Here is a 124,631-nt window from a genome sequence, read left to right on the forward strand (position 1 = left end):
AACTTAATAAATGAATATTTACTTAATATATCAACAAATCATTTGGAACATTTTAACCTTTTTCTTGAGAACCGTTCGCCCAATCGTCTTGTTGCCAAAAAATGAATTGTGTAATATTGATTATACATTCCAATAGACTCATGGTTTTTGTTGAAGAACCACGGACAAATAAAAAAAACGTGTATGTATTTGCCTTAATATTTAAAGTTTTTCGAGCTTAATTTCAGAATAACTCGAAAACCGATGCATTCAGAATGTTATCTACCAAGAGCTTTTTGATTTTGAATGACTGTTTGAATCTTTTAAAATCATAAGAACACAAAAAAAAATTGAAAAATGTTGAAATTAGTTTCATTCTAAAAAGTTTGATATTCCATAAAAAAATGATTTCCATTTCTTCATCCTGGACCCTTTCAACATAATAACTTCAAGTTTCTTAAAAAAAAAAAACAAAACAAAACTCCAACTCTTTTTTTTAAATTGAAAGTTAGTGTTTATTTCAAATAATTTTAGTCAAAATAATTTTTTTTTCACAGTGTATATATTTTAATGATGCATTATTAATTCTCTACAACTTATTCTCAAACAGTTTTTCTATACAACCAAAGGTTTCTGAGCTACCATGCGTTGAATAGAACCTATGCCAAAATGCATACGCCCTTTCAGAAAATAACTCGTGGGTCTAAAAATTCTCTGCATCTGTGAAAAATACTCAGTTTGCTAAGCCAAATACGTGTAGGTACAAAGTTTCTTTCAAATAAAAAATGGTCAATACTCGACTATAGTCCTTTCGCGCGATTTTGTTCTATTGATAATATTTTTTTTTAATATTTTGTTAACTATTTCAACTGTCTAAATTTTATTTAATTAGTAAGCAATTAGTTTTTTAAGTAATCAGTTTTAGAATGAAATCCCCCAAAACCTCTTCCGTACGCACGACCCTGCTCACAACCACCATTAGAATGTTATACTTCGAATCAACCAGAGGTTTCCGCATTTTGACAGAGAGGACCACGTGTTTGCATTCAATTCTAATTAGCTCGCTATGAATTCCCATAATTCAAAAACGCATTATGATGATCATTAGCACCGCAGTTATTCCCCCGCCAGTGAGAAATTGTTAAAAGCGAAAGAACCAAGAAGACTGTAGACAACAATGTTAGGGTGATTAAACTAACTTCCCAAGTTCAGTTCAGGTCTCACGATATTAGCCCATCTACGCGGGAGTGTCGTTTGTAGTGCGTGTCATCCGGGAGAAGATTTTTCATTTTACCAGTTCACGGTTGCTTATTTTAAACCGACTTTAATGGTTCATTTCACCACTACGCTGAACAGTTTGCTGCATTAAGTTTGGTTTAAATTTTTGAGTGGATTTATTGTTCTAGAGGTGCAGTTAATACCGGCTTTTACGGAACGAGAAGCATATGATCGCCGAGGTGTTAAAAGAAGTCTGAACCTTGACTTTCGAAATTACAGCACCTTCACGCCCTGCTCAGTCGGGCCGAAAATGTCTAGAAGGTACAGTAGAAACACATTAACTAGGGAATTAATTCAATCAAGTTGAATAAAGTCTTGACAGTTACGCTAGGGAGAATAATAAAAACATTTTTTGAATATTTACTCTTTATTATATTTTACAATATTAAGCCTGTTTTAACTTATATCAATAATATTATGTAATTTTGTTGGTCATCTACACTCGCAGATATTTTTTTCATCATTTTGATATAATTCTTCGCATGACTGATGGGCAGGGCCCGCCAGATTAAGTTATTATTCAAATAATCACACAATACACATATAGGATTCTAATTTGAGATTTTCATCTTTTAATACCCCAGCTCTCTTTTTAACTCTTAAAAACCTAATCAAACAACTTTGTGATGGTTTGGTCTTTTACATGTGGAATCACCATGTGTTTACACTTCTATTAAGGAAAAAAAACCTTTAATCAAGATATTTTTTATCTACACCAGTTTTGAGATGGTCAATCATTTCTAGAAACAGACGACTTTGTCTTTATAATACAACAAGATGCATATGTATATACGACCTTATCTACTTGTTCATCCACTATCCCCCATCCATATCCACTTCATCCACCCAACATCACACGTACACAATAGTTTAAATATTTAGTGAAAACAAAAATACTGCCTAAAACTAAAGCAGTTAATTTTGTAAGAAGTTAAAAGAATGTTCTTTACTCCACCGTTCTCGAATTCTTAGGCACAGTGTGGCTCAATTAGATTGATGGCTGCTGGAAAGAAATCAGCGTCCTCCTCTTAAAAGAATATTCCAGCCTCTTTCCGGATCAAAACTGGTCGTTTCGATGTTCCAAAACAAGACCCGGTTCTACAGATAACTTTAGCAAAGTATTAAACTTTACTCGCAGTTCCCTGTGACAGGTTAGATCACTTTTCAATTTAAAGTTCAACAGCAAATGCACAACTATAATCTTCATACTAATCATCCCATAACGATAACCTATAGAAAATACAATGGATTAGTCACCGTCATAAAAAGGCACATTCTACATACCAATACAGTTCCTATTGCCACCACTAAATGGTAGATAGGCAAAGGGATGTCTGCTTTTGATTCGTTCAGGGGTGAAATTTTCTGGATTAAACTCTTCCGCATCAGGTCCCCAGATATCCTTTCGTCGGTGAAGATTATATATGCAGACTGTTAATATTGTGCCAGACGGAATTCGGAGTCCATCTAATACAACATCGCTCGTTGCTTGTCGCAAAATTACCGGAGCTATTGGAAAAAGACGGAGAGCTTCTTTGATGAACTTTTCCATGTATTGCAGTTGTCCTAAATTTTCTAGTGTGAAGTGCAGTTCGTCATTCGTCGGAAACACTCTTCTAATTTCCTGATATACTTTATCCTGAAGATGTGGGTACATAGCCAGAAGCTGAGCAATGATTCCCAATTCAGTACCGGAGGTGTCACTGCCCTGTATTAGAACTGAATGTGCTTATTCAAGAAGTGCGACTCAAACGTTAGAAACTTACTGCCATGATCATTGTGGTAACATTGTCAGATACTTCGATGTCGTTAAAAATTTTCTTGTAATGTAGATCCAACAGCTGGTCAATAAAAATGTTCGGTTTTCTGTAACCATCGGAATTTGCATCCTCTCGTTTTGCTCTCTGAATCTTGGCATCTTGGAAAACCTGCAGTTTAGTTTTGTTTATTTGGTTGAGTGTGGTAAACCTGAAAAATCTTTGCCAAGTACCTCATCAATAAGCTTGGCATGTTCCTGTCGTAATGCTTTCTCCAATTTACAATTCTTAGTCAGTCGATAAATTGATTTCATATGTATGAAAGGATTCAATATTCTTGCCGATACAAGCTCCCAAACTCTATAGTATATCTCGATCAAAAGGTGAGGCTCAAACTTTAAAAACATTCAATACTCACTTATCAAACAAGTGGGGAATCCTGTCCATGTTTGCGTCTTCATAGATGTTTAAACCGATTGTTGTAGCACAAACCATCCCTAACGTGCACCGTGTCACCATTTCTGTAAATTGAACCTTCTTTCCTATTGGTTTTTGAAAAAGTTCATTGACTAAGCTCTGAGCATGTTTGTCAAAAACGGGAATAAATCCGTTCAGAACCTTAAGGTTGAATGTCGGATTCAAGGCTTTTCGTTGACGTTTCCATATTGGATCTACAGATTTGATTCTCATTTACATGTTGCATGAATTTCCTCGCACTATACTTTGCTTACCATCTGCCACTAGCAAACCGAACTTGCTTTCTATCAGCTTGTAAATATATGGCTTCTGCATGCATTGGGGATGAGTTAAAATTTTTTGAATCATACCCGGATCGTTGGTAGTGAGCAACGGGATAAAGGCCAACCAGAATTTGAAGAGTTTCGAAGGGTGCCTGAACCCTTCCATTAAACCGTGAAATCGATCTTCGTCGTTCTTCCACAGTATTTTCATTATGTTTCCAATAATCGGGTAGCATGGTTGCACCGTGTGTAAATCCTTTGCGAAAGACATGTGCCGACGAAAATTTGCATAATACTTAACACTCACTACTATTAGCACTAGGACAAGGATTTCCGCGATCATTGTTACTTCATGAGAAATGGCAGAGCGTGGCTCCACGATCAGACTGATCTATGGATGAAAGTAGATATATACTTATACTAGATCTTAGCTAAGAAGGCAGTTAATTGATCATGCTTCGATTAGTCATTATAGGCACTTCATCGAGCTAATGATGATAATACTGGATCACATTTGTCACGACAAAGGTGAAATTGGTTAACGTGCCCTGCAAAACACACATATTCTGTGGTCTACAGCTGCGATGATATGGGTATGAACGATTGAAATTTTACACTTAAAATTACACTGGTCGACACAAGCGAAAAAAAGTTGCTCTAAAAAAAATGTAGCTTAAAAACCATTCCTGGTAATTTTAATGCCTCTAGCATATGCAAAATTGCGACAAAGGAGAAATTGCTTATCGATATATCTCTGGTTGGTATCAGTGACGACAATGAACAGCAGAAAAAGTAAGTGCGCAACTGCATGGTTTCTCTCGCTGCCAGGTCCTGAACAAGAATGAAGTTAATTTATACGCTGTCATTTGTTTAATACAAATTGCACTGAAATATTTGAATTTAGGGAGTGGCTACGAAGAGGTGATAATTAGAAACGAACTCAAAGAGTGCATTCCCGACTAACTAGGCATAGTATTCTGACGATCGTGTGAGGGTAAGCGAGCTTCAACTCAGCTCTGATTGGTTGAAATCTGCGTTTCAACAAGGTTGATGATTTTTAATAGTACAACTGTTCGTATAATCAAATAAATATATTTTAGTGAACGCGTAACAGGAGACAACTTAAATTTTGAATTTTTTTCTACTGTCGCAAAAAAGGTAGATGTGCTCAAAGGGAAAACGATCTATTCAATATGTCGATAGACTCATTATCAACGAAAAAAACGAACATTTGAGAAAGGTTTGTAACCGACTTTCTTGCGAAGCTTTTTCAAGATGCCGAAACAAATGCATTGTGCGACCTTCACGTTGACTTTTCTCTTGATTGTATAAATCTACTGTTTGCAGTTCGCTGTTCTCCAGTTATTTTTGTACATCAAGAAACTGAAAATTCCAGATGAATCTTCGATCGGAAGACCCTTAAGCAGATTAGTTGGGTTGCGCATATTTGGCAAAAATGGGGTCGAATGGTGGTTGTTCAGGAACGTTTGTGTTTTTTGGCGTAATATGATGAAGCCGTAGCTAACCAAAACACATACCTTCCATCGGCATGGTGTTTTTAAAGAAATGGATTCAAATTTTTTTCCAAACATTGTTACTGGTACACATCTTGATTGATAGCCAAACTATTGGGCTTGAACCATAATTTGGCGCGACGAACGTCCTCCACTACCTCCATGGCAAATTGTTGTTAAGTTTTGCAGAAAATTATAAACAGTCGAATCCGTATGATTTTCACTTTTTAAATAGTTAACCTTAAACTTTTTGCCAAAATGAAAAATATTGGCAAAGAATAATCTCCTTGTCTCCAGTATGGTGTTTTGTCTAATCAAGCTACTGGTACGGTGATACTGTCCCAGAACATATAATCCTTCACATTCCACTGTCGCTTATTCTATTGCTCTCCTCTATCAACTACACACACTGATTTGCAGGCGTTATTGTTGCGACCGAAAGGAATGTCACATCACACTCAGAATCGACAGCTGTTGCTGATAAATCTTAAAGACTTGCGTGATCGTTACCAAAGCCAGTCTGTGTCGTGCCTGCAGACGCGGCACAGCAAAGAAAGGTGCTCCATTAAACTGATTTTTTCAACCTAATTTCTATTTTTACAACGACACAACAGTAGCTCTACGTCAAAAAATCCTGCTTCTTACGACGTTACCTTTCACTGCCGCGCCCGTAGTTAAAGAGAACTGAATGTTCCGTACACCGTCTTTGTAATAGGATAGAGACTAAATTTCCGCATGCTATCATTTATACGTGTTTACTGAGAGTTATATTATCGGTGGGTGTGTCGTTGTGCACTCGATCGAAGAAAGCAACAATAACAACAAAAAATCGTTTACAATGTTAAATCATTTGTATACTCTAGTGTCAGCTGTTCTGGGGAAATGATTGGATTTTTAACCACTTAACTATGAAAAATGTAAAAAAAGATAATTCATTAACTAGAGTAATTTGTTCTCTATAGTAAGCACTAGAAATATGAAATATTTTATTCGGCCGTTTTACTGCATCCTCAGTTTTTTGGATTGCCATCCCACTGAAGTGAGTCGTAATTCTACGTCAAAACTTGGACTGATCGAACTTGTCAGATTGTCTACTAGAATGCCAAATCTGATAGATTTCCTGTCAGAGTAGGTGAACCTCAAGGTTAAGTTTTGTTTTTGTCCAGTCTAGTACAACCAGAGTTGCCATTGTTCCAATTCATGGATTCCATCCAGTCAAACAGTTTAATCCCAAAATTTTCCAATTTTTTTCTATATGTTCCAGTTTTATCCAGTTTTTTTTCACTCAAGCTCCGATTGATATTTGAAAATACATATTTTTGAAGGTTTTTTAGATTGATATATTATTTTTAAATATTTTTTTATTCCTCACAGCATTTTCAGTATTTTATCTTCTCACACGAAACACGGCCAAATTAAGAACTGCATGGCATGGTTGAGATAAAAACAAACAAATAGGTCATACCAGATCATGAAAAAAATCCTTAGGTTGTTTTCTGTTGCGTAACAGTTTAAAAATTAATCAGTTTTCAAGAGATTACTAATAAATAAGAAATAATTGAAATTTAAACTCTACTGATGTTACGTAAGAAAATGTTGCAGCCTAGGGGCTAGACACCTTTATTTTTATGAAAAATATTTCGATAATGTTACTCGATATCGGTAGATACATATTGATATACAGTCAGATTTATTTACGCGGTTTTTTTATACGCTGATTTTTTACGAGTTTTTTTACGCGGATTTTTCAAATTACGAGGTTTTTTACGCGGATTTTTGAATTAACGCGTTTTTTTTACGCGATACCGCCCTAATTCAAAAATGTTTCGTGAATTTTTGAATTAATGTGGGTTTGGAACCAGGAACGTTTAATTGTTTAGTTAGTAAAAAACTTAGTCCTAAAAATACCCTCCGCCCTCCGAATGATCCCGAATGACAGTCAAAAAGGACAATTTTCAAATACTGGTTCTAGAGCGTCTCGGGTTTTTTCTAAAGCCCTTCTTACTGGACTACTTAACGCGGATTTTTTAATTACGTGTTTTTTTACGCGGATTTTTGGACTAAGGCGTCATCCATTAATTATGTGAGGACTTTTTTCGAAATTTACGAGGTACGTATCCCCCGCGTAAAAAAAACCTGACTGTATATCGTTCATCTGTCAATTGTCAACCCTCCAACGATACACGAACAAGCTACATGGGTCTCCCCCAAGGCTCTTGTCTGAGTCCGCTGTTGTACAACTTCTACATCAGTGACATCGACACATGCTTGACGGACGGCTGCACAATGCGTCAGTTAGCTGACGATTGCGTAGTATCAGTCACGGCGTCTCTGGCTGTAGATATGAAAAACAGCCTGCAAAAAACGCTAGATAATCTGACCAGTTGGGCCAGCTGTCTTGGAATTGAGTTCTCGCTTGAAAAAACGGAGATGGTTGTCTTCTCAAAAAAGCGACCACCACCCCGTTTGGAGCTAGTTCTGTCCGGAAGACCCATCACCCAGTCACCTAGCTTTAAATATCTCGGAGTATGGTATGACTATAAGTGCACATGGGAAAAACATATCAATCACCTGAAGCAAAGATGCCAACCAAGGATCAATTTTCTTCGGATGGTAACAGGAACATCATGGGGAGCCCATCCAGAGGATTTGATACGACTCTATCAAACCACGATTCTGCCCGTTATAGAATACGGCAGCATATGCTTCAGAGGTGTCGCAGCTTCACACATGCTGAAGCTAGAGAGGATACAATACCGTTGTTTGCGTATCGCTCTAGGCTGCATGCAGTTGACACATACCATGTCCCTAGAGGTCATAGTTGGAATACTACCACTCAAAGAGAGGCTGTTTGAGTTGGCTTTTCGTTTCCTCATTAGATCGGAAATAGCAAATCCAATGCTTATTGCGAACTATGAGAAATATTTGGAAGTTGTTCAGAAACCCTGTATGTCAGTATACCAGCGGTTCATGTCCATGGAGATAAACCCTTCGGTTGTTGCTCCATCCCGTGAGATTTCAACATCGCTCAACAATTCTTCTGTTGTATTTGATTTGACGATGAAACAAGAAATCCATGGAATTCCCGATCACCTCAAACCAACAGTTGTGCCATCAATATTTTCGGCAAAATTTGGCCACCTCCCAAAACAGAATTCCTTTTTCACGGACGGATCTGTGATGGATGGACATTCCGGATATGGCGTTTTCAACACAGATCATCGCATATCTCGCAAACTGGCACAGCCCTGCTCCATATACGTAGCTGAATTAGCTGCCATACACAATTCGCTGCGAATTATCGAGCTCAAGACACCAGACAATTACTTCATCTTCTCGGACAGCCTCAGTTCTATCGAAGCTCTCCGATCGATTAAACCGGTCAAGCACCCGTCCTATTTCCTTCCGGAAATTAGACGGATATTAGAAGTGCTGGTTGATCGGTCTTTCATTATCTGCTTTGTGTGGGTCCCCTCTCATTGCTCAATCCCAGGCAATGAAGAAGCTGATTTATTAGCAAAAAAAGGTGCCATAGATGGAGATATATTTGATAGACCGATCACCTATACCGAGTATTTTCATCTGCCCCGACAACTGGCTCTGGAAAACTGGCAGGAAAAATGGGATAAAGACGACCTTGGGCGATGGATGCACTCGATCTCGCCCAAAGTGTCTACAAAAGCTTGGTTCAAAGGGTTAGATTTAACTCGTGATTTCATTCGAGTTATTTCGCGCCTAATGTCCAATTACTATGTTGCAAACGCACACCTCTATCGAATAAACTTAGTCGATAGTAATCTGTGCGAATGTGGAGGGTACGAAGATATTGACCACATAGTCTTCGTATGCCCTAAGTACCACAGAGCAAGGGCCAAGCTTATGGATTCTCTTCGGAAACAGAAAGTGACGTTTACAATGCAAATACGGGATGTGCTTGCTAGCCGCAACCCCGCGCTTGTAATACCCATTTACGACTTTTTAAGAGATATCAAGTATCGAATTCGATTATATCTATGCTTTTTCTCCTAATTTCTCCCAACACAACAATCTTGAAAAGTTTCACGCTAATTCCGTTTTCTTTTTTTCTTCTTTCTTTCGTTCATCTTTTTTATAGAAACATGAATCATCGCTTCTTTTTGAGAGACATGATCCACCGAACTTAGATTTTGATTTCAAAGAGATAAGGAACCATCACCCTCAACGAATAGTAGTAAGGATTAGTATTTAGTTATAAAGAGAAAAACTTTGATGTTAATGTTAGTCGTAGGCTTAAATGACATGTATTTTTAAATTGTATTTTTAAAAGAGAAAAGATGAGAGGGTTTTTATGCCTGTTTGAGGAGGAGCAGTCGGGATACAGGCTCTACTCAAGCTGGCTTTTCCCTACTCCAAAATATATTCGGCCCCGTTATGCTACGCGGTTGGGCCTAAATAAATATTAGAGTTAAAGCACCCCTTTGGCATCACGCCATGTTTCAAGGGCTAACATCTCAACATATATGTAAACGAGATAGCACATCACCGCTTCTTTTCATACATCTTTATCTTACTGCTGACAGCGGGCACAAATTAATTTGAGCCCAGGACATGAGTTTATTGTCATTCACTGTTACTCGGTATAGGGATGCCAAAGGCTCGATATAACGTCAATGAGCCATGATATAAATAGAGGGGTGCCCAAAAATGCAACGATAAATACTTCGTAATAATGAATGTTGGAAATATTTCGCAGTATATCAATAGTGTCTTGTACCAAGGTTGCAGAAGTACTTTTGTTGAAAGATAAAGTATATTTGAGATAGATTGATTGCATAATTTTGAATTTTGCTGCTGTCAAGGGAATTTTTCTAGTCCATAAATTTCGTTAATAGCTCAAAACAAAACAGTTTAAATAAAAATGAGTAATTTTTTTACGAAGTGTTATCTCTTTAGTTGCTGTATTTAAAAACTGTTGCTGGATTCAGTAACCATCACAGAAAAACTCTCTCACAATTAACTTGTTTGCTGTTTGTTGAATTTATGTCGAATCCAGTTTCTTCAAGTTTTTTGTTAGAATTCTTTCAGTTCAATCAAAAATTTTATTGGCAACTCTGAGTACTTTATAATCACTTCAGATCTTCCTGATTCACGAAGTTAATGTTCTGTGATGGCGAATTTCTGTAAAAGAAAAAAGTTATCGTGTTATATGGAATCGATTGCAGAAAGGCTTAGATATCTCTTTTACCTACTTGCAAAAGTAAAAAATAATGTCGCTGTTACGTTCTGGCTAAATTGTTGTTTATCGACGAACAAACTGTTTCAATTGATTTCATAAGATTCGATTAGACTAGTGAAAATGATTTTGAGCGTCCTTCTCGGTTCGGTACACTCGAATTACATAGACTTAGTGTCGAAACATTGGAAACGGGAAATAACTAGTGGCCTTTATTCGGGTTACTCGCGTAGAAAGAGATTTTGAAGGCTGTTCGCACCTACCTGAACTCTCATATGTAATTGTCAAAATGTGCGTGATGACAAAAGCAAAAATATTTCCTTCCTTCTTTTTCGCACCCAAAAACCAAACAAATATCAGCAACACCGTCAAAGCGAATACCTGGTCCGTGGATCCCTTTATTAAGGGAAATTCCAAAGTATTTAGTTTCATTGTTAAAATTCAGTCGTTCCACGTTTAGTAGCGGGGCAGTGAATGAATGCATCCTTCGCTTGGTAAAGGATGATCACCATTTTATTGGGGGTAATGTTCACCCCTTCTTCTGAGGACCACTGAGAAGTGGTGTTAAGAGTCGTTTGCATAAGACTGGAAAGAATTGCATCACATTCTCCCCGAACAATAACGAACGTCATTAGCATAACCGATGACTTCGTAGTCAACATGTTTGTTGAGAAGAACGTCTACCACTAGTGACCATAGCAGCAGAGAGTGAACTCCTCCCTGTGACAGATCGAAAGTATTGCTTGTATGCAGCCCATAATGGTATTGCAGACACCTCTATCTTGTAGAATCGCGTAAAAAGATGCAAAGGACGTGTTGTCGAAAGCTTTCACAATATCAAGAAAAGCGCAGACTGCGTAGGCTGCTTACGTCAGGGTCGACGTGTCATTTATCGGACGTGAAGCTGAGTGAAAGGCTGTCTGTTCATCTCTAGCAATAGGCTCCCGTTGGCGGCGGAATGCGGCTTTGAGGGTTGCGACTGGTCAGAGACTCCTCTTACGATTCGGCGATTCGGCAGAATCTTCTTCGTTATTCCTGAAGAAGTCTCCGAACGCACCTTTCCTTCCTTTGCATCAGAGCCTATCGCGCCCGTGTTAAAGAGCTTGTTGCAAACCTGCTGCATGCGTGCTTTGCCGTACTTGTAGTTCAACAGGAGGCTCTGTGCCGCTATGAAGCTAGCAGACTGTTGCTCCTTTAGCTACATCGACTATGCCTGTAGGAGAGCCTCATCGGTTATTGCAGCATTATCTCGTATGATGTCCAATAGCTCAGCGGTGTATGGCAGCAAGCGAAAACTTCTTGCCAGTGTGGTTTCGTCCATACTTAGGTATGGTGGGCCAGTGTGGTCCAGAGCTCTAGATATTAACAGGTACCGTGGTAAACTGGAGAGTATCTACGGCTTATGTGGCTGAGGATTGCGAGTGCGTACCGTACAGTGTCATACGACGCATGATGGCAGTTTTTTTTTCCGTGTTGGGTATTTTCGTCACTGCGACCATTTTTTTGATATTTTGTGACATATTCCTCCTTTTTAATTTTGCTTAGTCAGGATAACGTATCACTATTGGAAGTGGTCGTTATAGTCTGGCCAATAGCATTAGTCCAGTCCGGTATTATACTTCGTATGAAGCGCACAACCGTACTGGGATTTGTTCTCCAGATTTCAGAGGGTTCCAGAAGACCTCTCTCGAAGAACTTATATCTTTTGATAAAAATTGCCGGACATCGGCATAACAGATGTTCCGAGTCTTCTTTTTCCATGCCACATACTCGACATGTATCATCTTGAAGTTTTTTCATAACCTTCAAATGATAACGGCTCGGACAATGCCCTGTTATTAAACCAGTATACGTGCTTAGATCTTTTTTTGAAAGATCCAGTATTTTACGAGTCATAGAAACGTTCGGAGTGATAAAACGTTTCGACTGCCTACCGATGAAGGTGTTTGTCCAGTTGGATTCCACTTTCATAGTTTCCCATGCTTTTAATTCCATTCTAAGGGAACAAGCGGATAGACCACAGAAGGGTTCTGGTCCTATGAACTGATGAGACGATCCAAGTCTTGCCAATTCATCGGCTATTTCGTTCCCATCTATTCCACAGTGACCAGGAACCCAGTATAAGTCTACTTGATTATTACAACCCAGTGTTTGGAGTGATTGAACACACTCCCAAACTAGTTTTGATGTGCATGTCGCAGACTTCAAAGCCTTCAACGCTGCTTGACTGTCGGACATCATGCGAATGTTTGAGTGTCTGTATTTCCTGCGTAGGCATATTTCAGAACATTCTAGTATTGCTTGGACTTCAGCTTGGAAGACAGTTGGCCATTGGCCCATTGGAACTGACAGGTCTATTCCTGGGCCAGTTACTCCTGCTCCCACTCGATTGTTCATTTTTGAACCATCTATGTAGAAAATGATTGATCCTGGGCGGAGATCAGGACCACCGCGTTCCCAAACATCACGCTCAGGTTTAAACATTCGAAATCGTCTTTCAAAATTGTATCTTTTCTCCATCCGGTCTTCATTGTTGATCACTAGGGGATTGATACGAATAGTTTTTAGAATACCTAGATGACCCGTTAAATCACCCTCAAAGAGCCTTAATGATCTTTTGATCCGTAAGGCATTCTTTTCGGCTTCTAATTGTATGAATTGATGCAGTGGAAGCATAAACAGTAGAGCTTCCAATGCCTTGGTGGGTGCGCTTCTCATTGCACTTGTTATTGAGAGAGTGGCTAGCCGTTGAAGTTTTTCGAACTTATCTTGAGCACCTTTCTCCCTTGTTTTTGTCCACCAGACTAGTGAAGCATAGGTAATTCTGGGTCTCACAATAGCCGAATAAATCCAATGGATCATTTTCGGTTTGAGTCCCCATTGTTTACCAAAAGTTTTATTACATATCCATAGAGTATTTGTAGCTTTTTTTATTGCCTGCTCTAGATGTGTATTCCAGTTAAGTTTTTTGTCAAGAGTTACTCCAAGGTATTTGACGTTATCTGAGAGTTTAAGAAGCTCACCTTTTAGCCTAATATCATTAAGCCTAGTTTTTTTTCTACGTGTAAATGGGACGATAGTGGTTTTTGAAGGATTTACATTTAAGCCTTCCCTATCGCACCACGAGGAAATAATGTTTAAGGCAATTTGCATTCGGTCTGTGATGATATCATCATACTTGCCACGAACAATAATGACAATATCATCAGCAAATCCAACTACTTCAAAGCCTTCTTCCATCAATTTTTTTAGAAGATCATCAATTATTAATGACCACAGCAGAGGTGATATCACCCCACCTTGTGGGCACCCTTTTATAGCTGTTACACTTATATTAGAGCTACCAAGGCTTGCTGCTATTTCTCTTTTTGATAACATCTCGCTTATCCAATGAATAATGCAATTGTCAAAACCACGTTTCTCCATTGCAGCAGCCATTGAGTCATGAGACGAGTTATCAAATGCCCCTTCAATATCAAGGAACGCCGCAAGGGAAATTTCTTTTGCAGCAAAATATTTTTCTAGTTTTGTAACTATAGTATGGAGTGCAGTTACCGACGATTTCCCCTCCTGGTAAGCAAATTGATGTTTACTAAGAGGAGTTTTAAAAAGATATGATGATTTGATTTGCTCACCGATTATTTTTTCCATTGTTTTGAGAACGACTGACGATAAGCTAATTGGCTTAAAGGATTTTGGCAAAGATTTATTCCTTTTGTTGGCCTTGGGGATAAAAATAACCCGTACTTGTCGCCACGCTTCCGGAACATAGCTTAGAATTAAGCTGGATTGAAAGAGTTGTGTTAGAATGGGCATCAGAACTGTTTTACCCTTCTGTAGTAGTACCGGATAGATTCCGTCTCTACCAGGTGACTTGAAGGGTTCAAAGGAGTCTATTGCCCATTCAACTCTACTTTCGGTAAAAATTTGGTTGGCCAAAGTAATTGCATCATCCCTAGTTCTTTCTAGCCCAGTCATCGTATTAACTGTTTCGTGAATTTCTGTCCTGGTTATAAGATTTCCAGTACTTGATACAGATGTACTTTGGTCTTCACTTGAGTTAATGATCGACCCAGGAAAGTGTGTTTTCATCATTAACTCTAATATTTCTCTAGCAGAGCTAGTACAAGAACCATCTTCTTTTCTTAGAGTACCCAACTCATTTGAGTGATCTTTCGCAAGGATTTTTAGCAGCCTGGCGGCTGTTGGAGTATTTTCAATGTTTTCACATGTATGCCTCTAGTGAATCCTTTTTGATCTTCTTATTTCTTTATTATAGGCGGTGAGGGATTGCTTGTATTCGTCCCACTGTTGGGTTTGTTTAGCCCGGTTGAAGAGTTTCCGAGGTACTTCTCTATTTGTAGAGCGTGTCTTTGCAGGGCAGCAATCAAGGCAACAGTCTTACCAAATTTGAGAGATATTTGGAATTTTCTTCCAACTCTCTGTATGATTTGGAACATCCTTCGAAGCTGTTCAAAGCAACCATTAGCTTTGAATTATAAAGCTCCCAGTTTGTTTTTCTGGGGTCCCTTATGAACTCAGTGCGTTCTTGATTTGCTTCATAATCAAATAAGATTTTCTTGTGGTCAGATAAAGATTCTTCATCTGATACGTGCCAATTTTTTATTCTGCCGGATATCACCGGACTACATAGTGTAAGGTCAAGAACTTCTTGTCTTAATACATTTACAAAAGTTGGTTTATCCCCCTTATTACATATATCTATCCCTTGTGATGATATAAAGTCTAAAAGGTACTCACCTCTGTTGTTGATGTCTGTGCTGGCCCAAATCGTGTGATGGGCGTTTGCATCACATCCAATTATAAAAGCTTTGTTTTGTTCCTTACAGTAAGAAACCAATCTAGCGACCTCTGGTGGAGGAACTTCTCTCACGTCACCTGGAAAGTATGCTGACGCGATACAAAAATTCAGTTTTGCCTTGGGTCGTTGGTGCCTCCAACGTGATTGCTGTCAAGTCTCTTGAAATGAGTTCTGTAATTGGAAAGAAATTAGCTCTCTTGTTTACTAGGATTGCGGCCCTCGGCGAGGGCTGACAATCGTCATAAATTAGCTTACATACGTTTGAAGGATGATGGCAGTTAGCGGGCCAGATACTGCTTCAGACAACCTAGTCCGGAGGATGTGCGACGACCCGGGCAACTGAAGTGCTGTTTGTGCAGCCGCCTATCAGATTGTCCTGGAGCTGCAGCGTGTGTGACGGGTCAACCACCAATACGCGTGGTAGCTAATTGCCACTTTCCAGGTAGTTAGCTCGGAGGTTTTAAGAGTATCAAGCACAAAAGCCACTCCCCGACGTAACACTTAACCGTCGTCTCGAGAAAATTAGAGCTGGATACTGCAGGGGACTTAGTGGGTCCGGAACAGGCCGAGTTGTTGTCTAGGGGAGTGTTAATAGCCCAGCATCACTCTCTTAGTTTCATCCTCACACCCTGAGTTCTCTTCTCAGGTGTCGGTATGCAGATTTCCTCGCCACCTTTGGTTCGAAAGTCTTCTAAGTAACGTTGCGATGGCATACTCGCCATATACGTGTGGAGACACCGTCGTTCTAAAAAATTCTTTCAATCGTGATGTCCACACTGTCCTGGAAGTACCCTATGAATTTAAGGGCCTTCGGCACAATCAAGTTGTAAGTTGCCGTTTTTTAGACGGTAACTCACGGTGCAGATGACTCCGCGCAAGGCAGGTCCCAAGACTTTTTGCTCAAAGGGCCTTCGGCGCTAGTGTTTGGCGAGGCCGTCTCAGACGAATTTATTTTTATGTCAATTCTGTTTTAATCCCACAAGTTGGTCACAAAAGAAGGAAGTCCTCTGCGTGTTACGATAGTTTAACATTGAAGGCTAGAATACTCTATATGGGCGCCAGGTATTCCGCAGGTTCCGGCCATATGGGACTATCTCAAATAAGCATAATAATAAGATAATAATATTTAATATCATGCATCTGCAAGAATCAGTAACAATCCAATACTGTTCGTAGTTCAAAGGTTTAGCTCAAGTTGGTACAAAATATTGACCCCAGGTATAAATTCGGCTTTGAGTCGGGTTTCGTTCTTGGAAAAAAAATCGGGTTCGAGTAAGGTACGGGTTTGAATAATATTAAACCCGTCATCTCTAATGATTATAGAATAAAATAAATGCTTCATAATATCGTCGAATTATGCACGTTAAGATCTGTGCGTACAGCCTACAACAATTGTGTTAATTGTTTCAAGATTTAAATTTTATATCAAGCCAACGGTGCTCAATACTTTGTAGCCAGCTGTTTGTACGTAACAAACAAAGAAGTAAAAAATATCGAATTCCTTAGGTGAAAACGTGACTAAAAATCGGAGACATTCGTTTTAACAAGCACCTTTCGGTGTAAAATGAGGCATAAACTCGTCCAGTGAAGGGAGAAATAACGAACTCTAACTATCAGAAGAATTCAACGGTATACGACCGAAACATTCAGAAAATCAAAGACAGCTTTCAATTGCTGCACACCATTTTTGTAAATATTATCTCTTGCGCCCAGCTAATTGAAAATAAGCGACGCATTTAGCGAATCAGTGAAATGTGTCTACCACTGTACTCTAGTAACAATATTTTTGTATCTACACATCAACAAATCTTTGACATAGCATTTTTTAATATTTAGCAGAAAGTACAAGTTTGTGTTTTGTTACGTTTTCGTGTGAGATACAGGAAATCTCGCTGGTGAGGTTTATGGAATACATTTGCAAAAAATCTGTTGTTATTTTTGAACGTATACTAATATGAACATATGTATACAATCTAAATGCGAAGAAACCGTGCTGGCATATCAGTTTTCGCAGCTAAAAAATAACAAACCAGAATATATGGTAATTGGATTTAACATTCTTTCGTGATTCGATCATCAAGGCCATACTCGTCGCGGATGGTTTGATACTTCAGCACCAAATATCGACGGTTGTCGTTCTGTGACTTATAATTTCCAACCCGAAGCTGTTGAATTCTTCTCTGAACAATTTTTGCTGAAGCTGTGGGCTCCGCACAGGTGGGAGTTTACCCGGACTGCCCTCGTCGCGAGGCGCATTCTTTTCTCTTTCGCGCGAGCGAGAGTGGAAAAACACGCTGAGTCTATCGTGGCTATAGTCAGTTTAAGTAGGTTGAAAGGCTAACGAATGCATGCGCAAATTAAAATGCACTCACTTGTTTGCCTCTTTGCCTACCATGGCATGGCAGCCTGCCGGCAGGAATGCTAATGAAACCATTTGACTCGAGGGTGACACCAATTGCATCAATTACAGCGAAACAGGTGCTGGTAACCTTCCTATGTCTTGTGATAATTTGAAATAAGTTTAAGCTGAGTGATGAAGTGCAGTTTCTGTACACAGTAAGTGGCTAGTTTCGCAGTATTTTTTTCATTATAATTTATCTTAAAATTTGACACACTTTGCCTAATGCTATTTGAAACCGTTAACGGTATCAACTGACTGATATCAGTTTTGCCATCTAACTTGCAAATATAAAATAATGATAACGGAAAGTCTAACCGTCATAAAACTAATATTTTTTTTATCAAGTGACAATAAAAGCCAGCAATCGGTTAGCTGCATCGCTAGTAAAAATGGCACTGCTTTATCGCACCGAAGAAAGAAGTCCAAATCCGGCTTTTCGAAACTGGGTGCGGCGGTCAAGAAGAAAGTTTTGTTTAAACATCATCGTCAGCATCAACATCAATACCAACGCAACGGACATGCAGGCTATGCTATAATCGCCACCTTTCCCCTTCCCCTCTCGACCCACCAGTGCAGTTTACTTACAAATGAATCTTTTCCACGAAAACAGATGGCAAATTTTATTCGAACCGGTTAACTTTCTATCACCTGTCTTGGATTCCACGCACTGGCTGACAATGATTGTCTGGCGTGCAGGAAACTGACGACAAGGAAGTAAAGGTGCTGTGAAATTACATGCAATCAGCTTCATAAAAGGATGGTAACTTGAAATTGTAAAATTACTTGTTGAAGGCATGAAGAACAACGGTTTAACAATTATGTCAGATGGTACATTTGATTTTACCAATGAATCCTATTCGCAGTTATATCAGTAATATTAGTTACTTCTACACTCCCAAAGTTTGACAACAATATTATAGAAATAAGTAAATTGTCATCGCATTGAATGAGCTTTATGTTGTCTCAAATCATCAGCCTTCTTTGTCAGGCATTTTCAGTAGTAAACTAACAGAGTGGTGGTTTCCAGTTATCGCCTTGGTAGCTCCATTTTACGAGGAGAAATAGTGGTAGTTACTCTGATTTGTAATTTGATTTTAACGTCATTTGTCTGATCAAGATAAATTTTGTGATTGTAATCATGATGTATAAAGACATGGTGTAACGATATGTCAAAAGCAGAGTCGGCCATATTGGAAAAAAAAAAATTGCCAGCGAGTAGGTTTGTTTATAAACAACTAGGGCATAAAAATTATCGCATCTCATAATATATCATTGGGTGCATTTAAATTATAAATATGGCAATGCTACATACCTTGCTACCAATATTCATTAATTTAAGAAACAATTTCCAACTTAAAACACCTGAGTTTGCGGTATTCAATTGCCTAATTAGTGAGGATATACCAACAAACACGAAAAAGTTATTCGCTGTTGCATAGTGATGCTTCGTCTCCTACCCTCCAAAGTGAAAAAACGCTTCCTCACCCCGCGCCTAGTTTTTGGTCAAACCGTTACACCATGTTCTACTCATCATGATTGTAATAGCAGTCAGGGCCAATTTCCGGGCATTCTCTAAACGTCATATGACAGTATAATTGTACAAAAAGAAGTGACTAAACATTTGCATAAGATCGTTTCCAGCAATAATGACCTGAAAATATTACACCTAATATTATTACCCAATATTATTGAGCGAAAAACTCACAGAATATGAGGATGCAATAGGTGAAATGATTCAAATAATACTGGTTGTATTTCCATTTTTTTGTTTTTTTTTGTTTGTAACGGCTGACAATATAGAGTTCTTTCTGCTGCTGTAAAAAAAGGTAGATGTACTTGAAGAAAACGTAATTATTACTCATTAGCTGTACTGCCTTTCGATTGAGTGAAATCTCGTGTAATTTTTTAAAAGGACCTATCTAACATTGAGAGACTCTCTTTGTTTACCTTCTCTTTGATCAATAACTTCTAACTTCGTTATATTTTCCATATTTCAAAACACTCAATGCATGCAAAATATTTATAATGACGACGTAATTAACGAAACAAAGTGAGAGAGGAGAGAATCTCTCATTGTTACTTAGGTCCTTTTGAAACATTACGCGAGAAATGTACTACGACTTTCCACGGATTTAGAGTTTAAGTATTTCTGGCGAGCCTTGCGGAGCTTATTACGTAGTGTACGAAGTTCAATGTTACACCAAGGAAGATCGGCGAAGAAGGACGCGGCCACGAAAGATTCCATCAAGTTTTTCGTAGAATCTATTAGTGATGTCATCCAATAAATCACCGTTCATAAGCTGATTCCAATCTACTGTGCTGAGAAGGACGTTCAAGAAGAAAAGATCGCAGTTCTGGATGTCCAACACAACAGCGACGTACTGACGGTCGGGAACACACGAGTCGACATCGAACTTAAGAATTAAGGATGTTGCGCTGCTTCAATGAGATCGACTTTGTCGGAATCCGAAGTGAATGCCAGTTGAAGCAGCCTACCGTTTGCATTCGCACATGAATCTACCTGACTCAAGCCATTTGCAACCATTTCTTCTACGAAAATTACCTTTTGCTCGGTGAATGCATTCGATGGCGAATATCCATTGAAATCCTCGTCAAAGTTACGTTGTAAATTGGGTTAAGATATCGTCGTTCGTGGACAGATGTAGACCGAACGTAGATTCCAGAGACGTAAAAGATGACTTTTTAGTTTATTCTGGACAACAACCTGCTCAAGCATGTCACAATCATGCAGCGGAATCAGGGTACAGTGGTGCCGTGGTTTGACTGCTATGAGTGTACCATCTCCTCTGGTTAGATGACTTGAAGCCTCATTGCGGTCACATCGGAAGATTTGATACTCTGTGGAAAGCTCGCAATCGTGAATATCCGACCGGAGCCAGTAACATTTTGGTAGTGAAAACTGGGTCCGTAGAAAGTCTCGTCTCGCTGCTATCCTCTTGTACTGATATGGTCGTTGAGTGATTTCGTGATTGTGCTCGCGGGCTTAGCACGGGAAGTCCTATATAATGTCTGGTCGTCGAATGTACAGATGTTGCTAGAAACGAAGGGTAATTCAAAGCTCGAATGTGTGAAGACGCAATGGTATTTGCCTGACGAGGCACAGTGGAAGACCCCCGCCCCGGTCCTTACAACAGGACTGGAACGGCTGTGTTGAAGCTGGCTGTAGGGCCCGACTGCGTTGAGTGGGTTAGGGTCTTCCATAGTGCATTGGCTAGTGCGTCCCGGTGAATGCGATGACGTGTTTGTGAAAAGAGCTGATGAAAAGGAACCCAGTCTTCGCTCGGTGTGTTGACGAGGTGTTCACTCAGAGCGGGATTTAAGGGGGGGGGGAGGGGGGCCCGGGCCCCACATTTTTGGGGCCCTCACAAAACGAGAAAAAGTTCTTTTCGTTATCAAGAATGAGATTCAATCAAATGTTCAATTTACAGCAAGAAAATTTAAACAGACCATTCCAATCTGAAACTTTGCTTCAATGTTATTTTTTCGCGAGCGCCAATATCACAACTACATCCATGAGAGTTCACCTTCGATTCTCTTGGAATGACACACATTAACACATCATTTGAATCGAACCAGAGCGCATGGGAGGTTAAGCGGAGAAAGAACATAATCTAGAAGTTTTTTTAATGCATTGCTGTTGATTCCAAATAAAAATAAGTTTACTTGTCCGTGCGCAGATTTTATTGACCTACAGATGTGTGTAGTTTTTTCCTAGTTTCTGTAGATTATTGCCAGGGTCGCCTTATATTTGCGCAGTCTTTCTCAAATTGTGTGCAAATTTTTGCCTGTGGATCACAATTTTCTAAATTGCGGTATAATTTTTTTAGATATCAAGAAAAACATTTTCGGATTTCAGAACTGGCTGTAAATAGTAAGCAAGTTTCGAGTTTATTATTACATTTGTTCAAAATGAGCGATCGCCACAAAACCCCGCGTGTATATCAAAGTGGAGCTAAAAAAAAAGATTACACGAAGAAAAAAATCAAAAACTCGTTAGTGCCTTCAAAAATCATTTTATTTGAGCCTAATACCCCGTTCACACTACACTGCATATTACCTGATATCGAGCCATTCGTGCTGTCGAGGCCATAGCACCATGTCATATCCATATCACCTGATATTCCATACAATCGAGCTCTCATTGGATATCACCTCGGCTACTGGTACCGCGGATATCATGTTCGAAAACCAATAAAAACCAGATTTGCAGCAGTTGGCAACACGGCCAAAAGACATTTGACGCAACCCTACAAATTTCGAAATTCGTGTTGCATGCGAAATATAAAGAAGGAAATATTTTTACTCTTGTCATCCCGCACATTTTGACAATTGCTTATGAGAGTTCACGTTGGTGCGAGCCAACTAGCTGAGATCTCTATCCTAATTACATTGCTCTTGTTGTCTTGTTTTTGCCTTGACCTGTTTTTGTTTTCTTCTCTTTTCAATTACTAAAGTAAATGTCAAACCATATCATCTCACTGTAGAGTGAACACCCAAAGTGATATCCGATATCATCTGGCGATATCAGGTGATATGCGGCGTAGTCTAAACAAGGCATAATAATCTCGAACGTAACTGGAGAAAGGTCTTTTTCGAAGATGAAGATGATTGAAAATAGGTTGCGTACGACTATGAACTTAGGACTGTTGAGTTGAGATCTCGTTATTCTAAAAGAGTTGAATGTTGATTATTTAATTAATAAATTCTCTAAAAAAAAATCTAACAAATTTTTGGTAACTTTTGAATACGATTTAATCGTTCGATAAAAAAACGGTTTTGTTTTTTTTTTTTCGGAGCCCCCACTGTAAACTGGGCCCCGGGCCCCCACAATCGTAAATCCGGCTCTGTGTTCACTGGAGATGCATCTGCCTCCAAACACCGGAACAAAAACACGGTGACTGGGTACGAGGGTTTGCATTCGGTATACGATTTGGTATCGGTCGGTGCCCAAAAGTAGCGGGATCTAGGGTAACATCCCGATATTTCACCTCCATTTCGACTTTGAAAGAGACAAAATTGATTGCACTTAACTCGACATTCTTTTATACCATTAAAACCACCTCGAGTGGATCCGTACCTTACAGGAAGCCTTCGACTAGACTTTTCACTGCCTCACAGTTGACACTCGGATGAATTCGGGAGTGGTAGAGCCAGAACAATTCCTTCAGCGGGGAGAATGTCAACACGGAATGCCCCGATCAGGAAACACTTTTGTATTTCCTACTAGATACTAGACATAGTTTTTGTCCTGGTTAAGCTTCTCCTGGTTTCTAACTCACTGGGGTAGATATTATTACTTTTCCTGAGAGTATTTCCAACTGCCTTCTATTGTCCGAGATGACCTGCTTCAGTTAAATTATTTTCCCTTCATGAGTTTCTAAGATTCATGCGTTGCTTCTACATTCAGAACAAACAACTTCGCATTGATCATTTTTAGTTTTTCAGTACCGAAGTTCAAAATTTTAAACATTATAATAGTCACATCTCTTCAATTGCAAATAAGTGAAAATAAATTTAAAATGAATTGGGAAAGCAGCGGCTAACCAATCACCGGTCTAAGAACAAACAAATTAGAGATGTCTAGTTTCTTCTGTCTTGGGCAGTAGTTTTCCAGGCACCTCGTACACCAGTGCTTTTTCTTCCATCTACCAAGTGCGAGGCCTACAACGGAGCCGACGGCCACTTCCTAGTATCTTGCTGAAGTTGTCTTTGGCGAATCTCTAGTCAGGCATTCTGGTTAGATGTCTAGTAATTTGTTCATCCGGAGTTATTTAGGGCCGGGAGATGCGTGGTGGGCTCCACATTATCTTCTCTAACGACTCATAAAAGGCGAGTCGACGTTGTCATAAGAGTCTCAGTCTAAAGAAACCAGTACGTCTGAACTCCAGAAGGAGCGTCTCAAACAGCGTCTGTTTCGGAGCGAGCGGCTCAGAATTAAATGCTGTATCCCGCAAGCTACACTTAAGATGGCAGCCCCATCAGCAGGATGTAGGATCCACGACTTAAATTCTGTAAGGTATATACATGCTTGATGATTGTATACTCAAATGTTTTATTAGTGATGTTGGGTTTTAGATTTTTAACACGATGTAGAAACTTGTTGGAAATAAATATAACATTTTAATTCCTTTTTGTTCGAATAATGTATAAGTTTGAGTAAAGTAACCTCGATTTCTTTCAGAAGAAAATTCAAATAAAACATTTGATGCCTATGACGTCTCCTGAAATGTTGGTCGTTATATATATGTGTTTATGTGGGTTTCGGTTACTAAAAGAGAACTCGAACCTCTCGAGTGTACGGTCGATTCAATAATGCTTTATTATTTCTATTTCTTAGCCTATACAGGCCGCACGATCGCAGATCGATACGTGACCTTTAATGCTGTGCTCAGCATAATCGCCGTCGCCCGTTCCTCGCGCGGGTGGCGTGATAGCGTTTATGCTGATCACAGTGTTTACACTACTTAAGTTTATATTACTTTCTTTTGCTTATCTTAAAAGGGGCCGTATCCACCACACGCCCTTTCTTAATGAATTTAAAAATTAGCCTTAAGTTCTAATTTTTAAATCTATATAATGTTTGAATTGAAATTAGGAATAAAACATATGAAGTGAAAATCAATAATACAAATTGAAATTGGTGGATATATATATATATATATATATATATATATATATATATATATATATATATATATATATATATATATATATATATATATATATATATATATATATATATACATATACACATATACACATACACATATACACACACACACACACGTACATATACATATATTAAAATCTGTATAAAATGTTTTTGTATCAAATGTTTTTTAAATAAAAATATTTCTGTATAAAATGTTTATGCATAAGAATAACATTTATATAAAATATTCATGGAAATAATCATTATAAACTACTCTTTTTTTTTTTTTTTTTACTTTAAAAATTCTCTTATTCTGTCCTTATGAACTATGTCTATATCTTTATTATTTTTAATTGCTATCTTTACGTTTGATCCCATATCTTCTAAAATTTCATATGGTCCGTTATACTTTGTTTCTAATTTAGGTCCCTTTTCGGTCTTCACGAGGACCAATGTTCCTTTTGTAAAATTTGTGTCTTTGGCGTTTTGATTATATTTTGAAACTCTATCTGCCTTTACTTTGAGAAGATTCTCCCTAGCTTCTCTTTGAGAAACTTGTAGCTTGTATTTCAAAATACTCGTATAGTCGTCAATGTTATATATTGGGTCTGTTTGGTATTGTCCAGTTAGATTTGAAGGAAGGGTGCAAAGTCTTCCGAAAAGCAATTCGAACGGAGTCTTACCTGTTGCACTATGTACCGTTGTATTATAGGCAAATTTGTAAAACGGTATCCAGGCAGACCAACTTCCATAAGAGTTGTTCGTTTGTATGCGTAGAAAATTTCCAAGAACTTTATGCGAATTTTCCAACGCTCCGATTGTTTGATGGTGGTAAGCTGTGGAATTCAGCTTCTTCACCTGTAATAGTTTACATATTTTTTCAAATACAGTAGACATAAATTCGGCACCTCTATCTGTTAGAACCTGTGCTGGTACACCATAATTCAAAATGACTTTTTCAACAAACGCTTTGGCCACGGCATCTGTTGTCTTGTCCATAATAGGTGTTGCGGTCACAAATTTCGTCAGATCACATTGAGTAGTCAGTATATACTGGTTACCTTCTGCGTCCGGCAATAATGGACCTACCATATCCAGAAATATTTTTTTCGAAAGCTTGACTAGCTGTGCTTGTCAGCTGCATTGGTTGTTTAGTGTAATGGCTCTTGTTTCTCTGACAATGTGTACATCTCTTTATAAATGAAACAACATCGTTATCTAAGGTTTTCCAATGATATCGTTGTTTTATAGTATTAATTGTTCTTCTTATTCCTGCATGCCCTGCAGTTGGCAATACATGAAAATCGTTTATAATAATTTTTTGTTCATTTCTATCGTCTATTTGACGAGTATTTCTGCCTAATATAATTATAGGCGGCATGCCTTTTATATCGAGGACTTCTATTTTGTCCTTTAATTTTTTATTTTCAATCGTATTTTTAACGATTAGGCCTTTTATTTTGGTTTCTTTGATAAGATCCACTAATCGGTTCATTACTCCCCGTAGGTGAGTCAATGTCGTATTAGGGTCGATACAAATAATACCCTGCTCTAATTGAGCTTCTAGCGCTTCATTTTTCTTCATGGATCCAATTTTAATTTCAATATAATTATTCGGTGTATCAATCTTAACCGATGTATCAGACTGTATTTTCTGTTTCGCGGTTTGACTTCTGGTACAAATAAAAGCTGTACCTGCTGGTGTTAGAGCCTTAAGATCTTCGATCGAAATACGTGATAACGCGTCCGCTACTACGTTTTCCGAGCCCTTTTTGTATATAACGTCAAACTTATATTCCTCTAGAGCCAAACGGAACTTGGTTAATCGGCTTGAAGGATCATTTAGTGTAAATAAATAAACTAATGGGCGATGGTCTGTAAAAATTTCAAATTTCCTGCCATATAAATATGGTCTGAAATGGCGTATTGCCCATACGACGCCTAATAACTCCTTCTCGATAGTGCTGTAATTCAGTTCAGCTTTATTCAAAGCCCTACTCGCAAATGCGATGGGTCTAGTGTTTTGATTACTTAATACTGCTCCTAAAGCCTTTCCCGATGCATCTGTGTGCAAGGTAAAAATATTACTCTCCGAAAAATTCGGGTAATCGAGGACTGGTGGATTCATGAAACACTCCTTCAAGTATTGAAAGGATCGTTCACACTCCTCCGTCCATTTAAAATCTTCATTTTTTCGAATTAATTTATTTAAAGGACTACAAAGTTTCGCAAAATCCTTAATGTGCTTACGGTAATAGTTCGCAAAAGCAACGAACCTTTTTACCTCATCTGCGCTTCGTGGACTACTCCATTGTTTTATTATTTCAATTTTTGAAGGATCGGGTTTTACCCCTTCTACAGATACCAAATGTCCTAAATACAAAAATTCGGTTTTAAGAAAATTGCATTTTTGCGGATTGAGTTTTAAATTTGTTTTACGTAAACGTTCGAAAACATCTGAAAGGTTTCTATTGTGCTCTTCCAGAGTCTTTCCAAAAACAATAATATCATCTAAATAAACAAGACATCTCTCCATATTAAGGCCTGACATGGCTACGGTCATTAATCTTGAAAATGTTGAAGGACTCACTTTTAATCCCATAGGAAGACGTGTCATTTGATATTGTCCTCCGCTGGTACCAAAAGCGGTAATTGGTCTATCTTCTGGCTTCAGTTCACATTGGTAATATCCTTGTGAAAGATCCAAATGAGAAAAATATTTCGCTCCTGCTAGCGACTCAATCACTTCTTCTATGTTAGGAAGTGGAAACTTATCATCTTGCAATGCGTTATTCAATTTGCGGTAGTCTATGACCAACCTCCATTTTCTTTCATCCTGAGCTGATTTCTTGGGAACCAGTAATAAAGGACTATTCCACTCAGAAATAGCGTTCTCAATGATATTTTCGCTCAACATTTTGTCTACTTGTCTCTGGACTTCTTCCTTGTGAGCTTGTGGTAATTTATATGGTCTGGTATATACAGGATGTGTATCTGGCTTAACAGTAAGCGAGGGTTGATAAATTTTCGTCACTGTTAACTTGTCATCTTTCAAACAAAAAATGTCGTTATATTTTATGCACAATCTTTCTATCACTGGTCTGTCCTTGTCATGGATTTCAGTCAGTTTTAATTCTGATAAAAGTTCTTTCGTTCTAGCAACATTATATTTTGATGCACCGTCAATCTCAAGTATATCATAATTTTTTAAAGGTTTTGCTTGAGGTTTTAAATTATCAACCTTCACAGCTTTATTTTTTATGTTCAGTATCCTAACAGGAATTTTTCTTTTTCTGGTTTTACAATTGCTCCTGCAATGTATACTTGTGGTTGTATCTCCTGATTTAGAATAACCATTTGTTCTGAGAAACAAGTTTCAAAAAAAGCAATCACTTCAGTTCGTGGAGGAATTATGAAATTTTCCTCAAATCGGGGGATTCTTAATGTCATTTTAGAATTTTCAAAATTTATCTTTGCTCCAAACTTTTTCAAAAAGTTGGTTCCAATTAAACCTATGACATTGGATGGTAGCTCAGCCATAATGTGAAACGTAATCGGGTTCATGTAGCCATTATATTCTGTAAAAGTATCTATTGTACCTAGTGTAGTGGTTACTCCATTTACACCACTTACTTCAATTATCCGTGATGTGTCAAGATATGAATTTAAATTTTTCGTTAAATGACGCTTATCGAGTAGACAGCATGAAGCTCCACTGTCCACTACTAAAAAAAAAATTAGTGTTATCTATTTTGAAATTCAATCTTAGAGCTAAATTACTCACGAAAAAACTCTCTTACATTTGCTTCTGCTCGGGGTTGTTGCTCTTGTGGTTCCTCCGCCACATTTGCATTTCGTCTCTGGGGATTATTATTATTGTTGAGGTTGTTGTTATTCCGAGGAGCATTGTTTCCATTGTTATTGTTGTTATTATTATTTTGGTAGTTATTATTAGGATAGTTATTATTAAGATTGTTGTGGTTATTGTTGAAGTTACGTCGACTGCTTCGATTATTATAATTGTATCCTTGATTGTTATTAAAATATCCAGGGTTGTGGTTATCGTAACCATGGTTGTTATTGCAATAACCTTGGTTATAATTTCGTTGATTATTGTTATTATGACGATAACCACGGTTATTATTATTGAATCTGCGGCCTCCTCTACGGCCTGGGTTTCGGTTACTAAATTGATTACTGAAATGGGGAACTCTGTTTCCCTGAGCCCAGAATGCTGGCTCCGTCGATGATTGAGGTTGAACCTCCAATGCATCAGAAATAGCCAAAGTCAAAGTCTTTGGATTTCTGGACTTTACTAAATAAGCTGCCGATTTGTCTCTTAAACCATTTATAAAGGTGTGTACGGCTATAGGCTCCACCACTGGCCTAGCGGAAGCTTCGGTAGTAAATGGGGGGCCTTTGGAAACCCATGCAGCTGCCAGTTTCGTGGCTAGTTTTTCAATTTCACTGCCAAATTCGGTAACAGTTCTACCACTCCTCTGCTTTAACGATCGCAATTCAGCCTCCACCGCTATGGGGGTGAGCTGGACAGCAAACTTCTCTTTAAGTGTGGCTTTCGCTACCGCAAGGGTTTGAACTCCTTCGAGGGATCCGCGTGCAGCGCCCACTAATCGGGATTTGAGAAAGGTAATAAAGCTGACTTCCGGTACTTCCGGGTCATCAGCTCGTAGGACATCCACGTTGTCCAACCAAGACTGGAGAGAAGCAGCATCCCCGTCGTATTTATCAACGACTCGGATAGCCACTCCCAAATCAATTTTATGAGCCATTGTGATCGTTTTTTGGCTTATTTCGCTTAAATTACTTTCTTTGTCGTCGTCTTCGTCTCCTATGTCTCTTGGGTCGTTTTCTGTAATCGTTAAATTTAAGTCTCCCTTTAACAAGGTCAAACACTCAATGGCTATTGTTTTTAATTTTTTGTATCTTTTTCTAATGACAATATAGTCGGCGGTTCCTTCAGCGGTCACTGTTATCTGCTTGATTTCTCGTAATAGATCGTATACAGCTTTAATGTTTTTATGCCTAGTCGGCGCTGTCAAATTCTTAAATTTTTTTAAACTAGCTAGCAACTTGTTTAGAGTGTCACCAGTTTCAAATTTTTTTTTCCATTTAGCATTAAAGCATAGGTTGTATGTTACGTAGTTATTTATTTATATATATATATATATATATATATATATATATATATATATATATATATATATATATATATATATATATATATATATATATATATATATATATTTATATATATATATATATATATATATATATATATATATATATATATATATATATATATATTTATATATATATATATATATATATATATATATATATATATATATATATATATATATCTTTCAGACAGGAATGGTCATAATAAGTATAGAGTGTTTTTGATACGAGGAAAATACATATATATATATATATATATATATATATATATATATATATATATATATATATATATATATATATATATATATATATATATATATACATATATATATATATATATATATATATATATATATATATATATATATATATATATATATATATATATATATATATATATCCATATCTACTTACACGTATACGTGGATTAGTGTTTTTATATTTTTTTTTTCGTTGCTACTCCATAAGTAAAATAGAATACTTATATTCTTGTTGTTACCTAAAAGGTATATTTTTAAATATTGCGAAGTTTTATTAAACAACTCACGATACTCTGCTTTAGTCTAAAACAAGTTGGTCCATTGTATATTTCAGTGATTTCCCATATTATTCCACAACAGCACTGTATCTATTTCATCGTATAACGCTGCCAGAGCGTTGAAAGTTGTCGTTGGTGCGCTATATCCGATGGCTGCTTTTGTAGCTAGGTGGTACAGGTGTTCCGAAAGTTTCAAGTATGCTTCGGCCTCTTCCGGCATAAATGATCGTTGTTTGATATGGTCGTACAAAGTGTCTCTTAATTGCGTTAGATGATGACGGCAATATTGCACAAGGAATGCACTAGAAATTGCGGCTCTATGGGATCTATCAATTTTTTTTTTTTTTTACTTATTGTTCGTGATTGCTCATAATTGTTTATTTTTCAGCAATAACGTCTGTCAAGCGGGCGATAGAACGTGCTGTGCGTTCTGCGTCCCGTGTTTTTGCACTTTTATATCGCTTCTCTAATTCTAGAACTAAAGAGATAGCGACCACTACACAAATGACACACAAGATGACACTATGTTCTTCGTGATATGAGGTGTGTAGGTCTTGATTGTTGACCACTTGCACCAAAGCATCACCACTGGTGTCCGTCTTGGACTGGGTGTGCTCATTCTTACATCGTTAACACTCACTGTGGCCTCTTCTATTGGTGCATTTGGTCTTTTCTGGTTCATTCGAGGAACCTGGAATCTTCTGATCGCCTCATCGTTAACTTTACGTTGCACAATTCCACTGACTGATACTGCTCATTTTCTACTGCTCTTCGGGTTAGTGTTCACTGTTTTGAACATTTTACATTTGTATATCTTTGTTGCACAATTTCAAACACTTCATAACTGGGTTCAAAGTTTTCAGTAAAGCGACGCCGAACCGATACACCATCATAGGATCGCCTCCTGGCAGGATCGCCATGAAATGTTGGTCGTTGTATATATGTGTTTATGTGGGTTTCGGTTACTAAAAGAGAACTCGAACCTCTCGAGTGTACGGTCGATTCAATAATGCTTTATTATTTTTATTTCTTAGCCTATACAGGCCGCGCGATCGCAGATCGATACGTGACCTTTAATGCTGTGCTCAGCATAATCGCCGTCGCCCGTTCCTCGCGCGGGTGGCGTGATAGCGTTTATGCTGATCACAGTGTTTACACTACTTAAGTTTATATTACTTTCTTTTGCTTATCTTAAAAGGGGCCGTATCCACCACACTCCATTCAATGAGCAATTTTTTCATTACGCATGATTATCAGGAAATAAACAATTTTTTAGGATTATGTATATGTATATCTGTAAAAAGGTGCAAGTATATTGAATCAGAATTCGGGAACATGCATAACTCATAGCAAATGATAAATTGATCACACTTTTTGTGAATTACCGCTGATTTTTCGTTTCCTCTAAAAATGTTGCACAACTCATAAGGCCATCCACATACCACGTGGACAGATTTTTAACGTTTTTAACCCCCCCTCCCCCTCCGTGGACAACTGCCCATATAACATTCCATTTACATTTTCGAAACAAAACATTGATACTGGTATACTCGCGCTGTCATTTCGATTCGAACAGTTTCATTTTCACTTGATTCCTTTCGGCTACTGTCAACGAATCACTTCTTTCTCTCTTTTCCTCTTTCTTCTTTCGGATCATTTCAAATGAAACTAACGACTATTTCAATCGACGAATAGAGTGACGGAGAGAAAGACTCTTTCCTTTCTTTCAGCGTCTCAATTGAAATTGGCACCGCATCGCGTCGTTTGATGGTAGTTTTCTAATACCGCAAGCCGTAGCTAGAACGGCAATGGCATCCAATAAATACATACGTTACGCAAACGTTACGACACATTTTGTTTTAACGGTTTGACGCAAACAAATCTAGTCAAAAACGCTCGTGCTAGAACTCTCGACCTAGTGCTGGTGAACGAGCCAGCGCTTCAGAACCTTTCTGTGATGGAGGCCGATGATTCTATGGTGAGAATTGACCCGGATCATCCCGCTCTGGATGTGACCGTGACGGAAGTAGTGCCTATTACACTTGAATTAGCTTCCCAACATCGTGGATTCAATTTTCAGCATGTTGATTACGATGTGTTGAATGAAGCGTTATCAGAAAATGACTGGCAATTCATCGATTTGTAAGAGGATCTGACAGATATTGTCGACATGTTTACCGCAACGATTCGAACAGTAATTGAGGCTCACGTTCCACTGCAACGACCGTCGATGAAACCTGCTTGGGCTAATCGACATCTCCGTGAGCTGAAGCGCCGTAGACGAGCTGCTCAACGAAACTATCAAGCAAATCGCACGTTTCTAATGCGAATTATTTGCTGGGCATTTTCAAGCCGCTTTTACGTCTTCAGTTGCTTTGCCAGATCAGATTGACGCTGCAATACGGGATACTACGAAGTAAAGTTTCGATTGTAGAATTTTCCAAGTGACAGAAGCGCACGTTTTGAGTGCAATTCGAAAGCTGAAACATTCCACTTGTCCTGGGCCAGACGGGATCCCGCCATCATTGTTGAAAAACTGCTCGAACGAACTAGTGGCGCCTCTTGTAAAGATGTTTAATGTTTCTCTGCAGCAAGGATTGTTTCCTACTAGTTGGAAAAATTCATTGCTCACACCGATACACAAAAAAGGGGACAAGTGCAACATGGCCAATTACCGAGGAATTACATCATTATGTGCTTGTACCAAATTTTTCGAAATAGTCGTCAGAACAGTACTGTTTTCATAGTGAAAAAAATAAATTTCTAGTGACCAACATGGTTTTTATCCTAAGAGATCCGTCACAACCAACCTGTCACAGTTCTCTTCGTTGTGTTTCGCTCGATGAACGCGGGAATGCAAGTGGATTCGATCGTGGTAATAACGACATTCTTCTACGAAAGCTGGATAAACTGGGGCCCACCGCTATGCTCGTGAAATGGTTTCGTTCGTACCTGACCGGCAGAGTTGTATGTGTCAGTCTTGGGTCGTCACATTCCCAGCCAGACGTTGTAGTCCTGGAGTGCAGCAAGGGAGCAATCTGGGTCCACTTTTATTCCCACTGTTTATTAACGACGTTGCTACAATTTTACCGCGAGGTACACGACACCTTTTCGCAGACGATGTAAAAATCTTTTGGATTATAGCCTGCCTTGGAGACTGTTTGGAACTACAAAAGTTGCTTGATGCTTTCAGTGATTGGAGCAACCGTAATCTTCTTACCCTGTGTGTAGAAAAATGTAATGTAATTACCTTCAGCAGAAAGCTTCATTCAATGAGCTTTCCATACTGCTTGTCTGGGCAAACTCTCCAGCGCGTAAGCCAAGTTAAAGATCTTGGCGTAATTTTGGATAGCCAGCTTACATTCTGGGCACATTACGAAGATGTCATTTCAAGAGCCAATAAGCAACTAGGATTTATTTTTAGAATTGCCGATGGATTCCGCGATCCACTGTGCATGAAAGCTTTGTACTGCGCCCTGGTAAGATCGATGCTCGAATCAGCGGAGAGGATTGATCGCATGGAAGCTGTTCAGAAAAAATTCGTGCGTATGGCACTAAGGCATCTTCCTTAGCATGACGCTACGAGGTTGCCCCCCCCTCCCCCTATGAGCACCGCTGCATGTTGTTGGGGATTGAGACGTTGGAGAGAAGAAGATCTAACGCACAAATTATCTTCGTTGCGAAGGTCCTGAAAAATGAAATTGATTCACCCGCTATTCTCGCAGAAACAAATCTCTACGCTCCAGAAAGGAATCTGTGGAGACGTCAGCTTTTGAACTTGGAGGCAAGGTATAGTCGGTACGGCCAGTATGATGCGATTAGGTTTATGTCTACGAGGTTCAACGAGGTTGCTGAGCTGTTCGACTTTAATGAAACCATCAACACTTTTTTATGTCGCCTGCGGATTCGGTAATTATTAATTGTTAATCGTCTCTAGTTGTTAATTTTATTCATTAAAACAAAAAATGTCAGATGGAATTTTTTAAATATAACATAACATAACAAATTCCTATCAATATTTCCACCCTCTTTCCTATATATATATATATATATATATATATATATATATATATATATATATATATATATATATATATATATATATATATATATATATATATATATATATATATATATATATATATATATATATATATGACCAACCTCAGGGAGTGTGGGGTTGGTTTGAATCAGTGACCGGACCCACTAAAACCCCTCCAGTCTCCAGCCCATAATACTCCCCGGGACCACCGCTAGGTATTGCTTCGGGGAGCGGCTTTTGTGCTCTGTGCACCCTCTTGGTTCTATAGATCTCTTTGCTAACTTAGCTAACTAACCTGGAGACTGGCCGTTAGCTAACACTGGCGTGTCGGTGGTCAACCTGTCGCCTGTTTTGCAATTCTAAAACTATTTGAGAGGCGGCTGTACAAACCGCCCTCCAAATGTTTGGGTCTTTACACATCCTCCGAACTAGGTTGTCCGGAGTGGTGTCTGGCCCGCTCACTACCATCATGTCGCTCCGCGCATGCACAAAACGAGGGCACACGAAGAAGACATGCTCAGCAGTTTCTTCCGCATCCGCGCACTCGGGACACATGGGGGACCCCGCATGCCCGAATCTGTGTAGATACTGCCTGAAGCAACCATGACCTGACAGAATCTGTGTCAAGTGGAAGTTAACTTCTCCATGGCGCCTCCCGACCCATCTGGATACGTCCGGAATAAGTCGATGCGTCCATCTACCCTTTGCGGAATTGGACCATTCCTGCTGCCATCTGATCATCGAGAATGACCTTCTGGTGCCTCGTATACCCCTTGTGTCACGTTGATCGAAGCATTCTACATCCTCCTTAATGGCTATGCTGATAGGCATCATGCCGGACAGGACGCAGATTGCGTCGTATGACACTGTACGGTACGCGCTCACAACCCTCAGGCACATGAGCCTGTAGGTACTTTCCAGTTTTCGACGATGACTGTTGGTACCTAACGCTTTGGACCACGCTGGCCCACCATACCTAAGTATGGACGAAACCACGCTGGCAAGAAGTTTACGCTTGCTGTCATATACCGCTGAGCTATTGGACATCATTCGAGATAGTCCTGCAGCGGCCGTTGAAGCCCTCTTACAGGCGTAGTCGACGTGACTCTTAAATGTGAGCTTATCGTCAACCATAACCCCCAAGAGCTTCAAGGAACGCCTTGAGGTAATGGTGCAGTCACCGACTCTGACCACCGCCTGTTGCTCTAATTTGCGGTTGTTCACAACCGTAACCTCCGTTTTATGGTGCGCTAACTCCAGTTTCCTAGAGTGCATCCAGTCTTCGACCTTGCGTATGCAGTGCGCGGCCGTCAACTCGACCTCTTCGATCGACTCGCCGTAGACCTCTAGCGTGATGTCGTCTGCGAAACCGACGATCACAACCCCTACAGGGAACTTTAGTTTCAACACCCCGTCATACATGACATTCCACAACACCGGGCCCAGGATGGAACCTTGCGGTACCCCTGCGGTGATTGGGACGCACTTCTGACCCTCCTCCGTGTTGTAAACTAGTAACCGATTCTGGAAATAATTTTCCAAAATCTTGTACAACGACACCGGTACGTGGATGCTCCTAAGCGCGAGCGCTATGGAGTCCCAACTGGCGCTATTGAATGCATTCTTCACGTCAAGCGTGACGATTGCGCAATAGCGAATGCCCCAACTCTTACGCTGGAGTGCTACCTCTGCCGTCTTGGTGACAGAGAGAATAGCATCCAGCGTGGATCTACCTTTCCGGAAGCCGAACTGGTTACTTGCCAGACCGTTTACACCCTCTGTGTACTTCACCAGTCTGTTGAGGATAATCCTCTCAAGCACCTTGCCCGTAGTGTCCAGCAGACAGATAGGTCTGTATGCCGATGGGTCCCCTGGCGGTTTCCCAGCCTTCGGCAACAGCACCAATCTCTGTCGCTTCCACCTGTCCGGAAAGAGGCAGTCATCCAGGCACTTCTGCATGACTGCTCGAAATAGATCGGGGGCCACTTTCATGGCCGTCCTGATGGCCAAGTTCGGGATTCCATCCGGTCCCGGTGCCTTGCTCACCTTTAGGGAGTTGGCGATCACGATGAGTTCCTCATTCGTAACCCTTACCTCCTCCACAACCTCTGCACGGCTGCCGTCTCTCACGGATTGGATGCCCGGCAGGTTGGCCGACCATCCCTGGTCTGTGTCTGGGATACTGGAACGTCGGACGTGAGACTCAGCAACCGGAGGCCAAGGATTTGGCTCGTGTCGTGGAAAGAGTCCCTCGATGATACGCTCCAGCATCGCTGGTGATCACTCTGCAGGCGCCAACACGCCTTTGGTCTTCGCCATTACGACTCTGTAGGCGTTGCCCCACGGATTCGTATTGGCACTCGCGCATAGCCTATCGAAGCAGGCCCTTTTGCTCGCCTTTATCGCACTTTTAAGGGTCGATCTTGCAGATCCGAATACTACACGACGCTCTACCCTCTGTGCATCGGTACGTGCACGTTGCAACATCCGTCTTGCACGGAGGCACGCGCTACGGAGGTCCGCTATCGCGTCGGTCCACCAGTATACCGGTGACTTACCATTCCTAGGTTGGCGGGTCCTAGGCATGGTGGCGTCGCACGCCCGCGATAATGTGGCAACTAATTGGTCAGCACTCGGGCGGAGCCAACTGCCCCCCTCGCGCTCTCTTCTCATTGCTTCTGCAAATACCTCGGCATAGAAATGCGATGTCTTCCACCCGCGGACGGTCGGAGTATTGGCTCTACCCGTCGCCTGCCGCCTCACGTTCTGGACTACGCTATAGCAGACCGACTGGTGGTCACTATAGGTGTAGCCATCGTCTACCCTCCAGTTCACGATCAGTCCTGGGCTGGAGAACGTCACGTCGATGATCGACTCCGCACCATTTCTGCTGAAAGTACACTTGGTTCCAACGTTGGCCAGATCTAGGTTGAGCTTTGCCAAAGCTTCCAACAAGATCTGACCCCTCCGGTTCGTGCGGCGGCTTCCCCACTCAACAGCCCAAGCGTTGAAGTCGCCCGCCACTACTAAGGGTGTTAGTCCCGTCAGCTCCATAGATAACAAATCGACCATCTGGGTGAACCTTTCGATAGACCAACGCGGCGGAGCATAACAACTGCAGTAGAACACTCCGTCCACCTTGGCAACCGCGTATCCTTCATTTGAGGTTGACACAACCTCCTGAACCGGGAACTTGCTGGTCGTGCATATGGCCGCCGTACTGGACTTATCTGCAACCCAATTACCGTTTCCGGAAGGAATGCAGTAGGGGTCCGATACGATTGCGATGTCCGACCGCGACTCAGACGCTGCTTGGTATAGCAGCTGCTGTGCCGCATAGCAATGGTTCAGGTTCAATTGTGTCACTCTCACGCCCGTGGTTTCGTGGCCGCCTTACCGGCTGGGCACCATGGGCCTCCCATAAAGTGCTTGGCGTTCCGTTTTCCAGTACATACCAAGCACCTGGGAGGCTCCCCGCAGTCTTTAGCTTTATGGCCAGCACCACCACAACGCCTACATAACTGGCTCCTATCGGGCCCCTTGCAGGTCCAGGACTTGTGTCCTCCCTCGAAACACCCGAAGCAAACGTCCGGCTGCTGGAGTATGCTCAGGGGACATACTGACCAGCCAACCTTAAGTTGGCTGTCTTCAGGGCCAGAGTTGCATCGGCCGATGCAAGCCGGAAAGTGGCCACCTGGGTCCCCGCTGGACCCTTTCGGAGGCGAATTACCCCAGTGGCTACTTCCACTCCGCACTTCTCCTTGAGGGCCTGTGCAATATCGCACCTCTCGGTGATTTCATCCAGGTTTTTGAGCTGGAGAGTCACCTCTGAGGTGAGTGCCCGAATTTGCACATCTTTCCCGAGGACCTGCTCGGCTACCGTCTTGTAGGCAGCGCCCTTGTTTTTAGCATCCTTACGAAGCTCAAGGATCATCTCGCCGGTGCGAGAACGACGGATGGTCCGCACATCCGCTCCCAGATCCTTGAGCTGGGTTTCGCCTCTCATTTTCTTCAAGACTTCGGAGTACTTGGACCCCTCCGTCTTGAGTATGAGGGCGTCGCCCCTGCTTCGCGCCTTCTTTCCCATTTTTGGGCGATTTGTCGCCTTCTCGTCGTTGTGCTTGCTGTCTTTTTGGCGCTTCCTTCCTCCCACGGTAACCCAAGGGTTTCCCGTAGCTGCCACTTCGGCAGACTTTTCGGCGGACTTGGAGGCCGTTGGTGTGCTATCTCGCGGGCTTAGCACAACCAACCGTTTCTTGCTGTTCTCGGGGGCTTCCCCCGGAGACTGCCTTGCTCTTTTTGCGGCTGACCCGGAGGCGCAAACCGCTGCAAACATGCAGGTGTCCGTTTGGACCGACTTCGTCGCCCTTCCGGTCACCTCCGTTGCATTCTTCTCTGCAGCCACCGCTCTTGCCTTGAGCTCGGCGTGCTCCTTCTTCGCAGCATCGACGGAGGACCGAAGCATGTAGAGAGCCTGCTTCAGGTACTTCGTCGTGTTGGTGCGACTTTTCGCAAACTCGATTATGGCATCGAGCTACTCCGACAGCGCTACTACCTTCGGTAGCGTGTCTCGCTGTCTTCCGACCGCCTTTATCAACAGTGGACCAGCCACTGCGATGTCTTGCGTCGATCCGGTAGGCGTACTGCCTTTGCCGTCTTCGCAGGCGTCCTTTACTGCATCCATCTCCGCCTTTCTCGGCGGAGACCTCTGGATGCCTCCTCGTGCAAACGGGTTTTTCAACCCATCTGCGCCCAATTGTTGATCTTCATTATGTTCATTATTCATTTTTGTTAAGTGGGTCCCCCTTCCAGCCGCTATCCTTATCCATACTGGAGTGGTCGCCTATCTGGTCCCAGGGTAGTCTTTGCCGAAGCAGTGAGGCCATGGCTAGGGGCGGCTGCCATAGCGCCTTATGAGCAACTATGACCCCCCGACCGGCGCAAGTCAGGAAAGGACATCTGATCCCACTCCTGCCCGGTTCCCACCGGGCAATGAATTTGGAACGTACTGGAAGGCCTGCCAGGTTTTACGGGACGGAGACCCCTGCACCGGTTGTTGTCTCGCCGTTTCAAGCCGTTGTCACACGACCTTACTAAGGGAGCTCGGCGCAGGTGCCAGCCCAGAATCGTGGTACGAAAACGAAATCCGACTCTTATCATATGGCGTTGCGACCAGTTACCGTAATTGGGAACTTACTGGCATCAATCCCAATGGGCGAATTAGTGCATTTGGGTGGTGGGAGCGGCACTATTCGCTCCGTCAGAGCTGCTTCCGGATAATGTGGCTTTTGTGAGAATTCGGCGGCCCAATGCCTGAGTCTCACCACAACCTAGGCTAGCTCTCGCTGATGGTCCGGGACTGCGTTCTTGCAGTTAGCACTTCCGTGGCCTACGGTAATCGCCAAATACCGACCCGTGGTGGCATACAGCTCTGCCATTATATATATATATATATATATATATATATATATATATATATATATATATATATATATATATATATATATATATATATATATATATATATATATATATATATATATATATATATATATATATATATATATATATATATATATATATATATATATATATATATATATATATATAGTAAATGAGAATGAGAGTAATACAGCAACAAAGTATGTACAAATTATAATTGAACTGTTTTGCCACAACGAAAAAAAAACAAAAAGAGATTTGGTCAAAGAGCAGTGAAGAAACAAATACAAATTATATAATTCAAATCAATAAAAAAAGAAAGGAGAAACTGGGAGGTAAACGAAAAAAGCAGTTCACAGCTAAGTAATAGAACTCATTTTACATGTTCAAACTGGAAAATCAATGGGGAAACAGAAAAAAAAACAGAAAACATTGCACTGAAAAGCTGATCCCGAGGTACGATGCTGGCCTAACAAGCCAGTCGTCATAGATTCGAGTCTCGGCTCGGAAGTGACTGTTAGTGTCAGTAGGATCGAAGCGCTAACCCCGCAATTGTTCTGTACACTAAACAGATGGCTGCGAAGTCTGTGTATTATAAACAGAAGGTCGAGTTCCAAATCGGAATGTAGCACCAAGGCTTTACATACACAATAACGGAACAGTAGATAAATTTCGAAGCACTTAACTTTTCGATCAAATCTAGACTACTTCGTGATTTGGGGCAAAACATATAGAAGACTGAACCATTGCGACCATTGTTCGATCTATTGTGGTATAAAGAATCGCCCTTTACTTTGCGCCTTATTTTGATCTGCTCGACAATGTTTATTTTGTTGACAATTTTGATTCCGCTCATTCATCGAAATGAAATCAAGTTTCTTCCTTCACTAACGTAAACAACAAAAAGGGCGTATTCCTCATTTTATTTCGTTTTGATATATAGTAGATTTCGCCCTTAACAAAAATCGAACTTTTTGATAGTTAGAAAATAGATACACTATTTTGTCGAAGTTTAGAAGTAGGTAGTAGCACACTTCATACGTTTCCGGTATAATCTCTATTTGTTTACAGTTTGTTAGATTCGCCCTCATGAAGTATTCCGGAAATGTTCAGTTTTACAACTTTGAGCACAAATGTATAAAAGTATATTGTTTCACATTAGTTCTCCATTAAAGATAACTTCTTAACTCTTAAGATATTTTAATTTCTTCATTTTTGAAACGATTTTAAATATATGGATAAAAGTTGGAGCCACTTTTGAGAACCTATTTGTGTTGAACCTTTTTTGTAGTGTAGTTTTCTCTTCATGAATCTGAGCAAGCTTGTAAATTCGGACAATATCAAACAACTGATCCAAACAAAAGTTCGATGAAATCCGATGTTCATCAAAATGTTGAATCGGAAATTAAAATAGACTCATGTAACAAATTGAACATTTACAGATGCTCAGGCCCATTAGCATCGTAATGAACATCACGTGTAAGCATTTTATGCAACCTACAGACCCAGCGTTTCCGTGCAATGCACATTACCCCAGTCTTAATGTTTATTGCGGCGATCGCTGTTGGCCACTGTGGCACGGTTCGTTGTTGTCGGTGCTGCTGCCGTTACCGCGAGTTGATGGGCAATTTGTTTACCATCAATGGGATTAGATGACTAACGCCGTTACAACAAGTAACGCTACTTTACCTGCGATTAATGGTTTTATCGACGATCATCCTTGTTTCGAAGGGTATTAATGATAAAATAAGCCGGATATTTTTTTATTTTAGGGCGACATATTCCTATCTTAATTCTTAATACCTGCAATAACAAGTGTTCGGTCATTTTGCGTGATTTGGCTAGATTGATGGTATATACAAGTGATTTATTTTTTCATAAGAAATCTGTTACTGAATGACGAGTCTACTTGTGCTTTTATTCAATTCACTGTGATTCAATTTTATAAAAACATGCTTTTTATAGCTTTGAGTTATGTCGTTGAAAACATTTCAAATAGGGCGCATTGTAAAAAATGACAAAAATTTGTTTACACAATCGTGGCATTAATATCGAACAAGACATAAAAGTTTTTAGGTGGACACCCCGCTGCAATGATTAAGATGCCCATTCATTGCCAAATTGTTTCATGATCGGTAACGGAATGGTTGTGTAAAACCACCGTGGATTGAGTTTCGAAGTTGCGTGTCCCGGATTGGCGGCTATCGATCACGGAAAGGAAACAAGCTTTTAAACAAACAGTAACTTTCATCTCCATCAAAATTTCCCGTTTACCGGTCCTGCAGGCCGGTTTTGGGTTGCCACCGTCTCACCAGCGGGCAACAATCTCCGCCGCCGCTGATTGCCTGTGGGCCTGTGTTGGGTGATGTGTGACATGAGGAAAGAAAACAATATGTCAAATCGAAAATTGCACGAAAGCAATCTCGTGGCTTTGTGTGCCGTCATCGCCAAAGATACAACACTGACTGCTGAGTTGGTACTTCATTAGAGCTTCGATGACACTAGCGTACAAGCTACGACTAGTCTTGGATTTGACTAAATTGTTAGGTAGGCAGAATATGATTACATCCAATGAGCTCATAATCAACTTGAAACCTTGGCCTGAGGTAACAAGTCCCAGTGCCGCTGAGGCTTGAAAAAACATCGTAAGGTGATGAGCACCCGTATTGTACAGAAACATGGTATCTACCCGATAAAATTAGTAGTTTTCTCAAATTAACATCTCAAGTCTCGCTGGCACAGACACATCCCAAGAATGGAAGAATGTGGTCCTTCAACATCTTGTGAATGGTGGATTTTTATGGTGAGCCTTCGAACAAACAAGGTGGCTTCGTGGAATTGTGCAAAAAACAACGCAAAAATTAAAAATCTGAGTCTATCACGCGAAGATGTGAGCAAAGCTGAAAGAATGACTTTAGAGCAAGATCGCACCAAATGATCTATGGTCGAATATCGACCATTTTTGATTTGAATGAAACTTTGCACACGTATTTGGCTTAGCAAACTGAGCATTTTTCACAGATGGAGAGATTTTTTACACCCATGAGTTACATTCTAAAAGGGCGCATGCCTTTTGGCATAGGTTTTATTCGAAGCATTGTAGCCCAGAAACCGTTGGTTGTATAGAAAAATTGTCTGAGAATGAGTTGTAGGGAATTGAAAATGCACCATTAAAAAATATACACTGTACAGAAGAAAATTTTTTTTTGACCAAAATAAACTTAAAAAAATCATTAAATTTCAATTTAAAAAAAAAGAGTTGAATTTTTTTTTTTTTTTTTTTTTTAAAGAAACTTGACGTTAATTTGCAACTTTTAAAATGAAGTCTAGGATGGAGAAATGAAAAATAATTTTATCATGGTATATTAATTTTTTTATAAAAATTTTAATTTAAACATTTTTCAAAATATTTGTATTGTGATGATTTTAAAAGATGCAGAAAGTTATTTTGAATCAAAAAACTCTTGGTAGTAAACATTCTAAAGGCATCGGTTTTCGAGTTATTTTGAAGTTAAGCTCGAAAAATTATTAATATTTCGGAAAATACACGTTTTTCTTAATTCGTCCATGGTTCTCCAGCAAAAACCATACGTTCATTGGAATGCTCGATCAAAAATATACAATTCATTCTTTGACAACAAAACGATTGGATAAATAACTCAAGCGCTAAACCTTAGCCTGCCTACACGTTCCCCCTTGACGAATGTTTTATAAAAAATATGTTTGTCGTGCAACACTACCTACTTGTTTACTAATAATAACTGTTTGTAAAGTACGCAACCAATAACTACTGGGTTACCTAGAATATCTGTTTTCGTATAGAAATACGATAGCACTACTCCAGATGTGTTAGTAACAGTTTGCATTTTGTGAAGATGAATAAAGTGAAAATAGAATACACCAAGCCCAAATGCTGTAAACCCTTTCCTGATCATCGGTGCTCATCAAGCTTACGCAAATTAAACGAAAACGTTACTGCAAAATTAAAAATATTGAACAGTCAAGCTCATTTTAATACGTCTTTATCAATTTGTGATTCGTGTAGTTATTTGAATGATAGTCAAGCCACCATTCATCCCTTCGTTGTTTACTATTCAGAATCTGTAACACTTAAGAATATCAGCTTTATCATAATATCGGAAGTACTCCATCATGATACTGTTGCGGTTCAGGTGTTCATTGCCAAATTAATGAGTTTTTTGAAAACAACAATAGAGTTGATAAAAGCGATATTAATGTCTGATGGAGCTGCCTCACCATATAAAAATAGAAAAAAAACTTTGCAAGTTCAATACAAAATATAACGTCGATGCAGAGTGGCATTTTTTTGCGACTTCTCATGGCAAAGGCCCATGCGATGCAATTGGTTGCATATTAAAACGAATGGCAGGAAATGCAAGTTTAGCTAAAGAACATGAACATCCCATTACAAGCGCAAAAGAATTGTATGATTGGTCTAATCAGAAAAGTAATAAAAATTCATCAAAAATGTCATTTAGTTGGGTATTATATGAAGAATATGAACAAGAAGTAACAGAATGGAGCAATATTTTCAAAAAATCTATAATAATAGCTGCCACACAAAAGTATTACTCGTTTGTTCCGATTTTAGAAAATAAGATACAAACGTAGCTGTTTTCAAAAGATGACGAGTCATTTACTTATGATGTATATAAAATATAAGGTGAAACTAGTTCTGTAAAGTATCTATGTCATAAAAAAATACGTTCCTAAGATAATAAAACTCGAAAATAAACATTTGATTCTTATATATATTTATATCACTTAGAACATTTAACTCTTTTCTTGAGAACCGTTCGCCCAATCGTTTTGTTGTCAAAGAATGAATTGTATATTTTTGATCAAGCATTCCAATGAACGTATGGTGTTTGCTGGAGAACCATGGACAAATTAAGAAAATCGTGTATTTTCCTAAATAATTATAATTTTTCAAGCTTAAATTAGAAATAACTCGAAAACCAATGCCTTTAGAATGTTTAGTACCAAAAGCTTCTTGATTCAAAATGACTCTCTGCATCTTTTAAAATCATCAGAACACAAATATTTTGAAAAATGTTTGAATTAGAATTTTCATAAAAAAATTAATCTACCATAAAAAATTATTTTTCATTTCTCCATCCTGGACTTTTTTTAAAAGTTGCGTAATAACGTCAAGTTTCTTAAAAAAAAATATAAAAAAAATTCAACTCTTTTTTTTAAATTAAAATTTAATGTTTATTTTTAATATTTTTTGTTAAAAAAAATTTTTTTTTGTACAGTGGATATTTTTTTATGATGCATTTTCGATTCGCTACAACTCAATCTCAGACAGTTTTTCTATGCAACCAACGGTTTCTGGGCTACAATGCTTCGAATAAAACCTATGTCAAAAGGCATACGCCCTTTTAGAATGTAACTCATGGGTGTAAAAAATCTCTCCACCTGTGAAAAATGCTCAGTTTGCTAAGCCAAATACGTGTGCAAAGTTTCATTCAAATAAAAAATGGTCGATTAAATTTTCGCGTATCTCCAGGCGGTTTGAAATGATTTTGCTCTTTACCGTTGCGATGTTGGTGTGCTCACAGCCAGGCCGCAAATCAGGTTGAGCGAAGGCAGAGAGGTTTCATGCGAAATGGCGAAACGTGTTCAGTTGTTTTCATTTGTCATTTCCGACTTTGACGATTGAATGATTACGATTACATTTGATTTTTCAATACTATTCAAAAATTTACTTATATACAAAATATAAAAATATGTTTGAATAAAATTTTGTGTTTTGTCACAGTTTCAGAATTGTGAGTTCTTCGATTTGAAGGAAGTTGTTTAGAAATTTGGATTGTTTAGAAAAATCAATAAATTTTGCTATCATTTGTCAATATGTATTTGGTAATAGAGGATGGAAAAAAGAAATAAATTGAGCAATTAGAATGTTCATGCTTATCATATTTGCATTGTTGTACTGTAGTCTATTTTCAGATGTGTAGTGTAAAGTTGTTTTACTTACCAACACACTATTTCGGCGTTGCTAGTATATTTACGTAAAATACGAAGTAATGTTTCATTAGACTGAAAAGACTGTACTTATAATATTCTTTTTTTTGATGTTCCTCGCAAAATCGATTCGCGAAGTTGCATGGAATGCCTCAGGCGACAGCTCTGCAGTGCAAAAGTTGTGAATGGAGGGCGAAATGAAATTCGAGCCACGATTAATCATCACCTCACCTATGGTGCAATGCGAAACCTTTCCATCTGAGGCACCATCCGGCTTCGGTCGTTCATGTATGTTTCATTTCATGTACTCTCTTTGATTTTCAGTCGGCTCGAAAGTGGTTGCATTTTTATTTTTGTTTTTATGTACGTATACGATTATGGTTGCAGGATCGGATCGTTACAGTTGGAAACAATGTTGCGATGGAGGTTGTGTCAGACTGTGAGATGAGTTCATCGTGGGACATACGCGGTAAAAAATATATCGATAATTTTCATACCGTAAATTTCAATTGAGTAAATTTCAGCAGATAGAAAAAATGAAGTTTGCGTCAAAATAACTATGTTCTGTTTCATTCCGAAAGAAATTAAAATTAATAGAAATGAAGAACTCGTGTTTCATATGACAAAAAATATTTGACATACGCAGGCTGCGTTTACTTTAAAAACGATTTTAATTGCAAATAAATATTTTGCGTTCAGCTACAAACATCTTTGACTTTTGTTTTATAACGTAACGTAAAGAACATAAAGTCTGACTACTATTAGTGTAAATAATAAAATTAATAATTTGATTTTTGCTACCAACCGGAATAGTTTCGAAAGAAGATCATTTCAAGCAAAACCGGCTTTATGGTTGTGACGGCATTTGAATTTATTTGCCTTTGATAACTTGGGCAGAAATTTTTAGAACATTTTCGTACGAGGTTAAACCTTGTTGAAAACGTAAAAAATTAAGCCTTGGTGCTAATTACCGATTCGGAATTCGACCTTCTCTTCATTGCTTTCCATACAGCTTGTCTGGGCAAGCTCTTCAGCGAGTAAGCCAAGTTAAAGATCTTGGCGTAATTTTGGATAGTCAGCTTACATTCCGGGCACACTACGAAGATGTCATTTTAAGAGCCAACAAGCAACTAGGATTTATTTTTAGAATTGCCGATGGATTCCGCGATCCACTGTGCATGAAAGCTTTGTACTGCGCCCTGGTAAGATCGATGCTCGAATCAGCGGTTGTCGCTTGGTGTCCGTTCAACAAGGTCTGGATCGATCGCATGGAAGCTGTTCAGAAAAAATTCGTGCGTATGGCACTAAGGCATCTTCCTTGGCATGACGCTACGAGGTTGCCCCCCTATGAGCACCGCTGCATGTTATTGGGGATGGAGACGTTGGAGAGAAGAAGATCTAACGCACAAATTATCTTTGTTGCGAAGGTCCTGAATAATGAAATCGATTCACCCGCTATTCTCGCAGAATTAAATCTCTACGCTCCAGAAAGGAATCTGCGGAGACGTCAGCTTTTGAACTTGGAGGCAAGGTATAGTCGGTACGGCCAGCATGATGCAATTAGGTTTATGTCTACGAGGTTCAACGAGGTTGCAGAACTGTTCGACTTCAACGAACCCATCAACACTTTTTTACGTCGCCTGCGGATTCGCTAATTATTTATTGTTAATCGTCTCTAGTTGTTAATTTTATTCATTAAGACAAAAATTGTCAGATGGAATTTGTAAATATAACATAACAACATAACATTATTCACAGACTTCGCAGCCAACTGTTTAGTGTACGGGACAATTGCGGGGCTAGCGCTACGATCCTACTGACACTAACAGTCTAACAGTGTTGAAAACGTAGGAATTATATAAAATTGTAATTTTTCGCAAACTAAAGCAGATCAAAACAACGAACTATAGATCTGTCAAAAACGTCGTAAAGGAGTTTTTCTCATCAAATGTGGCCCTCTATCAGCCCCTGAAATACTCCCAACAAGGAACCAATCACCCTGTATAACACTACTATCGTTTTAAGTGTTAGTTTTGTTCTTAGTGTAATTGTCAATTTCAAAAGCTTCTTATTATACTCACACTAGTATGCCTTACCTTACTAATCAGTCCAAAGGTGTGATGTGGCCTTTGCTGTACGTAAAAGTCGTCTCCATTCCATTCGATCCATGGCGGCAGTTCGCCAGTTCTCCAGTCTGCTTAGGTTCCGTAGGTCGTCTTCCACGGGATCAATCCTGTGCGCTGTGCATCTCTCAGTCTCGTTCTTGACGGATTGATTTAAGAACTATGTTTACCGGGCTATCGTCCGACATCTCTGACATGCCTAGCCCACCGCAACTTGCCAATCTTGGCGATGTGGATGATAGATGGCTACCCAAGCAGCTCCTGCAGTTCGTGGTTCATTCGCCTTCTTCACGTTCCATTCTCCGTCGGCAGTTCACCGAAGCTGGTACGCAACAAGTTCCACTTGAAGACCGCACATTGGTCCTCCATAAGCATTGTCAATGTCTCATGACCGTAGACGACTACCGGTCTGATCATCTTGTAGATGGTCAACTTGGTGCGGCGGCAAATTCTACACGATCGGACCGTTTTCCGCAGACCAAAGTATGCGCGATTTCCTGCCATGTTGCCCCGAAGGATTTCTCAACTGGTATCGTTGTCGGTAGAGCTCATATACCCAAATTCGTCGACCACCTCGATATCATCACCACCAACTTGAACCCAAGGTGGGAGGTTAGCTCTATCTTGACTGGAACCTCTTTCTTTAATATACTTCGTGTTCAATGCAATAATGACCAATTTAAGCCGTTGGTTCGGCCTTCAGTCCGATGTTCGCATCTTCACAAAGGTTCGAGTTGAACCGACTTTTGGAATATCGAGCCACTCGTGTTAATTCCCGCTCTCTTAATCACACTTTCCAGCGCAATGCTAAACAGTAGGCACGCACGAGAGACCATCACCTTGCCTTAAACCTCTTCGAGTGTTGAAGGGGCTCAAGACCCGAACCACATGCATATCACTCGATCCATCGTCGCTTTGACAAATCGCGTTAGTTTGTCCGAAAATCCGTAGTCCTACGTTGCAATAGTTGGTCTCGATCGATTGTGTGGTATGCCGACTTGAAATCGTTGAATCGATGGGAGTCTATCCATGGAACTGTGGCTATAACAGCGCAAGAGGTGATAGGTACTGCTCAGCGACGCCAACAAAATGGCTGGTTTGATGAGCAGTGCCAGCGAGTGACGGACGAGAAAAATGCTGCCAGAAGCCGAAAGTTAGTGTCTTGTACCCGACTAACCAGAGAACGGTACAGGGTAGCTAGGGCGAAAGAGAAACGAATCCACCGCGAGAAGAAAAGGCAGCACGAAGAAAGTGTGATAGCTGAAGCGCAAGAAAGAATGGCTCAGAATGATATACGAGGTTTTATGCAACTGTCAACGGTGCGCGGCACAATACTGCGCAAGTGCCAGTCGGGTGGAAGGAGCACTTCAAAAATTGTTGAACGGTAATAATAAAGGCGTATCGAGAAGCAAGATAAACGTAGATGACGACGGTAAAGCTGTGGAACCACCAACACTGGATGAGGTTAAGAAGGGTCTGAGCGAGCTGAAGAACAGTAAAGCTACTGGGAAGAACGAGATCCCGGTCGAACTTTTAAAGCATGTTCTTCGAAAGATATGGCAGGAGAAAGAATTACCTACCAGTTGGTTGGATGGCCTCATATGCCCAGTCTACAAGAAAGGGCACAGACTAGAGTGCGCCAACTACAGAGGGATCACTCTTTTGAACTCGGCGTACAGAATACTATCACGTATCCTGTTCCCCGGTTTTGTGGTTAGCGATGTCGGTCGGCTAACTCTCCCACACGGTTGTGATATCGGGTTCGATTCCCGATCGAGTCGAGGATCTTTTCGAGCTGGAAATTTTCTCGACTCAGCACTGGGGCACGGTGTATCGTTGTACTTATCCTACACATGCAAAATGTGCCAAAAACAATATCGATAACGAATTCTCTCAACTAATCTAGTTGATCGAGACCGCTATTAGCCCCAAGGCTAAGCGTGCGATATTGTTTTTGTATCCTGTTCAACAGACTGAGACCGCTTGAGCGAATACCAGGCTGGTTTTCGTGAGGGTCGATCAACGACGGATAAGATGATTACCCTGCGGTCGATCCTGGATAAATTCCAGGAGTAAAATGAAATGAGTTGTGGCAGATATTGCTCGAGCATGGTTTTCCAGCGAAACTGATTAGGTCAATCAAAGAAATAGTTATCGGTTTCCGTTATACTCTACTAAATTTTTTGGAAATAAATATTGAAATTCAGTCCGCAAATATATATTTCGACTGTGACGTACAGTCTTCCTCAGTGCTTATGTGGACTGGTAAAGAGCAAAGCGTAAATCCTGTTTTTTTATTTGTAGTAGGTAAAAATGAAAATTTAGCATCCTTAATTGGAGTTAGGTAGGGAATTATGCGGTCGATTGTTTACCGTACCATGTCTGGGGTTTTTGGGAAGCAGATTGAATAGCCATGAGGGGTGATTACCTGCGTCTTTATTGAGAAGCGTGCATGAGTGTTGTTTATAAATTTCTAAACTTTCAGCTACGTCTAATTTCCATAAATTATTAACGGGGCGGAGGAGGTGAATGTTATCCGAAGTTAGTGGATGTTCCTCGTTAAAAATATGTTCAGCCACTTTTGATTTGAAATGGTGTGGTGGGGCATTTGTTGAAACTTTACTTGCTTTGGTGACTTCTGCGAAATGTTCTTTGAGACGTATCCCTAGGTTACGTTTAGTTTGCCCAATGTAAACCATGTCACAGTGACTGCATGCAATTTTATAAATTCCAGCTTTGTTCAGGGTATCAATAGGGCCTTTGGTAGACCCTAATTTTGTTTTGAGTTGGGTATTTCTACTAGTGTAGACAATATCCATCCCAAATTTTCTAAATTTTGAACGAAGTGGGCGTGTCAAGTTAATGTCATATTCAACGGCTACCCTTTTCAGATCTTCTGTTATTGGGGTGAGTGTTGTAAAAGATTTCCGAATTTGAGCACGCTTCTTTTTATCAACAATGGCTTGAATGATACTTTCATTGTAGCCATTAAGTTTAGCAATTTCGAAAATATATTCCAGTTCCTTTTGCTTGGCTACTTCACTTAGAGGTAAAGTTTCCATGCGGTGGATCATATGATGGAAGGATGCCATTTTATGCTGGAAGGGATGGTTTGAAGTGTTAGGTATTACCCGTTTTGTATTCGTGGGTTTCCGATAAATTTCAAATTCCAAGTCCGTAGACTTTCTGACTACAACGACGTCCAAGAAAGGGAGTCTGTTGTTAAGTTCTTTTTCAATTGTGAAGTTTATATTTTTATGGGTATTATTAAGGGATATGAAAAAAGTTTCAAGATCCGCCCTTTTCAAAATACAAAAAATATCATCCACATATCTCCACCATCGAATCGGTAAGATGTTCCTCTTCTCTAATGTACTTTCTATATTTGCCATGGAGAGCTCACATAGAAAGGGAGAAAGAGGATTCCCCATTGGTGCCCCTTTAGTCTGTTTGTAAAATTTACCACGAAATGTGAAGTAGTTTTCTTTCATGCAAAGGCGTGAAAGTTTCAACAAACTGTCAACTTTCTTTTTCCAAGTATTATCAAAATATTGGGAAAGAAGCCAGTCCTCTAAAAGGTTTAAGGTTTCATTCACTGGAACGCTAGGAAATAAGGCCGTAACGTCAAATGAAACCATTATCTCATCAGATTGGATGTTACCCGAGGATCTTAAATTTTCAACGAAATCTCCGGTGCTCTTCACTGATCGACTTGGAAATTTATGGGGCATGGCTTGAAATTCTTTTACCAGCCATTTAGCCAATTTTTCTGTGGGAGCCCCTACCGCTGAGATAATTTCTCTCATTTCATTTCCAGGTTTGTGAATTTTGGGGAGACCCTTTATTCTTGGAAGAACTGGATTTGAAACACGAAGATTTTGTAACGCATTACCCAAAACGGGTTTGCATTCTTTTATTGTATTTTCTACACGTTTTACCATATCAGCAAGAGGATTGAGTCGCAGTTGCCAATATGGACCTTTATCAATTTTTTGGGTTATTTGTTCATTATAGTCAGACTTGTCCATGATGACGGTTTTGTTCCCCTTATCTGCTTTTAAATAGAAAACAGGTTTTTAACGTAATTCCTCAACTGTCTTTAAATCAGACGAATTTTCATGACGTGGCAGTGTCTTAGTAATTTTTGAAAAAATTTGGCGTACTTCACCAGTTTGTTCTGTGGAAAGTTTACAACTGTCCATCCCAGCTTCTATATCGATGATCGATTGTTCAATATTGGGTCGTGAAGGAATTGCGAAATTTAGGCCCATATTCAGAAGATTTTGCTGGGGTTGTGAAAACTCGTACGAAGACCTATTGACCACAAAGTCGTCAATGAGGTGTACTTTGGCTGTCTTTCTACTACTGTTATTTCGTAGAAGCAGTTGATTTAACTTTTAATTTAATTTAATATGGAACGGGAGTGTTTGAAAAGTAGCATCAAGTTTCTTTATAGTAAACTTAGCTCCACAACTCTGGAATGTTATTCACTTCATTTAAAACTTGCCAAAGAATTTCCTTTTGAATTTCAAAATTTTCTAACTAAAGTTAAAGTAGCCGAAAAGTGTGAAGGGGAAAGAAAACGAAAATTGGGATTGAAAAAGTTAAATCAACTGCTTCTACGAAATAACAGTGTGAAAGAAAACTACTTCACATTTCGTGGTAAATTTTACAAACAGACTAAAGGGGCACCAATGGGGAATCCTCTTTCTCCCTTTCTATGTGAGCTCTTCATGGCAAATATAGAAAGTACATTAGAGAAGAGGAACATCTTACCGATTCGATGGTGGAGGTATGTGGATGATATTTTTTGTATTTTGAAAAGGGCGGATCTTGAAACTTTTTTCATATCCCTTAATAATACCCATAAAAATATAAACTTCACAATTGAAAAAGAACTTAACAACAGACTCCCTTTCTTGGACGTCGTTGTAGTCAGAAAGTCTACGGACTTGGAATTTGAAATTTATCGGAAACCCACGAATACAAAACGGGTAATACCTAACACTTCAAACCATCCCTTCCAGCATAAAATGGCATCCTTCCATCATATGATCCACCGTATGGAAACTTTACCTCTAAGTGAAGTAGCCAAGCAAAAGGAACTGGAATATATTTTCGAAATTGCTAAAATGAAAGTATCATTCAAGCCATTGTTGATAAAAAGAAGCGTGCTCAAATTTGGAAATCTTTTACAACACTCACCCCAATAACAGAAGATCTGAAAAGGGTAGCCGTTGAATATGACGTTAACTTGACACGCCCACTTCGTTCAAAATTTAGAAAATTTGGGATGGATATTGTCTACACTAGTAGAAATACCCAACTCAAAACAAAATTAGGGTCTACCAAAGACCCTATTGATACCCTGAACAAAGCTGGAATTTATAAAATTGCATGCAGTCACTGTGACATGGTTTACATTGGACAAACTAAACGTAACCTAGGGATACGTCTCAAAGAACATTTCGCAGAAGTGACCAAAGCAAGTAAAGTTTCAACAAATGCCCCACCACACCATTTCAAATCAAAAGTGGCTGAACATATTTTTAACGAGGAACATCCACTAACTTCGGATAACATTCACCTCCTCCGCCCCGTTAATAATTTATGGAAATTAGACGTAGCTGAAAGTTTAGAAATTTATAAACAACACTCATGCACGCTTCTCAATAAAGACGCAGGTAATCACCCCTCATGGCTATTCAATCTGCTTCCCAAAAACCCCAGACATGGTACGGTAAACAATCGACCGCATAATTCCCTACCTAACTCCAATTAAGGGTGCTAAATTTTCATTTTTACCTACTACAAATAAAAAAACAGGATTTACGCTTTGCTCTTCACCAGTCCACATAAGCACTTAGGAAGACTGTACGTCACAGTCGAAATATATATTTGCGGACTGAATTTCAATATTTATTTCCAAAAAAATTAGTAGAGTATAACGGAAACCGATAACTATTTCTTTGATTGATCTCAATCACTCTGCTAAGACGCTCGTTATAGATTTTCTAGATTTGAAACTGATTAGGCTGAAACGTGCAATACTGGATGGCTCGAAATCAAGTGTTCGGATTGCAGACGAAGTGTCAACTTCGTTTTTGACCTTAGATGGATTGAAGCAGGGTGATGCGCTGTCGAATTTGCTGTTCAACATTGCACTCGAAGGTGCGATTAGGAGATCAGGCGTGCAGAGGAACGACACTATCATCACACGGTCGCACATGCTCCTTGGCTTTACGGACGATATAGATATCAAAGAAATCGATCGCAGGGCAGTGGAGGAGGCTTTTGTACCTCTGAAGAGGGAGACGGCGTGGATAGCCTTGACTATTAACTCTACCATGACGAAGTACATAGTTCCGGGTAGAGACAGAGGCAGGTCTAGTGGTATTGATGGGGAAGTGTTTGAAGTTGTTGAAGAATTTGTCTACCTTGGAACACTTGTAACATGTGACGCAGACGCATAAATCACGAGTTGTACCGAGTGTATAGAGAGATGTGTATAGAAGAAAGAAAAGCTAAAGTAGTGTTCACTAGGGAACCAGGTAGAGGTCGGCGGCTTTGTGGGAGGCCACGAACACGCTGGCTGCATGCAGTGGAAGAGGACCTGGGAGCCCTGAACGTTCGAGTGAACTGGAGGAGTATCGCCCAAGACCGGCGAAGATGGTAAGGGCACGCTGTAGCTATCAATGTATCAAGGTAAGGTAGGTGGTGCGGGAACCCATGAATCCCGCCTATTAGTGCCCCATGAACTTCTTCGCTACTAGTGATATTCGAGTTTTTAGAAGAGTATCTTGTAGGTTCAGAGCGGGGGCCTAGTGTGGTTGGTAACGTCTCCGCCAACCACGCTCAACGCCTGGGTTCGAATCCCACCGCCGACATAGGTGTCGATGGTTGTGAGGTGGCGTGATCCACTCACAGCCAACCCAACTGGTCTAGATTCAATCCTAGCCGACACCGGAAGATTTTCTGAGACGAAAAATCTCTGGGATCACGCCTTCCATCGCATGAGGAAGTAAAGCCGTTGGCGCCGGTCCGTTGATAAACGGGTCGTGAGTTAGGGTCCTGGGTGTGGAGTCGCCTCCCTGGGCGTCGGTGATTGGCCACAACAGTGGCGGATCTAGACCGACGGAAAATAAGCGAGAATAAAAAAAAATATCTTGTAGGTTGCGCCTAATAGAGTAATTGTCCGGTAATTGCAGCACTTCAGCTTGTTTATAGATGGGATAAAAAATAGCTTCCATCCGGTACTCGTTCTCCCTTACAAACCTTGGCAAATACTCAGTGCACAACTCTACTGCACAACTCTACTGTATTTCAAAGCTCGCTGGGAAAGTGGTCCACTCCAGCAGCTTTAGTGTTTTTCGGCTTGTGAATATTCTCCACCACCCTTTGGAGATCAGGGGCTGGAATTCTATTGTCTTCTGCTTGTGCACCAAGATCAATTGCCACACCATCCTTGCGCTCTACTTTATCGCCTTCCAGATGCTCGTCGAAGTGCTGCTTCCACCTTTAGACCACCTCACGATCGTTCGTAAGTAGGTTGCCGTCCAAGCACCTGCACTAATCGGCTTGCGACACGTAGCTTTTGCTGAAGCTGTTCTGCTTCTCATAGAACGTGTCTTCCTCCCTTCCAGTCTTCTAGTTCGAGTGTCTTCCTTCAGAAAACTGAATTTTGACTATTCCGTGCTCGTCGGTATCGTTCCACGTTCACTCTCGTACGGTGTTGCAGCTTTCTCGCCCGTCCTGCGTTGTTCCTTTGGACTAACTGTTAGCATTCGTCGTCAAACCAGTCATTTCTATGATCCGGAGCCTTTGTACCTAGTTGCGCAGCAATTGTGCCGTCTACGTCAAGCTGCTCTCCCGTGGCTAACACTGTCAGTTGTTGCTCAGTATTTGATCGTAGTGTTTGGCATGTATTATACACCGTCGAGAGTGTTCAGCGCAAGCGTACAGTTACTAGGTCACAGACTGGGGTTGGTGTTAATACGGGCTGGAACAATCGGCATATACCTAGGCAACGAAACGGACGTTAACGGAGTTAACGGACAACTTGGATCTTGGAACTGCAAGTCTCTCAATTTTTGGGAAGTACCCGCATTCTTTTCGACTTATTGAGGGTCCGCAACTTCGACATTATAGCGTAGCGGAAGGTATGCTGGAAGGGAGTATCGGTACATACGAAGATGATGATTACATCATCCACAGGAGCTGAGGCAACACACACGAGTTGGGCACAGCTTTCATTATTATAGGCAACAGGCAGAAGCGCGTGATTGGGTGGTGGTCAATCGACAACAGAATGTGTAGGTTGAACATCAAAGGCCTTTTCTGCTCTGCTCTCACCTAGAAAGTAACAAGGACGATAAGGACGCTTTTTGAGCGCAGCTGGAGCCCAAAACATGGCGTCAAAATCGTTATCGGAGATCTCAACGAACAGGTTGGTTAGAAGGAGGAATGCAGACCGGGTATTGGGAAGTTCAGCGCACACCGGCTCACGAACGAAAACGGCCCACGACTCGTTGATCTCGCCGTCTCCAAGAACATGGCCAAACGTAGTGCCTACTTCCAGCTTAGCCTCTCATATCGGCATGGAGATCACCACTATAGACTGAATCACAAATCAATCACGCTTTGATTGACGGAAGGCACTTCTCGGATATTATTGACGTCTGAACCTATCATAAATGCGCCAAAACTTTCGGTTGTCAATAACATCCGCTACTGTCGTTCGCCACAGTGTGATCTGAAGTTACTCAAACTCCTCGAAGTCGTTACTGGGTACGCGCAAAGCCTTGAGGCAGCGTTGTCGGAAGAGGGAGAGCTTACCAAGATCCCTCTGGAGGATTGCTGGAGTGCTGTGAAAGCAACTATTAACAACGCAGAGGAAGGTGCTGTTGGATTCGTCAAGAGAAAAAAAAAAACGTAACGGATGGTTCGACGAGGAGTGTCAAACGACGAGAAACATGCAGCGCAGGCATTGATTCTACAGCAAAGGACCCGTCATAACGTGAGTCGATACAAATAGAAACGAAGACAGCAGACACATCTTTTCCGGGACAAAAAGCCCCGCCTGGAAGAGCTGGAGTGTGAGGGCTTGGATCAGGTGTATCGTTCTCAAGAAATACGTAGAATCTACAAGAAACTAAACGCATCCCACGCAGACTTTGTGCCGCGAGCCGAAATGTGTCGAAATGAAGATAAAGGAATCTTGACGGATGAATGTGAAGTGATGGACAGGTGCAAGCAGCGCTACAGTAAACATCTGAATGATACAGAGGCGCCAAGGTGGAAGCTGATGGTCAGGATCTGGGATGCAAAACAGCTACCGTAGGAGTGGGAGTAGGGAGTAATATGCCCAATATACAAGAAGGGCGACAAGTTGAAATGTGAGAACTGTTGAGCGATTACGATTCTCACCGAGTGTAACAGGGTTCGCATGGGCAATAGCGTAGTTATCGACGGAGATGAGTTCGAGGTGGTTGACGAATTTGTGTCCCTGGGATCATTAGGCAACAAGTGCAGCAGAAAAATCTCCAGACGAATTGAGGTCTGGCAAACTTTGCTCCCGTACCAAGTGCACCATGTACAAGACGCTTATAAGACCGGTAGTCCTGTACGAGCACGAGACATGGACAGTGCTTGAGGAGGACTTGCAAGCACTAGCCCTTTTCGAACGACGTGTGCTTGGGACCATCTTCGGCGGAGTATGTGATGATGGCGTATGAACCACGAGCTCCCGCTGGCGATACGGCGAGCCCAGTATCCGGAAGTCGCTAAAACTGGAAGCGTACAATGGGCGGGACATGTTGTAAAAATACCGTACAACATTTCCGCAAAAATAGTGTTCGTCTCGAATCCAGCCTGTACAAGACGTCCCAGCAAACCAGAAGTCGTATAAGGATGGTTATTATAAGCCGCTGAAATGTGCACCCCAAGTTGAAATTACATAAGATGTAACCATAAATTTGTTTAGCTCGTATAAAATATAAATCCTTTAAAACGCAATATTAGGTTATATATGAATTATATCTCGAATACTTTTACGAAAGCTTTTGAGACTTGGTGCGTCGCAACAATTTATTGATTGGCTAAGATCCTACGTATGGTGGTCGGGCACTACGCGTGATGCTGAGCTCCTGCTTATCCTCCACGTTCTCTAATACTTCTGGAATACCACAAGGTAGTAATATGAGGCCGCTCCTTTTTTACTTTATTTAAACGATGTGACATTTTTATTAGGTGTTGGATGTAAACTGGTGTATGCTGATGATCTGAATAATTATTATGTATTTGAATGTTAGCTCTATTTATACGTTGATTTGGTGGAATCATCTCACCAGTTGCAGGTATTTTTTCTATTTTTTTTATGTTAAAAAAGCGGCGCAGAAAAATTATCTGTTGCATTTATTTAAAGGTAAGTTTGAACAGTAAGTGTTTTTTCTATGTAAATAAAAACAAAATGGCCGACTTATTGCCAATTTCGGTCAGTGGGTTCTGCTGAATTGCATGATGCATGATTAAAATAACTGCAAAGTTACATTCGTTGTAAAATAGAACATTATAGAATAAATAATCTATTTTATATTAATTTGTGGGCATTTTGTTCTGTTACAGTCTGAACTGGAACGCCAAATAGAGGTAGGGTTCAACATTTTTTTGATGATAAATCTCTTTGAAATGTATGTAACGTCTAGATCTGGTGTTATCTCAAATTTCTGAAAAAAAAAATGATTTTCTGTGACTAGGAAACTCTTCCAGCATAAAAATTTCCATAACGTCGGTTATTTTCTCAAATTTTCTAGATTATACCAGATCTCGACGTCATATGTCTTCCTATAACACCCATGACAAGACCGATTGTGCTAAAATTTTGCATGGGAACTTATTTGGAGATGACCTAACTTCTGGGCCCTACCGCTAAACGAAACTCGATGGTAAAATTATCTGATACGTTCTACTTGTCCCTGCACAGATTTCTAATTCCCAGAAAAAAAGTTAATTTATTTTATATAGCACCTGATTTTGATGGTTTTGTTAAGGACTTCTTTAAAACGGCAACCCTTTTGAGCCCTACCGCTAGATGAAATTCTTTTCGAGAAAGAAAAGAAGATTTCTTTTGGCACCCTAATATTCACCATAACTCGATAGCAAAGCAAAGCCTTGGAGCTACATTCTGATTCAGAACTTGACTTTCTGTTGATTATACATATACACAGACTTCGCAGCCAACTGATCAGTTTAGAGCACAATTGCGGGGTTAGCGCTACGATTCTACTGACACTAACAGTCTCTCCCGAGCTGGCACTCGAAGCTACCACGACTGGCTTGTTAGATCCGCATCGTACTTCGAGACCAGCTGGCACAACTTGATAATACTGTGCATAAACAGCGGTATATACGATCTTATCCGACTTCAAACAAAAGTTCGGCGTGTTATGCTGAAAATTTTGATTTCGTTTCTGAAAAATCATAACGCTTCATTCAAAATGTAAGAAAACCTGAAGAAAACAGTCAATTCGGATTCATAGCAGTATTTGGAAGTCTATTCTCTTGTCCGCCACCAGTCGACGTAAGCACGGACAGAATTTTTGTTAGCCCCTAGCCGTAAGGCTGCAATATGCAACACGCAACAGCTTACGTGACTGAGCGTTCGGCAACTCCTGCTGTTTACTTATATCCGACACGAACATTATTTTGTCCCCTAGCAGTAATATACAATACACAACAGCGTGATATACTGTTGCATGGCTGAGAGTGCTGCACTTGTGCTCTCTGCTTTCATCGGACACGGTAAGATTTTTTTTGCTATTCAAGCCCGTATTGCGTTTTATTTTGTTACGTGGCTGAGAGCCCTATCGGTCCTCTTCCACTATTTACCCATACGAAATGAGATTGATTTTTCGTACATTCGTATTACATGCGAAAAAAAATCTCTTTGTGTCTTGCGAAACTGGGAAAATTAAACAACTTGAAAAAAGGCAAAGCCATTCACAATTCGCATGTACTTAAAATGTCAATCATCACGAAAAAAAAGCAAATGTGACCCCGTGGTTGGTCGTCGCTGTTTTTACAATTGATTTTTAGGTATTTTTTTCACTGGTTCGCAAGTGGAAAGGTGTGCTTTTAATGTGTCAAAAGTTTGAAAAGTCATCTAATATTTAAAATATTTGTGTTCAAGATCTGTTCAGTGTGAGTAAAAATGCTTGCACTTTACGATCCTGTTGTTAGCTATAGAAGTGAGCTCATGATTGGTTGAGTGTTGTGAAATTGAACTGAAAATAATGATTCCCTACTCAAATGGAGACATAATTCACTATCGCAAAGATATACCAATTATTATAGCACAAGTTTAAGGTGAACTGCACCTTCCGATCAAGACAATCCGTTTTGTGGTAATAACATAAAATGCATTTTAAAAGAGCACATTTTCGATGCATTTCCCACATCATTCTAATCTACTGATGTAAGGCGTTGTCCTACGTCAAAAACCGCGACGTCTGGTTTTAGGCTAGCAGTGCCCTTCACTCAGATACCGATTTTCAAAATAGGTTACACTGTAGGCAGTGCTCGCTATTTCTATTTCCAAATTTAAAAACCAAACTATTGAGCATTTTTGTGTTACGTTAACCAAGCTTTTCTTGTTGCTTTTATCAGAAATAGGGTGATAAATAAATTCAAATCCCCAAAGCCGGAGTCAATCGTCTGCTAATCAGAATTTCTCATGGACCAACACAGCTCTCTTAAAATTGATAAAGCTTCAATTTATGCAGCTCCCAATCGGCCGATCGTACGATTCCGGGAGAAACTTTCATTCAAATGTCTAATTTGTTACAGTTTCTTCAAATTATCATACAGATTAGCGTTTGCTTTAACTCTCCTAAGCAACAGCCGCCATCCATACCACAGCAGCCTCCCTCGTGGAGCGGCAGGTCCAATAAAACTAAAATTATCATGGGGTCGGAATCATTATCACCTTCCCGGTCGGACCGACAGAGCAATGCGTTTGGTTTCGATAGTGGCGACACTATAACCCATAGGCCCATCCGAAGAGACGGTGTAGAAGCGGCGACGAAGACGAAGAATGAGGGAGAAATTTCTTCCACACAACTTTCGAAATCCTATTATTCCATGGACCTCACGCTCTCACGCCATCTCGCGATCTCGCGTACCCTCGTTGGGATGCCTGCCTAGGGTGTGTAAAAATGTTTCTCTACTGATAGTTGCTTCGATCTAGGTGGCACGTTTGGGGCCTCTCTACAGTTCAGCCCCTAAGCATTGCTGAGCCAAGCAACCAAAGCAGGCTCGCTCTGGAATGTCGTTTGGTATGTTTCATGGACAGTTGTGCATCGGCTTCGGCTCATGTATGTGAATGTATTTGTTTTATTCGCTATACTAATAATAAATATCCATACACTCCAATCGTTTATCTTTTAGGTATGTGACGACCGGTTCTGGATTGAGCACGTTTATGGCTGTCTCCACGAAAAAGCATTCTCTAGTCCTCTGCCCAGCCCTGTTCGAGCACACTACTTGACCGCCTATCGATATCTAACCGGAGGGTCCACGAGAGACCGAAACCTATATTTAGTGGGATTTCAGTAAGAAAACTCGATGAAGAGGATATCTTCTCATCAGAAACAGGTTTCACATTCCGTTCTTTCTGGCCGATTGGCTTGAATGCGTATTCGCTTGCGGGCACACTTGTCGCACTGAAATTGGAAACTGCTGCTGATGTTGTCACAAAGTCAAAAGCCGCCTCGAAAGCAGCAAGCAAGCAGCGGGGTACAGCAGTGGCGAGAAATCGCAATTTGTCTGGTCTGGAGCTGGTATTCGGTTGGTCTATTTTGAATACAAAAACATATTCCGGTTGGAGTTGGAACCGAAAATATTTCATCTTAGGGAAGTTTCTAACATCCAAAATCAAATGTTGAAACACAGTTTTTGAATTACTGCTATCTTAATCAATTAGACTTAAATATTAGCCAACTAAATTGGTTCCTTTCTAGCTGAGAGCGTGAAATTGAGTTGAATGATAAATGTAATGTTGCTTTCCTCGGCAAACAATAAGTAAAATTTCCAACACCTGTCGCCTGTCAACATCGTTTGCTAAAAAGAAACAGTGCCAGAGAAATCATGAACGCAACGGTGATGCCAACGACGCGACTGTCCCACTTTGCTCATAGCTTCTTGATCGGTGGCGCGGGGTTTTCTTGACCAACATGCCACACTTTGCTAATCCGGAGGCAACACCGCATTTCCATTTCGCGAGTGGTCAAAATGCTCCGTCCGTCCTACAATGCAATGGTGACTTGGCAACATTCGATCTGTCAACCTTTGTGCTGTTCCGTTACAAACGGTTGGTACGGCTGATGATTGAGCCGGACATAGTTTTCTTACTCAAAGTGGCAAGAAAACCAATTTTACCCTTGTGTACACAGCTCAGTGCGACGGTTTGCTCACTCTGGTTTGCAAGAATGTGGCAAACTACCTGACCGGACCGTCGTTCGAACACATTGATAACGGGTAGCTTGCGAGTAAATAGTTTTCGAAGGCACTCCGTATATAACCTACAAATCGTTGGTAGCGTGCCTGTCTGGTATAGTAAATAGCACGCACATCAGCGATCATGTCGACATGATTTGAAACAACGAGTAAAGCGCGAAACGATCAGGAAAAACATTGATGGGTCATACTTAGGAGGATTAAGTCCATTGAATGCTTGGAGTACAATGATTCAGACAGTTACCGGACGACGATTTGCGCCAATTTGTAAGGGAACAGAAATGTAATGAAAACATTTTATATTTTGGTTTGCCTAATACAGTGATCACCCGATTATATCTCACCCTGATGATTTTTGGCGTGATAAAATAGGGAAAGTGATAAAATCGGGAAATTTTTAAAATTTTATTTTTTTTATTAAAAATGTCAAATCAGTAACTAAATACGTAAAATCAGCGATTGAATTTTTTTTTTGGAAAATTTATCAGTACAAACATATGAAAAAAGCTGCAGTTGTTTTTTCATAAATCGATATATCTGAATAATGACAAAAAATGGAGAAAAGTTGTCAAGGGATGAACTTGATAAAACTGTCTGAGCTTTTATAAAAAATATTTAAAAAATTCAATTTGAGATCCGATACTGAAAAAAAAATTCCAAAAACAAAAAGTGACTAAAAAAAATCGATCATCACTAATTTTTTAAAACATTTTTTTAGATAGATAATTCAGTTGCCTAAAACTTTTCTGAACAAACCCAAAAAAATAAAAAACCGAAAAAAATCGATGTAAAGTTGCAAATAAATTACAATTAAGTTTTTTATTCGTTCATGTTTTTGTTTGAATTGGTAAAATGAATTACTTGCTTTTTGGTAGCGCAGTACCATAAGCAAAATATTAGATGTTCTCACAACACTAAACTTTGCCGATATCTCTCACATATTGCAACCTGAAAAATCTTAAAATGTAAATAACGTTTTTTAATGCCTTCTCATAGAAAACATTATGCTGCTTGCAATATGTAAGAGATAGAAACATGATGTCTTCTGTAAAGTTTCTTGTTTTGAGATCACCTAATACTTTGCCTAAGGCACCAAGCGTCTATCTTTATCTAATGAAAAAGTAAATATTCTATCTCACTTTTAGGAGGATTGATCACCCAGCTTTCTACATCAAAAGATGCGTTTTCAAATATTTTGAAACTTCTCTGAACATATTATACCGTTATAATAAACATTTGTATCACTATTCAATTATTCGCACGATAACAGCAAAATGTAACATTGTGCATCGGTTGAATTTTTAATGTAAACTGCATCCAGAATGATACACAGAATTATGAAAAATATCTTAAATATTGAAGTGTAATAGAAAATAAGTTCACCCTGACATTTTTTTAATGAAATTTTTTATGATGATAAAATCGGGTGAAAATGTGATAAAATCGGGGGCAGATAAAATCGAGTACAGATATTATCGGGTGATTACTGTATTGTATTTTCGCATCGCAGCACATTTTGGCATTTAGAATGAAGGAATTAATTCAAACTGTTTTTCTATTTGTTGCTTTTAACTTGAATTACTAAAACAGTATCCATCCACTTGCATAGGATCTATCATATTAACAACTAACAAGCTGTCTTCGTTTCGACAACGCTGCTGCGATTACTGGAATTCGATCCATGCGTACTGCAATTCCTTCTAGTATTGATTCCTTCCTTACGAGAATGACTTCTAATGCAACAACGGGCTCCACGTTCGAACTAATCAATATTAAATACAATACCGTAGAATAAAAAAGCAGTTGCAAGAATAGAGAAAGTTAACCCATAACATGTAAATGGAAAATTTCAATTTTTGCAGTTATTTGAAAGGAAAACATTTGGCAACAATGCTGCAAAATAATGTAAGTTCTAGAGTAAGTAACCAGGAAAATATTAAAATCAGTTTTTTGAGTTGAATTGTTAGTAGACATTTTCAATTAAACATGATGGTTTGAAGAAGAATGAGAAGTTTAAAACTGTTTTGCTTGATTTATTCTCTTCAAAAAACCATTAAAATTGAGATATTACTCGAGTGACCCTAGAATCTAAATGAATAATTCCTTTGAATCTGAAAACAACGTGTATTGAGACTCATAAAGGGAATCTTCTAATCAGTCAGAGATAGTTTTTCTTATCCCGAATCAACCCAATGTTGATGTGGTATCATTTGACACTTTGTACATTTCTCGACCTAAAATGACATTTCCATCATTTGGTAATACTCTTATGAACACCAATAGATGCCACTTGACAGAGAAATTCACATCAAGTTAGTTTAGTTTTGTACGTGCATGCAGTAGCTATCCAAAGTTAAGAAGAATATAATATTAATGGGGAATTCGGACATAAGAGAAACAAAATGTTGGATAAGGAAAAACTAAGTGGAGGATTTATATAAATTTTGCACGGTGACTAGTCGTTGACAACTCATACGACGTCCACAGTTTTTTTGTCTCCCTTTTCACCTGTAACACATACAAAAAAAATGATTTTCTGGAGGGTGTTCCGCATATAGTCATGCACTTTTGGTGAAAATCGTGAAAGAATAAGAATAAAAGCTATTATTAAATTAAGTACTCTATTTTCTCCACTAATTCGCAACAAAAGCGTGAAAAACTATTTATTGGCAACATTCTGTGACAGTAAACCGAATGGTTATTGTAAAAAAACGATTTTTTCATGTTGACTGATAAACTCCTTGCGGCTCGTTAGAAAGAACTTCATTAAATGACAATTAAACGAAACATTGCACAGTGGTCCAGGAATGCAATCTAGCGGAACAAAATTAATAACTCCCGATCATGTTGGTTTTTTGAGATAGTGTTTTAGGCAATGTTCATGGGAATCATCAAGGAATATTTTTGTATGAAAATATTTGTACTAAACGTGTACTAAACTAGTACTAAATTTTTTTTTCTTCAGTTTTTCAATCTAGAAGGATGGTTTTTTTTACAAAGTTAATTATTAGCCAAAAATATGAAACTTTTCCAAAGTCACAACTATTCAAGAAGCCATAGTGTATGAGATATTGATTTTTTTTTGGACGAAATGGACAAAAAACTGTTGTTTTTATTTTATTTTTATTTTTTGTAAGTGTACTAACGAACTCTATGCTATTTGAAAAAAAAAGCATGTCATAAGACTTAAACAGTTAATTGTAAATATTGAACAAAATATTTTTATATCAAAAGAGTTCATATTAAATTCTCTTTATAATCTCCGTAGACACTTGGCATAATATTGGATAAAAAATAGCACGTTTATTCCTAATTTTGTAGAATTTCACAAAATTACTCACAGAGTAAAACCTCCAAGGAGTTTCAGGCTGAAATTTTGTCTACACATCTCTAGTTGAATATTCTTCCAGCCATGAGAGTTTCAAGTTGCGCTTTTGTGCGCTAATGGAGATGACATTTAAAAAAATCATTGAAATTTTCGTTTTTTTAAATATCTCAAAAACTATTGGCCATAGCCATCCTAATTCTGCGGCAAAGTTCAAAGGTTAAGAGATTTATAGTTAGAAACTCATAGAGTCCGTTAGTGCAAATAAAAAAATGAATAAAAATAAAAATAAAAGTTTTTTGTCCAAAAAACTCAATATCTCATACACTTTGTGACTTTGGACAAGTTTTATATTATTGGCTACCCAAGCAACAATTGAAACATAATAAAAAAATAAATTGTGATCATTTGTTGCACTAATGAAATTCCGAGGTTTTAAGAAACATTTGTAAGAAACATTTTTTGTTACTACGATGAAATTGTAAAGAAACAAGCAACAACTAAAGTTGCATCGCTGCTTCAAAAATCTTCACACCAACAACGTAATTCGCAAGGTTGGATTTGTTGTTGAAACGTGTAAACGGCATTTGAAAACCTAACCTTCACTGAATAGATCTAGTGGGTGGAGCATATAGGTTGCCAACGTGATGCTTGCGAGATACAAAAAACAAACACACAAAAATACTTCTAAAAGTTGCTGTCATGTTCTGAAGCCATGTTACAGCAACTTTTGCTTGATCGTTCGCCTTATATTTGTTTTTGAGATGAGGTTATTTACTGCGTTGTAACTTTTGGGTACTTGAACTAGAAGTCGTCCAAAAAGTGTGGGTCTCTGAAACGGGATGTGATGAATTGCTTTGAATTTCATTATCACGCTGAGGTACTGATGAATTGAGGAAGCAAAATTAAAACTGGCAATGACCATTAGCATGATAAGGGAAGCAATATTTAAATCTGAGCCATAAACTTGCAAGTGTTTCTACAGCAAATGACGTTAATAATACAAACTCAAATTTCTGGAAATAATCAAAGATAAATCGCTATACAGACAATCTCTTTCCATTCTGACCATTTGCCATTTTACAATCTTACCACAACGCCACGAAGTTTCTATTGCGCTCTAGCTGCTGCTACGCTGCATCTTCGTAGCTGAAATTTTACCATGCAGCATTTACCATGTTATTATCAAATTCCATGCATTAGTTCATACACATTGCGGTTTTATTCTTGAAACTTGTGTTGAAACAACGAAAATGTTGCAATTGGCTCCACCTCCTGCGCTTTTTTGTTATTGTATAAGAAACTGAGATGTAACTGCAACTTTATTTCGCATAAGAATTTGTTGCTGTGATGCACAAAGTTCATAATCGAAACAAAGTTTGCTGCTTGGGAAGTGTTCTAGATTCTGAATAGTAAACAACGAAGGGATCTCCAATAACTACACGAATCACAAATTGATAAAGACGAATTAAAATGAGCTGTTTCAATATTTTAATTTTGCAATAACGTTTTCGTTTAATTTGCGTAAGCTTGATGAGCACCGATGAGCAGGAAAGGGTTTACAGCATTTGGGTGTATCCCATTTTCACTTTATTTATCTTCACAAAATGCAAACTGTTACTAACACTTAGGGGCTTGCTTATAGGGCTTGCAGTAGCAGTTACTTCGTAATCGACGGAGATGCGATCAAGGTGGTTGAAGAATTTGTGTCTCATTGGTAACGTGAGATAATAGAGAAAGCAGCAGAGAAAGCCGCAGACGTTTAGTAGCTGGAAGTCGTGCACACTACGGTCTTGCACCTTGAGGTCTGATAAACTTTGCCTCCTCTACCAAGTGCAAAATGTGCAAGTCTCTTGTAAGACCGGGCACTATGGTCATGAAACATGGACAATGCTGGAGGAGAACTTGTAAGCACTGGCGGTTTTTGAACGACGTATGCTTAGGATATACGTGTTGAGGATTGAGGGTAAATTCTTCAATTACAGCTTAACAAATGTGTACGCACCGACTAATGATAAACCCAATGACGAGAAGGAGGAGTTCTTTGATCTCCTTGAGAAGACTTACAGTGAGCACCCAGCATATGGCATCAAGATCGTCAACGAAGATGTAAATGCGCAGGTCGGGCAAGAAGACTTCTTCCACCCGTAACTAGATAGCTTTTACTGTACTACGAACGATAGTGGCGATCACCACCACAGCTCAACGAGTGTCGGGTACTGGGTAGAGCTGCGGTAATCACCAAAATTAAATTTAGCAGAAATCCCGATAGAAACCGTCGACCTCGCACTCGTTGGAATTGTGTTATCGAAGTTGATGCCCACGTAATAGGTATAAGGGGCGACTAGAGGATAGCAGCTCAAGCCCGAGTGACATACATTTAAAAATGGAGTTCTGTCTGTCTGTCTATCTGTTTATCTGTTTATCTGTCTTATCCATATAAACTTGAAAATGACTGAACCGATCGGCATGAAAATTTGTATGTAGGGGTTTTTAGGGCCGGGGTAAGTTCTTATGATAGTCTCTAGAGACGAGGGCTACAATACAAATGAAACAATGAAACACAAATTTCTGCATAACTCGGGAACTACCTGAGCAAATACAATACAACCAAATTAAGATTGTTTTTGGGGGCAAGAAATGTTTCCATAATGATATGACGCTCTGCCCTACTTTGGACGAGGGGGAGGGGTTCATACAAACTTCAGCATAACTCAAGAACTAATCAAATAAATGAAACAAAATTTGGCATGTGAATGTTTTAAGAAGCAAGAAACATTTCTATGGTAGTTGGAGATTCCTCCTTGCCTCCCTTACAATTGAAACACAAATATTTGTTAAACTCGAGAACTAATCAAACTCATAGAACCAAATTTATGGGTTGAATGACTGCAATGCAGTTAAAAACCCCTTAACCCTTTAACGGGCCGAGGCTAAAAAAATGTCATAAAATGTTATTGTTTATTTCTGATCACTGATCATAGCTCGTAATTATGAAGCAGAAAAAAAAACAAGAGTTGTTGGTGGCAATATAGTTGCCACTGCCTTATAAAGGGTTAACTAAAAAAAAGAACCAAATTTTTGTGGTTAATGGAAACAAAAAAAGTTGAAGAGGTTGTTTATAATACACGACCGCAGAGGCAACGTAGAATACGACAGCCTGTCTTATGTCAATGTCTTTCTTGGAATAGGTTTGGGAATACACTCAATTGGGGTTGATTAATTTAATAGTCTCTTTGCTCCAGATGACGTTTACCCCCGTAGCCGGTACCGCGGTTTCACTTGCTGCCGTATCCAAAACAAGAATGAAATTGAATTGTTTTGTGGCTGTCTTTTGTATCAAGTTGCACTAAGATATCTTAATTTAGGTAGTGGCTACGAAGAGGCTATAGACAAGGGCAGAAATTCTTCATAAAACTTTGAGGTTAATTGTGTTTATTGACAAGTGAATATTTTTTCAAGATGGCTAATTTTTTTATTTAGTTTTTGATGATTTACAGTGATAATTAAATTCTACATGAGGTGATTTACTAGCAATTATGTATATATGAAAATTTCAATCGCTATACTGCTAGCCACACACGCTATATAGCAAGCCACACATGCTATAAACAATATAGCATATATAGCAAGCCACGCACGCTAGCCGCACGTTATGTAGCAAGCCACGCACGCCAAATAGCCATCCACACAAGCTATAGACATACATGCACAGACACGCTAGACATGCACACGCTATATAGCAAGCCACACGCGCTATAAACATGCACACACGCGCTACAGACATGCATACACGCCATAAACATACACACACGCTATATGGCAAGCCACGCACTGCACAGCCACATAGCCACATACGCTATATAGCAAGCCACACACCTTATATATAAGGGACACACGCTACAGATATTCACACACGTTATATGCACACACCCTATATATACAAACGCTGGATGATGGTGGCTTCTCAAACCACCTGGCGGTGCGAGTCTCTTTCAGTTTCGGGTTGTATTTACCCAATGATATCAGAATCGGATTACCGCCGGTAGGGTCCAACTCAGTTCGGAGGGAAGCCGAACTGAAAGAGGTAAGAACTGCAGCTAACCACTACCACCGCCGCTGTTGCCCGATGCTGATCCACTTCGCCTACTGCCATCGGTGTTGATGTCCGCTGCTGCTGCCTGCCTCTAGTAAACTGATTTGCTTGAGGAGAAACAGTCTCTTATATAGCCCGAAGAGTACATTCCCGACTAACTAGGTACTCCATTCTGTCGTCCTTTTTAGGGAAAGGCAGCAAGCGACCAATCAAAAGTCGACATTTGCGTTTCAACAATGTTCAACAAATTTCAATATTACAATAGTTTGAACAATCAGATTACAATTTTCTGCATTTGGACGGGTGCTTAAATGATTTTCCAATCGATTGCTGCAAAAATGACAGAAATCGGTTGGAAACTGACTGGGTTTAAAACGTTTGAAATTGGACAATTTTTGTGACACTTTCGGTTTTGAAATTGGATTCCTGTATTGAAATTGGGTCCCTGTAATTGTTGCCGTAAGACGTATTCTACGTCAAAAAAAATGTCTTGTGGTAAACTGACACTCTAGAAGCTCCCTCCTTCCACCTCTGAAAGGGAGTGCTTCCATGCAAATGAAACACGAATTTGTGCACAACTCTTGAACTCAAGTAAATTTAACCAAATTTGGAATGTACAGGTTTTTGAGAGCAAGAGATATTTTTATGGTCGTTCGACATCTTTCTCTCTACCCCTCTTCTGTAAAGGAGGGCTTCCATACAAATCAAACACGAATATCTACATCATAACTTGTATTTTTAACAAGGAAATGGAACTAAATTTGGTATGTGGGTTTTTTTGAGGGAGGGGGGGTTTCACGATTTCATGATTGGGTGTTATCTCAAAAAAAAAAAAAAAAAAATTGGAAAAACCGACTTTCTAAAACTAAGAAAAAATCTTGAGCTGAGACAGTCTTCCAGTCTCAAGTCGATAATTTTGATTTTGAAAGTTTCATGAATTATTATGAGGACTTCTTTCGATGATTTTTGAGCCCATCTGTCCGTGAATGGCTGTCAACTCTCCCGCTTTTTGACAGTGGAAATAATTATCTGTTTTAGCATTGGCCAACCGAAGTGCGCGGATGCGACCAGTCGTGTTAATGTCGTCTACGAACAGCGCGGAAATTTGATTTGCGTACTTTTTGTAAAAGACACCAATAGGATTGAATATACCCGCGCACTTTCAAGGCGGTTTCAATGCCTCTTGCAAGAAAAGTTCTCCCACAGTTGACGATACTGTCTATGCAGAGCAAAATCGTGAGCGTCGAATCACTCAACCGACAAGCATTTTGTAGTGAATAGCGTAGTATCCCAATCAGTATTCAGTTGTCTTTGTTATGCAAGGATTTTGTCCCTAGTTTACATGAAAACCGTTTTAAAATGTATGAACTCTGTTCATTCTAAAGTTCTTGTTACGTAGTCAAAATATTCTTAATATTGTTGAGCTGTATCTTCTTTCTTTAATAAATCATTTCGTTAACACTGCAGAGACTCGTTATATTTTTCTTTTTTTGCAAAAAGGCAGACAATAACGAATATCAAGCCAGATATTTTGTGCTGTCCTAGATTTAGAATTAGGACGCAGACGCGCTTATGCACTGATTTGTATGTGACATATAATTCTGTCCCTCCGTGGTCCCATTAGGTCTATTGACTCTGACTAATTGACAAATTAGAAAAAATGGCAGCTTTTCATTGACCTGTTTCAAGTAGCAGGTAGAGTATCGATACAGCTGGTATCAATGCTCTGCGCTCGATATCAGCCTGGTATCGATGCGACCACGAAAAATATCGATACTCCAGTATTGATACTTTTGCAGGTTTTGGGCAATGCTACTGTTTGTTTTCGAAATTGGTCAATCTTGTTTCATCGTTGTAATGTGTTCTTATGAATTCAGATAATGAAATCAGGTTTTCAGTCTTTTATTAGAAAAATAAAATCTAAAATGAGAAAATCGCCGCGTTTCTACTTGTCTTTTTCTACTTCCCGGGTTTCCAGGATTTTCGAAAAATCGAATTTTTATTTTTTGAATCCTGGGAAGTTGAAAACCATCGGGAAATGGACGCTTTGGTAGGATACTGCAAGTTCTCAACCTTGTGAAGAGAGTCGAAAATATTCGCAACGAAAACCGATTTTCTAATGCATACTTGAAAAAGCTATGATTGTAAAAAAAATTTCAAGCGAATCGATATCAATTGTGTACAATTTTCTGTTAGCTTTTATTAATGTACTTCATTTCAAATCTCATTCAGACGTTTTTTCGGTTGCTTGTGGACTGGTCTTTGACTGCCTATAGCTTCAAAGTTTGTGTTTTGTCAGTGTGTCTTTTAAAGACTACCTGAAAGTTATTTCCCATCAGTCTTTCTCAAGACTACCTACTTTTGAATTTAACATTTGTTTTAACTTTTTTCGTATCACCTGAAATGGCTGGACGGAAAAAGAAACCTCGCATCGCTGCGGGGAGGAAAAGAGAGGCATCTCTTTCTGACACTTCGAGTGTCTGTAGTGACAATCCTTTTGATATTTTGCCTGAGCAAGAAGCTGGTAAAATGGAACTTATTAATAATGAAACTATACAAAATATAAAATCTTTAAAAAAGGAGAAAGTTCCACCTATTGTGGTAACTATTTCTTCTGAATTTAATATATTCAAAAAGGAACTTTCAACGTTTGTTTCTGACGTTAAAGTTACCTATCAAATTGGCCGTAGAGGTGAATGCCGCTTATTAGCCGACTCAGTAAAGGGTCGTGATCGTCTTGTTCAGTATTTAACTGACAAGATGTACAAATTTTTTACATATGACACCAAGAACACCAAGCCGTTCAAGGTTGTCTTGAAAGGTCTCACCAACGATCAAACCGTTGATGAGATCAAACTTACTTTAACAGAATTACTTGGCATAGCCCCTACCCAAGTAATTCTAATGAAACAAAAACCACGAGGCGAAAACAGTCAGAGAACTGGAATTTCCCTTGTTAATTATTTAATTCATTTTAACCGCAATGAGGTTAACAACTTAAATTTTTTTGAAAAAGCACATGCTTTGTATAATGTACGTGTAAAGTGGGAAATTTATAGGAAGTATGGCGGAGGTGAAAAGCATATCACCCAATGCCGTACTTGCCAACGTTATGGCCATGGTTCCAAATTCTGTAACATGGACCAAAAATGTCTTAATTGTGGAGACTCTTCTCACAAAAAGGACACATGTCCTGTGAAAGAGAGTAAAAATTTTCGCTGTGCGAATTGTAACGGCAACCATATGTAAAATTTTTATCAATGCCCAGTCCGTTTAGCAATTGTTAAGGCAAGGCAAGGTAAACAAAATTCAATTTCTCAATTAAAACCAACTTCAAAACAAAATTCTCCAAGCGTACCAGTGACGCATAGTTTACCTACTCCTTTGCATACCCGTTTAACTTATGCACAGGTTACAGGTAGTTCGAACATTATACCGCCTAGTGTTGGTAGTTCGAAAATGACCGTTAATATGGGTAAGCAAAACAGGCTAGAAAATAATTGTACACCTATCACTCCAGCTAAAATTGCTGCCGAAAATATTTTTTCTAATGTCAACTGCCTGGGGCCTATTGCGGCAGGTAAACTTTCTTTTTTGCAACAGGCAATGTTCGATCTTATGAACGCCATGTTGCTGGCAAAATCAATGTTTGAAGCCATTCAAATAGGCACAAATTTTACTATTAAAATTGTTTCTAATTTAAAATTTAGCAATGATTTTAAATAAAACAATTAAAATATTAAATTGGAATGCTCGCTCATTGAAGGCCAATGAGAATGAGCTTTTTAACTTTTTAACAGTAAATAATGTGCATATTGCAATTATTACTGAAACAATTTTGAAACCTAACATAAAATTAAAATATGATCCCAATTACGTGGTTCATAGATATGATAGGATTCAGGGTTCCGGCGGTGGAGTTGCAATTGTTATTCATCGCCGAATCAAACATCGTGCTCTTCCCCATCTTGAGACGAAAGTTATTGAAACTTTGGGAATTGAAGTTCAAACTGAACTTGGGATTTTATTTATTGCCGCAGCATATTTACCATTTCAATGCACACGCGAGCTCAAAAATTATTTTAAAGGTGATTTACAAAAACTCACCAGAAATCGTTCGAAATTTTTCATAATCAGCGATTTTAACGCTAAACATCGTTCATGGAATAATTCTCAAAGTAATTCCAATGGCAAAATTTTATTCAACGATTGTTCTTCAGGATACTATTCTATTTTGTCTCCGAATAGTCCTACATGCTTTTCTTCTGTAAGAAACCCTTCAACAATTGATTTGGTGCTTACAGATCAAAGTCATGTATGTAGTGATTTGATCACACATGCTGACTTTGATTCTGATCATCTTCCAATAACTTTTTCATTATCACATGAATCAGTTTTAAACCCTATGAGCTCTGTTTTTAATTATAACAAGGCGAATCGGGAAAGATACAAAACTCATATTGAGAGAAATTTCAATAATGAGCTTGATTTGCAAAACGAAGTGAATATTGATTCCGCTTTGGACGCATTAAAATGTGCAATTGTTGATGCCAGGAATTATTCTGTTCCAAAGGCTCAAGTGAAATTTGATTCACCAATAATTGACGAAAATCTTCAACTTCTAATTCGTTTGAAAAATGTCCGCAGGCGTCAATATCAACGTTCTCGTGACCCTGTTTTTAAAACTATTACAAAGATTTACAGAAAGAGATTAAGCATAGATTTACTCTTCTGAGAAATCAAAATTTTGAGACTAAAGTTGAAAAATTGAAACCATATTCAAAACCATTTTGGAAGCTGTCGAAGATTCTTAAGAAACCTTCAAAGCCTATTCCAGTTTTAAAAGATGGTGAACGTTTTCTTGTATCCAATGAACAAAAGGCTTAAAGACTTGCTCAGCAGTTTGAGAGTGTTCATAACTCAAATTTGAATTTTGTGAGTCCAATTGAAAAATGAAGTCACACGTCAATTTGATTTAATTTCTTCCCAGAATTTTTTACCTGCAGAAATAATTGAAACTAACTTGAATGAGATTAAATCAATTATTAAAAATTTCAAAAATATGAAAGCACCTGGTGACGATGGAATCTTTAATATACTAATCAAACAACTCCCTGAGAGCACAATGGAATTTTTAGTAAAAATTTTCAATTGCTGCTTCAAAATTGCATATTTTCCCAAATTATGGATAAATGCAAAAATTACTCCCATTTTAAAACCGGATAAGAACCCAGCTGAAGTTTCAAGTTATCGACCAATCAGTTTGCTTTCTTCAATAAGTAAACTGTTTGAGAGAATTATTCTTAACAGAATGATGTCACACATCAACGAAAATTCAATTTTTGCAAATGAACAGTTTGGATTTCGCCATGGGCATTCCACAACTCATCAATTGCTCAGAGTTACTAATATGATACGAGCTAACAAATCTGAAGGTTATTCCACTGGAGCTGCTCTTTTAGACATAGAAAAAGCATTCGACAGTGTTTGGCATAAAGGTTTGATTGCGAAATTGCAAAATTCTAATTTTCCAATTTTCCTAATCAAAATTTTAAAAAATTATCTTACTGATCGAACTCTGCAGGTTGTCTATCAGAATTCAAAATCTGATAGATTTCCTGTCAGAGCAGGTGTTCCTCAAGGTTCAGTCTTGGGTCCAGTCCTGTACAACATATTCACTTCAGATCTTCCTGATTTGCCTCCAGGATGCACAAAGTCATTGTTCTGCGATGACACAAGCATTTCCGTAAAAGGGAAAAGTCTTCGTGTCATATGCAGTCGATTGCAGAAAAGTTTAGATATTTTTTCTTCATACTTGCAAAAGTGGAAAATCTCTCCCAATGCTTCTAAAACTAAAATGATAATTTTCCCGCATAAGCCTAGGGCTTCTTTCCTCAAGCCAAACAATAATCACGTTGTCAAGATGAATGGGGTTATTTTAAGTTGGTCCGACAAGGTTAAGTACTTGGGACTAATTTATGATAAAAAACTTATTTTCAAAGAGCACATTGAGAGTATTCAAGCCAAGTGCATCAAATATACGAGATGTTTATGTCCTCTCATTAACAGGAATTCTAAACTTTGTTTAAAGAACAAACTTTTGATTTACAAACAAATTTTTAGACCAGCAATGCTTTATGCTGTACCGATCTGGTCAAGTTGCTGTTCAACAAGGAAGAAACCGCTTCAAAGGATTCAGAATAAAATTCTGAAAATGATTTTGAAGCGTCCTCCTTGGTTTGGTACACTCGAATTACATAGACTTACTGGTGTTGAACCATTAGAAGCTATGTCAAATAAAATTATTAACAATTTTCGACAAAAATCGTTGCAATCCTCAATTGCTACGATAAGCTCTCTTTATAGCCAATAAGTTAGCAATTAAGTTAGTTGTAAGTTTACTTCCCCTTTTCTGACAAGTAGGTTTAAATCCCTACGAATGATAAGTCCTAATTGCGAAAGCAAACAAATCCTAACAATTAAAATTACAAATTTCTAACAGTGTTGAGAAGTCACCATTTGTGATTGGACACACATACTCATTATTTACTAATATTTATCATAAATACTTAAGCTACTAACAAATCCCCCCTTTAAAAAAAATAAAAAAAAGCCCAAGCAGACAAATTGTCCAAGGTATCTTGCATTTCAAATCTCATTTTTGCAAATTCTTTCATTCACGTTTCCTGGGAATATTGCAAGCCCTAATACGCAACCTATTTGCAAATTTCTTTCAAGAAGTATACACCATTATGATTACTTTTCATATATCCATGAATTTGCGAACGACATTTCCATCTACCATTTATCAGAACTCAACGTATTTAAAAAACTATGTTTTGCGGGTTTGAATTGATTCTTTCGGTGATATCACCGAAAAGAATCAATTCAAACCCGCAAAATAAAACAAACGGTGATAAAAACAAGATTCAAACTTAAAAAACATATACATATACATGAGCTCCGTTAAGCGCATCACGTCGAAACATCAAGACTTGATCCACTACCTGCTCTTGACAGCTGTAATGCTGAGTTACATTCGTCTGCCATAGGTTCAGCCACATCCACCTGCGTATACGTATGAATAATGAAGCAATGAAACCTCGTCCCACATGGGAATTATTATTGCAATAATTCGATAGAAATAAAATGTACATTTGGCCTCCTCTTGATGTCTTGCATAATAAGACCGTCAAAAGATGCCGAAAACGTACACAAGACCCATTCGTAATAGAATTGATAACCTCCGCTATCAGTGCCAATTGATACCGACAGTGCAGTGCCGTCATCGCATTCCGTACTCTCCGGTATCATGCAACCGAAGCGATACGAAGCCACCCAGAAGCGTCACCTAGTCGGTCGACATACAAGTGGTAAGTTCAACGATCTGCCACTTTGGGGTTATCCATCTCATACGGAGTTTTACCGGCTGAAAATACGCATACTCACCGTAAAACACAATATAAACGCACCACAAGCAGGGAAATTTCTTTCTCTCCTCCATTGCCAAAAAAGCGGCCGCCACATTTGGGACAGTCATAAATCCATTTGTACACTTGGCGAACATTTATAGTATCATAATAAAAATTACATTTTATTAAAATAATTAGTACAGAGGCGGGGGAATTATACAGGTTATCTGTTATTTAAAAAAAGTGGTGTTTTTGTCGGACGCTGCCGCCACTGCTCGGGGTTGAAGACTGTAGAGTAAACCAAAAGGGAGAAATAAATATCTTTAGGCTCTGAATTGGGTGATCAATACCTGGGGCTAAGTTTTCTTTTGAATACTTCATTGGAACGCGAAGCCAAAGAGGAAGTTGTAACGGTTTGTTTTTTTTTTTTTAATTCGTCGGGTAAAAGTTACACGATGCCATCTGTCAAAATGTGTTTTACAGCTTTTTGGTTTTCGGTTTTTTTCTCCCTTACGGTTTACTGCGGCAGCGTATTCGATATTATCGGTAGCGCAATTATTTCTTGACTCTTCTCTAATTATTTTAAATGTACACAACTAAGAAAAATAATTTTTACTTGAAATTTAACTTTTTTTCGCTCTACAATTCAGCTGTCAGCAGTACATGTTGATTATGCTGAGGTTTCCTTATTGTTCATACGTTTGTTTAACTAGAAGCTAAAATGATTCCACTTCAAGGCAGCGCCTTGCGGATGCCCAACACATGATCATTGTAAATAATTAAATTATCTAATTACTTAATAAGGCACATCAATTTTTTTCTCTTCTCCTCTTCGATTTCGACGTTTTATTTCTTCATGTTCAATTTACTGCTCGTATATCTCTACTATTAAAGGCTTACCGATATGTGTTCTGTTTTTGTGTATGTATTTCGTCTGTGTATGCTTTCTTACGTTAAAACTCGTACATTCAGATTTGGTCGGTTGTTGGCCCGAGAATTCCTAGCGCGCCTTCTGGCCGCCTTGGCCGCCGCATGCGTTTCTGGTTGGAAGCGCGTACTGTATGACGGAATCCCGTAATGATTGCTATCGTAATTGATTTTTAATAATTGCTGCGGTAATTACTACTACACACTCATGAACTAAAACTCAGTGATCTGCTCCAACTAAGGTTGAACGATCGGGAGGAGCTAAGTGCAGCGGATTTAAACTGTACTTCTTTCTTTTCATTATTATTTGTTTTCTTTAAGTAATCTCAACGGTTGTTTCTGCGCCAGAGTAGATAAAATTTAATATTTTGGTGGAAAATTGATACTGACACTAAAATTGATGCGGGCTTGTAATTGGATCCTGAGTTATGATATTGACAATTATAGCACATTTAATCATTGTTTGGTGTGAACGGTAAAAAAACGGTGAGGTGTCAGCGATTGGGTGTGAAAAACTATCAGAAATGCGAAAATCCCATTTTCGAAACTCGTTCGTGAAAGAAACATTTCCAAAGCCAAAGATAGTGTTAAAATAGTTCAATACTAAATGGGGAAAAAACTTAGACTTGGTTTAATAATTCTGTATATGCCGCTAGATTGAAATATTTTATATGCTTCAGAGCTTCTTATAATTATCAAATGTTCAACATTCCAAATACTGAATCTTCACCGTTTTTTATCACACCCCCTCTCCTACTTTTTATATATCAATTGTATCGCACAGCGGTACACCCTCAGACTCAGGATTATCCTGCTAATCCTCTCTATTGATCTCATCGAAAGAAAAAAAATATACAGACTAAACAAAGAATTCCAGTCACTCCAATCCTTTCGCAAGTTAAAACTGTACACCACCTATCGACCCTTTCACCTGAAGGCCAACCGTCTTCTTCATCTACGCGGTTTTCCGAATGTCCCGGACGAGCCAGCCATCACTTCGGATCGCCTCCGCTGCAGGGTTGATTCGTCGCTCAGCTCCAGGCCCGCCACCATCTGAGCGATCTCACGTTCCTTCTTCATGTCAGGCGGGTTGAACTGTAGACTAGCGAGTGAGCCATGGCTTCGGCTCCGGTGTTCCTGTCGGATGGAATAGCTGAAGGCACGTTCGTTCAGGTGACCCTTGCGCCGGTAGATGCCGGTGCCACCGGGTGATTCGGCTCCCGAGTTGCCAGACTCATCCAGTCCGGCGGCCGCTGATTGGGCCAGTTTTCGGTTGCTCATGGAAAGTGGTCGTGGCTCGAGAATTGATCCGGGTTGGGGAGGATACGCGAAGATCGGAGGTACTACCGGAACGCCGATCGGAATACCGCCGTTCATCTTGTTTTTGTCTTTCTTCTTCTTACTGCTGCGAGGATGCTGCAGGGTTGCATACTGAGGGGGTACCATGGCGGCCATCGGGGGCATTCCCGGATGCATCGGGATCTGATGGTGCATCATTGGCGGCATGCCGGACCCGTTGTGACTTCGATGGCCGATGGTGTGAAACTGGCGCCAGCCGTGCGGTGGAGGAGGCGGCGGTCCCATCGAGTACATCATCATGCCCGGATGACCTCCGTGGCCTCCGAGGGGGGGCGGCGGTGGTCCGGGTCGACCTAGTGGATTCATGTGCATTGGTCGGGGTCTAATAAGCGTGCCAGATAGACTTTGACTTCCTACCTGTTGTAGCTGTTGTTTGGACTGTTTCTTGGCTTCTTTCTTCAGCTTTTTCAGCTCCTCTTTCGGTGGCGGCGGCACCGGTATCGGAGCACTGATCTGTCGAGCCCGGACCGGACGGCCCAGCGTCGACCCGGTTCCAGAGTAAATATCATAATGGCCACTGTCACCCACACCGATACCGTCCAGCTGGTCGGTGGATCCGTTCCAAACTTTGTGATTCTCGTCACCGTTGTATAACGAGCTTCCGTCGCCGTCGTCTACTACTTCGAGGTCAGCGCTGCTTGCATACACTGTTGAGTAAAGTCAGAGAAAGAAAAGAAAGATAAGTTCGAGTTCAACTTAGCTAATTGCGTTAGTGAGAGGCTCTACGGCCATCCTACGCATTTCATTATCTTTAATTATCATAGCATAAAATATTAACGTTTTAGGGTATTGTTTTCACGGGTGTACCAATTCGCGTCGGGCAGAGTTAAGAAACAAACTTCAATAATAGCATCAATAATAGCATTGGCCTAGTTCGGAGCAGCGTTGGCGTTCGGAACTTGAGATTAGTAAATGAGCTTTTCCAAAGTGTTAAGATCCATCCAAATTGAGAAGTGTTTCGCTTAACGTTTTGGGTTAGATGGCCTGTGTTCGACTTGAAGTGGTCATTGCGAATCGAGAGAATATAGCCACTCGAATCCAAGGTTCGTCGCTTGTCGCAACGGAGCTTCAAACCGGTTTTCCTTCATTTCGTTTCCATAGAATGGTTTGGGAATGAGAAGCACTAGAGAAATGTGGGAGCTGGCCTGTTTCGACTGATCAAACAAAGCGTAATGAATGGGTGAACGAAATCGAGATGATTGGGGGTCATTTCTCGTCAGCCATCAATCTCCGTTACCAGCGAGGTTAACCATTATCAATTTTTGACTATCTATTAGAATACACATTTCTCAACAGCTTTGACATGTCCGCGAAGCGGATGATTGTATAGACTGTGATTTGGTTGATAGTATAGAAGACGAAAATAAACAAAGAGCGTGACTTGTTATTACGTTAACCACTGTTCCGATGCTGGAAATAAAACCATAGCAAGCAAATTGTCCGCCGAGCGGTGGAATTACATGAATTTCAAAAATTAACAAATCGCAAGTTAATCTAAGGAAACGACCTAGGCCACAGTTCACTTTAAATTTCCTCCGGATAGCTAATGAACCATTTTCCGTTGTGCTAACCGTTTGTTTTAAATCCAAATCGAAGTTCCAATGGGCTGAAAACGACCGGGCCCTTCCGATTGCTTGAGCAATACCGCCAGCGACGCAGTCGCCGTCGCCGTCATCGGAACGGTATGTAGATATATTATAGCAACCGGCGAGACCTCGTTTATGGCCGGGGTGATTAATTTTCCATTGTGTCTCGCGAACGCACGTAGTGAAAAGCTTTACACGCTTCATTACGTGCTACCACCATTCACGCCTACCCGGTGCAGCAGCGCACCTAGCTGCAGTTACTGAACCGGCTGATTGTACTGCCAGTGTGGTTTCCTCTCTGGTGCCATAGTGCCACCACCTGCAGAAGGCGGAAAGCCACGTGCTACCCCGATTGCCGTCAGCAAACGTTCAAACGAACGTCCGTTTGCATATTGCTTCACACGTCTCAGTTAGAATATAAAGCAGATTTGCCTATCTATTCGATGTTAAATCTGGAAAAATAATTTTACAGGATGGAGTCGTTTGAAATTTATTAAATTTACCACTATATACTTCTAAGTGATCACTCGGAGGTTCATCATCAAAATTATTCAACGTTTAATTTAAGCTGTCATTTAAATTCGTAGCAATTGGCTTCCATAACTTTGTAAAATATATTGAAACAATATTATCAAATCTTCGTTCTTAGGAGTGACTGTTTAACGCGTAGAAACTGAAATTGTTCAGTACACTTCATCTGGTTTTGAAGTTCACATACAACGTGGCTCAAAGGTGCATATTTTCAACAATCGTCATTTGATTCAAAATTTTACTATTCGCTATTATATCACTTATCGTCTGACAATTGACGGATGATGATTTAAAATTTTTTGTCAAAACACAAGAAAATTTACAACAAAATTACAAATCTATAAAAAAACTGCTTTATACTACCTAATTACCAAAATACAAGTTAGTTGGATAAGGAACAGTTCTTTTATATATTTCAATAACTGCAGTTTGGATGTGAGAGAAAATCCCGAGATGAAAGGTGCTTTGAATATTTATGTCAGGTCATCGTGAATTTTATAGTGATATGTTTTATCTGATACTACTATTTGGCCAAAAAGTTTTGGCTAAATAACCAAAATTATAAATCTTTCCGGAAGTAGCTGCTGCTTAAAAAAGTTCGATCAGCAGTTTAACTATGAACATTTTATTTCTAGTATGTTATCATAAGTTTGCGGTAATAAAAAATTCAAATATTCAAAAACATTCTCCATAGACAGCCGGTTTAAACTAAAAAATTCAAACCCAACCAGACTTATAAATGGTCATAGTAATCGAATGCTGCATTGGTTTGTTTTTTGTTTAAGTTTCGAAAAATTGATTGAATTGAATTTATCATTGATTTTATTTGGTTTGAAAAAAATTGTCATGTATGACGTACTTTTCCTGGTAAAGGTTATTAATGTGTGGCAAAACATGAGAATGTGGGGGAGGGGAGTGAAGTTCACAAAATCAACACAGCCTGTTGTTGAGAGTGCTGACTACACAGGCGCACAACTTAACAACGCAGGTTACTTAAAACTAGAAAAAAAAACAAAAACTGGGATTTTGCGATGTTTCTCTAGGTTATGCATGTACCTATAGAGTTTATCTGCTAGGCAAGTAAGGAAGCATTAAAGTGGGGAAAAGTGATCGATTTTCCAGAACCAAGTTTTTTTGGCTCCTTTTGGGGCCCCACACAACCCTAAACTTACAGGAAGTCGATTGGTTTTGTCTCCGCTTGGCGCATTGCATTTCAAATTTGTATGAGAATTTATATGGGAAAACCCACTTTTTTCATTTACCTTTCTAGAGAGCTCAATAATGCTCTAATAATGCACTACATTATGTTAAAGTATAGTATTTTAGATGCCCAACAACTTTGCAGAAGACACTGAAGAGCTTGGATGTCCCTTAAAAGAGCTATAGCTGTTCAAAGTTGAGTATGTCGATTTAAATGCAGAAAATCTTGTTTTCTGCCAACATTACCAATGTACCGGTGTCAGTAGGATTCCCATCAGAAATAACCTGTCGTAACGAGTTTATACACTCAGCTGAATCAAGCAAACAAATTTAGGTCAATATTCTAGACGTAGGTAGAATCTACAACGTGTTTCAGAGGTTACTTCTGATGGAAATCTGATTGACGCCGGTACACTGGCAGTGTTGGCAGAAAAAATGATTTGCCACATAAATTTAGACATAATCAACTTTGAACAGCTCTAGTATTTTTTGGGACACCCTAGCTCTTTGGTATCTTCGGCCAAGTTGTTGGGCATCAATAACCCTACCATTTGAAATTATGAAACCTATGGTTTGAGCCATTTTGAGCTCTTCAGAATGTAAAATGCAAAAAAGTTGTTTTTTTCATACAAATCTCCAAATAAATTTGAAATGCAATGCGCCAAGCGAAGACAAAACCAATCGACTTTCGATAAATTTAGGATTGTTTGGGGCCCCAAATATAACAGAAAAAATTTGGTTCTGGCTTTCTGCTATAAAGTTTCGTTTTTTTTTCATATAACGATTCCCCACCCTAGGAAGCATACATAAAAGACGTAACATTCATGGGAGGAGGGAGGTATGATCGTTTTTTGACAAGCTCTTTTGTCACAGCTTGGGGGGGGGGTTAGTATTGAAATCGACGTAGCATTTTTTTATGGTAATTTTTTTTTGCATAAAACTGTATGCTAAAACATCACACAAAGCTTTGTAGCGGGAGCTGTCGAAATCTTTTTATCTGTGGCATTAAGCAATCTTCAAAAAGCTCTCCTAACACAGAAACAATCGCTTGCATTTTCAACACGTGCCTTTTAGCAGTGAAAATTACAAGATACTGGTTTGTTGTCAAAATTGGTCAGTGCAGTGATTTTGTGGCAAATTTGTGAATAATTTCTGTGTTTTTTACAGATATATGCACTACCCGTCATAAGTTTGGAATCGCTTTACAAAGTATTGCAACACCTCTCGAAAAGTTTAGCATCACCTGGAATAGGCTTCTGTATGGTGGTCAATTCAGTGTGAAATTTTGCTGCCATGTGGCGCTAGTGGGCACACAATTTGTCGTATTTTGAACTTAACTAATCTCACGATTCCGACCTGCTAGAGAGATGCGGTGTTCTGCAAACTTGTTCAGGAGGCTTGAGGCATCTACATAGTAGACAATTTAATTCTGAATTACCCCACTATGCGGCGCTAGGGTGCATGCAGTTTTTCGTATTCAGACTTCAACTTATCGCGTGATCATTACTACCCACAAAGTTGCGGTGTTCGGCTTGTGCCACCAGTTGTGGTCAAGCACGTCGAAACACAGTATAACGCCGCATGTGTGTTCCGAACTATTCCATTGAGGCTATTTTTATTACAATTCAGTGTCAACACAAATCAAAACCACCCAGTGTCCTAATTGAAATACGACTTCGACGACTTCGGCAACCCTCAAGACGAGTGTTTTTGACTTCGTGTATACATTTCGGGAGTCTGCTCGTTGGATGGGGCTCACACGCGCTTTCTCGAACGCACCATGTACTGAAGTCAGAACCACTCGGCTTGCATGTAAACCGACGCAACGCCGTGTTCGGTCTTCAGCTTGCAGCGGAAAGTAATATGAAATGCCCCCTGTGGTGTACAAATCCTTCAATATCGGATTGAAGGCAAATCTACTGCAACTGTTTGCAGCCGAGGTAATCAATTTAGTCGCGATATCGTCAATTTTCCCCACTGTAAAACGGGTTGTGTATGTTGCTGATCAAACTGTCAACATACCAACACAGTCGCATGCTATATGTTATAACCTCCTCAAATGAAAGCACTTCCTTAGAATAAACACACACAAGCTTACATATCGTGTGTGGTGATCAAATTGTCAACATTTAAATTGGTTTCACTTCGTCATGTGTAAACAATCAGTGTAAATGATGTGATTATTGAGCTAATCTAATTTCGAAACACTCGAAACTGCCTAAAATCAAACAATAACCATACACTCATGTGCGAGCAGTTTCGTTTAGTGTAGTCTACTTTTCTTTTGACAGTTGCGCATAGGAATGCAAAAAAAAGAGGGAGTTAGGGATGGGCGATACTGACAAAAGTATCGAAGTATCGGTTGAAGGAGTATCGATTATCGATGCTTCGATAGTATCGGTATCAGACCCAGCGTTGCCAGGTCATTTTTCAAAAATCTGGAAAAGGCAAAATAAAAATTTGGAAAAAATCTGGCAGTCATTTCGTGGGGTGAAAGGTTAATTTTTCGAATAAAAGTCTTGGGGTACGCAAAAATTGAGGTGACAAAATAAAATTAATAAATAAAAAAATAAATAAAATCTGGATAAAATCCTGATCATCCATGAAAAATCTGGATAATTGGACATCAAAGCTGTCTACCTGGATACATGTTCAAAAATCTGGATAATCCAGCTAAATCTGGATACCTGGCAACGCTGATCAGACCTGAAATTTTTTTTTTTAAAATCGTCGTTTAGAAAGTATCGATACCGGTACTCATTTATCGCGGTGAGTATCGATGCCAAGATACTCGATACCGCCACCCCTAGAATCGATACCGATGGTATCGATGCTAGTATCGCCCATCCCTAGAGGAAGCTTATAGATCATGATTCTCAAAGCAGTTTCCAAGCGAATTTGCGGCAATTCCTGCTGATATTCATGATGCTTTTACGTGCGTTATGTCAGCGGTTCCGGACTTTCTGTCAACTTTTCATTCAATATATAAAATCAGAAAACTTTACAAGAACATGTAAACAAACGTTCCTAAGCTGCCAAACTTTTCTTTTTTTTTTTGGTGACGTTATCGTGCAATGATTTATTGCGAAGCAGAGGCTGCTGCATGGATGATGTGGGTAAAAAGTTTAAACATAGTATATTAATAACTGCAGAATTCAATTTTCGTTCGTCAAAATAAGTATGGTTCAAAACAAAGCAGTATAGTTTGACACCAATAATCATTCAACGGGTGACCAGTAAAATTTCAGATTCGTTTTGAGGTTTTCTTATTCCTCAACAAACACGCTTATTGAGAAATAATAATATATGTAAGATTTTTTTGTTTTGTGTATGCATGCTAAGTTCAGTTCAAAATGGCGTCGAAACAAAAGACATTGCACAAGTGCATTGTACAGTTCTAACCGCGTAAAATCTGGTAAACTATTTCATATGCGAAAATGTTCCGGTTTCAACTGCGTTTACTATGAATGGGCGATACTAGCATCGATACCAACGGTATCAATACCAGGGATCACGGTATCGAGCATTTCGGCATCGATACTCACCTCGAGAGATGAGTACCGGTATCGATACTTTCTACACGATACCTGCAGTATTATTAGTTGTTTATTTCTACCATCAACTGCTTCCCTTCAGGGTTACCAAAAGTGCAGATTCGTCCGCAAAACACACATTTTTAGAGTTTATGTGCAGATTTTTGTTGATTCACAGATATTTGTAGTTTTTTTTAAGAAAAAAAGTATGTTTGACACTATCGAAGTATCGATCTCCTTTAACCGATACTCCGACACCCGGCATCGAAGTTCGTAAAAGTATCACTATGCCAAAGTATCGATACTAGGAACGGGTGATGCTACACGCAAAAGTTGAAGTCTTGTACAATCGTTGTGTCTTCCCGATTCGCACAAATGTTGCACAGAAATCGCACAATAAATGTGTGAAACGCATAACGCAACGGTTGTACTGCGAATACATTGACATAGAATGAAATCAGAATATGTATCATATACCGACACTTTATTTCTCACGTCAAGTGTATTAGTGACTGCTACTCATGGATTATTATTTGCTTCACGAAATGAGCGAGACACCCGTGCTGAACATACTTGATACCAGTGTTGTTAGTCTCATTCATACTGTCGGTGCGTGCTTGCTGCTATTCAGAGGAATGCATGAAGAAGAAAAAGTATCTCGAAAGCGTGTGTGCAAAAGACTTGAAAAGCGTAGCATATGTCTCGTCCTCAAGCAGAAAGGAGGAGAATGGTTTTGCTTCTCGCTCGCTTTGCAATGCTGCTTGATACCAGTTGAAACTGTTCAGGTGTAGTAGTTTGGAGCTGCTAAATACATTGGAGAAACACTAGAGCATTAATTGCGTTATGCCCAACACGCAATCATTGTACTGGTTCCGAAGTACATCAACAATTGCGCTAAAAACGCATAATTTTGTACTGGTTTCGCACCATCCAACTTTTGCGTGTAGCATCGATACCAACGGCATCGATGCTAGGGGCCACGGTATGAAGTATTTGGCATCGATATTTACCGCGAGAGATGAGTACCGGTATCGATGCTTACTAAATGATGATTTTTGACAAAAAAATTGAAGGTCTAGAACCGATGCTATCGGAAAATTGATAATCGATACTCCTTCAGCCGATATTTCGTTCTTGGCATCGAATCGAAGTATCATTGAAGTATCGTAATGCCAAACTATCGATACTTTCGTCAGTATCGCCCATCTCTAATTGATACTTTTGTAAGTATCGCCCATTCTTAGCGTATACTATCCTACAAACCTCACCAATGATTCCCAGTGGAAGACCGGCCAAAGTAATGGACGAAAAAGGACTTCGTTCTTTTTGTCGAAATCATTGTTCAAGCCCAGTGGTATGGCGATCAATGAAACTAAAGCCAATGTTTGAAGAAAACTTTGATTGCGTTTCTTCAAAAATACTATGCCTATGGGACGTATGTGTTTTGGTCAGAGAATGCGTCATCACGCCGAAAACATAAACGTTCTTTAACAATCACTCGACCCCACAATACGCAACCTAGCGAATCTGCCTTAAAGTCGACAATTCGAAGGTTTCTTTGAGATTTTAAACTCCTTGGTGTACAAAAATAACTGGAGAGCAACAAACTGGAAACAGTTACCTAATTGGTAGAATCAAGTCTATTATGGGTCTTTCTCATATGTGCATTCCTTTTTTTCGTAATAATCAATGTATCTTCATTAATTGTCACCCTTTACAAGCCAAAACTAAGTTAGAGTTTTGGTTTCCTTCTGAGATTACACAATTATCACAGCAACCATTCAAATAATAGGTAGGTGAATTTGAAACAATGAAGGAAGTAACTAAGAAATTTGGAAGAAACGCAGCATGCAGCTGATTTCGCATGCAGAGTTATATATTATTATGCTTGAGAAAAATGAGGAAAGTTTGAATATATTTTCAAGCATGTTCTTTAATTTATTGGTCAATCTTCAACAAAAAGTTGTACAGATATTTACTTAGTCTAGGTGTTGAATTCTTTGTCTATAAGTACTTTTACTGATATTAAAATCAAAGACGTCACAAACTTCGTTGAAAACTCGGCAGCACATATTCCATGGTGCGTTATAAGCGTAGTTGGTACGATGAGTATGTTGCCACAGCAGCGTGTAATTTCGCAGCTGCCTCCGTGGAACGGTAATACCAATAGAACCTAACAGAGAGCTGCAGTCGATTTCTCCATTGAGTAAACCAAATACAAAAAGCCGCTGAAGTAGTTTTCTTCTTACTGCCAGTGGCTCCAGGTTAATTAGTTGACATCGTTCCTCGTATGGCGGAAGGTGAACAGTGTTATTCCAGGGCAGGACACGTAGAGCATATTTTATAAAGTTTTTCTGTATAGCTTCGATTCTGTTTAGTTGCGCAGCGTGATATGGCGCCCATATAACAACAGCGTATTCCAGAATGCTGCGGACTAGAGCACAGTATAGTGATTTGAGCGCATAGATATCTTGAAATGCACTAGTATTTCTTTTCAAGAAACCTAAGGTGGCAAACGCTTTGGCAGTAATCATGGAAATATGCCCGTTGAATCTGACCTTAGAGTCGATGATTACACCCAGATCTTTTATTTCATTCACTCGGGGAAGACTGCTGGAACCTGTTGTATAACCAAAATGCAAAGGATTGCGTAAGCGGCTGAAGGTGATGGCGCAGCATTTAGTGGCATTAACCTGCATGCCGTTCAATGTGCTCCAGCGTAAAAGTGCGTCAATATCATTCTGTAGAGCACAACAGTCAAGTCTGGATTTAATTACACGGAATATTTTTAAGTCATCCGCAAACATGAGTTTTGAGGAGCGTAGACGGGTACACAGGTCGTTTACGAACAAAATAAATATTAATGGTCCCAAATGGCTGCCTTGTGGCACACCTGAAGGTTGTTTGAAGCAGGAAGATTTAGTACCACCGATTGATACGAAGGCCGAGCGATCGGTTAAGTAGGACAGTATCCACTTAGTCACCCAGTTAGGGAAACCCATACACCTCATCTTATCAACTGCTAGTGCATGTGGTACTTTGTCGAATGCTTTACTGAAATCCACATAAATTGCATCAACTTGTCGTCGTTCTTCAATACCATTTATCAGCGAGTCAATAAATATCATCAAATTCGTGACTGTAGAACGCTTTCTCACGAAACCATGTTGATGTTCAGATATGATTGGATGAATAGAACGATACGTAGCGTCGTAAACAATTTTTTCAAGCAATTTTGGAAGGCAGCTAAGTATTGAAATACCACGGTAATTTTCAACATTATGAATGTTTCCAGTTTTATGTATTGGCGTTATAGACGCAATTTTCCACACTGTCGGAAACACACCGCAACCTAGCGAACGATTGAACAAAATCGATACGGGCAAGGCGAGGCTAGTAGCAAACTGCTTAACAAAAGCTGGCGGTAGATTATCCGGACCGGGACCTTTAGAAGCATCTAATGATACTAGCATTCTTTGAACCTCATCAACAGAAACATTAAATTGCGGTAAATTCACGTTGTAGTGAGCTATGCTATCCAACCATTCGCGACGTTCGTCCGGTGAATGGGTGGGTGGGGTGTCCGAATATACGTTTTTGAAAAATTTAGCGAAAAGTTCAACACCCGTATCAGTGGAGTCCGCGCTGATATTCCTGTAGGATACATCCTGAGGTATACCGCTATTCCGTCTCAATTTTTTGATTAATGACCAGAACGAGAGCGGATCCCGCTTGGCGTTCGATTCATTGCGCGATATGTAGTCATGAAATACTGCGTTCAGACGACCGGTGTAGAGCTCCTCCATTTCGTGAAGCAATCGCTTGTTGTCCTCAGTGCGTGATTTGAAGAAACGTTTCCTTATCTTACGTAATCTGTTGCGAAGATTCCGGAGCTCGGAAGTCCACCATGGTTGATTGAAACGTGGGCGAACTCTACGTCGTCGAATAGGAGTGTGATCGTGAATAATGTTGAAGAGAGTTTCGTAAAACCGGAGGACAGCGTCGTCAATGTTACAATTCTCCATAAGCAATTCCCAGTCAATAGAACTTAACCGAGCATGAATTGAGGGTTCATCGCATGATTCAAAATCGTAGTGAGATCGATCTGCCCAGGTGTCGTCAGAATTTCGAAAATAATCATATTTGATAATGAACGGCTTGTGGTGGCTGTCAATTTTTAAAATTCCACGAGGTGACTCGAATAATTCGATTCTCTCAGTGTTGCTTGCAAAAGCCAGGTCAAGAAGTCTTCCGTTTGAATTACGCACATTTTGAACCTGTTGTAATCCACATGCCAAAATGGATTGTGTTAAAGCAATTTCCTGTTCCGAGGAAGCATTAACAGGAATTAGGCAATCTATGTCGGCATCATAATTCCATAAGAGCCTGGGCAAGTTATAGTCTCCTAAAGCAAAGACAGTATCGGTAGAAGCAGCAATTTCACACAGTTGTTGAACACAAGACGCATGTTTTAAGTAAACAGCCGGGTCAGAGTTGGGTCTTATGTAAATGCAACATATGAAAATCGATTGCTTGGGCAACGAAATACGAACAGCAACTTGTTCTAAACTATCGGCATCAGTTAGTTGAATTAATGTGCAACGCAAATGCTTTTTCACGCCGATTAGCACACCGCCGCCCCGTAACAGTTTTGATGTGGTAGCATTACGGTCCAATCGATGAATGTTGTAATCGGACGAGAGCTCAGAGTTGAATATATCGCTGCCGAGCCATGTTTCAGTCAGCGCGATGATGTCATAATCACTAGAAGAAAGTGCCAGGCGAAGATCCTTAGTTTTTGTTCGCAATCCCCGGACGTTCTGGTAGAATATCGTGAGGGCCCGAATCTTTGAAGAACATTGATGTGCTTCGATATGTTGTCCTGTACTGGTTTGTGCAGGGCTGCCTGGTGAGGAGCTATGGGAGACAAAAAATTCATGGTTTTTTGGTAAAACTGTAAAATGCATACACTTAACTGGTTTGGGGGCCCGTTGGCCCCCCAAATCCACCGGTGGTTGAGCTTTTAATAAACAGTTATTTAGACTACTGGAATTTGCAGCGATGCGGGCGATTGATGTGCGGGCGATAGATCGATTCGTGGATATTTTGTTACATTCGGTCCCCAAAAATCCTTGCTTCTGCGCTCTTCAAATGCGCGGAAAAGTATTCCTTCGGGCCAGACAGTGGGATTTAATGCTTTCTCACTAAGCTGCTGGTCAATGCCAACTTTGAACGAGACGAAAGCAAATGTTTTTAAGTCGGCGTCTTTTTTGACCAGTTTTTTTACTACCGGCTGAGAGCCGGGCACGCATTCCTGGACCAGTGCCGCAATATCGTCTTCAGACACGTGGGGTGCAATGCGAGAAAGGTATATCCAAAATTTTTCTGCTGGTTTAGGTACCGTTTCAACAGTTTTTGGTAAGTTGCCAATCGATCGTGTGCCGCTTATTAGTTTCGCTTGAATTACCGTTCGCTTTGGGGTTTCGGTGGGTGACTGTATTCGAGGGCGCTTGTTTCCCAATTTAGCAGACAGAGGCGCCGGAGTCGGAATCGACTGCAACTTTTCTGCGATAGCCTTGATTAGGGTGTTTGTTTGCCCAATCTCATTTCGAACAGCATTGATACAGTCGTTTATAACTCCCGAAACAGATGAAATTACATCATCCGAACAGGGTCGTTTATCATGCGATTTTAATTGATCAACTGGCTGCATGCAATCAGAACAGAACCACAACAGATTTGTTTGGTCATTAACGAACTCCAAATTTGAACGGGTCCACCCAAAGCAATTCATGTGAGCGACGCGCTCACAAAGATAGCACTTTATTATGTTCAGGTTCTTAACAGGTTCAGTGCATTTAATGCAGATTTTATCCATATCGGTTAAAGTAAACGTGTCAACAAATAGTATACAGAAGGGCGATTTTAACGATCGTAGAAAGCAATAGCACAGATTACAACCGTTCCAGGCAAAACAAAAGGTTCTGTCGAACAGCAGAGCGTGGCTGAGCACAAAATGCGACACGACTGGAGAACAAAAGGCAGCAGCCAGTACTGAATCGATGCAATCACCAAACAAATTTGCCAGTTAGCAAAATTAAGCACTTGAATGTTCGATATTAGCTCAAATTTCACGTGAACGATATGCAGCAGTTATTCAACAGATGGTAGAAGCAGTTTTAAATCACAATTAGCCGTAAAGTCAGGTTGCAAAACGAGAAAAACTCAGACCGGTAAATATTCACTATATCACACATTCAGAATATACACGGAAAAAAAAAAAAAAAAAAAAAAAAAAAAAAAATACGTAATACGATTTTCATTACACGGATATTTAAGGAGAAGGTTCTCCAGAAGTTGGTTTGGTAGCTGTTTGACGTATAGCAAAGCAAAGCCTTGGTGCTACATTCCGATCCGAAACTTGACCTTCTGTTTGTTCTACACAGACTTCGCAGTCAACTGTTTAGTGTACAGGACAATTGCGGGGCTAGCGCTACTGACACTAACAGTCTCTCCCGAGCCGAGACTCGAGCATACGACGACTGGCTTGTTAGGCCAGCATCGTACCTTGAGACTATCTGGGAGCTGTTTGACGTATAATGTATGCAAAATAATATGACACCGAACAACAATCGGCATATTCGGTGATCTCCAGTACATGACACAGCTATACTGCTTTCTGAAAAACGCTGACATTAAAATTTAAAATTTTCTTTGTCTATTTGTCAGATTAAGGATACAAATATACTATGCTGAAGACACGGAAACGAAGAGCCTGCATCTATGCTCACACAAATATTTTGAATCCACAACAAACAAGAATACAATTGCTCTACCAGTTGAAAAACAAAGTTCCAAAATAGTTTTAAGTCAAAATTGTATCTCCCCTCCTCTCACCTTAAAAAAAAGGCCCCCCTCTTTTCCCTGCTAACGTAGAGTTAATACGAATTGTACTTGGTTCAGTAAAACAGAAAATGTATCGTGCCGTGTCAAATAAACTAATTTTAAACTAAAAAAAAACACTAACAATCGGCATATTGCAATCTTTTGTTTTCGTTTCGGATAAATAGATAATGAAGAGTACAAATTATAAAGAGTGAAGTTTTGCTTTGGCACAAATATTCTAGCGCAAATCGTTTGTTTGTTTGCTGTTTGCTTCTCTTGAGTTTTCATTGTTTCATTTTTTCTCATCTGTAGAACTAAACGTTTTCACGTAAAAATCACTACGGTAATATTTTCATTATTCTTGTGACTAAGATTTTAACACAGAGATTTTTCGATTTTTTTTTGGGTTTTTCCATAATTTACTTGGTTTCTGAACGAATGTTCTCAAGTAGGGTCACCTTACCAGGTTGGACCATCGTTTTCACGTTCAAGGAACAATTTTTTTCCATAAAAAATTTATTGTCTCTTAGAATGCGAAATAGAGGGAAAAAATAAATAGAAAAAATTAAAATCCTGACATTCCAAAAATGTGTGTATTTACAACTTAACGCTGTTTTGTTATAACTTAGCACATAAAAATATAAAGAAAAAGTATATATATATTCTTTATTTTAATATGCGAAAAAAGTATATATATTTTTTGCTATTGAAAATTTCGTGCTTATTTTGAATTTACTCGATGTATATTTTTTACAATCGCTGTATATTTTTTACTCATGCAGTAAATCAGTCCTTCTTCCAACCTTCTAGTGATTTCTTACGGCAGTGCAGAGTTATTCTCGACTTCCACCGAAGTAGCGAGTATCTTGGTTTAAGTTAATTTATTTGTATACACAATCCTTGACTAATCTTCATTCAGCTGCTACCAGCGCTGGTATTATCTAGTAAAAATATGGCTACCAGTTTTAACTTATTGCTTGATTGAACATATTGCACAAGCTTAGACCGCCAATCATACAGGGTCCGGCAATTGAACTGCCACATTACTTTAATACTCATTATTACGTTGCACACGAAACTGCACCAGGCGACCCCTTGTCGCTTTATTTCCATTGAGTCTTAGCTGTCACTGAATGTAGGTATTATTTTGATAAACGAATGTTAACCGGAAAAGTAGATCTTGAACAGAAATAAGCGAAATCTTTGACGTAGTTCTACTTACTCGATGGTGGATCTCAACGTATCTGATCCGATCCGGATGAACTGGTTTGCCAACTAAAAGCTTGAAGCAAATTTATAACAAAATATATAAGAATAATTTTGCAGTTTTCGATTTTATCAACTCCGCTTTGACCATGGCTGCCATATATAAGGTGTAATACATAATGTGCTGTTATGTAAGCTCGTAATAACTTTTGCGAGTAGAGTTCAGTAGCGTTTTCCAAGAATGTAGTTCTTCGAGATTTTGTGAAAATGCGTAAAATGGACTCAATGTTCTGCATAACTTGAAGCATTCAATGAAATGAAATAATTTTGAAATTTACATGCGCGGTGCCAACCGACTCGTTAAACTAGTTGAAAAAAGTGTACGTACGTGCTCTAACGAAAGTAACTAATTACGTAGTGAAAGCCAGTTAAAGAATATTGAGAAATAGTTGTACCCTTGCAATTCAAAGCATAAGTTACACCAGTTCCCTGCGTGGAAATGGAATGCTGATTTCACAACCCAAACACGATTCGAATGCCTTGCAGCAGTGCAGACTGCCATTAGGGGTTGTGGCTACAATTGTTATTGAATAGTTTCACGGTTGACCTCCAGCAACTTTCCGCCGCAAGCGCTGGACAGCCCATCGTTCGATCGCTTTCGGTTTCTTTAAACTGACTGGTACTTTTTTTTGCTTATATGTTAACCTATACATCCAACGAATCCAAATTAGAAGCATGATGTTAATGTCATGACGCACAGTGCTAACGAAGAGACAACGGAGATCCGATGGTCAATGTTAATTTTTTCGTTGCGGTCATCTTCAGTGGTGCGTAACTTTAGTTATCCATTTCAAGGTTTCTGTTGAATGATTCAACTACGTCGTATTTTAAGAAATGAAACAGTTTTTTAGGTTAACCAATTACCTGCTAAAACTCGGAAATGGCAGTTATCATAGTGCATCAATCATTTTAAGTGATCGAAAATCAGTAATGAAAACTTCGATGGAAACATTTGTTCGCCCATTAGAGCGAAGTAAAGTCGGTCATCGGTGATGTTGGGTGATGTTTAAATTAATTGACTAGCAAAAAAAGGTTGCAACCAAAAAAACTTAACTCACTGTTCGGAAAATTAATATCCGTTTTTGGCTTACAGACTCAGTGAACAGGTTGAGAGCTTTTGCTTCACCTTCAAGCAAAAGTATTTGAAAGCTTTCATGAGGCAGATGTTTTTCAAAATTAATTTTAGTTATCGACAAAAAGAATCTTTCACTATTCTACTAGATTCTCCATCTGAAGCATTACTGACCTCGAACAACCGAGCAACCGCACTTACGTAATACAATAGCCAACCAATAAAAATCCAACGGAATTCGATGCATCTGTGCAGATGTGTTACTTCTCCGCGGTGTCGGATAATATTTTTCTCTCTTCGCTTCAGCTCTGAATATCGGCCAGCCAAGTCAGCTGTAGCGGATCAATCGATCAGCCCCGTTGAGTGATTAATAGATAAATAGGAGGCGGAGTACTTACTAGCGGAGCGGGGCGGTGAGGAATCCCGCTAGCAAATTCCCGTCTATGCACTGAAATAGATTGGCCGACCGAGTGAACTATTCGAAGCGGAAGGCGTGAAGAGTAGCGTAAAAGGATGAGAAACTGTGTTACGCTTGCGTCGATCGCTAATGCAGTCGTCTGCCGGGGCCGCAGGCAGGGTGCGGTAATGGACGGTGGCAGTCTGCTATTATGATCGTCGGATCTTCAGTGAAGAAGCTTCAAAGCATTCACGATTCGTGTAAACACATTACGATCTCAGGCCGAAAAGTTCAGCTGACTGTGTACTCGTCGGTTGGACCAATTCCCATCATCGACAAAGTGCTCGTCATTTCATTGTTCATTGGGGCAGGCAGCCCGGTCGCGGTTACGGTGGAGCTTCCTCGGTGTGTTGCAGCCATGTGCAAAACATGGTGATTTATTTCTTGATGGAACCTGGGACTGCCTTCGTCCACCCGAAATCAATGGCGGGTGCAGGGTTTCTTTCTTTTTCTTCATTGCCAACATTGTAAGCATAACTAATGGGAAAGGTGAGAAAGAGGCCGGGTCACAACCATTGATGGTAAAAGTGTACCGTGGAAAATCTTTGCATAATAAATAAAACATTGACGGCAGAGGCTGCGGATCAAGAGAAGGTTGAATTTGGTCACGATTAAGTGCTGTAGAGTTAGATGTACAGAAATGAGTTATTGTATTTTAAATTGTTGTTTTTTTAGTGTTGAGAAAACTTCCATAACTACATAAACAGAAGAAGACTCAAAATGAATAACAAAACATTGAAAATGAAATAATTATATTCAGTCAAAACATGATTCAAACAGGATTTTAAAAATTTTCTTATTTATAAACGTTATAACGAGGTGATCGACATCCAACAGAACAAGTTCGATTTTTCATTCGCTCTGGAGTTTAATTGGAGCGAAATTTGAAAGTCCGAATTTTCTTAGAAAGGAAACTAAATAAGACAGCTTCGGAATGGTTGAGTCTGGGAAGATTTGAATTAATAATGATTGCGAAACTAGCAACGCTACCAGCGGAAGATTAAATACTGTTTCGCACTTTATGACTCTACCGTCGAAAGCCTTGGACTTGAACATGGGAAAATTCCAGTTTTGGTTTGTGATTCAGAATTGTCTAAGTATGTTAATAAGATTAAAAATTGATGTTTCACAGAGCTTAACTAACGGGATAAGTACAACGCAATCACAACATAATCGGTTGTCAACGTTTGTAAAAAACAATGGTATAAAGGTTTTAAGATTTTTTCAATGCAATCATAACACTATTTATAAAGTTATTTTTAGTTTTACGTGTGACTTATTGTTACATATTGTTTTATTATTTACTTATGACTTATTAAGTCGTTGCTACAAAATAATCTTCAAAAATTGGTAGAAAATTTTTGGGTTCTGTTACTTCAAAGTATATAATTCCATTAGCTAGAAGTAATAGATACGTTTTTCGAAGCTCCTCTGTTTTAGTCTCCTACACGCAGAAAAATCCACAATAAAAGGATCGAAAACAAAAACAAATCGCTGCTCTGTCCGCAATGAAACGTGTTGAGCAGCTCGAGAAATATTCAGATAAACATTTATTGAATGCTTTCAATGTTCTTCCTATTCGTGATCTGGAATCGAGAGAGATTGCCGAACGTTATCGTTAGGTGCAAAACCTCAAAACAAAGAGATGTGACGGTTCATAGTTCGAGGGAAACAGAAACAGCTCTACATGGGTACACACGTTTCCCTGTTACTTATCTCTATAAGCAAACCTCCAAAGAATGTTTGAAAATCAAGTAGAGTAATAGAAAAACCCCCATATTGCAATCCACACTACTAGATTTATTTCTACTCTGTCAGTGCGGTAGTAAAATGGGGCGAATATTTTTCACAGGGTATGTGCTCGAATGTAAACAGATCACATATTTGACACAGTATCGTGTACTTATCTTACTGAATCCAGTGAGTTCATTGTGTTTTAGAGCACCTCCACAGCCTGTAGTTATGAATCACACGAAACGCACCAATAGTAGCGAAGAACAAGTGAAAAAACTCTTGAAATGCAGAATTTTACTAAAAAGCAAAATCCCACGTGCATAACCTTAGCTGTGATGCCAGAGCCTCTCTTCAGTAAACGTTAAACTTATTTGACTGTAAAAATCTTGGGGCTAGACACGTTTATTTTCATTAAAAATATTTCGACAATATTACACGATGTTGTTTGATATAGAGTGCCTGTGAATATATACAGAATGGTGACATTGTCAAAATTGAAATTGAAATTATTTGTCAGTGTCATTCCAATCGAGCAAACAACCTATTAGACTCGTGCGGGGAAATTGATAGTATTACCGGTGTTACCAGGGTTTATTTGGATGACAGGGCGCCACTCTAGTTATATTTATAGGTACTCTAGGTTGATATATTTTGATATATAACGTTTAACTGTCACATTGACATTCCTCTCACAATTCGCTCTGACGGAGTTACGGTGCTGCCACCTTCAATTTGTTTACTCTCTGAGTGCAGGGGATAGGAATTTCTTCAAGGGTGAATGTGATAGCAACCATTTCGGTAAATTTCCCTGAAATTCGCATACAGTTCAATGTGTGTGAAGAAGGTGATTCAATTCCGTCAGGGCGAATAGTGTAACGTGATGTAACGTCAATAAGCTATGATATAGATAGAAAGATGCCCAAAATTGGAACGATAAATACTTTGTAATATTGAATATTCGAAATATATCGCAATGTTTCAGTAGTGTCTTGCTCCTACACTCAAAATATTTTGCACGTTATAATTACCGGAAAAGTTATGTGAATATTTTTCACTGTCATTTTCACGTAGATTTTACGTGATTGTCAGTTGAATTCATCATGAACTGGTGAGATGATTTTTCCTATGAATCTTATGCAGTAGACATATGCATTTCATGTGAGTTTCACGTAGAATTTAACTACCGGTAAAGTGAAAAGCATTTGATTGTCTGATAGGTTCTACGTTTCATACAACATATAATTTGCGATTGTGGTTTCCCAAATTCTTTAGAGACTAGAAATTATCCAAATATGTTGCTTGATAAGTCGCTTGGGCATGCAATACCGCCAATTTGTAAATGTATTAAACGACATTCAAAATGGCAAAATGATGTTGCGATATTCGTTTGCGTTAGCTGCAACTGTTCATGTTCAGGAAATTCCTCGCAATTTGAACTGAATCTGTGTGAAATCTCGATGCCAAATTCTTATGGTTTTTCTAAAGCTCACTTATTGGGAAGTCATCGAGAAATTCCTTTCATGTTCAAAAACTGAATCAAACAACAGCTTCGCCATTTTGATTTCTGTGTATTTTCGCACGGAGAGTTCACGCGATACTTCATTCTGTTTGACGTTGCCAAATTGACGTAGATGCTACGTGATAATACATAGTATGCATGTGATTTTCACGTAGATGTTATGTTTGTCACATAAATCATGCAAAATGACAGAAAATGAATAAGTACAGGAAATTCACGTAACAATAACGTGAAAAATATTTTGAGTGTAGGTAAAAGCTGTCTTCCTGGCCGTGAAGTGAGCAAATCGTCGTAATTCAGGATTGCAACAATTTATGGTGATATTTACGATAATTTTGTTCAACATAGGATACTTGTTCCATTTCTCATCTCACTAAGAGAAATCATTGAATATTTGGAAATATAGTTAACTAAGTGAAATTTATCCCAAATTTTGAAAAAGCAGCCATTTTTCACAACACTCCCATATTCATTTCAACACCTAAATAGTGATTTCAAACAATTTGTTGACGTTGATGTTGAGAACAGCCGTTGAGAAGCGTACAGCCAGGTCGTCAAGCTTACTCTGCATGTCAGCGCGTCGTTGTGCGTTGAGGTGCTCCATGGTGATAGGCAATCAAAGCCCACGGTTCGGAACGCGGTCAATCGCACCCAGCATGATCTCGTCGATAGCAATGAGGAACCTCCTTTCCTCACACCGGCGACTATCCGAATATGGTCGGAAAAGGCCCCGTTACGCAGTACTCTGCATTTGAATGTTTTATACTGAGCTTTGATGAGGTTGACGACTTTATATGAAACTTCTGCCCCCCCCCCCAACCCCCCTTCTGATCTGCCCCTCAGATTTTCGTGATTAAGTCAGTCAAGTTTTTTCGTAGTCAGTGAATACCAAACAAAGGAACTCTTGAAATTCATTGATCTGCTTCCGGACAGTGCGGATCGTTACAATAGGGTACACACAGTATCGTATGGTACGGAATCCTGCCTGCTGCTGTCGATCTTCTCCTGTATCCGATCTAGGATAATTGCACAGGACTTTGCGAACAATGCACTGTAGCATTATACCTCACAAATTGTCGCATACAGTCAATTCACCTTTCTTGGAGGCTGCCTTGCATCCAGTCGCCCGAATTTGTCGCAGTGTCCTAGATATTACAGAAAAGATATTCCAGACACTACTCTTGCGGATAGCATGGGGTCACCCTTGAGTATCACTGCTGATATGCAATCTCAACTGTAGTGAAGGGTCCTTGGAGTTGACGTGAGTGATGGCTGGTCGGCTGTCGAAACTTGAAGATCTTGTTCGAAGTGCTTAAAACCAGCGTTTTAATTGGTAAATAGCTGTCCGATCGCGGTTTCCCTTTCACCCTTGAATTCATCCTAGCCTCACTAAGGTGTCGTGAGATATCGTAGAAGAGCCGGATATCACCGTTTGCTGTGGTTCTCTTTATCAGCCAGGAAGTCCGCACACGCTTGCTTGTCCCGTGTACAAGAGCGTTTAACTTCCCTCTTCAAAACCGGATACCGTTAATGGCTTTGCCTCTCTCCCCTCTTTGTCTTCCAACAGCTTCCATCTGTGATTCACTTTTCTTCTGGGTGTGCAGCAGACCCAAAAAAGGCGTTCTTGGTGGCCGTTTATTGTTGCTCTACGTGGCCACCGTCGAGAATATCCCCTGCTCTGATCTCCAGTTCGCCAACGGACAATCTCTTTACAGTTGGATCTTTTAGTCTGCACCTCTACTTCCGACGGTAAATCCGCGCAATACGTAGGCGAGTCTCGCTAATCAGAAGGTGATGATCAAATGCGATGTCAGCACTAGGTATATTCCGGACATCAAGAAAGCTTCGTCTTTATTATTGGCTAATGCAGATGTGGTCGATCTGATTTTCGGTATATCCCACGTGACTTGCCGTTGCCGCCACAGAATTCTTCAAAGAGGTCTTCGTTCTCGCTTATTTCTCCGAGGCCATGACACCCCATGACACGTTCATAGTCCATGTTATCGGAGCCGATTTTTGGATTGAAGTCGCTTGTGTAGATCTTGTTGTCACCTTTTGGAACTCTATCCACGATAGTAGTTAGTTGACAATAAAAGCTCTTCTTGTTCTGTAGCTCGACAGCAAAACATTGCATTACGGCTAGGTTCAGTATCTCAAAAAAAGACTTATGTACCTTCAGTGGCCGTTCCGGGACACTGCCCAAGTAAATATTACTTTAAACAGATAGGTAAATTGCAAAATGATGCCTGTCGCTTTTGTAACCTAGATAAAGAAACCTCGGAATATTTATTATGTAGCTGTGAAGCACTTTTTCAAAAGAGGAAGCAATTCTTTGATAAACACTTAATACAACCATTAGATATCTGGATGACTTCTCCCAATAAGACAGTAAACTTTATTCGTTCAATAATACCTTATTGGGACGATGCCTATATTCAGAAATGGAAACCATTCAACCTTATAGTGGTACGACACCCTGATGAGGCTTACATCAAAAAGGGGCTTGCCACAAAAGATAAAATCTCTGGTTGCAGTGGAAAATGTACCCAAAAGGAAAAAAAGAATACGGCTAGGTTTTGAACTCGTGAATTTGGCCACCATTATCCTCTCATGAATTGGTTCTCACTTAATGAGCGCAGCCTGTCGTTGTAACAATATTAGTTCATAATCTTCCTCCGTCGGTTTCTGTAACGCTTCTAAGGTTTCGGAGACAGTAGGTAGTTGGCCTATAGTTTCCTAACCCCGTGATGGAGTTACCATCTTTAGTGTAGTTTCCGGGGAAGAACATTTCAAATTAAGCCGCTGTTTGAGCCGCACCTCAACAAGGATAGGATCATGTGAGGATCGGAGCCAGGTTGCCGCTCCTTTCAGGTTGTCAACCCGACCATTTGAAACCCAAGTTTCATATTATGATGCTCCAATATTCATCATAGTGTTGCTGCCGGAACGAAACCGTATAACGTCGTAGTAGTTTACCTAGGTTTTCGTTGTTATTGATTACGTACTACATCCGTAACCTAGGTAACCACTGCAATGCTGCCGAATTCAACATTATTTGTTTGCTGTACAATGAGTTTGAAAACAAAGCTAAGAAATTAAGTGCAACGTCTCGTAGCATTCCGATTTCTTCCAATAGTGTCGAAATAATTCCACAAATTCAACATAAATTTTCATACACCGTGTTCAATGTATTCAAATACAAGTTTTCGAGTTTTTTTCCGATTTTTCCATATATCACATGAAAGTAATAATCAGAGTTGTTAAACTATGTATGCATTCACATAATGTTAGTTGTCTGTCAGTGGTGTTTTTTGTTTTTGCTATGCGATGAAGTAACTCCGAGAAGTCAAGGTATAGCCGTTTAAATAGCCGGTGACCGCCGTTATGCATAAAATTCAAAGTCTAGAACCCTGTAGGGTTAAGCGAGATTTATTCTTTGTGTGACCGGTCGGTCACGATCTGCAAGAACACTTCAAGTCGTTAAAGTTTGAGACCTTTTTGTCTGGTCCTACATAATGTCGAAGCTTGCCGATTACTAAATCTCTTGGAACAGTTTAAAGGGGTTATCTAGGACCTCTGGGATGAAATACCCATGAAATCGAAAAGCGTTTGGAGTTGGTGAAGCTCTCAGAACTGTAATGTGTGATATTTACATATCATTAATCGTAATTTGGTAATTGTATCAGAATTCATTGAACACGATCTTCTGGTAGCGAACTGATAAATATGTGAAATGAACCGTCATTTTCGACAACTTCTCATAAAATGAGCGAAAGTGACAGGGACAAAATAATGCTCCACATTCACTTCCAGTCAGTGCCTTAGATTATCGATATTTATTTAGGAGTTGATGAATTGAATTACTCTCAGTGTCAGCAAATTTATTTTATGGTGCAACTCAGTAACCAATGCTCACTACACTGTAAAAAATCGACACGTTACTGCCAAGTGGATTCCACTTACTTCTGTGCTAATAGATGAAACATTTCATATCTACGTGGAATACACTGGCGTTTCAGTTCACAGAACAAAATCAAGTGTCTTACACTTCGGTTTGCCATGTCATGCATACCAAAATCAAAAATTTTACACTCAGATTTTAATGCTTATTCACGTCAAATGCCAAAACACGTTAAAATACAGTGGATTCCAATGAAAATCGATATGGGTCGACATAATTGAATAATTAGGTTCGGTTATTGACATTCATATGGGGAGGGCATTAGGGATTAGCGTGTGATTTATTTTCAGTGTGCGACAAAGCATGAATTTCGTTTACCATATTCAATGAGAAAACAGTGGAATGAATATCAAAGGCCTTGTAAATGATATTCAGAGAAGTTTCGGTAATTATCAATCCAAGTAGTGAAAGTTTGTTCAGATACAGTGCACCGCACGGTACAGTCTAATTTGTCGAATGAGGTTGTTTTGATTTTCACTGTTCTGAAATGATTTTTATTATTGACGTTCAAAATAACAACACGAGTGGTTAAGTTTATTCGGTCGGTGTTCATCGGTTGTTTGGTATCATGAATATCAATGTTCGCATGGGTAGTACGAGTATCAACATAAAGAAGGCTGAAAATCGCTGCTTTTGAATATCATGACAGTGAATATTCTCAGCACTGCTTCCAGTACATTTATTTGATTTATTGATTACTCGATTGAAGATAATTTTGAAAACCGTGACAGCAGAAAATACAATCCATGTATTCAATATAACGATGTTTACACTGATACACATCAACGTAGATAACGCTTCAGCTTACAGCGTACCGTTACGCTCAGACGTGGGTGAAACGCTAATTGGCAATATAAATCATGAGAACGGCGCATTGTTTTTTTGCTAAAGCAAAGTAGGAATTATTTTATTTTGGTTCTAAACTCATTTATTTTCAAATATAATTAGGCTCTTTAACACAGTAAGAAGTAACGGTTAGCAATATCTATTAAAATAAATATTGTTTTGTTTTAAAAGTTATAGTTGACAAATTTAAAATGGAAAACATTTGTTGTTTGTTCAAATCTATCTTTTTTGTTAATGTTTGTTGAAGTAGTTTAAGTTAACTTATGTATTTTTATATGTAACAATATAAAAAAAAACAAAACCAGCCGTGTAGCATTTTATTATAAAAATGACTTTTTCAAAACAGGTTATCACACAGCCTATGACGGAGTGCAAATAACCGTATGAACTCACGTTGTAATCGATTTCCAAAGTCAACTTCATCTCATTTTATGTCATAAAATCGAATCTGAACAACGAAAATTGAAACTTTAATTAATTAAATCCATCCGATCAATCAATCTACGTCGCAAAAACACCAACACCAATGCGCGTGCCTGTTCGTTATGGCTTTCAGCCGAACTTGACACAGAGGTGGAGGTAAAGATCAGCCAGCAGCGAATCATTCGTTGATGGGTTAGGCCTTAGCGACGAAGATCAATCATTTCGCACCGACCGGCCGGCCAGCAGCGGCTGCGCAGTTTTGCTGACCGCTAAGAGAAAGCACCCGAAATGACTCGCCTGCCAGGCATAGGACGTTACGGCGTTACGTGTAAAACTTGCTTCCGGATAGTGCGCAAACTCAGGCCGCACTCTCTGGTTCGACTGATTTGCGGATAGATGCGAAGTCGTTTCAATTTAAGTGTGTCCGAATTTTCACTTCTTGCCAAGCCGGTGGTGGTTCGTTGAACCTCGCTGAGTTGTGCCCAAGGGTGTAGTGGGGAACTGAACCGGTGTGCACGGGTGAGCGAGAGGACTAACACCTACGGTGCTTTAGTGCTTCTTATGGTCAAGTTGGAGAAATCGTTCAAACAATTTGGAATGGTCGATGGGTGTTATGTTTGGTGCAATCCTTTTCATTATTGAAAGTAAAATTGTTACTGTAACCCAATATAAAGAGCATACACATTTGGATGTTCGGTATTTAAAAAGTGAACAAAAATCAGCTGGTGGATTCTATGGTTACCAACACTAAGTCTAATAAATTATCAATCTATTAGTACTTCTGCACGAATGTCGAATTGAAGAAAAATATAGCATAAATTGAAATATGGGTCGAACAGAATTTACAACAACTGGTGTGAAAATTTTACAACCTCAGAAACAAAATGTGACTTCTGCTCAGCTGTTGACTGCGGCAGTCAAATAACACCCAAATGTAGCTATTTGAAGCATTGGCAATTTCAGTTCACACTAACTGCCAAACTGCATTGCACTGTCATTCACCTAAGGCTGGCTGTGTGGAAAGGTGTATGATACTCAATTCATTGCCATAATCGGAGTTCCTCATTCTCTACAATGATTGCCCATTGTCGTCACCGGCAGACCCTGACATTCCACAGCCGGAACAGGTAACGACTCTGCACAGGTATATAAACCTTTACATACGGCAGAGCAATGAGAAGAAGAAGAAAAAAAGCTAAGCTGATTCCATCTTGGCGGTGTGACTTTCGCAGGTGGATTCCGGTTGGCCAAGCTAAGGTGTTATTGTTTCAATGTTATTTCAACCGTTGCATACAATCGGCTTCTCACGGCACGTCATTCGAAAGGTCTCTGCCTGCCTGTTCCAGCAATCTGACCGGGTTGTGGTGTTTTTTTTGTTTGTTACACTGGTATGCTCCTTATTAATAGCTACACGAAAGCTTCCCGATGTAGTTGTGCGAGTTTTGCTTTCACTGGATGTTTGCATTCAGTCTTCCGCTGATGCCGGTAAACGTTTGATGGTAAAAATTGAATATTACTCTAACAGCCTATACTGTTTCGTATCGTGCCGTGTCAAATAAATTATTTACTGTTTGTTAAACATAGTTAATACATCTTTGAAAAAATACAAGATGTTGTACTATTACATTAATTTAATTGCTTCTTGTGATCGACAGTTTTCGGCGGAGTAAATAAATCAAACTACATTTGCCAGTTTGTCCGTACGTTTCGAGTCACTACTGGCTTTCACTCATCATCATCGGACACTAAAATTAACTATATATTAACTACTATAATTACTATATATTACATTAGCCCTAATGAATAGTTTGATTCGAAATTATGTAATGTCAAATGTCAGTAGATGTCTTTCAAAAAATTTGTCTAGTTTCTAACCATTTAGGGTAGGGAGCCTATTTTTAGCAATTTAAGAACAACTATCTTTTTTTCTGTCAGCACTTGTTTTCAGATAACAAAACGGATTTAGCTAACTTTCAAGGGACACTGTTTCAATCACCCCGAACCTATTTTAAACGGTTTGCATCTGGTTTTCAGGAGATTTTCTTCTGCACCCAAATGGTGCCTAAGTGGCACATTTTAGGTTGTTTTTTTTATGTTTATTCAAAGATTTCTCTGTGATATACGGTATTTAATGTATTCGTTAGACAACTAGGTATATAGAGTTTGCGTTTCCGTCATCACAACTGACAGGATTGACAAGCATGCAATGTTTGCATGCAAGGTTACACCAATTTATGAAAGTGTCAAAACCCCGCTGGAGTCTGGGTACATTAATCATCGAAAGGATCTTAATGAATATCTTCAAAACGTCCGGGAGAGACAAACGAGGGCCTTTAAGTACATAGCTCACATTATTCCAGTACAACAGGAAGACCATCGCTCCCCAGCGGCTGCCTTGTGGGATATTCCAGGCGAAACCGAAAAAGCTTTTGCTTGACAATCATCCATTGTTATAATTAGTTTACGACCGACAAGATGGGACAGCATCAACACAACACGTTCATACCGAGTATAGCAATCGTAAAGGAATGATTGATTCGCCGCATACAAATAGGTATAGATAACGTCCGTCCGTTGAGCGCGATCCGCTAAGCTTTTCGCAACATGTGACGTAAAACACAGTACGTTTGTACTGGTTGATCTTCCAGTACAAACAGTACAAATCCATGTTGCTCAGGTATTGTTTGCAATGCGAGTGCAGAGGGGTCATGATCACAAGCTCAAACAACCTGGATATGGCACATAACGACGATATTCTTCGGTAGCTGTTTGTATCCTTTCGGTTCCTTTTTTGTGTACATACATACCTCACTTGAAACACGAGCTGAAGAGCAGACAGATTTTCAATGCGCTCTTTCAAAGATGCGGACGGGATTCCACCCGGGCCAGGTTTTGACGCTGATTTCAATGTGGAGGGGGCTTTAAAGACCGTTGCTTTATCAACGTTGGGTCTACTAAAAGAATCCAAACCATTAGCGGAACGTTACAAACAGCCTGGGTTACTTGGTCAGCCGGGACCACTTTGTCGCAGAAGGATTGCGCACATTTTTCGACAAAGAGCTGGCAGATCATCTTTGGTTTGGATGTAACCTTACCATCAAAAGTCATGGATCAAGGAAGATTCCTTACGAGTGACGTTAATGTACCTCAAAAATGTTTTTCTTTTAGCCTTCAAATATCGCAGAATGCAGAATGTCGTCTGAAAGAATTCTGACAGGTCCTTTTGTACACTGTGTTCAACCTCTTGTATCTGTCCTGCCACGAGAGTATACTAAATCTAGAGTACGTCCGAAGCGCAGCTCTTTTTTGGCCTTCAACATGTGGAGGTCGCGAGTCACCCGAGGCTAACTGTCTTGTGAACGGCATGTTCAATTGCGTGCAACGTTATGTGCGAGAGAGTCGACGCAGCATTCCGAAAGTCGTATGAAACAGGTGTGATGGTTTTCGTATGATTCAACCAATGGTTCTTAAGGGCTAGGATTGATGGAGAGTGCGAAGCGAAATAATATGGGACACGTTCTGTGGGCCGATGAAACATAGATCCAAACAGCGATTGTCACCTTTGTCACGTAGTTGTTCTGTCGCTTCGTGACAGAACTGTAACAATCGAAAAACCGTAAAGCTCCGATGTTCAAAATAGAGTAAACGGGATACGGTTGCAAAAACCGTCGTTCGATTCGCCAGGTAATACCGGATAAATTAAAATCCCCGATTACAAAAAACTCGCGGTATCCATATAGACTACTGACATGACAGATCGGGAGTGAGCCTCGAGTAGAGTATCATCGCGTACTCGATCGGGTGGAACATAAATTCCACACAGAAAGACTTTGCTAGTTTTATATTTATCGGGACAAGGCCTGAAAGTTTTCAATTATTTGCCGGCCCTCAATCGCAGCGAAAAATTCCGAAGTCGAAGCCGAACATCTGAGTCGAACCAGGCTTCAGTTACCACAATAACATCGCAGCAGTCGTCGGATGCAACTAGGTCGTGGTCATTCACATCGCAGTTCATGCCTTCGACTTTTTGGTAGTCGATGCGCACATCGTCGTCGGCTAAACATCCTTCAATGCGTGGGTTTGACTGCAAGTTGGATTGACTAGAAAATGATGCACCAGGTACCGAGGGCTCATTGCAATAATTACGGGGGTACTCGCCGGAGGTTATAGATTGGAAGATTCCAGCACCACAACCAACCACAGGATCTTCGTGCGATGCAGTTTTGTTTTCGATTCTGGCAAATTTTGTTCAGTTTTGACCAAAATGCCCTCTAAATGTTGTGTGTGAGGTGTCATCTAACTGAGAACAATTATAAACTAAGCAACAATTCCGCTACGCACACGATTGTTCCAACAGAAAAGCAGAAAGTCCAATACCCAAGTAAAGTATAAAGTAGGCAGAGTCTATGTTTATTTAGAGTCGCGCAAATAAAAAGCCTATCGTTCCGGCAACACAGTTGTTGTACCGTTTGTTGCCAAGAACTATAAAGTACTGTTTTCCCCAGGGAATGTTCTATGAGTTATAACATCGAGTACTACATAGAAACGTCAAATCTCATGATTTTGCTTTTTTCTGTTTTCTTGCTTGTGTTTGCTATTAATACAAAACTCTCGTCTTTCGTCGTTCCTTTTATTTTCGAACGGAAAGCTCATATATGAATTATAAAGAGTTTTTTTTAGATTACATCGATTTTTGGCTAAAAACCAGATCCACTGTGTCTACTTGAGAAGCGCAGGGGCTAAGCCCCAACTGAAACAGCAAAATGAAGAAAAAAAATCGACCGTCATTGACGTTTTTATATCAGGTTCGACATTCTCGTATCAGGTTTGACGTTTTCGTATCTTCGATGTTATACTCTGTCAAATGCAGGGGACTATAAACGTCAAAATTTCGCCTACCAATCATAAATTCATCACGGCGTCAATATTTCATTTCAAATGCTTACAAAAATCATCTTAGTCATTGAAAGCGCACATTGTACCGAAAACAAACGTTGAGTTCTTGTTTTTTCATCTATGAAGATATTTATTCGAGAATAAGTCTACTGACAATTATGGAACATTTTTTCTATTTCAGTTGTTTCAGGGCGAACCAACCAAAAAGTGGGTACCAGAATCAATGAGTAGTAGATGAAAAATGTATGGAGTTTGACAGCCACAAAGCCCCTTGGTCAAATGTACAGCGAGGGTTAGGAAAAGGCATTCCGGTTTTCACCATGTATAAGCGAACATCGTTTTATGAAATTCTGCCGAAGGTTTGAGTTCTAAAAGATTACACCGGTGATGCTTTGTTAAATGTGACTGAACCAGTCTACAGGTTTATGCTGGATGTAGTTGAAACTTCGGAAAACCCGTTCTATATCACGCTCAATTACAACACTGTTCATTAACTCGTAACATTATCACTTTGTTTATTTACATTGCTCGATTGGTACCCTTGTTTGACGTTAATTTGGTTCCTTTGGTTTCAACTTTGCCCGACTATATGTTATAAACATAGACTCTGATAGTAGGTAGTGTTGACCTTCCAAAAAAGTGAGGTTAGATACACTCGCTGTTAACCTTCGCTCTTAATCAGAGATGCACGCATTTTAAGAAAGTCTGCATAAATATCTCCGAGACTAAGATAAAAATCTGCAGAAACTATGGAAAAACTATAAATATCTGCGACTTAATATCTGCAAACTCAAATCTACAAACGGACTTTTTTTTGAGCGCTTCAGTTGTTAATCAATGCAAGAGCATTCGAGCAGTTTCATATGACCCACTAAGTGCTCGAAACAAATTGAAAGTTTAGGTTAATAGCTTCACTACTGCCTGACGATTTTCAGCTGAAAATGACTGTCAGGCATTGATTTTATCTGTGCATGATGAATTTCAATGTAAATCAGAATCAATCATTTTTCGAGCTATTTTCAAGAGAATTGCGATTTCATTGTTTATTTACTCAAACACTTTTTTACGTTTTTGTCGTGTTGCACAATCAAAAACCTTTAAAAAGTTTTCTTTGAAAACTGCTACAACTTCTAATTTGCAATAAATAGGACCAAATCCAAGGCAAGACATTATTGATATATTGCGAAATATTTCCAATTTTTGATATTACAAAGTATTTATCGTTGCATTTTCGGCCCCGTCTACCTATATTACAACTCCTTGACAGTACATCATTGTCGGAGTCTGTCGGTGTGATATGAATGTGACAGATGAATAATAAATATCAAAATATATCTACCAATATCGTAAAATAGTACTGAAATATTTATGTTAAAAATAAACTTGTCTAGCCCCTAGACCAAATCAGTAAAAAAAGAGATATTAGTGCGTTATCTAACATTATTAGTTTTCCGTTGAACATTGCTTAAAAAACATAAATAAACAAGTCCAGTAATAGTTGGAATGCAAGTCAAATAATTAATAATAATAGTAATGTGTCATTTTTTAATATTCATTTGCATACATATAGATAGTTATTAAGATATTCCTTTTTTCTTCTCAGTGTTATTCATTATATGATTTTAAGTTTAGTAAAGCGGGCAATGTATGTAGTTTCGCGGGAATGCGAAGATGTACACCTTGCCGGAGACAACGGAGATTGCAGGTTCGAGTCCCGTCTGGACGAGGGAAATTTTTTTCTAATTCTAGTCACACCTTCATTTCCGTTCATCTTCGCATTCCCGCGAAACTACATACATTGCCCGCTTTACTAAACTTAAAATGTAAGTCAATATGACAAAAAATGAAATTAGTTCGTAAAGTAGCATTATATGATTGATAGTTTCAAAAACAAAATTCTTTGAATGATTCACTAAGTAGAAGAGAAAAGCCCTCACGCATGGTAAAACGTCCCAAAATACCTGTGAAAACACATGTTGCCATTAGTCAAAAATACAATGTTTCAATGATCTGCTCATTGCTAAGCTTATCAAGCGTCTTGTCTAGGTTAGTATAATGAGATTCCACATAATTAACTCCTGCTGTTTATTGTAATTAACAAACAAACAAGAAAAGGTCAAGGTTCCAAAGCAAACATTTCTGCAGCTTAAACGTTTTAACAGTAGTTTTCATAACTACATCTTACAGTTGAAAAAATGTTGCAATAAGTGTTTTTTCAACGAGAAAAAAACTAATTGTTATGTGATGACTTTTAAACACATACCCAATAAATAAAGCTTATGACTTCCTACATTACCGCTTAACCGACACTATAGATGTAGGAGTAGATGTGAATTGCGGCAGCGGAATTTTCTTCTTGTGTTTTAATTTTTGATGGTCATTCATTTTTCATGCGTTTACTAGTTGTGTTGAGTTTTATAGACGCGATCTGTTAACCGTGAAACTTCTAGAAGCACTGCGAGCGTTACTTTTATAGCAACTTTTATTGCAACAGTTATTCTTTTGTATGCATTTCCATAAATGACTTCTGGTGGACGGATTCTATTAGGTTTAATGTGCGTTGTTTTCGCAAAATTATTCTTCCGTTTTAAGTTCGCTTTAAACAGGCAGACATTAAAACCGTGTCTGTTGTAAGTGAGGATGTGTTATGTGATAAGAGGAAGATCCCAACTTGCTAACGAAAATTATACTGAAGGGTTGTTTGATGAGAGTAAGTGAATATGAACGGTGGTGTTGACCTTTATATAGCAACATGTGATTAGATCCCAAGTTTCAACTCGCTCGCTATTCAGTTTAGGAAACTTTGGTAATTAGAACGGCTATTCAGTAAACATGTTGTATGGTAAATTCCAGGGGGATCTATCTGTCGAACATCGTGTAACCAATATATTTGGCATCATTGTGTCTGTTTGTTCTGGTTTCTGGTCATTAACTTGATCGATGTGAAATATTATAGAATTGGAGCGTTTTTTATCAAAACTCGAGAAATCGCGAAAACATTTATGAATAATGCGTTGTGTAGTGATTTTTTCTCCATTATTGTTTATACATAGTTACAAACGTCATGGACCAGAGCTGATCTGCGATAACGCACACATATATGAAATTTGACAGCAGTGAATCCCCTCTGGTAAATTCACTCGGCTTTACGTTTGTTTACATTTTAATGGCTCAAAAATTTCTTGTAGATACTGTAACAAACCCAGCAGCAGCCCAAAACGGTTTGGCTGAAACTTGTTTAAAGTGTTTTGTTCAGCTCAAAATTCAATTATTTATTGGACTTGTTTACGTTTTCATCCAAAAAGCTTAAAGTTAAAATTAAAGTAACATAAAGTATTTTAATTAATGTATTCCAATAACAAGTTAGCTTTTACACTATTGTGCTTTTCATTTTTCTAATTAGCTACTAAACAAACGTTAATATTGTAATTTTTCTGTTGGGTAGAAAAGCTATCATACCATATTAATAAAGTTTTTATTTTTATTTTAAATTTGCTTTAAGTTTCCTTGAATGGCAAAAATAACGGAACTAATTTGATTGGACCAATCTTTGACTGTATTCACTGTGGTAAAGTTTTGGCTGAAACTTTTATTATAACAAGTTTTCCGTACAAAGTAAGTCGCAATTCCAATGCCAAAAACCTTCTTCTTCTTTTTCTAACTGTGGACCAGTGTTTTTCCGTCTAGACGCTGTACGTCCATTTTCACATCAACACAAGCATGACCTCACTGTTAGTCACACACCAGCGGCATCGGTTCAAACCGGTTCTAGCGGAGCGGTTTCATGACATTGAAAAAGTGCAACAGCACAAGCGGCTACCAGCAACACCAGCCTTCTGAACCTCAATTACTGTCTTCGTAGAGGCCACTAACGAGTTTAGACCTTTCTGGTGGCACTGCTGTGTTGCTCGGTGGCTTGGACGGCCGACAGGGTGCAAATTTGGCAAGTTTTACAAAGCCTTAACTTTCGGTATATGCAAAAACGTACAAATTACGTGCTGCGAGTTGGAAACCCTTTTGCCCAACTGAGCTTAAAATAAAAACAAAATGGGTATGCAAATGCACTGGAAGGTACCTTAGCAGGAGGCGTTAATTTATGACTATGCAGTAGTTTTACAACTCTGACACAGCATGTATTTATACTGTCAAGGTTAAACTTCATGCAGTGAAACTGTGGTTAGAAGGTGACCTGTTGCTAGTTAGATTATAAGGCTTCGTGCTATAGTTTGCAATTTTTGGTTATTTTCACATGGTCCCGTTTGATTAACCTTGCTGTTGCAATTATGAAACACTACAACTAACGATGTTCGTATTTTCGTTAGTTCAGTTGCTGTTCAAGCTGAAATGGCATTCCAATAGCAAACAAATTGCAACGGGTGACGACGTTTGCAAATTTTTTACAGCACCTCAAAATGGGTACTTGACAAGTAGGCCGAAAGAAACGTGACTGGATGCCACTCCACACAGCCGCTTCAGCCGACACAATCAAAATGTCATGATATTCACTGCAGCAAATGCTCCGATTGCAATGCGATTGTCACAACGTCGTTAGGAAGCTTTGCGTCATTTTGTCCTCAACAAATAGACGGCTTAAAAAGTATGTTGGTTTGTGCCAAGCTCCCGTTAGTTTACTGTCCGTATGCTAATGTCACACCTTTAATTGCAAAATTACCCTACAAGCGGTGAAACGGAGTGTCTTTCAACGCTATTCGTCATTTGTCACCGCAATCTCGAGACAGTGTCGAACGGACGGAAGCAATCAGTGCTTCATTAGTTTTGCTTCCCTGAGACTGTCGGCAATTAATTTCCAACTCCCCAACCGATGGTACACGCTCCGTTGCGCAAAGAACTTCCCGAATCACTATGTCACCCGAGAAGTATGATGATTTTGAAAGTCATCGCCACAGGTCTGTAGATTAGCTGATATTGTAGATATCCAAAAATACTTACGATTCTTCACTGTGTACGCTTCACCAACGCCGTTAATTGGTGCCTGCTGCCGACTATTGACGCCAACGCTGTTGAGCGTCGAGGTGCTACCAGTGCGTGATCGCCAGCCGCCGCCTTCCGCCGTACCGTTCGATTTGCCGCCGATCGTACCGTACACACTGTTGGAACTTCCGCTGCCGGCAGACCCTTCAAGTTGCCTTGCGTACGAGTTGTCTGCATAGGCGTGGAAACAACAGCGCACCAGTGCATTGGCTGCCGCTTCCCGCTTGCAAATGAATGTATGACACTCGAGTACTTTGATTCCGGTTGTTCGCCGCAAAATAGCAGCGAAAATTGGCGGATGCTGGGCACGGGGAGTCCGCGCGAATGGCGAATCCAACGGGAGGAACTTCGGTTCCGGATTGTTGTTACCCCGTTCTGGGATCAAAACCTGTCGAACCGCTGCGCAGTAGTGCAGGGAATCTATCGGGAAGAACCTCGTTACCTGCTTGCGGTTCTCATCCACGTTCTCAAGCAAGATACCGTTAGACCAAACACTTAGCCACGAATCGATTCCTTTGGCACCGATTGCACCTTCCGAAGGGTACAGGGATCTGAGCGGTTCCTGAATACCTTGCAAACCATCTTTACTCTGACGGGGTACGGCACTACCGAGATAGAGAACACGACAGCGACAGATTGGCGTCGAGTCTCCCATGTTTCGTACTTTCATATGAACGGTCGAAGTTCTGCTTCAGAAGAACTCGCTTCTTCTTAGCATTCAGATACTGACGAAAAAAAACTTGAACTTTCACTCACTTCCCCTTATTTATTTTCTGTTACAAGGCAGTACGTATCTATCCACGTCACACAACAGGTATCCAGCGGTGCGAAACCAGCAGCTACTTATCCAAAAACACTTCGAGAATGTCCGGTGAACGAGAAGGCAGCCCAACACCACACACAGCACACAAATATTCCTGAGGCTGAGGTTCAGATCTCTTTTAATCCAGACACCAACACTTGTGTAACGCCCGTACACCCGTAAATAAATACACTCACTGGGTCGTAGGCCTTACAGGCACCACATTCCGATCACGTTTCTATCGCGCTCTTTCTTACTGCTGGTGTATCTGCTGCGCGACTTGATTCAAGCGAGATAAAAATAACAGGCGAAAAGTTAAGCAACTTAAATATGGCTGAAAGATTTTACCCTCGAATCTTTGAATCACTTTTCTCGCACTTTTATGACTTTCTTTTGTGTGCACAGTAGATCAATTTCCCTGATGCACTTGTATACTTCACACACGTGATCACAATCACGACACTTCCTCAACTGCAGCACCGCCTCAGCACTGATTTTACCTCCGGCAGGAATATTCCAGAGAGCTGGACACTGGCTAGTGACAAACCTCTCAAACGAGACACGTCGACAGTTTCCTGCGCAAATGCAGAGAATTTTACTCCGCTGTTTCCAGCACTAATTTGGTCAGGTGCCTTGCCGCGCGCACCCTCCACACCAATTATCAACTACTAGTTTTTTTTATCCACTTCCTCCTCCTTCTTCCTCTGCTCCTCCTCCAATGGTAGACCGAAGACGGAGGATTCGCGTGCGAGCCACTCTACGAAACGAACGTCTGTTCACGGCGCAAGTTCACTCTGGAATACCTGCCGACGTGTATTTTTTCTTTTGCGCACCACGTTTCGGATCACCTTAGCGCACACTTACACCAACGGAGGTGAGAAACTCACCTCTCACATCGTCGTCATTCTTGTGCATGCATGCGGTCGCACAAAAGAGAGCCCAACCAAGACACCTGCGATCGTGGCTTCTCACGTCAGCAACCGGCTCCTCCGATCAACTGTGACTTTTCTTGGAATCCCTCCGCTGCTGTGGCACTCGCATAACCAGCTTGCTAGCTCGCTCGCTCGCTTGCCGGCGATCAACAAGTTTAGGTTGGGTAGGGCTGTTCACGAGATCGCTAGGTGAGGCAAAGAAAAAGGTGAGGCGCACACTGCAGGTTGGAAAGACTTGTTGGTAAAAGCGATAAACCCGAAAGCTTTATTGATGCTTTTCGGAAGCTGCTTTCTGCTGTTATGGCACAAAGATGATTTTGATAAAGTTCAATATGATTAGTTTACTTTCAGGAGGTTTTCATCTTTTTGTGTGCTTTTAGGATTATGGTTTAAACTATTCTGGTGGTTTGAAGCTTGAGGCTTGAGTTACATTATGCATTATTTTGCAACGATGAAATTTCAACTGATATTTGTTATTATCGTATAAGCATTATGCTAAATCTCAGATTATGATATATCTTAGAACGATTGTTTGTACAAAGGCTAAGGTAAATTAGAGTTCAGCAAGCGTACAGGTTGGTTTAGAAATGCGAAAAAAACCTTTAAAACTATGAATTATTATTATCTGGTTTATTATTTGATCCTTTCGCATTGTTGAGAATATTATATTATTTATTTTTATAAAATTTTAGTTTGGCTAAACTTCGTTTAAAATTTCTCCATTGTCCAATATCACAGAATTGTTGTGATTATTGGAATTACAAGTTTCCCATTAAATAAAACAAATGCTACGAGTTCCTGATCACTTTATGACAACATTTCATTATTCGGTTGAATGATTGTTTTTCAGTGCAGATAAATGAATGTTAACATACAATGCGGAGTTGAAGAAAGTTAAAAGTACACATGTGCAGTAACAGTAAGTAAGTTTAAAAGTATACCATTTAACTCGCTCCCTAGGGTTAATAAAAGTCGTACACAGTCCATGGCGGTGATAATTGAAGACAAACATAACCAGCAATTGACATAAAATTTATTTTTGTGGATGCGCACGAGATCACCGACACATAATCACCAAAGAGCAATTCAGGAGTCACAGAGGGCTTCGTTAAGAGCAAAAGTGGAATTCGCTATGTTGAAGAATGAAACGCTGAGTCAAAGTTATTCTGTTGATTGACTAAGACTTTTTGTGTACAAAAATCTTATAAATTACCTGTTGGTTATATTGCCTTTCTACCGATAGATGTCCTATATCATCGGAAACTCCATGTCAACTGAGACAAATATGCGTAGAAGGGCAGTATAAGAGGCATATCCACAATTATTTTAGGAATAGAAGGTATAAACTACTTTTTTTCGATTAGCAAAACGGATGTTTTGTGAATCAGAAAAAAAATTCGATCATTTTTTATTTGAATGAAACTTCTGACAGGTGGAAAAATGTTTCAGACTCAAGACTAATTTTCTAAAACGGCGTATGTATATTGGTATAGATTTATTCAGCTCAGAAACCTTTGATTGCATGAAAAAACTGTCTAAGAACGAATTGTAGACAACTGATGACCCCTTGTAAAAACATATGCATCAAAAAACAATTCTTTTTGAGTGCAGAAAATTCAAAATAAGCACTCAATTTTAATTTACAAAAAAAAATTATTTTTTTCCTTATTTTTGTTGATATTTTGACTCGATATATAAGATACGTACATTGTGTTTATATTTACGAAAACGTTCATTTATAACATGAGTGACATTTCTCGATTGTTTTTGGTGTGAAAATATTTATGTTATAGTTTTTTTTCGGAAGGATAGTGCTTTTTTAACCAAATAAATTTTCCTAAATCCCCCCATCTGGCCTCGAGATGCGATGCTGGCCTGCCAGGCCAGTCGTCGTAGGTTCGACTCTCGGCTCGGGAGAAACTGTTAGTGCCAGTGGGATCGTGGCGCTAGCTCCGCAATTGTCCTGTACACTTGACAGTTTGCTGCGAGGTCTGTGTATAATGAACACAAGATCGGGTTCCAAATTGGAATGTAGCACCAAGCCTCTGCTTTTTTCGATTTCCCTAAGTTTGCATATTACTTAAAGCCGCGATCCAGATTCTTATGACTTAAAAAAGTGTCGTGTGTTTTAGAGTAAGCGAGTGTTCACTAACCATTTTGATGTACTTGAAGCAAAACTTTATAGATATTCTCTGGATCAGAAGATAGGAAGCTGAGATTGGTGAGATCGTTCCAAAATTTTACTAGATTTTGGTCATAATCAAAAATTTAACAATACTAAATACCCGTTAGACTAATCAGAATTAGTATGTATAAATATATTACATAGGTTCCTTGTTGGGAATATTTTAGAAAGGGGCCACATTTGATGAAAGAGATTCTCTTACGTATATGCCCTAATGTTGATATGCTCAGATTTGTCAACTTTGAAGCCTCTTGGATACTATTTTATCAATTGACTCTAATTTGGGTGTCTAAATGAATGTAAAAATGTGAAAATGTGAATGTAATTTTTTTAAGTAATACTTTTAAAACAGTACTACTTTTGATCATTTTTGGTTATAATTAATCGAAGAAACTTTGTTTGTATCTTGAGTGTTTTTTGCTTTTCATATTTACTAATCCATATTTCTTTCAGAGAGCGAGTAATGGAGCTATAACCATAAGCTAAAAATGCTAGGACTAGAGTTAGTACTCAAGTTCCAACCGTAACAGTTGAAGCGAGTGAAGGCGCTATATCCTTGGTTTCGAAACCCGAACAGAAGGAGGAAATACTTATGTTCCATCCCAGGAGATTGGTCAACAAAGGAGTGTATTTTCCTAGCTTTGTCACTCCCAACGAGTTATATTACTTCTTGCATACGGATCGTTTGGTACGGATTGTTCCCGTTCTTAGATTATATTGTATTATATTGCGCTACACAGTAGGCCTGGCTGTTGACAAGAAAAATGTATGGAAACCATTTTTTTCGGCGCGAACACAGCAGAGAAAGGTAACATTGTTGAGACAAAACACCAAATCCACCAAATGCAAACGAGAGAAAATATTACGAGGGACGATCAATATCGTTAGAAAAATTTCTCAATTCAATTCAGGGTCCTCTTAGAACCATCATTAGAGTGGCATCTGCCGGGATAAACCGGAAGAATCAGGAATTTAGTTTTTTGATCACGGAAATCACGGAAGTTCAGGAACTTTGCAGAGTAATCAGGGAAAATTTTAGTGGCTTTACATTTACCGCGTTTGATTTTTTAAGGCAATTAGTTCTGAATCGATTCGTTGTAAAGGAACTCGTAGCCTCAAGCTAATAGAGTCTAGTTTGACAAGCGTATGGTCATGAGCTCGAATCTTAGTAGAATCAAACCGCTCGATGTCTGAGGGATTTTTATGCATGGGTTTATTCTCAGACTCCCTCCCATAGAAAGGAGTTCTTGACCTCACGCTATATTCAAAATAAAAAATTGCATACAGTTGAAAGAATACCTCTCCTGGTAATTATAGTTTCCGATGCTTTGCAGGGTAACTAACAAGGCTTGGAAAAGAAGAGCAGTAGAGTCTATAAAAAAGCGTGTGGATAGGAGAGTAAAAGTATAAAAACCACGGTGAGTTCCTTCCGAGCAAAATCATTTCAAATCGCCTGGATATACGCGAAAATTTAATCGACCATTTTTGATTTGAATGAAACTTTGCACACGTATTTGGCTTAGCAAACTGAGCATTTTTCATGGATGGAGAGATTTTTTACACCCATTAGTTACATTCTAAAAGGGCGTATGCCTTTTGGCATAGGTTTTATTCGAAGCATTGTAGCCCAGAAACCTTTGGTTGTATAGAAAAACTGTCTGAGAACGAGTTGTAGGAAATTAAAAATGCATCATGAAAAAATTAAACACTGTACAAAAAAAATTTGTTTTGACCAAAAAAAATTAAAAATAAACATTAAATTTCAATTTAAAAATAAAAAGTTGTTTTTTTTTTATTTTTTTTTGAAGAAACTTGAGGTTAATACGCAATAAAAGTTAAATAAAAGTCCAGGATGGAGAAATGAAAAATAATTGTTTATGATAGATTATTTTTTTTATAAAAATTCTAATTTAAACATTTTTCAAAATATTTGTATTCTGATGATTTTAAAAAAAAGCAGAAAGTCATTTTGAATCAAAAAGCTCTTGGTAGTAAACATTCTAAAGGCATTGGTTTTAGAGTTATTTCGAATTTAAGCTCGAAAAATTATAATTATTTAGGAAAATACACGGTTTTCTTAATTTGTCCATGGTTTTCCAGCAAAAACCATACGTTCATTGGAATGCTTGATCAAAAATATACAATTCATTCTTTGACAACAAAACGATTGGGCGAACGGTTCTCAAGAAAAGAGTTAAATGTTCTAAGTGATATAAATCTATATAAGAATCAAATATTTATTTTCGAGTTTTATTATCTTAGGAACGTATTTTTTTATGACATAGATACTTTACAGAACTAGTTTCACCTTATATTCTATATACATCATAAGTAAATGACTCGTCATCTTTTAAAAACAGCTACGTTTGTATCTTATTTTCTGAAATCGGAACAAAAGAGTAATACTTTTGTGTGGCAGCTATTATTATAGATTTTTTGAAAATATTGCTCCATTCTGTTACTCCTTGTTCATATTCTTCATATGATTGAACTAAATGACATTTTTGATGAATTTTTATTACTTTTCTGTTTAGACCAATCATACAATTCTTTTGCGCTTGTAATGGGATGTTCATGTTTTTTAGCTAAACTTGCATTTCCTGCCATTCGTTTTAATATGCAACCAATTGCATCGCATGGGCCTTTACCATGAGAAGTCGCAAAAAATTATATTGTGAGGCAGCTCCATCAGACATTAATATCGCTTTTTTCAACTCTATTGTTGTTTTCAAAAAACTCATTAATTTGGCAATGAACACCTGAACCGCAACAGTATCATGATGGAGTACTTCCGATATTATGATGAAGCTGATATTCTTAAGTGTTCCAGATTCTGAATAGTAAACAACGAAGGGATGAATGGTGGCTTGACTATCATTCCAATAACTACACGAATCACAAATTGATAAAAACGTATTAAAATGAGCTTGACTGTTCAATATTTTTAATTTTGCAGTAACGTTTTCGTTTAATTTGCGTAAGCTTGATAAGCACCGATGATCAGGAAAGGGTTTACAGCATTTGGTGTATTCCATTTTCACTTTACTCGTCTTCACAAAATGCAAACTGTTACTAACACATCTGGAGTAGTGCTATCGTATTTCTATACGAAAACAGATATTATAGGTAACCCAGTAGTTATTGGTTGCGTACTTTACAAACAGTTATTATTAGTAAACAAGTAGGTGGTGTTGCACGACAAACATATTTTTTATAAAACATTCGTCAAGGGGGAACGTGTAGGCAGGCTAAGGTTTAGCGCTTGAGTTATTCATCCAATCGTTTTGTTGTCAAAGAATGAATTGTATAGTTTTGATCAAGCATTCCAATGAACGTATGGTTTTTGCTGGAGAACCATAAACAAATTAAGAAAAACGTGTATTTTCCTAAATAATTATAATTTTATGAGCTTAAATTTAAAATAACTCGAAAACCGATGCCTTTAGAATGTATACTAACAAGAGTTTTTTGATTCAAAATTACTCTCTGCATCTTTTAAAATCATCAGAATACAAATATTTTGAAAAATGTTTAAACTTGAATTTTCATTAAAAAAACTAATCTACCATAAAAAATTATTTTTAATTTCTCCATCCTGGACTTTTTTTTAAAAGTTGCGTATTAACGTCAAGTTTCTTAAAAAAAAAACAAAAAAAAATTGAACTCTTTTTTTTTTAAATTGAAATTTAATGTTTATTTTTAATTTTTTTTGGTCAAAAAAAAATTTTTTTGTACAGTGTATATTTTTTTAATGGTGCATTTTTAATTCCCTACAACTCATTCTCAACAGTTTTTCTATACAACCAACGGTTTCTGGGCTACAATGCTTCGAATAAAACCTATGCCAAAAGGCATACGCCCTTTTAGAATGTAACTCATGGGTGTAAAAAATTTCTCCATCGGTGAAAAATGCTCAGTTTGCTAAGCCAAATACGTGTGCAAAGTTTCATTCAAATAAAAAATGGTCGATATTCGACCATAGGTCATTAGGCGCGATCTTGCTCTCCCTGTCTGTTGTAGTCGTCAGAGATGCAGAGGTAAACTCACGATTATAATGCTTTCCTATCTTTCGAGGGCACATTAGAACAAGGAAAACAAGTTATTGCATCTAGGTTTAATGATTGTTTTGTCAGTAGTGTTTCATTGATCAATCAATTCAGTCGATTAACAATAGTTGTACATTTGATGGTTTTAACCCAATTGCGTTAGTTGAACCTAAAAATATTTGTTTTTCGTTAGGTTAAACGGCTGGAGTAGACAATGTAAGTGCTAGAGTTATTCAAGATTGCTTCAATGTCATTGGTCACACTTTGCTGGACCACAATAATAAATCATTGCAAACTGGGCACGTGCTTTTATACCCCTTTCACACTACACCGGATATCACCTGGTATCAGGCGATTCGTGATATGGAGGCCATATCCACATAGCCTGATATCCCATACAATCGAGCTGTCATCTAATATCACCTCGGCTACATGATATCGCTGATATCATGTTCGAAAATTTGCAGCAATTGGCATCAGAGTCGACCTAAGCAAATGACATTTGACGCAACACTACAAATTTCACAATTCGTGTTGCATGCGAAAAAGAAGGAAGTAAATATTTCTGCTTTTGTCATCCCGCACATTTTGACAATTATGAATGAGAGTTCGAAGGTGCGAGCAACCTTCAAAATCTCTATCAACATCGTGCATGCGAGTTTTTGCTTTGACCTGTTTTTGTTGTCTTCTTTGTTCAGTTAGTAAACCAAATAAAGCAAATGTCAAACCACATAATCTCACTGTGGTGTGAACACCCAAAGTGATATCCGATATCATCTGGCGATATCAGGTGATATGTGGCGTAGTCTAAGTGTGGAAAGAATTGTTGGTTGTTTAGATTCAAAAAATTGCTGGAACGATTGAAGCCGAAAAGTTTCGTCTCATCAACATGTTACACACATTTTAAAAGATATTATTACTAGTTGTTAAATATTAACTCGTTACTGATTCCGGGACAATTTGACATTTAAAAAAAAAACAATATTGTTGACATTGTTAAAAAAAAAAACAATTAAGCGCCTTGGCTACTTATCTGCCAAAACTCAATAAACTGTTTTTAATGAGTCTCGTGAAGAAAGATCTTGACGTTCCACAGGGAAGTTTTTCAGGGCCCCATTTGTTTGATATGTATATATTTTTGCTAAACGATGGTTTGCTAATATTCAATATTTATGTGATCATATTGAAAGAGGACGAGATTTTCATAGATATAACGTTAGAAACGTAGATGAAATAAGAACACCGTTCTTTCTAACCAGAGCTTCACAGAATTCATCATTTTATAAAGGTATATTTTTTTCAATTCGATGCCAAGGCATGTTAAACGTGCACCAACACTTGTGGAGGTAAAGACACAATGTATTTCACACGTGGAAGTTTCTGTTGTACAGAACGAAAATCAAATGTTTTATAAAAATGACGAGAGTTTATGTTATGGCGAAGTTCAAACAACGGATTTATTTTGGATGAACTATTAATTTTTGAAACCTATTTATTTATCGACTAATTTATTGAAGCCTGTCAATAACGAAGGTTTTACGAACGAATCTGGCTGTGTTGTAAAATTTTATTCATATTTTATATTAGATCTTTTTTTAACATGTATTAACAAAAACAACATTTATAAAGTAGTTGTGGTTAGTCTGGCTGATGCTAATGAAAACCCTGTGCTAGTTTTGTGTAGCTCTATAACTCTTCACTTTTCACAGATGTGAATGAATAAACAGTCTTTAAAGAAGTTTGTGTCTGGAAATGAAATCAGTTCGTTTTTTTTTTTGCCGGTATAACTGATTTAAATTGTGACTACTTTATTTATCTATGGACAAATCGTCCAGCTCAAACCTTCATAGGGGTATACGGTGGGACCATCAATATCATCAACAACCGAACTTAAGGACGTAGCCGTTATTGATATTTACAAAGCGGGAGCTACTGGATTGCACATTGAAGATGACCAGTTAATCACAAATAGCCGTCTATATGTGGTTCTTTGTGCAACTTCACTAGCACAGATCCATCAAGGAGAAGGAACCACGAAATAAGTTCAGGCTCAAGCTCATTTAGTTCTGAATCGAATTGTTGCTTGCTTCGGTTTTTTTTTGGCGCAAAAATAAATGAACTAATCCATATCAAATGGTCAGAAATTGCGCAAAAATTTAATCGAACATTTTTTATTTGTATGGATTTTTGCTTCCGTATGTGGTTTAGTAAACAATGTATGAAAGGTTTTTTTAAGCTATAAAGTAATTTTCTGAGAATGAATTGCAAGGAACTGATTATGCCTTGTGAAAAACATACACCGCAATCAATTTATTAACTGAATATTTTTTCATTGTGCTAAATTTCAATAAAAAGACTTGATATTCTTTCAATTCATTTTTTTATGAAACTTGAAGATAAAACTTTTTCAAGTTCAATGAG

At 39.1% G+C, this 124,631-nt stretch overlaps 2 protein-coding genes across 4 annotated transcripts; both read right to left on the reverse strand.

Moving 5' to 3' along the window:
• Positions 1–1,690: 1,690 nt before the first annotated feature.
• Positions 1,691–4,122, reverse strand: LOC129733235 (probable cytochrome P450 313a4). 3 transcript variants are annotated; one of them, XR_008729446.1, is made up of 7 exons: positions 3,746–4,122; positions 3,433–3,685; positions 3,248–3,374; positions 3,024–3,185; positions 2,542–2,965; positions 2,213–2,487; positions 1,691–2,163 (listed from the first exon to the last, which is right to left on the reverse strand). XR_008729446.1 is itself a non-coding variant. In XM_055694912.1 (6 exons), the coding sequence occupies exons 1-6, from the start codon at positions 4,095–4,097 to the stop codon at positions 2,315–2,317; spliced, it is 1,491 nt and encodes a 496-aa protein (XP_055550887.1). In that variant the 5' UTR covers positions 4,098–4,122; the 3' UTR covers positions 1,691–2,314. The 3 variants fall into 3 exon arrangements, 2 of the variants coding, with proteins under 2 accessions (XP_055550887.1, XP_055550888.1); XM_055694912.1 differs by having other exon boundaries at positions 1,691–2,487; XM_055694913.1 differs by lacking the exon at positions 3,248–3,374 and having other exon boundaries at positions 1,691–2,487; positions 3,024–3,234.
• A 73,090-nt stretch (positions 4,123–77,212) lies between these two features.
• On the reverse strand, positions 77,213–115,835 carry LOC129733236 (uncharacterized). The gene is made up of 2 exons (XM_055694914.1): positions 114,204–115,835; positions 77,213–79,991 (listed from the first exon to the last, which is right to left on the reverse strand). Exons 1-2 carry the CDS (start codon positions 114,913–114,915, stop codon positions 78,937–78,939), a joined length of 1,767 nt encoding a protein of 588 aa, XP_055550889.1. The 5' UTR covers positions 114,916–115,835; the 3' UTR covers positions 77,213–78,936.
• Positions 115,836–124,631: the final 8,796 nt, after the last annotated feature.

This window comes from Wyeomyia smithii, chromosome 3 (genome assembly GCF_029784165.1).
Source record: "Wyeomyia smithii strain HCP4-BCI-WySm-NY-G18 chromosome 3, ASM2978416v1, whole genome shotgun sequence".
In the NCBI taxonomy this organism is placed as follows: domain Eukaryota; kingdom Metazoa; phylum Arthropoda; class Insecta; order Diptera; family Culicidae; genus Wyeomyia; species Wyeomyia smithii.

Excerpts from the sequence above, each read along its gene's own strand:
- LOC129733235 (XM_055694912.1), bottom strand. The coding sequence starts at position 4,097 with ATGATCGCGGAAATCCTTGTCCTAGTGCTAATAGTAGTGAGTGTTAAG. Across the intron at positions 2,966-3,023 it reads TTACCACAATGATCATGGCA|GGCAGTGACACCTCCGGTAC; the intron begins GTAAGTTTCTAA and ends GTTCTAATACAG. Across the intron at positions 2,488-2,541 it reads TGGCAATAGGAACTGTATTG|GTTATCGTTATGGGATGATT; the intron begins GTATGTAGAATG and ends TATTTTCTATAG.
- LOC129733236 (XM_055694914.1), bottom strand. The coding sequence starts at position 114,915 with ATGAAAGTACGAAACATGGGAGACTCGACGCCAATCTGTCGCTGTCGT. Across the intron at positions 79,992-114,203 it reads AGCGTACACAGTGAAGAATC|TGTATGCAAGCAGCGCTGAC; the intron begins GTAAGTATTTTT and ends TTTACTCAACAG.